The sequence below is a fragment of the Cucurbita pepo genome, chromosome 9, assembly GCF_057944985.1.
Source record: "Cucurbita pepo subsp. pepo isolate OVF chromosome 9, ASM5794498v1, whole genome shotgun sequence".
In the NCBI taxonomy this organism is placed as follows: domain Eukaryota; kingdom Viridiplantae; phylum Streptophyta; class Magnoliopsida; order Cucurbitales; family Cucurbitaceae; genus Cucurbita; species Cucurbita pepo.
In genome coordinates, this window is record NC_141806.1 from 5712074 (window position 1) to 5841154 (window position 129081).

At 36.5% G+C, this 129081-nt stretch overlaps 12 protein-coding genes, 1 non-coding gene and 1 pseudogene across 20 annotated transcripts; 7 read left to right on the forward strand and 7 right to left on the reverse strand.

Moving 5' to 3' along the window:
- Positions 1-3323: 3323 nt before the first annotated feature.
- On the reverse strand, positions 3324-4644 carry LOC111802087 (protein C2-DOMAIN ABA-RELATED 11-like). The gene is made up of 3 exons (XM_023686334.2): positions 4214-4644; positions 3786-3884; positions 3324-3705 (listed from the first exon to the last, which is right to left on the reverse strand). Exons 1-3 carry the CDS (start codon positions 4325-4327, stop codon positions 3382-3384), a joined length of 537 nt encoding a protein of 178 aa, XP_023542102.2. The 5' UTR covers positions 4328-4644; the 3' UTR covers positions 3324-3381.
- Positions 4645-13227: 8583 nt separating this feature from the next.
- Positions 13228-30714, reverse strand: LOC111801458 (sister chromatid cohesion protein PDS5 homolog A). 2 transcript variants are annotated; one of them, XM_087126853.1, is made up of 33 exons: positions 30393-30714; positions 29417-29620; positions 29146-29327; positions 28160-28286; positions 27857-28075; positions 26741-26957; positions 26471-26616; positions 26222-26367; positions 23466-23615; positions 23303-23351; positions 23035-23226; positions 22136-22318; positions 21615-21769; positions 21404-21530; positions 21145-21294; positions 20997-21056; positions 20726-20862; positions 20494-20611; positions 20203-20337; positions 19924-20120; positions 19546-19702; positions 19276-19422; positions 18477-18566; positions 17724-18380; positions 17501-17617; positions 17188-17261; positions 16623-16674; positions 16407-16493; positions 16285-16322; positions 14452-14514; positions 14216-14373; positions 13695-14092; positions 13228-13615 (listed from the first exon to the last, which is right to left on the reverse strand). In XM_087126853.1, exons 1-33 carry the CDS (start codon positions 30483-30485, stop codon positions 13574-13576), a joined length of 5067 nt encoding a protein of 1688 aa, XP_086982979.1. In that variant the 5' UTR covers positions 30486-30714; the 3' UTR covers positions 13228-13573. The 2 variants fall into 2 exon arrangements, with proteins under 2 accessions (XP_086982979.1, XP_086982978.1); XM_087126852.1 differs by having other exon boundaries at positions 17188-17267.
- A 4250-nt stretch (positions 30715-34964) lies between these two features.
- Positions 34965-35036, forward strand: TRNAT-CGU (transfer RNA threonine (anticodon CGU)). The gene has a single exon. It is a non-coding gene; the product is annotated as a tRNA-Thr (tRNA).
- Positions 35037-36376: 1340 nt separating this feature from the next.
- Positions 36377-40378, forward strand: LOC111802026 (transcriptional adapter ADA2b). Its single transcript, XM_023686286.2, has 13 exons — positions 36377-36724; positions 37103-37158; positions 37337-37515; positions 37835-37900; positions 38024-38149; positions 38229-38304; positions 38472-38535; positions 38618-38676; positions 38769-38855; positions 39169-39391; positions 39477-39687; positions 39776-40018; positions 40100-40378. Exons 1-13 carry the CDS (start codon positions 36675-36677, stop codon positions 40289-40291), a joined length of 1632 nt encoding a protein of 543 aa, XP_023542054.2. The 5' UTR covers positions 36377-36674; the 3' UTR covers positions 40292-40378.
- A 2622-nt stretch (positions 40379-43000) lies between these two features.
- On the forward strand, positions 43001-47294 carry LOC111802012 (two-pore potassium channel 1). Of its 4 annotated transcripts, none has more exons than XM_087127080.1 (5): positions 43001-43298; positions 43391-44593; positions 44765-44892; positions 45008-46327; positions 46975-47294. In XM_087127080.1, the coding sequence occupies exons 2-4, from the start codon at positions 44009-44011 to the stop codon at positions 45147-45149; spliced, it is 855 nt and encodes a 284-aa protein (XP_086983206.1). In that variant the 5' UTR covers positions 43001-43298; positions 43391-44008; the 3' UTR covers positions 45150-46327; positions 46975-47294. The 4 variants fall into 4 exon arrangements, with proteins under 4 accessions (XP_086983206.1, XP_086983204.1, XP_086983205.1 ...); XM_087127078.1 differs by having other exon boundaries at positions 43003-43298; positions 43391-44892; positions 45008-45209; positions 45432-46327; XM_087127079.1 differs by having other exon boundaries at positions 43003-43298; positions 43391-44892; positions 45008-45209; positions 46162-46327.
- A 4400-nt stretch (positions 47295-51694) lies between these two features.
- On the reverse strand, positions 51695-53285 carry LOC111802685 (uncharacterized). The gene is made up of 3 exons (XM_087126763.1): positions 53058-53285; positions 52866-52950; positions 51695-52747 (listed from the first exon to the last, which is right to left on the reverse strand). The coding sequence occupies exons 1-3, from the start codon at positions 53070-53072 to the stop codon at positions 52026-52028; spliced, it is 822 nt and encodes a 273-aa protein (XP_086982889.1). The 5' UTR covers positions 53073-53285; the 3' UTR covers positions 51695-52025.
- Positions 53286-61872: 8587 nt separating this feature from the next.
- Positions 61873-65744, forward strand: LOC111802353 (oligopeptide transporter 3). Its single transcript, XM_023686683.2, has 4 exons — positions 61873-62584; positions 62709-63278; positions 63716-63971; positions 64738-65744. Exons 1-4 carry the CDS (start codon positions 61971-61973, stop codon positions 65533-65535), a joined length of 2238 nt encoding a protein of 745 aa, XP_023542451.2. The 5' UTR covers positions 61873-61970; the 3' UTR covers positions 65536-65744.
- Positions 65745-68981: 3237 nt separating this feature from the next.
- Positions 68982-70217, forward strand: LOC111801440 (acyl carrier protein 3, mitochondrial pseudogene; annotated as a pseudogene). The gene is made up of 3 exons (XR_015422465.1): positions 68982-69157; positions 69327-69392; positions 70092-70217. The product of XR_015422465.1 is annotated as an acyl carrier protein 3, mitochondrial pseudogene (transcript).
- Positions 70206-71045, reverse strand: LOC147791181 (uncharacterized). The gene is made up of 2 exons (XM_087126965.1): positions 70790-71045; positions 70206-70705 (listed from the first exon to the last, which is right to left on the reverse strand). Exons 1-2 carry the CDS (start codon positions 71043-71045, stop codon positions 70359-70361), a joined length of 603 nt encoding a protein of 200 aa, XP_086983091.1. The 3' UTR covers positions 70206-70358.
- Positions 71046-86713: 15668 nt separating this feature from the next.
- LOC111802113 (uncharacterized) lies at positions 86714-89178 on the forward strand. The gene is made up of 5 exons (XM_023686371.2): positions 86714-87420; positions 87684-87902; positions 88326-88421; positions 88614-88715; positions 88786-89178. Exons 1-5 carry the CDS (start codon positions 86863-86865, stop codon positions 88990-88992), a joined length of 1182 nt encoding a protein of 393 aa, XP_023542139.2. The 5' UTR covers positions 86714-86862; the 3' UTR covers positions 88993-89178.
- A 4520-nt stretch (positions 89179-93698) lies between these two features.
- On the reverse strand, positions 93699-100549 carry LOC111802112 (protein NAR1). Of its 3 annotated transcripts, none has more exons than XM_023686367.2 (12): positions 100150-100548; positions 99812-99966; positions 99564-99634; positions 99067-99220; positions 98689-98875; positions 96342-96468; positions 95747-95924; positions 95602-95651; positions 95344-95515; positions 94578-94704; positions 94392-94483; positions 93699-94194 (listed from the first exon to the last, which is right to left on the reverse strand). In XM_023686367.2, the coding sequence occupies exons 2-12, from the start codon at positions 99935-99937 to the stop codon at positions 94039-94041; spliced, it is 1440 nt and encodes a 479-aa protein (XP_023542135.2). In that variant the 5' UTR covers positions 99938-99966; positions 100150-100548; the 3' UTR covers positions 93699-94038. The 3 variants fall into 3 exon arrangements, with proteins under 3 accessions (XP_023542135.2, XP_023542134.2, XP_023542137.2); XM_023686366.2 differs by having other exon boundaries at positions 99812-100079; XM_023686369.2 differs by having other exon boundaries at positions 94126-94265; positions 99812-100079; positions 100150-100549.
- A 2948-nt stretch (positions 100550-103497) lies between these two features.
- On the reverse strand, positions 103498-106515 carry LOC111802749 (CASP-like protein 2B1). Its single transcript, XM_023687231.2, has 3 exons — positions 105844-106515; positions 105347-105479; positions 103498-103934 (listed from the first exon to the last, which is right to left on the reverse strand). The coding sequence occupies exons 1-3, from the start codon at positions 106065-106067 to the stop codon at positions 103683-103685; spliced, it is 609 nt and encodes a 202-aa protein (XP_023542999.2). The 5' UTR covers positions 106068-106515; the 3' UTR covers positions 103498-103682.
- Positions 106516-122825: 16310 nt separating this feature from the next.
- Positions 122826-124463, reverse strand: LOC111802402 (PLASMODESMATA CALLOSE-BINDING PROTEIN 5). The gene is made up of 3 exons (XM_023686750.2): positions 124343-124463; positions 123897-124148; positions 122826-123086 (listed from the first exon to the last, which is right to left on the reverse strand). The coding sequence occupies exons 1-3, from the start codon at positions 124419-124421 to the stop codon at positions 123052-123054; spliced, it is 366 nt and encodes a 121-aa protein (XP_023542518.1). The 5' UTR covers positions 124422-124463; the 3' UTR covers positions 122826-123051.
- Positions 124464-126985: 2522 nt separating this feature from the next.
- On the forward strand, positions 126986-127679 carry LOC111801719 (NADH-ubiquinone oxidoreductase 20.9 kDa subunit-like). The gene is made up of 2 exons (XM_023685836.2): positions 126986-127264; positions 127354-127679. Exons 1-2 carry the CDS (start codon positions 127111-127113, stop codon positions 127500-127502), a joined length of 303 nt encoding a protein of 100 aa, XP_023541604.1. The 5' UTR covers positions 126986-127110; the 3' UTR covers positions 127503-127679.
- The last annotated feature ends 1402 nt before the right edge of the window (positions 127680-129081 follow it).

Below are 129081 nucleotides of genomic sequence, written 5' to 3' on the forward strand. Positions count from 1 at the left end.
ATAGTTAGGATAAGTTTAGGAAATGATATGACTAAGGACGTTCATGAAACGATATGACTGTGGTATGTACAAGAACGTTAGGGCTATGATATGTAATTATTGATATGTTTATGATATGACATAATGTGAACCAATATGTTAGGAATATGTTACGTGATTGTTATGGTATACGATATGATATGATACCTGCATGTTGAGAATTGTTATGTCTAGAAGTATGAAAACTGTGAATGTTTGATTAATCCACCACACCTGAATGGTGTGAAAGTTATCTTATTTATAATCAAACAAATTATAAGGATATGGAAATAGTAATAAATGAAAATAACAATAAATGGAAAGATACCTATGATAATAAGGCAAATATTAGATATTTGCCTTATAATAAAATATCAAATATAATATATATGGTAAACTATAATTTATTACTAAATATCATATGTGTGACAAATGATATGATATGATTAACATGTAAAACGATAAACTAGCATGAAATACAACCCCGACGTATGGATATGATAAATGATATGTTAAACAACATAAGAAATAATATGAAAAACGATATGATATATACAAAACGCTAGCGGGATTGTATTAAATGATAATGAAAATGGAAAAATTTTGGGACTCATGCATTGGGGGATACCCCTTATTCTTCACGATAGTACGGACACGTACGTTACAAGACAAGAAAACGATCATTATGGTTATCATAATGCTACGATGACCAAGCAGGAAAATGATCATTATGTTTATCATAAAGCTGCGACGGTTAGGTAGGAAAACAATCATTATGTTTAACATAATGCTATCGTGACGGCCGCTAATTCTAACGGGTGTCAGACATCAAGAGCTCCCAAAGTATGCTCACCCAACTAGAAAGGGGCCTAAGAGGTGTGTAAACAGACTGATGAGTCCATACTCACACGTGCAGACCGTGTGTAGGAAAAGTGATTCAAGTTGCTTGTTGGGAAACTTCGGTATGATAGGTCACATTCATGAAATTGCTTGTATTTGCATTTAACCCCAATAGTGGGGTCACTCACCAAGTATTTCTTTAAATACTCAAGTCACGTGCTAATTCTATTTCAGGTTAAAGCAAGGTATTCCTGTACGACTGACGACGACATCGCAACTCGAGAACATGACACATGCATAGGGTAGTCACATTTATTTTTCTTAGACTTAGGTTAGAGTAGGATGTTTTTAATATAATCATTCATTTATTTTATTTAGTTCTTTGTGGTGTCGTTTTAAATATGTTTTCGAACACATAAATTCATGATTGTGTTTTAAGATAAAAGTTATGTTTTATGAAACTTTAAATAAAATAATTATGCATTCAATGTTCATGATAAGTATATAGTAGCGACCTTAGATTAAATAGAAAATTTCGGGTCGTTGCAAAAAAGAAAGGAAAAAATAGGGAAAGAAATGAAAAAAAAAAAAAAAAAAGAAATGAAATTCTAGAGAGAGAAGGGAATTAACTCCGATATCGGCTATAAGAAGTCCGATTCCAGTCGAGCCTCCATCACAAAACCTACACAGAACCTAGAGGAGAAGCGCTCTGGATCCAAAACCATCAAGAAACAAGGAAAATCCGAATATAACTTCTTGAATCTTTATCCTCGTAATTCCCTCGTATCTATGAGAAAATTAGGAGTTAGGTTCTAAAATTTAAGTATGTTAATCTAGGAAGAATTGCGATCATAATCCTTAAAGGAAATTGTAGTCGATACGGACCAATGATAGGAGTCCCGACGTTCGTCAAAATCTGAGTATTACACTTTTGGCTAACTTTGGACTCAGTTATATTCATCTCAACTTAGAAATAAATTATAAGAAAAATACTTACCATTTCTACTAAGAAACCAAATTGAAACGAGCTAGGTAGAAGAAGTTATCAAAATTCAAAGAAATTAGAAAGAAAATGTAAAACAGAATGTAAAACAGAATGTAATCTGGGAAATGCAAAACGCAGGAACACACGTGAGGAACACGTGTCAAAGATGTACGAAGCCACATGTTGGGAAGGAGGGAGGCTGCACATCTTACTCAGTGAGGACACGCGTCCCATCATCATTTGCGGAGAGAAAATCAAAAAAAAATATCTCGGGTCCGGTAGGATTCGAAGGCCGACGACTCGATAACCCGCGCACGACCCAGAAGACGTTAGCCCGTGCACGACCCAAAAGACGTTAGCGTAAGAGAATTCTGATTCTCAGCGCATGCTTCCAATTTCGAACTCATGCCCTCGACCTTTGCGGACCAACCACATCGGGCCATGTGGCAGTACCATAATGCGCATCCTCCTCCCTCATGCTCGATTATTTCTCTGTTGCGTGGAAGAGCGTGCTACACGTGTGAGGGTTAGTTTTTGGCCTTTGTTATATATGTATGTGTTTAATTCATGCTGAAAGAAGGATGAAAATTTCTAAACTATGAGCTTCGGAAGCTTGATGAATGTTATCTCCCCGTTGAGCATGTATGTTTATTTTGTATTAAGTATGTAAGATGATGCTAGATGACTATTGTGTGCACACTCGTCAATTTCCATAATCTAATATTATGTTAAGTCTAGAGACTTGTGGTTAGAGTGACTAGTCACTAAGTATAGACTTAACATTTTCCATAGGAGCCTAACGGACCACCACGGCATATGAACCCCCTCAGAAGCATCCTTAGGCTGCTAGTTGTGTGAACAGTGTTTATAACTTTGTGGGGGACCAAAGGTTGTTGATTAGAACCCACTACTCCTAGTCCTTTCGCATAGAAAGGAAAGACTCACGTCGTACAACCCATTAATTGCATGAGATAAGGAAGGGGTCGCGCCCCCAAATATTATGGGCCTGATAGGTATTCAGCACACCCCTGGTAAGATGTCATTTAGCCTCAAATAGCCATGCATGAGGTAGCAGCTCATAGATAGACATTGGTCATTCAGAACTCGACATAAGAAACTCTTAGGGTTTAAATGAAAGAGAATCAAAATACCCCAAAAGAATAAGATCAATGAATACGATGAGAGCTATGTAAACTACTTACTTAGCTCGATGATATTTTGTAAGTAGGTTTGAGTTCCTAAGAAGCTCCATCTTTGTTAATCTAAATAACCACGACTCTACCAAAAAATTTCTTAGGTGGTTTGAATTATTTGAATCATTTATTTAAATTTTTATTTTTAATAAAAAAATAAAATATTTATTCGTAAAATATTTATTAATATATTTTTAAACCTTTAATAAGAAGGGTTAATTTAAAAAATTAGATTCTAAATAGTTAAAAATAAAAAAATAAAAATTAAGAGGGGATGGAGAATAAAGAATAAAAAAAATATATAATTATGAAATTAAATATAAATATAAATAAAATGTACTAAAATTAACAAAATTCCCCTTTACAATTTGTAGCCCAGCTCCTCACACTTTCGTCTTCTACGTATATGATTCTGACTTGAATCTCTCCGGACTCAACTCCGGTGAGGCGCAGCCAAACATCTTGCACCACCTCCCCATCCACGCATCGTATCGAGTATTCCTCCTGAAAGCAGTCGTCCATTCCCGGAACCACCTTCCTCAGCGTCGTCTCGCCCCCCGATATTCCTAGAATCTTACTCAGCCGACTTGCCGACTGCATTGGCTGAAGGTTGAACGTTGCTCGCCCCATCTTGTCGTCTCGCTTGAACAGATCTTTGTCGAACATTTCCTGCGGAACAATCTGCTCAGATGCGGAAACAAAAACGGAGATCGATCCAGCGCTCGAGTGAGATCGCAAAAATCACTTACGAATTTCAAGACTGCAGAGTGTTTCGTGTCCATCGTGAAGTTCAGTTCCTCGTTCCATACTGGATTTAGGTTACTGCTGATTACTTTCGTCCTTGCTTTCTGTTTCAGAATGTGAATCGTTAATTAAATTAGGTGATAACGCTCCAAGGATGAAATCCGGAAGAAATAGTTGAGATTTTGAAGAACATTCACTATTGCTGGAAGGATGAAATTCGGAAGAAATAGTTGAGGTTTTGAAGAACATTCACACTAACGCTCGAAGGATGAAATTAGGAAGAAATAGTTTAGGTTTTGAAGAACATTCACACTAACGCTCGAAGGATGAAATTAGGAAGAAATAGTTTAGATTTTGAAGAACATTCACACCAACGCTTGTGCTGGAAGGATGAAATTCTGAAGAAATAGTTGAGATTTTGAAGAACATTCACCTGTTTCCCCAATTTGACGACGACATACGGATCGCTAGTTTTGAAATCTCGAATCACCAGATCTCTCCCTTGGATTATGATCACTTTCAGCCGCCCCGAAGTCTCCACCGCCATTACCTCAGGAATTTGAATCGAGCCTTAAAAATGAATGGATTCAAAGCTTGATTGAAGATGAAGATGGAAGAACAGAGACGATTTGCTTGTGGTCTCAAAGCTGAAGAGTTTCAAGATTTATCAATCACAGAAATGAAAACCACACCGGTAAATCAACTTGAATCTAGTTTTTCTTTGAAGTTGCAAATTGGAAGCAAAAAAAATGACGGAACTCCCATCGTTAGTAACGAAGAAACAAATTAATTAGGATGAAGTAAATTTTGGTTCATAGCCAAAGATCATAAAATGAGAAAATAAAAGTTCAGCGTTGAACTACTGAGCCCAAAAGTGGTTTTCAACCGACGATTTGTTTTTCTTCAACCTTAGATTTCCGTTCATCATCCAAAACTGACTTTAGTTTAAAAACTTCTTAAGTTTATTTTTTTAATATTTTTCTTAATTAAATTACACATAAAATCGTATTGATTACCGGTGATACTTGGTATCTTAAATTTATGTTAGTTATTTCAGCTTAGTTTGGTCAAAACGACGTTTATTTTTCTTTTATAAGGTTTAAAATTGAATCTCATTTTATATTTTATACCGTCACAATTATATCAAGAATAACGCTTTTTGTAATTTTACCAAACTATACCATTTAAAATGGTAAGTCATAGTTTTGATTAGATTAAAAATTAAAATATCATTTATAATCCTATACTTGAGCACTTATTTTTCAAAATTAGTTTTTGTATTTTTAATATGTCTTAAAATCAATCTCTGCCATTTATTTATGCTCAAATTTTAAATCATTATAAAAAATGGTCTTTTTTATGAATATTATTTATTATTTTTTTTATCAAGATCAATTAAAGTTAACTTCAAACTAATAATAAATATTAATTTTAAGCTAGATTAAAAAGTAAAAAATAAATAAATTTAGACGTTTCGGAGGGTAATCTTGAACGGGTAATCTTGAACAATCGACCCATTTTGTAAATTATTACAAATGATTTTATCTAAATCATTCATGTTAAAACATTTGAGTGTGTGTATTCTATACAAAGAATTTGTATGAGACTGAACCACGAACTATTTAATTCTTTTTTTTTTATAAAGATGTTCATTGAGAAGATTCAAAGATTAATATTTTATATGATTATCATATATGATTCGATCTTAATCCTGATTAAGTTACAAACTTGTGGCGGTGAGAGTTTATCTTTTAACTGGCATGGGTGAAAATGACTTTTGTAGCCAATTTGATTTATAAATGGTTGGTATTTTTGCTCTTAATTAATTAATGTTAATTAATTAATTAATTAATATTTTGATGGTAGAAAACCTACTCTTAATTACTAAAATTTTTAATGTTTTACAGTGTTGTCTTAATACTTTTTGAATCACTCAAATTGGATCTACAACGAAGAAATTAGGACCGAAACAACATATTGGAAAAGACGACATAATGACTAAGTTGGAAGGATATATGTATAGAATATTTAAAAATTAAAAAAAAAAAACCATCGCATACGGAAAGTTACGGTAAAAAAAATTGTTATTATAATAATAAAAGAAATATTTTCGTAATATGTATTATTATTATTAAAAAAAAGAAACTTAAATTTATGTGAGTTGTTGTCATTGTTATTATTATTATTATTTAAAAAGAATTTAAACTTGTGACCGTTGGTTATTATTCTTAATTAAAAATAAAATTCATTGTTACTATTATTATTGTCATTATTATAAATAAAAATAAAAGTGAGAAAATAAACTTTTTCAAATTTAGAATTCACTTTTAATCTCCACCTTCCATTTCTTTTCAATTATAATTCAATGGATCAAATTGAATTTTGATTTTTGCCACTTCCTTTACTATTTGTAACACTTAAAGTTTTAAGGATAAGTTAATTTCCGATGGTTTCTTTTAAGGTCAAACTTACAAAATTTTATTGAAGGTCTCATATGTCAAATTTGAAGATAAGGTAAAAGAGAAAAATGTTTAGAAAAGGCATCGAAAAATCAAGAAAAATAGTAAAATTGGTAGAAAATTAGAAATTTTGGCCAAAGTTAACCCAAGGGATCATTTTAAACCATATTCCTAAACAGGGGTATGGATTAGCTCTAATCATAATTCTGGCTGAGTAAGGAAAGGAAAGAAACGAGGAAAAGAGAAAAGAAAATAAAGGTTTAGGGTTCTTTAGAGAGAGCAGAGAGAAAGTCAAAATCGCTCCATATGATAGTTTGAATTCATAATTTTGCTGAAGTTTCTTTACAAAAAAATGCTAAGAGGTATTGGGAAAACCATTATGGACTTTTGATTTGTTCAAATCCGTCAAGATTCGAGGAAGAATCGAAGATAAGCGTTTTGTGTTCTTGATTTCGGTTTTCCTTAAAATTTGAGTCTTTCTTGTAATTAAGTTATGAATTTTTAGTAGGTTGATATTGGAGGGATTTCACATAATTTTTGTGAAGAAAGATGGAGTTGATTCAAATCGAAAAGTGGTGTTCCGGTGAACGTCAAGAAAATGGTAAGTTTTGAATTGTAGACCAAATTTGGACTCAATTAGGGTTGATTACCAAGATAATGGGTTGTCAATCAAAGAACTTATATTTAGGGTTGGCTCCCTAGAAGAAAGAACTACATGATCGAACAACTCAAAACGTGGAGGTAGCTCCGAGAGCTCTGTCACACACATGGAAGGACGTGTCAAGATAGAGATTAAAAAAAAAAGACCATGTTGAAACTTTTCAGTGATTTGACCGAAGACTTTAGGACAACCATAGGACAACCATAGATGTCATCAAGACCGAAATGGCTGAAATGAACACCCAAGTGAACCTCACCATGCAGGTTGTAGAACATCAAACCTCAAGCCAAGCCCCAATCATGCTCAACAACTAAAGATCTAGGAATCCAAAACTTTCAGGAACCAGGATGAAAAGGAACCAAAAATTTCATCTTCTATGTCACAGGGACTTGTTTAGAAGAGGTTACGGTCACCATTGGCCACAATGCATCTCATAGACGATGCAAAATTATGGTGGCATTCGAAGGTGAATGATATTCAAAATGGGGTCATGCACCATAAGCTCATGGGAAGACCTAAAAAAGGAACTAATGACTCAACCTTTTCCAGAGAATATATAATTCATAGCAAGACGAAAATTACGAGAATTGAAATACATCGGAGGAATAAGAGATTATGTTAAGCCGTTCTCAATTTTGATGCTAGACATTAGAGATATGTCTGAGAACGGACAAATTATTTTGCTTTGTTGAAGGATTGCAATCCTAGACCAAAACAAAATTATACGAACAAAGGGTTCAAAATCTTGCCACCACACTCACTACTGCAAAGAGACTCCTAGACTTTGGGGGCAAAGGTAAAAAAAAAGAGTACATCGACCCAAAACTCTAGAGGAAAACCTTATAAGACACTGAGTCAGTGGAATGAAAGCCTTAATAGGCCATATGGAGGGAACAATAGACCAAATGGAAGAACAAATAAACCTCCTCAGACTACAATTGTCGGGCGTCCCAAGGGCCTTACCCCCTAAAGGAACTATCCATTGATGCCTTTACATTCCTTGTTATGCAAAGACCCCATAAGTTATCCTATTGTCCTCATCGAGCGTTCCTTAGTGCACTCTAAGTTTCCATACAAGAGGGCAACACCCAAGAGTCTAATTAGTAGCAGAAAAAGAGGAAGTTCAAGATACTCTTAGAATGGGTGTGTTGAAATTTCTATTGGCCATGCAAAAGAAGCTCGACCTGAAGGAAGTAACTAATAAGGGACTGATGTTTGTGGACACAAAAATAAACTCGCAACCTAGCTAGAGCACCCTAGGAAACTCAAGTGAGACCCATAATTTCATCTCTGACCAAGAAACCCGCAGATTGTGACTTATGATAGAGAAGGACCTTGAAAAAAAATGGAAGTTGTTAATTTAGAGACCCTACCTACCGTTGGAGTCTCAAAGAGAGTCTCTCTGAAACGAGGGGCTTGGTCAGGAGAAATGGACCTAGTTGTAGTTCGCATAGATAACTTTGACGTGGTACTTGGGATGGACTTCCTCTTCAAGCACAAAGTCATTCCATTGCCAATGGCAAAGTGAATAGTGATTACTGATTGCAGCCCCATCGTAATCCACAGAAGCATCACATAACCATGTGACCTAAGAATGATTTCTGCCCTACAACTAAAAGAAGGGGTTCCCTTTGGTGGAGGATGTAACCACCACTGAACCCATCTCAAGTGAAGTTATCCATGTCCTCCACAATTAGGCTAACATAATGTCAGATAGCTTAGCAAAACCGTTACCATCTCGTCGAGAGATTGATCTCAAAATCGAGCATCTCCATGGATTCAAACCTCTAGCGAAAAATGCATATCGAATGGCTCCACCAAACTTAGTCGAATTGAGAAGGCAATTAGACGAATTGTCGGTTACAATGTTCATCTACCCCGCAATGACTCCCTATAGGCCCCCATGTTATTTTAGAAGAAGAATGATGAGACGTTACATATCTGCATCAACTACAGAACTTTGAACAAGGTGATAGTACGTAACAAATATCTCCTACTGATAATGTCCGACATGTTTGACCAACTTCATGGGCCAAATACTTCATGAAGCTGGACTTACGATCAGGGTACTACCAAATATGCATTGCTGAGGGAGATGAACCCAAGACAACGTGCATAACGAGATATGAGGCTTTTGAGTTTTTAGTAATGTCTTTCGGCCTTCTATCTTTCAACCTGGAGAAGGCCCAATCTACATTCTACTTGTTGTTGTATACCTTGATGACAGTCGTATTGTAACGCCCCTCATTTTTTTAACCTAATTAGTGACGTCATCTCATGCATGTTCGAATGATATATGCAGAAATTGATAATAAATATCTTTAAAATAACATAGTTTTAAATATAAAACAAAGTGCATTAAAAATATCTATCCACTCCTAATTGAAATCCAATAAAATCTATACTCTATCAGCTTACAACAACCCTTAATTCTCACCTATAATAATTCACATGACATAATACATGACATATTAAAATTTTAGCTCAACTAAATATGGCATTATTTCTAACCTAAGTCCTAAAGCTAGCTAAAATTAGGCAAATAAAAGTCTTACCGACCTCAAATGCTTAAAGAAGGTTAAAAATGGTTTCAGGAGGGTTGAAAACCTAGGAAACTGTATATAATTTGAATACCGAGTCGTGTAAGCCGAGAAGCCGAGCCGCTAAATCGAACCGTCAAGCCAAGCTGGAGCAAGCCGACGGAGCCGCTGCGTCGAGTTGAGCCAAGATTATTCGCAGCTAGAAGCGGTCACGTGCCAGACGTGTGGGAGCCGAGGGAAACGCGCGGGTTGTCGGGTCACAGCTCGGGTCGCTGGGTCACGTGTACGGGCCGCAGTATGTTGGGTCGAAACGGATGCGGACTGGTTTTCATGTGGGCTAGGGTCTTGGCAGTAAAGAGCTTGGGTCGTTGAGCCGTGAAGGTTGGGTTGGAAACTGTGTGCGGCCGTGGATCGAACCCTATCCGACCTGACGATTCGTCGTCTTCTTCACCCGAAAATGCAGAATGGAACCCTCCATTTTTTCCTTTCTTTTTATGATGATGTTTCGATGATTCTGACGCCATTTTTGCATGATTCTGATACCGTTCGTTCACTCCTCGTTGTATAACATGCATCACCCTTCTCGAAGAAATGTGTCTTCGCACGAACATGCATCACGTTCCTCAGACATGTCATCAAGTGTGGAAAAATCAATATGGATAGTGTTTAGATAAAAAGTTTAGGGTTGAAGAGTCCCCACTAATGTACGATCCTTTCTAAGATTAGCAAACTACTATAAGCTATTCATTGAAGGGTTTTCACGATGAGCCGTCCCATTAATAGAACTACTAAAAAAAAGAGCACTCCTAATTGTAGTTAGATGAGTGCCAAAAATATTTGAAGGCCACCTCATTGCCTATGAAAGTCGGAAGCTCAATAATGCAGAAAGAGATATACTGTCTCCAAAAAAGAAATGTTCATTGTGGTCCGTTGTTTTAGAGTCTCGATACAATATATATTGGGATCACACTTTATGGTGAAGATGGACAATAATGTCATTTTCCACTTTATTGACCAACCAAATTTGACCTCAAAGCAAGTCTGGTGGCAAGAATCATTAGCTGAGTTTGTCTTCAATTTCGAGCATAAAGTAGGAAAGAGTAACCAAGTTGTCGATGCACTGAGTCGAAAGGGCATACATGTATCCCTATGCATGCTAGCCCACATTCACTCTAGTAAGATCAACAGATCGATGCGTGACATCATAAAAGAACACCTGCACAAAAACCCTTCACCCAAAGCTATTGTTGATCTAGCCAAAGCTGGAAAGACTAGACAATTTTGAGTGGAAGGAGACCTTCTACTTACAAAAGAAAACATATTGTATGTTCTAAGAATGGGAGAACTGAGGAACAAGCTCATCTAGGAATCTCAAATACTTTATGGGTTGGACACCTGCCTTAGTCAAAAAATGTTACTTTTGGTCAAACATGCAAGATGGCATCATGTAATATACTACGGCGTCACTCATTTGCCAACAAGATAGAGTCAAGAAGACCAAGATCTTGGGACTCCTTGAACCCTTGCTAGTGCCGATAAGACCTTGAAAAATTATGTCACTAGACTTCAAACACAACTCCCGAAAGTAGGCAAACATGAAGCCATTTTGGTTATCATAGACTGATTTTCGAAATACGCCACGTTCGTTTCCACCCCCAAAATATGCTCGGTTGAGTTAATAGCTTAATTGTTCTTTAAACATAATGTGAAGTTGTGGGGCATATCATCGAGCATCATTAGTGATAGAGACAACAAATTCATTGAAATATTTTGGATCCAGTGACTCATGTTCATGGAGATGACCTTAAATATCTCTTCGAGCTACCATTCTTAGACCGACGGATAGACATAGTGGTTGAACTGCTCGCTTGAAGAGTATTTGCGTCACTTTGTTGAAATTGGTCAGAAGAATTGGGTAGAACGGTTAGATGTCGCTCAATTTTGTTTTAATTGTCAAATGAGTTCATCTACTTAGAAGAGACTCTTTGAAATAGTAAGTGAACGACAATCAGCCCTGCCCCATATTATTGACCAACCATATACCGGGAAAAATCCTCAAACCCCAAAACTTCACAATGGAATGGAAGGAGACAACAGATATATAGGCAAAGTTTACTTGTAGAAAGCTTCTAAACACATGAAGAAGTGGGCGGACAGGAAACGTTGTCCTCTCCAATTTCGAGTAGGAGATCAAGTCCTTACAAAATTGAGGATATCAATTTCGAGAAGCATATAAAACAATATTCATCACAAATCTCATCATAGGGGCATTTTGGTAAATTCTTACATCATGCATAACAGACTCATTTATATTGGCCAACCTGTATTCTAGTCATGCATATTCTCTTTCTAGCATTGCATAATACATAAAAGAACATGTTTCGAAAAAATTTCGTACTCATCCAAAAATGCCCTTTCAAAGTCTTTGACATACGTATTTTAACCACCTAAGGTAAGGAATGCTTGCATGCTAGCACGTCCTAGCAATCTACAAAGTATTATTTGCTTAAAGTTTATGTGGTTATTTAAATGGATGAAATGTGCCTTCTTAAGCTAGTTTTTCTGCGGGTTAAAAGCTCCAAAGTTTCTGAAATTTCTATATAGGTCGTAACTCAAGTGAGGACATAAATATACCCCGTAAGCAAACAACTTTTAGACTCTGCATCCTTAAATTAGTAGAAGACCTCAAGCTTTACTCTAAGCTCTAGGTGTATTACTCTTGCTATATATAATCTTGGGTAGCTAGCTTAGCTTACATAGAGGTAATCGATATCTAGAGCTGAGGTGATACCTCAAAAGACTTCGTACAAATGGGGGATATGACAAGTGCTAGCCTGATCAACATCCATAGAAGGTTAGCTGGCGAACCATCCCGTAGGCCATGTAGTCACTAAAGGTTGGGGACGCGACTCCCCAATGCGTGCCAATTCCACTAGCTACCTACATAATCAACGTCCGTAGGATAGATCTTTTATGTAGGGTAACCCCTAACTACCTACAGGATCAACCCCCAACAACTACAGGACGAATCCACCATATAAGAAAATTTAACAAACCACCGAGTCATACATCCCTAACAAGCCTCACGCCTATCTCAACAGTATCGTACTAGAGTGAGAAAGAAGTAGAAGCTTCTCAGACATTGTGTTAGCTGTTATTCGCCAAGAAGGCTACCTTTGACATTTCTGGATATCATGGAAGTCTACTAGGCTTTTAGAGGCATTTAGACAATTTAAATTCCATCTCGTTTCCAAGACGTTCGGGGTTAACTCCTCAAGTTAAATCTGGGTGCACATGGGTCTAAACCTCTAATCGCTCACAATCCTAGGGTGCAAGGTCTATTGGAAACGTACTAACCTAGATCAACATGTAAGCTGCACTAACTATAGCGCCCTAATTTTAACTAAGTTCTCTCATGCATATTTTGCTTGGGTCCTATCGATCACCAAATCTCGTAATCCATGATTTAAACTTCACCTTAGTCATATTTGGGAGTCTTTTAGGTTCCTATCCTAACTCATTGAGTCTTTCTCCTCTGACTATCGCTCACGATCCTGACCTAAGTCATTGTCTAGCCAACCTAACTCTCAAACGCACGAAAAGTCTTACATACGCTTCCATGCGTGCATATCACGCACGTGAGGAAATCCTATTTGGCAAATCCCTACTAGATAACACTGTTAAAAGGCAGTTCTTTCATTTTCTCTTTTCTTTCTTCCTCTTCTTTGATAGAAAACCAACCAAAGGAGTGAGGAGAAGGGGAAAATGAACATTCTTGTACTAGAGATTGAAACAACCATGAATGCATTATATATTGTAACATGTATACTCAAACTATACATGTGCCACTTTTTAACATATCAATCACAAAGGTCATATAAAGGCAGCAAAGAAAAGGTATCATACGAATATATGCAAGAGACCTAATCATCTATCTCCTACTGCAAAAGCTAATTAGTTCACACTTCCATCCCCTAAACGTCAGAAACTGTGACTGCTATGTTACATTCTACATGTAGCTGCTGTGATCTGTCACATTTGTTCTTAACTGAAACCGTCAGCAGCTCATTTGGAATCCGGTTCGAAATTATTGGACAACTATACTAGGTGACCCGACCAACTTTATCCCTGTTTCATCTCAAGCCTCGTTTTCCTGCTCGATGCTTCCATTTGCTCTGTAATCGATAAAAAACAGTGATATAAGCTTTTTGAAGATTCATTTGGTTATTGCAAGGCTGGTTAGTTATGACTTACCAGAGGCTCGTCATCAGAAAGTTCGTCTTCCTCGCCTTTCTTCTCCCCTCCAGGGCTACTTTGTTCGACTACAGTCCCTTGATTCTTTCCAGAATCGGAGTCGTTGTCGTCATCAATGTTCTCTCTTGAACTTGATTCGTCGACTTCCCTGTCTTCTTTGTGAGCCTTACTTCCTCTTGCGTTGTCAGCATGTTTCTCAAGACTCTCAGGATCCTCATCAAGTTCATCAGCATCCGGCTTCTCTTCTGCATCATCAACATCAGGCATCTCTTCATCAGATTCCGCAATATGATGATCTCCTTCACCTCCTTTTGAGTCGGACTTGATTTCCCTATCGGAGTCCTCTCGGTCCGTGAACTCCTTGGCGAGAGTCTGTGCACGCTCTCCTTCAGAATCACCTGGAACAATGAACTCTCAGAACCAGAAAATCAATCCTTCTTATACAAAGCATGAACAACTTTCTTTCAGGTAAAAACTTCACGCCAGAATTTCAAGCTCATGGAAATGAAAACATGTTTTACCTGAGTCCATTTCGTCATATACATTAGAGCTTTTGAAAATTCCAGGATTTGAAATGTCTGAACTCCCTTTTTTCACGCCAGAATCTGAAATTTTTGACTTTGATGTACCATTTTGACCATGCTTTAAATTTTTCTTTGGTGTCCTTTTTCCTTTTGTTCTGGAACACGGTACAACTTCATTGAAGTGCTATGAAACAAATAGAAAAGATGCAATATTGCTAGCGTGAGTTACTTACATTTTGAATGGTTTCTTGATTGAACGTGAACCACCAGAATCTTTACTCTTCCAGCCAAGAGTACTGCAAAGGAATTTTTTTAAAAAAAACATGGACAAAATGACATTATATAGTGCAAAAGTGGGGGGAGGGTGAATGCCAGAATCACTTTGTGATGACAACAGATTAGCATCTCAAACAAAACACATGGTCATTTACAGCAAGACTTCGTTCTCTTCGTTTGACGCGTTTGATGCAAAACTGGAAAAGTGGGAAATGATGAGGGAATCTAATTTTGGAGATTCCTCGGTTAAAAAGTAGCTGGTTTCGCTACGATTCCGTGACTTTACGACCTTGTGGATTAGCCAACGGAGGAGCTCTTTTCAGCTTCAGAGTTTGAATTCCAGAAGACCCTTATTTGACTAGGAAGTTCTGAGCAGGCTATGCTAGTTGATAAGGCGAACTCGTGTGAACCTCAGTGAAGTCTAGGACTCTGGACTTCAGAAAAATTTTGATTTGATGCAATTTTCAACCATCAGAATTCGAAACCTGCTTTCGATGTTACCAATCCTCATGAAAATCTAATATCCCAGACAGTCAAATTTTCTCGTATATCTCCAAAGAATCAATACTCGAGATAAGGATTCGAAAGCAAAATTCTTAATCATCCCTAGTCATTGTCAGTGTGTGCTCCTAGAAGTGCTGGAGATATTTGGACCCTTTACCTTCCATCTAGTCCTGTAATCCCTTTAATCCCATAAAAATCTCGGTCCCGACTCTCAAAGAAAACAGAGGACCAATAAGAAGCTGAAGAACGTTCTCTTAACTAAATTTGGAAAAGAAAAAAAACCCACTGCACATTGAAAAGAGAGTTCTCCATACGAACAATTTTCAGAAAGAGAGTCCTCCATAAGCATAAAACAATCACTTAAATTCAACCAAGAATTCAAAGAATGAGAAGGGGATGAACCCCAAGTATAACCACCAGCCTCAAGAATGGGAAAATGGTCAGAAAATGTACGAACCTGCCTTGAAGCTCTTGAATTGTTAAAATGATCATCCTACTCATTATTAACCAAAATTCTGTCGCCCAACCGAGACCAAGTAACCTTACCATTAGATAAAGGGATCGCCATCAATCTAATCTCTTCTATGATACTATTAAAGCGCCTTATGCCTTAAGTGCATTCACCAACTTGAAGAGGACCAGAGTTTTACTAATTGAATTGAACCAGAAGCAACACGAAATTGTTTAATATAAATTTTTGGAATGGGCAGAAGTCAAAGAACGCTCTAGCCAAACCAGATAAGAAGATGAGAGAGGTATTACCTTATTGAAAGCTAAGTCTTCCACTAAAAAACCCATTCTTTTCATACCAAATAGTAAAAAGATTTCAGAATCTTGCAACTTCTCACCTCCATGACTAACTCAAAAATATTGCCAACGCAAAGAAAAGAAAACGAACACCAAAAATCAGTCAAGAAGAGACAAAATACCATAAAGGGATGCCAGCACAAAAAAGTTAATGAAGACAGAAACAAAAAGCTCCGAGACCGGAGAGATGATGGCAGAAGGCTAGAAATGAGTTTTATTTAGGGGGGGTGATTGGAGACCGCCATCGGCATTAGCATCGGAGCCAAGGGAAGGGGAGGAGGTGGGGCTTGGATTCCTTTTGCAATCCTCCTCGTTAATACAATGTTTTTGTGGGGGGTAAAGGATATTGCAGTTTTTGCAATAATAACTGACGCGAAATCCATTGTTGGAAGCCCAATTAAACACAGCATTTTACATATGCATCTGAATGTGGTCTGATAAAAATAAAATGAAATAGACTTCTAAGAGATAGAACTTACACTTCGAGGGAAGGAAGACTCCTGGACAGTTTTAGTTTCTGTAAATTACAAAATGGAAAACTCGTAAGAATCTGTCAAACAATTTGAGGCAATATGAAGGAGATGGGCTACAGTTCACATACCTTTGAAGTCTTGTGATCACTGTCAATGACCTCCCATCGCTCCTTCTCGAGTTTGAGAACTTCAACATCTCCATCATCATATAGTATCTTGTATATTAAAATCGTTGAAAAAATATAAGGAACTTTGCCAGGAGTTAAACAACAAATAATTGGCTTTGTCAAGCGCCAAGAATCAAAAGAAATCAGGGAAAGGAAACGTAAGATGGCGCAGCCTACCACGTGTTTCCTATTTATTGGATCATAAGATTTCACTGTGCCTTTATAGAATCTGAAAATTTTTAAAATGATACACATATGAGAGATGGTGATAATAATATAATTCGTATCAATCATCAAAGGAATACAAAAACATCAAAATTAAAGACTTGAAAACTAATTTGTTTTTTCATTTCCTCCTAATAATAATTCGTTAACTTAAGTGATAATTGGTCAATCCCAACATCGTGCTAGAGAGATCTCAAAAAAGTATATACATAATATTCAACAAAGAAATAATGGTGAGCGAGTGTGTGTGTCCGTGAACGCAAAACTTTACCCAACACTACCACAGCACATTTCATTTAATTGTTTGGGCAAGTTACTCGTCACATTAAAGGCAGACGTTTCAAACAAAAGTGAGCCCACCGGAGATTTTTCAAGAGGCACCGAAGAGTCAGATACTTGCATTCAAGAATGAAGTGGAACCAAACTAGGCGTGACGGAAATTTTTTCGAACATTGCTTCTTAAAGAAAACAAGAGCGAAGAAACTATCTACATGAGACAAATAAGGTAGATACTCACTGTTTATCCATGGGCCACCAAACTTTAATTCTGCATCCACTTAAGTCTTCAATATCATTTTCACCATACTTGAACTGACACTACATTTAAGAACTGTATCAGTTAGGGCACCATATAATTTTAGCAAGACAATAAATTTGGAAAGGATTTAATAACGTAACACAATCATAAGAATGGATATTAATACTAGATTATGTTGAAGGTTCACTTTTGTATCAACAGATGAACTTTGGATTAGTTCTGCATACTACATACTTGAGCACATCAAGTAGACATCATGGTTAGATTAACGCGCATATCACTATCAGCATACCTTTGCTAATCCGGCAATACTTCTTCGTTTCCTCTTCTTCACAGCCCCACCACTTGAGGATTTGGATTTCAAGTTACTCGTGTTGTTCTTATCAACCTTCTTCAGCACACTAGAATGCTGCAAGTTAAATAGAAGGAATGGTGCGCGTAAGCAACTCCCAATACTCGCAAGGTCTACATATAAAAAGGGGGAAGGGATGAAGAAGACATAGTTAAGATGCCACCTTAATATCAAGGTCACTTGAATCTTCAAGGTCATTTTCCTCATCATAATGACTCATGCCTGAGCCTTTAGCTTTAGTTTTGGAAGAACCTGTAGGCTTTTTCAAACATTTGACCAATAAATCCGACTCGCCGCTTCCACCAATCTCCTTCTCCTTGGATACATCATCATCTGAATCATGGTTATTCCCCATGTCGATTTCACTCGACTCTAGTGGAGAAACTTCTCCTTGAAGTAAGGTATTTCCTGAACCAGGTGCACGTCCCTTCGAAGTACTTTTGGATCTAGAACGACTTTGATTAGATGATGACCTCTTGTGTTTGGGAATTGGAGCAGAAGTTGCATCACTAGGTTTCCTTTTTTTGCTCTTTGCAGGTGAATCCACATTCATTCCCTTGCCAAGAAAATCTTCATGACCGTTGCTCGATTTAAGTTCGCTGGTAGTAAAATTTATTTCCCTTACCATTGTCAAGATATCAACATCGTTTTCAGCATTTTTCTTTTCAATCGGTTTCTTCTTGACCTTTTTGTCCTTTTTATCTTTCTTTTCCCTTGATCCATGTGACTTTATACCTTTTAGCATTTTTCCTAGAGGCACATCATTTCCATCTTTTTCATCTTTATTCTGAACCTCATCTGCAGCAGCTTCTTTAGAAATCTGATTTGATAAAAATAATGTTAGGATTTAGGAAGTTCAAATATAAAATATGATGCAGTCATACATACAACCACTCATGGTAATAGAACATACAACCTCATTTGATTCTAACTTGAGTGACTCAAAGTGAGCCAGAACATTTTCCTCAACCAACCACGTTTGTGCTTCACCTTCAGTTTGACCAGCCTGTCAAAGACATACAATCATATCAGTAGAAGACAAGCACCAAACCATGATGCATGAACCAAATATAATGCTTCCACTTCTATTTAGAAGAGAGGAGGTTACACTTTAGGATTCAACTTGGATTCCTAGCGTAACGGCCCAAGCCCACCGCTAGCGGATACTGTCCTCTTTGGGTTTTCTCTTCCGAGCTTCCCCTCAAGTTTTTTAAAACGTGTCTGCTAGAGAGAGGTTTCCACACCCTTAAAAGGAATGTTTCGTTCCCCTCGCTGGCACTCGTTCCTCTACCAGCATTATAACCATGACTGATTCTAAAATTTACTGATTCCCAGCTCTCAATATCATTACAATACTAAAGGAAAATGTTGGAAGAAACATCTTATAACGTTTTTATCCACAATCTGCAATTGATAATCTTCACAAGTCAACAATTAAGTTCATTTTCATTTAATTCAAACTATCAATTATATAAATTTTCCGAAACAAATACTTGCATTTGTTATATGAATAAATAAATAAACATTTTGCATCTACTAGCATGTGTAAATTTATTAAATAATTAAAAAAATAAAAGAACCCGCTTGACATGTATAGGAGGCGCCTATATAAAAGAACGGCTCAGAGCAGCAAAACAAAGCAGAAGTCAAATATGAGAGACATATGCAAACTTGTTGAGTAAAGTACCTATTAAACCAAATTAGTTTTAACTTACCACAGAATCATCTCCTTCTTTCTTCTCCTTCAATTTGTACAATATGGGAGGCAGAGAAATTGGTACAGTCAGGTCTTGTAAATCATCCTCTTTCAGGGCCAATCTCTTAACAATTGACAATCCAAGATCACAAAGTGCATATGAAATCTGAGAATCCAATGATTAAAATTATCAAATGTAGTTGTTGCAGTCCTCTTGGGTTAAGAATCTTAAAAGAAAATAAAATAGAATGGGAGAATAGAAGCCAACAAGATATTACTGTCTTCTAACCTTCGACTTCGCTGCATCAACTACGTCTTCACTATTTTTAATACAATGAAAGATGGAAAATATGGTAGATATGTTTTCCTTCTCCTTGGCGATATTAGCCTCTGACTTGACATCTTCATCTTTATGCACTAGTAGAGAAAGAATCAGGTGCAATCGCCTGAAGTCCAAAAAAAGATGATTATCGAAAATGTTAATGAGTATAGAATCTTCCCAAATAAGGCTCTTTTCTCAAGAGTTATTAAAACCAAATATCGTTTTGGTCTCGAGATGGTGCAACCTTTCCCTTTTTGAAATATATATTTCTCGTTAAGCTATTGGCTTTTCTAATATAACTATATCTCCAGAATAAATATAAGCGATATTGTGAGATATTCTTGCCTATATACTAATTCATATGCTTTGACATCCTTGCATTCATCAACATCTGGACACGAATGATGAGCAAGGGCATGAACCAAGTATGGTATTATGTATTCAGGATAAGCTGTCATTGGACTGGCTTCGGATTGCATTGACAGTTGCCGTGCTTTAGCTTGGTGATGCATTTGAATAATATCAGCCAGATTTTGTTTCTCCTGTTAATTCAAATTGTACATGAAATTATCAAAAGAAATAATTGAAATGCCAATCAGTTCCTATCAAGTCTAGTGTAATTACCTCATCGAACTCAGACGGATTGGAACCATTTATGTTAAATAGGAATGCACATGCATATTTTGCATCCAACATTCTGTCCTTGATGTATTGATGAACTTTGCTCAAGAATACTTTCCCAGCTTGAGGAAACGTGATCTACAAGACACCAAAACATGCAAAAGCCCCAATTAATCTTGCATTCACAAATAAACTACTTCTTCAAAATGATAATGCCAAGAATAAGTTTCCATACTGCCTTATATGAGAGGTTAAGAAGATAAAATATGAGCACAAACTTTTATGTGAACTTGCCTCTGGTATTTTTAAGGTTAAGTGAAAAGTAGTAATTGGTATCTTATCATCCCATTGCTTCGATAGTCGAAGAATTGCCTTTGCAGCTGCAAGTCTTAAATGGGCTTTGTCAACTGAACTGTAAAACGGAAAGACTTTAGCAACTTTCACGCCTCGTACAACAAATGCTTGTTACACAAAACACTCGTAAACTGCAATATAATAAAAAGTATTCCGATATTGATATGGTTACCTTGATTTTATATCTTGGGATATTTCTCCATGTGCAAGCATGTTACCAAGGATCTCTAGAAGATTATTGATTCCAAGACGGAGGTGAGCATCCTTAACAGGTAAGTAGCTCTTGACCAATGTCTTCATGGCGAATATCTGTTTCTCGGAACCAAATATCAAAAGTTTATGTTATCTTGTGAATCTTCAATGGAAATCATTAGTTATTTTCTGTTGAAACAAATGTGTGTGTGAGAGAGGAGGGGAGAAAGAAACAACCAAACGTGCCCAACCTTTAACAAGCACGGCTCACTTCTGTTCTCCCAAGATGTTTTTGCATCATCTTCCACATCCTGAAATAGAAGCATTAGCAATCATGAATCTAACTATCATCAAGTCATACACAAGGAATAACACAGAGAACCCGTGATGGAAACTCACAGAATCACATTTAAGAATCTGGTTTTTAATAAACTCTTCAATTTCGTTCTCTCTGGTTTCAAAAACAGGCATTGCTGTCTGAGCTATACATCCCAGAGACTGAAGTACAGCAGGCAAATGAGTCTTCTCCTCAAGCATATCCACAAGCCTCTAAAAAAAATTTAAGAAGTTTTGAATCATGTAAGGACCAAAATGACGTCACGAGATCATTCGTTTCGAAAATGATTACAAGTTTGTTCATGAAAACGTTGAAACAAACCTTGTACAGAACAGAAAGTGATTTTAGCCCGTCGTCTTTTGTTATAGCAGCCAACGCATGTACAGCATACTTGGCCTGTCTTCTAGTGCCTTCTAAGCACAGCCGCTCTAATATAAGGTCTATGGAGCTGGAAATAAATGACAGGAAGATCGGTAATACAAATATTCAATAACCAAGTTCTAAATTAATATGGTAAATTCTTCAGCTATACCTTGATGAGACGGCCAATTGTTCACGGATTGTACCACCAGCTTTTGCTAAAACATGCAGAATTCCTTCTTTTATTATCTCGTTGTCATCTTTAAGAAAATTGATTAGCACCTCCTCAGACCCACTGAATAACATAGGACTGAAGCGTGCAAGAATCTGTGAAAAAAATATCCGGGAGAACGTTAATCTTTTTTTTTAAGGCAGGTAGATAAGCTTAAGCACATAAACTTCGACATATTGGAAGTACAAAAATGTTGCAACTTGTTCAAGCAGATAGCTAAGCATTATCAATTGACATCACATTATGTTTTAGCTATACAGCCATTCTTATATACATTTATTACTAATAAACAAAGTCACCCAAAAGCAAATATAACACAGATCATTGTGCTGATGCCTTAAACACAAATCACAACGTGCAAAATCGTCAGAAAGGTAGGCTATAGTACAAGAGAGTAGACAATAGCATCACTGAGATTACTTCATATAAAGATGAAAGATTAAGAGATGACGGGTTTTTACCACTAACATAGTCATAGATGATTTAATGTCCTGCATGCTGCCAGAAGATTTTTGAATCTCCACTTCCTGAAGGATTTCTTTTACATGTTCCTTGTTGAATAGTAAATAGGAACACTTCAAAGATAATGAGTTCAGAAAATCATACAAGCGGTGTTTCTCGCCCAGTATTTTAAGCAACTCATCCTGAAAGCATCAAAAACAAAAACGTCTCATTACAAATCTTTCTTCGAAATCTAAAGCAAATGTAGATTCCTCATAATATCTACAGAGGTAGATGAAATTTTTAGTATCAAAATAAACAACTAAACCCCAACCACAAATGCAATCTTCTCGGATGGATTTGTAAATCAGTATTAACATTGGCAATAAAAAGGATGGAAATTAGTTGAGAGTTGTGTTTATGCCTTATACAAGGACTCTTCTAATCATGATTGTTTTGAGTTGTACCACTTGGAAAGGTTTTCCGCAGGCTTTTTCCATGCATTTTGTTCAACTTTTTTTCTCATTTAAAATCAATATGTATTTCAAAACTTCATAGAGGCTACAGAAACAAGCACTTTGAAGTTATTTAGGGAAAAAAGGATTATAGTGTAGTTATTGTGGTATCTTCTGGTACGACTGCCGACTATCTACTCAGACATAGAGGGCAATTTCTGCACTCTTTAGCAATTGAGGCTCAATAGACATAAAACTTAATTCACTCCTGAATCTCCTTTGAGAAAACCAGAATGTTTTGGCTTTAAACTTGGTAAAGGGAGCAGTTGATCTTCAAGAACTAAATAATAAATAAAAGATGGGGACTTAATATATGTTCAATTCATGGATAAAAAAGCTCCCATGCTTGACAAGGGAGAGATGTTTGAGATGTTTAAATGTCTATACAGTAATTTGTTTCTCACCCGCAAGTTGCAAGCTTGATGGAAGCTGGTGTTTGGATCAATAAGATTGCTCAAAATCCTCCAGACATTGGCATCTTTCAATTGATCAAGAATCTGAAAATTTTCCTCAGATTTTGCAGAATCAGCAAATGACCGAGACATAATTCGAAAGCTGAACAGTATTTTCTTCTGGGTCTCAGGAACATCACCACCCTGCAGCTCACCAATCAAAATCGTTAACTCTTCCCATCATTACTAAATAAACATCATAGATGGAATATTCACAAACCTGGTTCATTTGCCTAAGAGACAGGTACCTCTGCATCTCTTGTTGCAACCTGTAAAATTAACGAGAACCCACAATGGAAATCAGTGAACCAACTGTTATTTACTTGTAGGATTGTGAGGTGCTTACAAACTCACTTAAGGTTCTTGGTCACAAAAATGCATACCTTTGTTTTTGCTCCAGAATCTTCTCCAGAGCCTTGAGTTCAATTTTGTCAAACGTTGAGAAGACTCGGAGCAAATGTTTAACTCTATCCTTTACTGGAAACTCAGATGGGAAAAGTGACCCACAAAGAATAGATTCAATTATTTCAGATCTGCAAATCATAGTCTAAAAATCAATAACCTGAGATCAAGCTTATCTATTCACTCACACAACACCAATCAAAAAAGAATGGAGATCCAATACATGGGAGGATGGTAGGAAATCAATGCTTACGGCACCAATAGCCAAAGCTAAAAGTTACAAAAGAAAACTATCTATCATAAAGTAGCAAGCAGTTCCTTCAAACAACTATTGAACACACCTTACTGCAAGAGTTGAAGCATGAAACAGAGAAAAAATAAATAATCAACCTCGTTAACCATCATAATTTGATAAATATTGGTATTAAGAGAAAATGATTCAATAGTTATTATAACATGTCTATAAGATTAGTTAAGGACCTAATTCAAGCCACACTGTCTAACCTGTCTATCTATTACTTGTCCTTTAAGAAGGCCTACCAAGGTGGTTTTATCGGCTAAAAAAGGCCGAAAAACTTCTTTTGGGAAGGCCCCAAAATGGAGGGTGTTCGATAAAATGTTAATTGGAGAAACACCCAGAAGCTGGTCTCGTGGGGGGTTTAGGTAATGGCAACATAAATCAGAGGAGCAAAGCTCTTCTTGCCAAAAGGTTTTCGAAGTTTATCCATGAAATATTCACCCTTTGGTGCAAGTTGGGGCATGCCAAGTACTATTCTTCGTCCGGTGAACATATTTAACTGTTCCCTTCTTATAAAGCTCAACCAAAGCTCCTTGGCATTACATCTCTAAGCTGAGCAGCAGCATTCATGAGAGGATTAAAAAGAAGATTGGCAATGGTATGAACACTTTATTCTGGACTGACCATTGGAATAAGTTGGCCCCTAGGATCTCCTTCCCCATACTTTACAAGCTTTACAACGGAATAATTACAACCATCTCTTAGGTTTGGAATACACCCTCTTCCGTGTCGATAAAGGAAGAGTCTGACAGATGGTTTTGACCCTAGAACTATCCATGAACTTCTCGGATAAATCTCAATAATGTGCTCTGACTAACAGCCATGATTTCGAGAAGGATCCTTTGTTTAACAGTATTTTGGGTGTGGCAGATATCCCAAAAAGATCATTTTTTTGGTTCGTTTGAGAGCTTACCCATGGGGGTATCAACACAGGGGACATCTCCAAACAAGCATGCCTCTCATTCGTTTATATCCAAGCTGGTGCGTCTAGCAAAAGGAATACTGAATCCCAAATCCATCTTTCTATATCCTGCTCCTTTTCTTATAGCTTCTGAACTTTCATGTTGGAAGTTCTTGGTCGGCAATGGTTCTTTAGCCAATCTTCCCAACTTTTTAGCATACACCTTCCTGGGCTGTCCTTCCAGGGATGAGAAGAAGTTCTTGGGCTAACTCGGCCTTCGATTGGAATCTCTGTCCTTTCGACAACTTATAGATTTGGTCTTTTTAGAGCTTCATACCCTTCCAGAATTAGTCTTACTAATCTCATTGCCCAAGGGACAAGTTTTTTGTAGTCCACCCCACCCTTCCTTTTTGTATATTTCATTCAAAAAATGAAATCATAGTTCCTTAAAAAAGACAAAAGGAGCGAGAACAATACGGATTCTTTGGGATTTTATCAAAAAAAAATTATTAAAAACCCTTAGGACCTGTTTGTTTCATGTGTTTTTCCATGGTTTTCAGACAGATATTTAACATCAGTAATTGTTTCACTAGTCTTCACTTTTTAAAACCCAAGATATTCTTATCTACAAAAATTTGGAACTCATTTAACTACCTCCATATAATTGAGATTTTTATACACAAGAGATTAACAACAACACTATAATCTAATTAATTAATTAATTTTATTATAATTATTATTATGAATCATTACTTAGACTTAATAAAATTGTAAATAATACATTTAAAATTTATTTTCTAAAAAAATAATACATTAAAAATCATTATTTTATCTATATCATATAAAATATTATTAACATTTTAATTAATTTATATTTATTTAATTGTTTTCTTTCTACTTAGTAAAAAAAATTAAATTCAATTGCTTTAATTTATTATTTATTTTTTACTTAATTATCTAATATAAATATTTTAATTAGTTAAATCTAAAATTTTAATTTGTTTTTTTCACAAGCAAGCCTATATAATAATTTAATAATTATTTTATTATGTGAGAGAGTGATAACAACAAATTTTCATTGATAATTAAATAAAAATAAATAAACGTTAATTTTAAATTGTTTTAATATAAGTTCAATACTAATCATAATTTTTCTAGTCTTTTTTTTATTATTATTTTGATTAGTTCATAAACATATTATTTAAATTCCAAGAACAAAACTTCCAAAATAAATACAAACATTAATTATTCTCCATATTCAAACACAGACATTCAACTCCCAGACTTTAATTATTCGACATATCCAAACACAGACATTTTTTATCTGACATTTTAATCTAAAAAATTTAATATTCATACTCATGAAACAATATCGACAGCCTAAACATGCCATTATAATTATCGGAATTGAGAGTAAAACACGTTAAACGCACAAATGGATATTGACCTACCAAGTTTCTCTAGTGATATTAAAATATTTTCTTATCACAGATTGAAACTTTTGTTTCTCAATTTAAGACAAATAAACTTAGACTGACCTGAAATCCTTGTCATAAAAGCATCTCAAAATCCTCCCAGGAATCCACGTGAAATCGTCGGGATTGGTTGATTCAGCAGAAGATTTCACAGAATAGACCTTGTAGATCTCAGCTAGCCTCTCCATCGTATATTTTTTAACAAGTAGCTGGATAAGAGAACAGGAAAGAATATTGGATTTCGTCATGAACGATGATATTCACTACATAAGTTTAAACAGTAGTAATAGATCAGAGAAGATGGATGTGTACAGATTTATCTCGAAGGCGTTCAGCTACGAGCTTTATAGTATCAAGCGGAATTGCATTCAAGGAAAGACATGCCACATCACAAATTACAGACACAACTTGTTTCCGCACATTTTCATCGAAGTCCAACAGCCGGTCAGAAAGGGCAGCTACAGAAGGCCAAACCAAAATTGATATCAGCCGAGGTTACCAACGGTTAAATCACTAATCAACCCATCAAAAAAGAAACAAATAAATAAAGGAACAGAAAGTAAGAAAACATAGAACACTTACAAATGATTTCAGATGCTTCATCTCTAAGAGGATTGGATAGTAGACAGCTCTTCACATGCACTAGGACAGACATACGAACCTCAACAACCCTATCTGTCAGTCTTTTTAGAAACTCTGAGAAAACCGGCTGAAAAACTTCAGATATAGAAGAGCCAGGTAGAGAAAACAGGTCTCCCACCAATCCAACGGCCTTTACACGAGTATCCAGCTGATCAGTCTGCAGATATTTTTCAGGACCGATAAGAAATAGAAACTGAAAGTAATCAATAATCTACACTACATCTTTAATGTTATCAGTTTCCTACAAGAAAAAGTATATATATTTATGTGCGTACGTACGAAACATATGGAATTAACAATACCTTCCGCTATCTCTTTTCGTTTTATTCCTTTCTTTCTTTTACACAAGAAACACGACTGTTATAAACAATGCCATATCTGTTCAAGAGCTGAACACAAAACTTATTTGCAAAAACAGATTTTCGTATGTATGGTAGAATTTTGCGATGTACGGGAGTCTAAGGTATCTCCGAACATAAAATAAACCCATGCTAAAGAACCCAGCTCATCTTCGTAAGGACAGTATTGCATTTCCATATTTCCAAACTCTAACTCTATTACATCCGCACTTATGGTAAAACCCTGCTTCCAACGACGTGTATTGAACCAAGCACCTAAATGCAGGACACTCAAAACTCCCTGTAGGAACAGGGAGATCAAACACCATTGAAAGGTACGAAATCTTGGGAGGGCCAGAAAGGCAGAACAAAGTGAGAGGAGGAGAGAGAACAAGAGTGAACTTCAGATGATTGAGGAACTAGAACGTCTATAAAAAAACAAAACAAAACACAATCATACTTAACAAAGCTAATACAATAATTAATATACAATTCCGCATACGAGATCACTGATAAATTTGCTACAAAACTAATGGTTATCATGTTCGAATAGCCACTAACAGATTAGGCAAGTGAATCACAGAACTAAAATCACCAGTAGATTGTAATTACAAGTTTGCAGTGAGATTCAAAGCATGCCATCCCATTCACTCCAAATTCATTAGAACACTGAAACAAACAGACAAATGAACTAACAAGAGTCGCCAACAGACTTTACCAGTAACTCTCCTATGAGGTATGCAGCAATCCCAGATAGAATCTGCGGGGCGCAGCAATATATGTCATAAATAACTTCATGGTAATCAATCAGATTGTATGGTGGTTTGTTTTCTCCTGACATTGAAGTTACAATAAACTGTTTTACAGCAGCTTCAAGTTTTTCAGCAGAATTCTGTATCACATTCATAGCAAGCTTCCTTGCAGCCGAAGAAACATTCTGATCATGAAGCATCATTTCAGTAACAGTGTATCGACATATTCAAAAAGAAAATTTGCGTGCCCTGGTAAAAAGGAAACTTACACTTTTATTGCGACCTAAAGTCGATAATAGAGTAAATAAGAGCTCCTCTCTGATGTCCTCACTTTCCTCTAAGAGAACAACCATTATAGTTTGCATCGATGAGATAACACTTTCAGGATGATCCTCCCTGTGTTGGTCAATTATAATTAGGTCCATAGAAGATATCTTGAAATGATAATAATAGAAAGTTTAACACATAAGCTAAATCTCTAACAAAGACTAATTGCAAATAAAATTGACATTGCAAAGAAGAATTATCTTTGAATTTTTAAACTCGGAGAAAGGACAAGCTAACAAAGGCAGCTTTCAAAAAGCTCCAAACTCGTCTATACAATCCTCACGTAATACAAGGACTATCATCCTTTCCCTCAGGCTATTTATCTGCTCTCTCCTATTACTAACTCATTAACTACACTCGAACTGTCTCTCAATACTAACCTACACCCCCGTGCTCTTTTTCAATTACCCTCCTCAAGAGATTTTCTCACACATCTCTTCCAGATAATAGTTGAAATGTTCTGAAGTTGTAAATAGGGTGGGGGAGATCCTTCCACTGTATTTAATACCTCAACAAATGTTAGCATTATCTGTGGTCTCCATGGTAGAAATAAGTCGTCAATCCCAAAGCAGAAGGGAGATGGTTAGTCCTCTAGGTTTTTCTTAACGGGGACAAGATTTGGCTCAAGGCCACCTGACCACAGTTGCCTCTATCTTAAAAGGATCGTTGAACTAACGAGAAACTTTGATAACGTGTTTTAATCACAGAATCTGTATAGTTCAAGCTTGAGCTCAATTCAATTCCATAAATTTAAAAATTTTCTTAATATACAGTGAGACTCATTGTGAAGAACCAATATAATAATGTACAGTACTCAGCTATAATCAAGAACAAAAACCGTACCAAACTGCAGACGTAATTTGAAAAGGTATCCAAACCCAACAACGGTAACGACATAACTTACATAGAGCACATATGTCATACAAACCTGGCAACGGCAAGAAACGTGCTGAACATTTCATTGACCAGATCATCACAATCAAGGTCCAACATTACAACACACGACCTATATTTAGCAAGTGTCTCCAAGATGACAACTCTCCTACCAAATGAAGGGCCATTAGTATCATTTAATCCACTAAAAGTGCCCACTATCAGGTGAAAGATGTCCTGCAAGCAGATGTACTTAGTTAGACCACAGCATAGTCTAACTCATAAATCAGATAAGTACACAATCCAATTCCATCCGCCAAGATTACCTTTAAAACATCATCACTATATGGAGCTTCAGGTGCTGTTATTCGTGTTATTTCACAAATACATGTAGCAACTAGAAGTTTGACATCTCTATCTTGGTGTTGAAGCAATTCCGGCTTGATAACTGCATTGATAAAAGGTTGCATCGACTCCAAAATTGAAGCTGACGGTGATTGATCCAATTCAGAAAGGTACCCTGCAGCTTGCTGCAAATCCAAAGACAGCAAACCATGACACACTTGAATGCATAACTATAAATTGCTGTTCTCAGCAACGAACAGTAAAGGGTAGAGATAAAACTATATTCTTTTAGCGCCTTATTAGTAGATGAACAATTCAAAATCTAGAGCGAAAGTGGGTTACTACAGGATTTGAGCTAGTTTCAATTAAGAGTATATAATAGCTAAGCAATTCATAAGAATTTCGAAGCCAAACGAGTAGCCGGAAACATGCATGCATCAAATCCCAATGAAAGCCGGAAAAAAATTCACTCAAAAAACCTAGATCCTGCTGAATCAAAACTTCCAGAGCTCAATGCAGAACTATAAGGTCGAGAAAATTATTCTCTCCTTATCGGGCATAAACAAATCTTCAAGAACAATCAATCGAGGGCAGTAATAGGGCATAATTCAACCCAACGCCCTCGATTGAAGACACGACAGTGAAGAATTTTGACTTCAGAACAGACTTCACAGAACCCCCCCCCCCCCCCATTACAATTCCGAAAAGCACAGAAATCGAAACCCCGAAGTCGAAAATGGCCAAGGAAACAGAAAAAACAAACGGCTGAGTCAAAGCTTCAATTCCTCGAAAAACAAGCAAAACCCAAAACTCAAAAGACGAATTCCATGTAGTTCTGGTTTGGCAGCTCGTTCCACATCCAAACAGAGGAAAGAGGAGCGCGAATTTGGCTTAAAAGGTAAGAAAATCTGCAGTAAGAGGCGAGGTGGAAGAGAAGCAGAATAGAGCAATGGGTACCTTCAAGAGCTTAATGAGAGCATCTTTAGTGGGAGGAGGAGTCTGGAGCTTGGATCCCACGTCCTTGAGCTGGTGCTGAAGCTTTTGGGCCATGGCGGGGGAGGAAGAAAGGGTGGAATCTTGTTTATGAATCTGAAGGGAGCAGAGGGTCTGTCATGGAAGGTGAAAACAGTGAATAAGGTTGAAGAAGAAAGGGAGAGGATTGATTAATTTGAAGAAGAATTAGGGAACTCTGGAAGTTCTGAAACTCTGAAACTCTCGCCCGCTCGCTCGCTCGCTCGCTCTCAGTGGCTATCGAACAAAGGCAAAGACAGGATGCGAAATAGGCTTTAACTTTGACAAACTCATATATCCTCCACTTCAAATACCCTCTCTTTCCAGTTTAACTTGGATAAGGAATTTCTTTCACTTACTCGTCCTTCTACTTCCTTTAATTGTAATTTCGCCCCCAAATTTTCCCAATTTTTTTTTTTTTTCTTTTCTTTTCATTAAAATATATTAGAAATTAGATGAAAATTAGAAGAGCAACTCAAAATTATTTGGTAGTAATTAATATTTTTAAAATTTTAAGGGCAAAAAAAAAAATTAAAACTTTTAAAAGTATTAGGTGATAAAGGATAAGTTTAATCTAATTTTCTATCCCTCTTTAAAAGTGAGCTGACAGATTTGTAATACCTGAACCCGACCAAAAATTTAAAACCTAATTTTTCTTTTAAATTCGAACTTTCGTGATTTTATCGAATAATAACAAAAGGTATGATGTTTGGGTTCTTGATTACGATTTTCCTTTAAATTCGAGAGTTTTTCTTGGAATTAAGTGAATTTTTAGTATGCTGATATTGGAGGGATTTTGCACAAGTTTTATGAAGGAAGTTGAAGTTGATTCGGATAGAAAAAGTTGAATTCCAATGAATGTCAAGAAGATGAAATTTTTTTGCAAGTTTTTTACGATCTTTTGGACTCGATTATTTCTTTTTGTGATTGATTTAAAAAAAAATTGTAGTTCAATGGATTACTCTATAAGATAAATATGTCCTGTGGTAGAGCATTGATCATGCGGGTAGTCAATGGGTTACCTTGCACAGTGGATCTATCCTGTGGTAGGGCATTGATCATGTGGGTAGTCAATGGTTACCTTTGCACATAGGATCCGTCCTATGGGAGGGCGTTGATCATGCAGGTAGCCACTGGAAGTGGCACGTACTGGGGGTAGCACCCCCAACCTTGAGTGACTTCATGGCTTGTGGGATGGGTTCGTCAGCTAACCTCTCATGGATGACAAGCAGGTTAACACTCGCCATGTTGTCCCCACTCGGTACGAAGTCTATGGAGGTAGTGCCTCATCTTCGGATACTGGTAACCCCCGCATAAGCTAAACTCTACCCAAGGCTGTGTGCAGCAAGAGCAATACATCTAGAACCTAGAGTAAAGCCCATGGTCAGCTACTAGGTTATGGATACGATGAGAGTTTACAAATAAGTTGCTTAATGAGTATTTTTATACTCACCATTTTTCGATTTCTTTTTTAGGTGTTCACAGGTTGTCGGTGGAGGTAGAGGAGCATTCAAGAGTAGTTGATATGAATCAAAAGACATCAATCATACAATATACTTCAATGAAGATGTAAATACATAATTTTGATGTCATGGATTATTATTTAATGTATTTTAAGGTTTATTTACATCGTAGTTAATTATAGCCATAAAGTATTATAACCCTAAAGTATAAATAGTGGCTAATTATAGTCAATAAATATAGTTACAACTCTAGGAATGTCTCAAGAAGGTTAATGATTTTTATTACGAGGCTGTGTAAAGCTATGCATATTATCTTTGCAAGGAGACTTGGAAAATGTAGTAAAATGAACATTTGTGCTTTCTTTAGCCAAGGACTAAGTTTTTTTGCAATTCTATGCAGTTTAGGTTGCATGTAAAATCATTCAAGCTTTGACATGACCAATCTTGCTTGTGTAGTGTTTCGAATCTCAAACAAGTGTTTTTCTTTTAAGATATTTGATCTAATCTGAATCTTACTCTCTTTGTTCTTATTTTGGTATATATTGTTGGATGAAAGTCCCACCTAGGCTGATTTAGGGAATGATTGGTCTATTAGTATGAGGCCTTTTGGGCAAGCCCAAAACAAAGCCATGAGAGCTTATGCTCAAAGTGGACAATATCATACCATTGTAAAGATCCGTAATTCCTAACATGGTATCAGAGTCATGCTCTAAACTTAGTCATGCCAATAAAATCCTCAAATGTCGAACAAAGTATTGTGAGCCTCGAAGACATAGTCAAAAAGTGACTAAAGTATCGAACAAAGGGTGTACTTTGTTCGAAGACTCCAAAAGAAAAAAAAAAAAGGAGTCTAGCCTCGATTAAAAGTGACTAAAGTATCGAACAAAGGGTGTACTTTTTTCGAAGACTCCAAAAGAAAAAAAAAAAGGAGTCTAGCCTCGATTAAGGGGAGATGTATTTTGTTCAAGGGAAGGTGTTAGATGAAAGTCCCACATCGGCTAATTTAGGAAATGATTGGTCAGCCACGAGAGCTTATGCTCAAAGTGGACAATATCATACCATTGTAGAGATCCGTGATTCCTAACATATATAACAAGATCATAAACTTTATATTTTGTGTCCAATAAATTTATGAATTTAAAAAAATGTAATTCAATAACTTATTAAATAAAGTTTAAAAATCTATATGAACGATCAAATAATATAAATATAAAAGTTTATAATTAAACTTGAAACTATATACTAAAATAGGTTGGTTGTATTAATTAAAACCTAGGGCTAATAATTGCATCAATTTAAACTTTTATCGTTAAAAATTAATCAATTACAACCACATAATAATGATAATTAATTTTAAAATTTTAATACATAATTCTAGCCCGGGGTAAGACCCATTTGGGCAGTTTGGTTGAGAAGAAAAGAATGATGGGAATGGAAAAGATTTAAAATTACCGTGCTTGGGAAAAGTTTTTTTTTTATCCCAACAAAAGTAAATGTTTAAAAAATACATTAAAAATAATTATGATGGTAAATGTGTTTAGTTTTTTTTTTTTTTTTTTTTTTTTTTTTTTTTTCTTTTAAATATATTTACAGTTAAAACTTTTAATTATTTAAAATTGATTGATATAAATTTCTATAGAGAATGAGTTATATAAAATAAATCTTGACGCTTCCTATATAATTTAAAAATAGCGGTAAAAGTATAGGTACTATCAAGCCAGACTTAGACCAAATAATGTAGCTTGTCGAGGCAATCTAGGTGCTACTATCATGTGTGGAAATAACTCGGAGTTTTCTAAACAAGACATTTCCGGTGTAAACTCATCTTGAATGGGGTTAAGAACCACGCAGATAACCTAGTAGTTGGCAAGCACACGAGGTCACTCCACCCAGTTTCGGAGTGACTCTATTGCCCTGTGGAAGGGTTGTTGGTTATCCTTCAATGGATGATGATAATGTTCATACTAGCTATATGTCATACTATTCTAGCATTTTATTAGGTAGCGTCCGAACCCAGGAAACTGGATATTCCCTGTTGTGGTGACTATGCAAGTTGTCTAAGTTTAAGAATAGAAAAAGAATTCATCCTAGAGATGAGATCTGTTGACCAGTAGACCCACGACGCCAAAAATGGGTGAACCACCACCTCCGAACCCATGTGGGTCCGTGAGCAGCTAGAGAATTGCTCAAAACGTTGAGGCCTCCCAAAATGCTTAGATAGTAGAGGAGATTATGCCCAAACTTCTTAGAACCAAGAGAAAAGTCTACGAATACTTACTAAGTTAAGGATGCAATGAGAGCCAACAAGTAGGTTACTTACGGAGTATTTTTATACCCATCCTTTTCTCTTTTTAGGTAGGATCTTAGTTTCAAAACCTAAAAAATTGGGTATAAATATGTTTTTTTCATTTAATATACAAAATATATTAAATATTAGCCGGAACATTTTAAAATTTTCTTAAAACAAAATTGATCCCTTATTGTCATTATAGGCGAGTTATGAGATGATTATATGCTCCAATGATACAAAACTAATTAATTAAACTCATTAACTACAAGTTCACTGTAAACTTAGAGTTGCACATTTATGCATTGTTCGTAATACTTTTAAGTCGTAGGGTTTTCAGCCTACGTTGCAGCCTCGACGCTCCAGCCTATTTGCATATTCTCTTACTGATTTTGTGGGTGTCTAAAATTCTTAACCCTAACTAGATAGAAATGCATGCACGACACCCCTAGCCCTGCCTCTCTACTCGTCTTCAATAGGTAACAAACCGGCGCACCATGTTTAACGCCTCTCCCTTGTATTAAAATCCCCACGCCTGCGTTCGACTTTTCGTCGTCGTAATTCTCATCTTCAAATACTCGTACTGAAAACTCATACTCGTGCACTAAACCAACCCAAACACTGTCTTCTATATAGAGAGAAGCTTTTTCAACCTTCTCTCCTTTCCTGCCATAGCCTGAAGGAGGAGAAGAACATAGATAAATGGATGGAAACCTAGCTCTAGGCAAATAATAAAGTTTGGTACTTAGCTGTCCCATGATGTCAACAGCTTCCATAGCATAGTGGTATTGCGTTTGCTTTGTAAGCAAAAGGTCACGAGTTCAATCCTTGTTAGGAGCTTACTTTTTCCATCCCAATTCATCTTTCCTCGAGTTGACTGTTGTCATGGTTTTGTGAGCTACACATGGGTTAAAAGTCCATTTTATCCCTGGAATTACATCTTTTATCTTAAGGACTACCCTAGTCTTTCTCGGGCCAACAACTTACCTACTTTTCTTATATGGAAATGAGTGAATTGTATCTCGTCATGTTATATTTTCAACTACTTATTTAGTTAAGTCCCCAAAATGGTAGGGATATTGAATCCATTGTTAGAGTCATTCATTTTACCCGTGTAATTACATCTTTCATCTTAAGTACTACTATACCCTAATGAATAATTTGTTTACAATTCAATCATAAACCTAGTCTCTCTCGGGCCAATGAGAGGGCGGGCCCCATTAAACAAATGGTGACTTCTATCTCGTCATATTATATTCTCAACTACTTATTTAGTTAAGTTCCTAAAATATGGTAGGCATATTGAATCCACTGTTAGAGTCATTCACACCCATACAAATCGAAGAACAAACCCTCGTAGGTAGGAATTCATAAACTCACTTAACATTAAAATTGAGTATCATGTGAAATATTAATATTCTCAATTAATGGATTTATAAGGAGAGATTAAATATTTTTTTGTCTATCTAGTCTTTATACAAACTCATTTTATAAGATACTCTCACTCACATGTCTCCAAAATACAAAGTAGGTCGTATCAATAGTATTACTCAGACAAGACATCCAACCTTATACATATACCTTAGACCCTTTAAGTTATTACTTGAATATAATCCTCTTATATGCCAATCACACATGTTCAAGATTAAATTAATAATATTGGATTTTCATACGAGGAATAATATTAAATTACTTTGAATTGACATGTTTATTAGTGGGATGTGAACAATGCATTTTCCCTTTCATCAGTTGAATACTCGAAACTCACTTTTCATCATTTTCACATTTTCTTACGTTGAACGTGAGAATATTTGCTAAAATCACCACACCTAAACGGTGGTGAAAGTTCTCTATTTATAATCATTTAAAGAATCAAATAAATAACAATGGATACAAGATATTTGTCTAAATTAAAAGACAAAATATGATACTAGTTAACTGTAATGGAAGATAAATATCTAGATATTTGCCTATAATAAAAGATCAAATATAATACAAGACTAAATATTCTTTTAACAAATTAATAGTTCTTCCAAATGTAATAGCCGAAGGCAATCGTTAGTTGATATTGTCCACTTTGGGCTATCCTCAAATTAACTAAATTTAATTAAATGAGACGACAAAAAAAAAAAAAACAAACAAACAAACAGTTAAATTGAGAATAATAGATACTCACAATATTCATCGTTTTCGGTGTATCAGAAGATTTCAGGATTCCACTGTCGGAATCGCTTCCTCCTCCGTTTCATTCAACACACACACACACACGCTACTTTCTTCTTTTGTCCAAACCCCTAACTAACCCTAAAAACCATCCAATTTCCACTTCCCCGATCATCACAACTTCAAATCGCTTCCCAAATCCCCAATCAATGCTGCCCTTCACCCGGGACACTTAGTCCCAATCCTATATGCCACTTTTTCTTCAACTAATACTTGCCCAATACTTCCGATCATTCGCTTAATTTCCCTGATCAAATGGGTCGCTCTCGGGGAAACTTTCAGTCCGACGAGGATCCTACTCAGAGGTTAGCAGTTCTCTTCCTCTCTCTGTGTATTTTCTTTGTTTTCTATGAGAAAGTTTGCTGGTTCGTGGTTTACTGAAGATACCCTCGATTGATTCTTGCGATTTTTCCGGGTTTTTTTTTTTTTTTTTTTTTTAATAATGGGGGAAGGAATTATGTATGAATAGTTGTGCATTTGACTGACCTTCTACTGTACTAACTATGTTCTTTGGTTCAACATTTTGGTAAAATCTTAGTGAGTTTTTTCGTGGAAGATGTCTTCAATCCGATCATCTTCTTGTGTTGTTATGTTGATCTTTATGAACATATATTTCTTTGTTCTTTTTCTTGATGCATTATGGTTTGTGTTGTTGATATGAACTTCCATTTTGGATGCTGCAGATCAAGGAGGAAAAAGAATTCTTCTAGTGGAGATAATTTGGAATCTACAACGGCAGGTGCTTTCTACTTTGATTACTTAATCGATAGAATTGTCCTGCAAAAAATTGTTATGCTGGTTCATGTTCCATTTTAATGAGGCTTTCTACTGTCTGTAATTCAGATCTTGTGTGCTCTTGTTTTGAACCATTTTTTGTCTAACATTCTTTTTTAACTTTAAATCATTTTGGGAAAAAGGTCAAGGGACAACTGAAGGGAAAAAGGCATTATATCACTGCAATTATTGCATTAAAGACATTACAGGGAAAATCCGCATCAAATGTGCCATGTGCCCCGACTTCGACCTTTGTATAGAATGCTTTTCGGTTGGAGCGGAGTTGACGCCTCATAAAAGCAATCACCCATACAGGGTTATGGTTAGTAATCGTCCCACGGTTGTATTTTCTCTTAAAAATTGTGTAAGCTTATTTGTTTTTTAAGAACGGAGTTGCATGAGAAATTGGGTTATTGATACGGGAATTAGATGCATTTGCGTTGTGTTTCGTTCAAAGCATGCTTTTAGAGGTTTTCTGTATTTCATAACGTACCTGTCTTGTTTTCCCGCTGAAGAGAACCATATAATAAGTTGAATTAATGATGCACTTAAGTACATCATAGCTTCTTGAAAAGCATGAAAACCTTTAAATCGAACCGTATATGCATTTGCTTTAGTTGATCGTGTTGTCATTTTGACAGGATAACTTATCTTTCCCACTAATCTGCCCAGACTGGAATGCAGACGATGAAATGCTACTTCTAGAGGTATTATATCTTCTCATAATTTTCCCACACAGCTTCATATTAAAGTGGATTACAGACTTCTTTGCAATTTCCTGTGGTCTTTATGTTCTTCTTTTGGCCTGAATAAATAATTTCATAATGTAGGGGATCGAAATGTATGGCTTTTGGAATTGGACAGAAGTTGCTGAGCATGTTGGGACGAAGAGTAAAGAACAATGCATAGAACATTATTCAAGTGTATATATGAACTCCCCATATTTTCCTTTACCGGTACGAGATTGTTAACATGTTTAATTCTCCAAGAACTTCGGTTCTTCCTTCAAGAGATAAACTTCTGAATTTTTCTCAGGATATGTCTCATGTCGTTGGAAAAAATAGGAAGGAGCTTCTTGCTATGGCTAAAGGGCATGGTGAAGACAAGAAAGGTTTGTGAAACATTCATCATCTTGTTATGTTGAGCTACACTGGCGATGGGTTGAGGGGATCGTTTGATGCTGATGTTCGTGTAGCTTCAATCTAGTGCTTTATTCCAGAAGATTCTGGTATTGCGCCGATGAATGGAGTTCACGATTAATTTTTTCTTATGCTGCAGGATATTCAATACTTGGAGAGCTTACTTTGAAGGAAGAGTCCCCATTTTCTCCTCCAAGAGTCAAGTATGTGAACTGTTACCTTGAATGGTTTTGTTCTCTTTTATTATTTCGCTACCTTCGCTTCAATATTTTCTTTTATTTTCAGAGTCGAAGATACACATAAGGTAGATCCTTCTGGCCGTTTATCATCAAGCGCTACGTCAGGTGAGGCATAGATATCTATTATTGTTAAATATGGATCGAGTATGAACGTATATCATGTTTAAATGTATATGGTACTGTTTATTTTATTGCAGAAGGCAGCTTCAATGTTGCCGCCACCACTGGCAACAAAAAAGCGTCATCCGCGAATCAAGTTAAAGATGGTCTTGTTAAAATGGAAGGTTTAGTCAGATAAATTCTATAGCTTGCAATTGGATGTTGATAATCTTAAAACCTTTTCCTTTACTGGGATTTCCAGACAAGGCTTTCTTTCTACACTGCTTTCCTAGATAGGAGTCATGAAAACGGTACTTTTTTCGTACCGAAGGTGATCGATGACAACGTATATCATCATGTCTTCCCGTTCCCCTCTCTCTTTTTCAGCCCCTAATCATATGGAAGCAATGTTGAAGCTAAATTTCTTTAAATACTTGCATATTCTTTTTAGAGGTTCTAAGTTGTTGAAGCTAAACTTGCATGATGATTTGACGGCAGATTCTCAAACAGACCGGAACTTTAAAGGAAAGAAACCTAATTTGCCAGCAAATAAGGGTCCATCTTTAATAGAGTTGAGTGGTTACAATGAAAAGAGACAGGAATTTGATCCAGAATATGATAATGAAGCCGAACAGTTGCTAGCGGAGATGGAATTTAAGGATGCTGATGGTGAAGACGAGCGTGAGCTGAAAATGAGAGTGCTTCGTATATACTCTAAGAGGTAATAGTTTGTAAGAAGATGCACTTTTATGAATGGATTTAGTGCAACTAGTCTTAAATGTTATAATGATGAAACTGTTTTGCAGGCTAGATGAAAGGAAGCGTAGAAAAGATTTTATACTGCAAAGAAATTTGCTTTATCCGAGTTCTTTCGAAAAGGACTTATCGGTCGAAGAGAGGGCAATATGTCGTCAATACGATGTCTTCATGCGTTTTCATTCAAAGGAAGAACACAAGGAATTACTTCAAACAGTTGTCGCAGAGCATCGGACCTTGAAACGAATTCAAGAACTCAAGGTTTGAAAACTCAATTTTCTGTCATATTTTGCAAGATTCAAAGTAGGTAGCTGTATCTCTGTAAATGAATCTACGAACGATCATGCAGGAAGCTAGAGCGGCTGGGTGTCGTACACCGACCGAGGTAGAGATCTTTCTCGATAAGAAAAGGAAAAGAGAATGTGACCTTACAGGGCCTGGAAGTCAGGGGAATTCAAACATGTTCATGCCTTCAGAGTCGGGAGGGAAGGACTCGAATTCACGAGCAGCAGTGCAGGGTGTGGGTGTTTCGGGGTCTTTGAACGACTTGGATACGCTGGGATTCAACGGCGCAGATTTTCTTTCGGAAGCTGTAAGTGCAACGGTTCACTTAGTAGTTAAGTTAATGTTAAAGAGAATGAATGTTGATATGGAATTTGGATTGGGTTGGCAGGAAAAAAGGGTATGCAGCGAAATAAGAGTAAGTCCACCAGTTTACCTAAGAATGGAAGAAGTGTTATCAGTAGAGATATTCAATGGGAATGTGAGCAACAAAACTGATGCCCATCGCTTGTTCAAGATTGAGGCAACCAAAGTTGATAGAATCTATGAAATGCTCATCAAAAAAGGTATTGCTCAACCTTGATTCATATTCTTTCATTCTCCTCTTCTTTTTGTAAACTCAAGTGTTGTATTCTTAGAATGTAATATAATAAGTTTAACACTTTTCTTAGGCTTGATTTGGTAATAAGTTGAAAGTTTAGCTTAAAAAATAGTATCTCAAATTTATTTTTCTTATACTTTTTGAATCACTCAAATTGGGACTCAACCCAAGAAGTTATAGCTTAAACAAGACGGTGTAGAGTAGAAAATACACAATGTGATATGTGACATGAAGTTAATCAAACTATGACACGTGAAGTAACAATTGGTGTCGTTTTAATTGTTTTATTCTATTAATCCGACTGGAAGCTAGAGATATTGCGGTGAGGGAAAGAGACTTTAGAACCTTGTAGGAAAGCCCTTTGACTGCAGTGGAGGATATCATGGGTATAGAATACCATAGATTGACACAGAGAGAAGATCTCGACCACTTAATCGGGGATAACCCTGAATCACCCACTGAGATCACCAATGTCTGACTTACTTAAGAAATAAGTACGGATTGGGATAGCTAAGACTCCTTTGTATATATAATATTATATTTGAAATTATTTTATATAATATAATATTATATTTGAAATTTTAAAATAAATAAATAAATTTAAACTTATGATCTTATTTAAATGCATCATCTTCTCCATACTCAACCAACCATCTTTATAATCTTTATGCTCTTTTTAATTCTCTCTTTCTCTAAATGTCCTATCATTTGGGTAAGCGTTTCTAATTTTTGTTTATCTTTTCAAATTTTCAAGAGGCGCTTGAGGTGGAGTAGATCAAGTTTGATCAAACCACTATAAAAGTAAAGTTTGATCAAACCACTATAAAAGTAAGATTTCATAATGGTTTATAGTTTTGAATTGAATTATTTTTTTACTTGTTATTATGTTAGTGGTGACTTTGGTTGATCTAAAAGAAATTTGATAATTAGAAAAATTAAATTTTAAATCACTTTTTTAAAACTTTATTCACCCCTCTAGTATTGTCATACCGATCAAACATAATCGACTCTAACACTAGTTTGTCATGCTTTATTACAGAAGTTTGATAAATAACTCATATAATTGTCGTGAGTTTTCATTTTAATGTTTCTTCATGTTCAAATGAACGAAACATTAATGTGTTTTAAGTAGACTCGATCTTAGAATATTATTTGTAGGCCACTTACTATACTAACTAAAGAGATGCTTCAACCTTATAAATAAGACAACTAGAGTAGATAAATAACTCATTAACCATTAGAACTCTTGTTTATGCACTAATTATTTTTTTTATAATTGGGTTCCTTATTCTTTTTGTCTGTCACTAAATCTTTATAAAATATATAAAAAGAATTTTTCTTTTAAAATCAGTAAAATATTCTGTAGTGGTTTAGATTTACTTACCAGACATTTTGATTTACTCATGGAACATTCTGTAAATCCTGATTTCTAACAAAATAATGAGACAGCTAAAAATATTATTTTTGAACGCTGAAATATGTTTTTGTATCAATTTATGTCTTGAGAAGTGCTCCTTTCGATCTCGCCACTTCACGACTATTATTTTCAAATGATATAATGCAATTTGATTTACTATTATAATACAATTTTATTTTAATCGGTGGTTGGATCGTATCATATTATGTAGTCTTATAGTTTTGATCATTTGGATGCATTCGAAGAAACATGCTTAATTAATAACAATTGTATTCTCTGGACATGGGTGATATATATATGGTTGATGATTTAATTTTTTTCCTTCTAATATTGATAGTCTAAAACGAAAATTTCCAAAATATTTTCAAATTATCTTTACCGATAGATATTGTTTTTCGATTATATTTTTATTTAAGTATTTATCTGGTTGAAAATAAACGAACATTATATTCACATACAAACATTAAAATCATAATATATATATATATATATTTATTCAACTAATTTGATTCTATTCAATTTAATATACATTAATTATTTTAATATTTAATATATAAATTACAATAAATATGTTAAATATATCTAATATATTAAATATTAATTTCAATACTTTAAATTAAATAATTATTTTTTATATTTAAATTTAAATTAATAAAAATATTTTTGTCTATAAAATATTCTTCTATTTTTAAATTTTTATTAATTCTCTTCTCACTCTTTAAAAACTTTAAAAATATAATTAAAAAAATTTGGATGTTAAAGTTTATTATATTTTTGTTGGAAAGGCTCATAAATAAAAGAATTTTTACTTTTTATTTAAAATTTTAATATTTAAGAAGAGAAATAATAATAAATTGTGAGAAGTTTTTATGGTTTTAAAAAAATTAAAAGTAACCGTGAAAATTTAAAAAGTTTTAAAAGTATTTTTGAAATAAAGTATTTTTATTAATTTAGATTAATTTAAATATTTTAAATTAAATATATTTTTTTGATTTTAAAATATAATTAAAATCTTTCACATATTAGTTTGTTTATGATGTTAGGAATCACGACTCTCCACAATGATATGATATTGTCCACTTTGAGTATAAGCTCTCATGGTTTTGGTTTAGGCTTCCTTCCCAAAAAGGCTTCCCAAAAGGCCTCATACCAATGGAGATAGTATTCCTCACTTATAAACCGATGATCTTCCACTAAATTAACCAACTTGGGACACTCCCAATCCCAATAATCCTCAACATATGATTCCCTACAAATTAAGCTAAGCTTATTGTTGAAGTATGTGAAATCAAAATCATCACCCAAAAGACTACTCATCTACTTTCTTTTCACCGATGAGATCATGTTATAAGCTCACTATTTGATCAAGTAAATTTTCTCTTGGGATTTGGATGAAGTTTGTTGGTGAAATCGTTCATTATTGAGTAATTATTCTCTTAATCTGACCTACGCCAAGAAATCGGATTGAAATGGCTGAAATCTGGAATGACCCGAGTTTGATTGTGTAAATTTGTTGTTTCGATCCTCTCAGTTCTCGCCGAAGTGATTGTTCTTTCCGCGGATTGATTTCATGTAAGAATCTGATGCCATTGTTCAAGTTGGAAATGATTATTGTCGTTGTTGTATAAGGCATTAGCCTAATTGTTACGATTTGTGGTTTTCAGGTAGCGAGTTGCGGGAAAATGGTGGCCTGTTAATGCCGAGTGGTGAAGATTTAAGCAGGTGGAAGCCAGAGAGTGAATGTTGGGTTTCTTCTCAATTTCTCAAACATCCCTTTTCTTCACTCTTCGTTTGTTCTCTTCTAAATAAAGTCGACGCAGTTTTTTTCGTTCTAAATATGAACACATTCATCATTTAAACCCAACTCTTAAACTATTCTGATATCTCTGTTTATTGTTGATTTCCCATGAACTTTTGTCTGATTTTCAGGGGAAAATCATTAAGCTAACTGCGGAATTAATGGTACTGTCTGTTCATAATCATCAAGTCCTTTAATCCTTATCTTTTCTTTCCAGCATTTGTTGATAAAATGTGAGGATCCCTGTTGCTTGCATTGGATTTGTTATGTTTAAGAACAATAATTCTTCTGGTGATATTTGAAAGTGCTTGAAATTTACCTCAAATGATGTAATAAGGTTGGGAAAATTGAAGTTTCACCGGTTTCTGCTTGTGGAATACTATCATTAGATAGAAATTTTCTATGTTTATCCCCAAACATTAGTCTCTTCTGAGTTAAGAATCAAGAATTTGAATCTGGTTAGAAGATCTTTGTTGATTTTGAGATGGAGTCTGGTGATGTTGAACAATCTTTGCTTCCCAAGCTGTCCGATTCCAAAAAGAGGAATTCTCTCCAGAGAAGAAAATCGATCCATCACGAAATTTTTTCACGTTCATTAGAACATAACAATCAACCACGAAACGGTGATGAAGCGTCTCATCAGCGTGTGGTTGTTAAACAAGTTAGTTTTAGAAAAGTATTTGTTGTGTTGGCCACTTATTTGGGAGGAGGAACACTTTGTTTCTTCCTTGTTGGAGATCAAATCAATGGCAAGAAAACAAACGGGATTGTTGATGCCATTTACTTTTGTGTTGTGACAATGACCACTGTTGGGTATGGTGATCTTGTTCCTAATAGCATTTGTGCAAAACTACTTGCTTGTGCTTATGTCTTCACTGGAATTACTCTTGGTGGGATGCTTCTTAGCAGGGCGGCCGATTACATTGTCGAAAAGCAGGAAATTCATCTGGTTAAGGCCATTTTCATGAGCAAAAAGATCAGCTCCGGTGAGCTCCTTCGAGAGTCTGTGGCACACAAACTCAAATACAAAATCATTATGACTGGAATCGTCCTTTGGGTTCTCGTCGTTGTCGGTACTCTTTTCTTGATTCTGGTTGAGAAGTTTGAGTTCACAGATGCCTTTTATTGTGTTTGTTCCACAATCACAACTCTTGGCTATGGGGACAAGAGCTTCTTTACAACAACTGGTCGTGTTTTTGCTGTCATTTGGATAATGAGCAGTACCATCTGCTTGGCACAGTTCTTTCTGTACCTCGCCGAATTACGCGCCGAGAGGAGACAGAAATCACTAGTGAATAGGGTTCTCTCCCGAGACCTCACTTTCTCTGATCTCGAAGAAGCAGACCTTGATCATGATAAAGTAGTAAGGTAAGCCTCATTTTCCTTTATATTTCTTCCCCATTGCCCATATCCTAACCCTAGTTCTGTTGTTTTATTCAATTCTTGCATGTATCTTGGACTTCTTGACAACCTGATATATCAGTGCTGCTGAATTTGTTGTATATAAACTGAAGGAAATGGGAAAGATCAATCAGGAAGATGTTTCTCCGATACTTGACACTTTTTATAAGCTTGACATTGATCAATCAGGAAACTTAACAGAAGCTGATTTAGTAACTTCATAGTCGTCGGCGTATTGACACCGAACTCATATCAGACAATAGCTCACGTAGAGCATCGATGAGGTGATCCTTGCTCCTTAATTTGTCCACTTTCTTAGTAGATATAAACCTCATGTTCATGGCTAACTTTTAACTGATCATTCATCAGAAATTTCCTTTACCCATTTGGATTCAAACAGAATATGTGAAGAATACATGCATTATTGCACTCTGATTCTATTTACAAACCATTTTAGAATTGAATACATGTTGTGTTTATTACACTAAATTCTTTGGTAGTTTCAGCATACAAAGTGAGCAGACATAGATGAATTTCAAGACATCAATGTCTAAATCGACTGACAACCGACGAATGATCTTTTATTGGTACTTGTATTGGTATTCGGCGTATTCAGGCCGTCCTGCTACATAATCTAGGATCCTTTCACCTGCTCTCTCACCATGAACTTCGGTTCCAACTTGGAAACCTCCTCCAAAGGCTGTCATTGCCACCAAAAGTACGGCTGTGGAGAGAAAGAGAGGCCAAAAGAATGCTAGAATACTTAGAAACCGGGGCGCTGCATATACGAACAATGACATAACCACTGAAACTGCTGCTACAACAGTTAGCTGGTCTTTGTGTTGGAGAACCTTTGTTTGAATGACCTGAATGTCCATGGCGAAAGACAGAGAGAGAGATGGAGAAAATGGCTGTGAGAGATGATTGTTATGAGTCCTTTTTCTTTTCTTGTTAGATGGTATTTATAAATGATGAGTTTCAAAAGTTCTCAAACTTTGCTTGGCTGATCAGTTTCTCATTTTTTCACAAGATGCCATAGTTTTGATGTGAAAATACTGAAATGCCCTTGTACAGGTAGCAATATTTTGGTGGGGGAGTTGAAGTAAGAAGGGGGTTAATTAGTCATAAGACAAGAAACAAATGGAAACGTGATGAGATTGTTGTCCATTTGCTTGATTAGTCGGTTACTTTGTCCTCTTAGAACTGATCACTTTTTTTTATTCATATGGATTGCAGGGTATGATGAAGGAAAAGAATGGAATCTTTTCTTTTTCTAATCCTTTGCTCAATCAAAGAACAATTCAGAACAATAAGCAATCCGATTATTCTGCGCTTATATCGACCGAGAAGGATTGGATTAGCAATGGGTTGTTCTCCATTGATGAAAAGCTTCAATTATAATGTGAGTTTTCCTTATTCAATGCTCTTATTATTATTGGTGTTGATAATCTGATCTCTGAAGTTCAGTTTTGGAAGAACTGTTAGGCTCTAAACCATGTGGCTTGTGAATATTGATGTTGTCGGTGGATAATAATGTGATGAAATGAAATCGGATTTTTGGGGATAAGGACTTTAAAAGAAAGAATTATATTATTAAAAATTGTAATCATAGGATGTTGAGGAATATAGAGTTGTTGGAGAGTAAAAGAATTCTAAAAGGAGATGCTGATTGATGCATTCAACTTTCAAACAAAAATGTTTAATAACTTCATAAGTGTGTCTTATAAGCTTCGGGCATATATTTGAGTCATTTTAAAGCATATTGTTTTTTTACTATGGATTCATTCTTGTCTTTGTGACTTGGTAGAAAGTATATGATCTTAAATTTTATTAAAACTTGCTCAAAATGTTTTTATAATTCTAATGTTTACTGTAGCTTCTAAATCAACACTTAGCCCGGGAGAGATTTTTTATTATTTTAGAGTTCTTTGGCACTTAGTTTTATTACATCTTTTTAACAATTAGAAGATTTCTAATTTATTTATTATCTATTCATTGCAATCTAGTTTGCATTAATATCATAATTTATATTTTTTTCTGATTTTTCAGATAATTTAGGACTCCTCAGCTTCATCCAATAAGTCTCCTCCTCCAAGTAAACTATTTTCAGAGTAGTTTTTATTTTTTTTTTTGCTTTTCAGAGTAGTTTTTATTTTTTGCTATGCATAATTTCTTAAACTAATTAATTTTATTGCCTTTTTCCTAAAAAAAAAAAAAAAAAATTCAGAACCTATCCTCTATTTTTTATTTTTTTATTTTAGAGTATCCAATTGTTTAGGGAGTGCTGAGATTTAATTATCTTTAGTTCTATATTAAACTATGTTGGGACGTTAAATTTTTTCATAATCTATCATTGTATTTTGTTCTTATTTTAGAGTATCTAATGTTTGAAAAGTACTGATATTTAATTATCTTTAGTTCTATGACAATGTTGAACTATGTTAGGACGTTAAAATTCTCCTTTGTTGATAAAGAATTTGTTGATTTGAATGATCCTAGATTGATTTGTGTTTGTTTGTGAACTTTTAATATCTTTTATTTCAGATTTTATTAAATAATTAGGAAGGGGAGATAAATAAAAGTTTTTTTTTTTAACCAATTAACCTTTCCTAACAACCCGAAAATAGAGGGTGAGGTTGGTTTGTGAATTTTTTTTTATTGGGTTGGGTTTGGGTTTGGACTTCTAAATTGGTCCAAAAAATTCTCTCAACCCAACCCTCCTCGATTCATGTATACCTCTAATTCATAAGTGAGCCTTGTAAGTTTGAGTATTTTGAGGTTTGAAAATGAGTTTTAAATATCAAAATCAAGTTTGTTTTGAGTTTTCAAAATAAAATCCCGAAAAAAAAAGAAAAAATTTCGGGTTTAAAGATCGAAGAAGTAGATTAGATATCTCTAAGCTACACAAGTTTCCTTCCTCGACCTCGTTCAAAACTCTTCTTCCTCCGAGATTACAGACAGCATCGGCCGCCATTTTCGATGCCCTCTACCGGGTCCTCTATAGCTCAACAATCTATATGCAGATTGCATCTTCTTTGCATTTGCCAACAGCAACTTAAACTGTTCCCTAGTAACAACAATTTTCACCTCCCTTGCTCCTCCTCCACTCGAGTACGCTGTCTTCGAGTAAACCAGAAGATTTTCGAGCTCTTTCAAGCATGGAACAACATCGAGAAGAGGGTCGTTGCCTTGTTCAGTTGCGGAATCGACCACTGTAGCTAACTCGGGGGAAAGGTTCTTCGATGGCGAGTGAACGCAAGGCAAGATGATGCAGTTTCCCATTGTGTCAATGAATGGAGAAGGAATGGAAGTCTCATGAATATATATATATATATATAGCATGTGGGTTTGAAGCCAGAACGTGCCAAGCATAACACTGCTTCACGACCTGTATGAATATATAATAAGACACAGCCAACGACTTCGATGGGCAATTAAAGATAAGAAATAAGAAGACAGTACCATGTTAACTGCACTACCACAGAGTTCTCACTAAGAAATTATAAAAATTTTAAATGATCAAAGTCAATGCTTTTAATAATATCTTCAACTCTGAAAGAAGCCTTTTAACTCTCCGAAGCCGGAAGAATATGTTGTTAGGAATCACGATTCTCCACAATGGTCTGATATTTGTCTACTTTATGCATAAATGCTCGTAGTTTTGATTTTGAATATCCTTATTTGTAAACTCATGATCAACTCCTTGATTAGCTAACGTAGGACTCCCTCCCAACAATCCTCAACATATCTAAGCCACTCCGTGGTGAAAAATACTCTTTCTTCTTCCCTCCCAATTCCACTCGTTACTTATACCCTACTGTTGTGTAGCAAAATTATAAACTCATAATCAACCCCTGAATTTTAACATAGTTTCACGGTCATGCTTGTCCAAGGAGTGTTGTCTATGGCGCATGTCGAATGTCTCGGTCATGCTTGTCCAAGACGTGTTGTCCATGGTTGCATGTTTGTTCCAAACCCCTTTTATATGCTTTCATCTTAGATAGATCTTTACTATTTTATGTTGTGTCAATATATGACAGTTCACAAAAATCATGTCTACACCCGCCACAACTAAAATGCTCCAAAATGTACTATAAGGGGGTATGACTAGTTTGTCACTTCTTCTTACCTTGAGTTATATGCTATTTAAGCCGTGGTGTTCCTTTCTTTGCTTATAGCCATATAACGTTGCTTTCTTCAATTCTTCAATCAAATGTATTCCTCACTCACGTTTTCTAAAACATTTTTCACAAATGTGACCTGAGTCTCAAGCATACGCCAACGTTGTCCACGAAGGACAAATTTCTCACGGTTGACTTATTCGCTGGTCTTGTTCCACTATGGTAAGAATGCAAGTGTGACTCACAGCACACATAGCTAAAAGTAAATCGTAGAGAATAACATTCGGCTGCAGTTCTCCTTGTACACAAGGAGAGCCTCCTCACCGTATCTGGCTCCCCCATAGGCTTGTAAAAGAGAAGCATAAGATGTCCAACTTGGCAAAAGTCCATTTTTAATCATCTCTTTGTAGAGGGCCTTGATCTTCCAAGGTCTTTTAGCCCTACCCATAGCATATATAACCAAGTTTGGCTTGATGCCCATAGCCTTCATTTCTTCATACACAATTCAAGCACCCATCATAGTTCCCAGCCACTTCATGAATTTTAATCAATGTCAAGAATGTTGCAGGATTGATGCGCCAGTTTTCTGTTCTTGCATGATCATACAAGCGGAAAGCCAAGCCAACATTACCAGCACATATCCATAGGCATCAATCATAGCAGAGTTCGTGACATCATCAGGATTGCAATCAAAATTAGGCATCTTCACAAACCACTCAATAGCCTTATTAGACAACGAAAACAACCTAGCAGAAGTAATAATTGTAGAAAATGTCAGATTACCTGGCTTAGCTCCTCTGTTAAGCATTTCGTCGAACAGTTTGTCTGCACCCTCCATATCTCGGCACTTCCAAAACACCTTCAGAGTCACGTTAAAAAGAATCGCCTCTTTCCTTGACTTCAACAGTTTCTGAAAGTACCGAAGAGCAAGAACTCCGAAATTCACGAAAGAGAAGCATACCTGGCCTCGTAAGATTGCTTCCGAAGTTTAAAAAGCTCTGGGGGTTCTGGGATTGACACCAACGGAGCTTTTGGACGAGCAACCCGATTTCCTATCGGGATTTTTCGAGATTTCATCATCAGAGGCGCTCGGATTCTGGGTTTCTTGAGAAGCGTATATCCTGTAGCCAGACATTGGTAGTTTGAAGGGATGTTTTTGGATGGCGAGTTATCGGATTTTTCTGTTCTCGTCATTTCAAAATTTGTACCCGAACGTGTCAGAACCATAGTCTCTTCTCTGAATCAACATGAACATACACAGTGCAGCTAAAAGTTTTCAAGTGAGAGTACTTGAGTTATTTTCCTATTCATACCTCTTCTAGCAACTTGAATTCCAAGATAACGACCCTCTATTGATCAAGTAGGTTGTTGTATCTACAACATACAAGAACGACTCAAAATGTCTTTGACAATTTAGCATGAATCTTCATACTCTTTACCTATTCATTTAATGTTACGTTCATTCTTTCAGCAACACCATTTTGTCTTGTACTACCGGAAACTGTCCTCGTTAACCTAATTCTCTCAACTGCGCAAAGTGCTTTGAATTCTAACTTGTTGTACTCTCCTCCATCCTCAGACCTCAAGCATTTGATCTTCAAATCGGTTTGATTTTCAACTTAAAGTTCCCACTTCTTGAAGGTGGCAAACACATCTGACTTGTGTTTCAAGAAATAAATTCATACCTTCCTGCTCAAATAATCGATGAAGATGTCCTAGAACTTTGATCCACGAAGTGATTGAACTGGAGATGGTCCAACCGCACTTCCTTTAATTCTCTGACAACCTTTATGTAGCTAACTTGTTTCTATTTGCCCATAACGCATCTCTCACAATGACCCATATCAACATATTTTAGGTGTTCTAAAACTTCTTTTGCAACCAACAGCTCCATTCTTTTGACACTCATATGTCCAAGTCTATTAGGCCATAAACTTGAATTTGAAGCACTCTCAGCAGCAACAAGTGCCTTTTGAACTACTATTGCTGATCGTTTGGTCATTTTTTGTATGTGGAAATAGTCAAGGGTCTTTTGAACTGGGTTGCTACTCCATAAGTCTATCTTGAGCAAGACAAGGGGACCACACGGTTAGACTTAGTAGTTGGCTATCACATGGAGCCGCTACCCTAGATTCAGTTTGATGTTATGGTCTTGTGGAAGGGTCGTCAGCTAGTCTTAGAGATGATGTTCAGGATTCATAACGTCATAAATATTCTTTTATGAGATTGATTATGATGAGGTCGTGCCTTCTATATTTAGGATACTAACGATTCACTTTCTAGACAATGTAAGCTAGCTAAGTAAGAAGAACAAAAAAAAGTTGGCCCGCTCTAAAACTCAAATAAACCATCCCAGAGATTTACGGTGCCAATAATAAGTGAACAACTTTCAAACTCAGATTAGGTTTATGACATGCATAAGAACTGCCCCAAAAACTTTGACCTTCAAGAAGCTTATATAGTTGTAAAGTTTAGGCTTGAACTCTCTAATAACTAATTAAGTTATGGATACGATTAGAGCTTACAAGTAAGTTACTTATTGAGTATTTTTATTCCCACGAGATATCATCTCTCTTAGCTAAAGGGTTTAGTACCCTCCATAAAAAGAAAAGTTAGATGGTTTCGTACCGGTTTAATCCCCAATAATGTTGAACACAACTCCAATGGTGAGATTAATGAGAATTCACATCAATCCGGTTCGAATTCAGTCTGGTTTTCATTTACTTTTCTACATACGTTGACATCTCAGAGCTTTCGAATTGAGGAATGAGCGTTTTTAACTATCTTAAAGTTATTGAAAACTAATAACCAAGATGAACATAATGTGAAATGAATTATTATTCTGTTACGCCCTTGAAGCCTCAATGCCGAGCTCTATAGTGAGGCCAGGCCACATTGTAATGTAATTAGAACTCCCTTATTATCATAACCATAAGGTGCGCATGGACGTGACTGGCACCATTCACGAGCTGCAACGCCTCACATTACACTGCATCCTGTCGCATTTTCTTCATTTAGATACTCACAGGGGCTGATGTAACAACTCCTCCCTCCGCCATAGCTATCGTAAATAGGCCTTCCAGAAGCGCACCCATCGCAGCATGAGCGCGGCCTACCGAACCCACTGTAACACGGGCCCCCACCGCGCCCTTCATAGCACTCCCTGCAGCACACCCCCATCGGGTATGCCGGCGGGTACCCTGCAACCGGCACGCACGTGTTCCTTGGTACCGGCTTGGCTTGTACTGGTGGGGGATTCTGGACGACGACCGGCGGAGGATCGACCTTCTTGGGCGGCGCTGGAGGTGGAGGATCGGCCTTCTTGGGCGGCGCCGGAGGATCGACGACCTTTTGAGGAGGCGGTGGGTCGGGCTTTTTTGGCAGAGGAGGATCGATGACCTTCTGGGGCGGAGGTGGGTCGGGCTTTTTCGGCGGAGGAGGATCGATGACCTTCTGGGGCGGAGGTGGGTCGGGCTTTTTCGGCGGAGGAGAATCGGTGACCTTTTGGGGCGGCGGTGGATCGACTGTTTTGGGCGGCGGAGGATCGACGGGCTTGGGAATTTCAGGGTCTTGGATTTGAATGCTTTTGATAACCCCACAGCCCTTACAGCAAATTTTATCTCTCAGCTTCTCAGGATTACAACAAACCACTTTGATAATCACAAGGTTTTGTTTCTCATCATAAATCTGGTCTCGAATTTCTGTAGAACAAAACAGAAACTGGGTTTGCGTTCCTTTTTGCAGAAACTAAAAAACAGAGTAGAAGAACAGAGTAGAAGAACAGAGTAGAAGAACAGAGTATAAGAACAGAGTACTCACGAGGGAATTTGCAGAGAACTTTCTTGACCTTCTTATAACACCGATGGCACTGCAGGTCCACTTTAAGCATCATGAGCACAACCTTCTGCAAAACCCAACAAACCCATTTTGATAAACTCAACAGAGACATACAAAAACACACACAAAATCAGCAGGAAAGAGGAGTGTGGCGTGAGGAACGAGATGTGATACCTTGGCATCCGCCATGGATGAGTTTGCTGATTGGAAGAAAGTTCAGAAAAAGGGATGAAGGGAAAAGGAAGGGGTAGAAGCAGAGGAGACAGGGGAGTTGGCAATGGTAGTCGGAGAAAGAGCAATAAGACCCCAACACGTAACCATGTGTAGTTCTCAAGTTTGGTCGGCCTTTTTGTAACCCTATTTTCGAGTTGATCAATATTTATGGTTTGGGTCGAATAGTATCGAACCATGGAAGGGATTTTAGGGTTCGTGTAATTACACTTTACACACCTACCTGATCCACTATGATATCCCTTTTTCATTACTGATTAGCCAACCAACAAAAAGATGCCCAAAACAAACTTGTAACTCAAGCAACTTTTAGGAACATTTTCTTCCCTTTTTTTTTGATAAGTTCCTTTAAGGTTTGTAGGTTAAGAAATGAGCTTTTGATTGGTGGTTCATGAATTTTGTAGTTGGTAAAACTTTTCGTGGCTTGAGATATAAGTTTTCTCAGCTCAAGCCTACTGCCAGTAGATATTGTCTTATTTTGGTTTTCCCTTTCACTGCTTTTCTTCAAAGTTAATAAAGAGCGTTTTTTAGGGAGACGTTTTCACACCCTTATAGAATGTTACGTTCCCCTCTCCACTTGATGTGAGATCTCACTATCCACCACCTTTCGGGGCCCAGCGTCTTCGCTGGCATTCGTTATCTCACAATATTGAATGCACAAGTTTTCTTCTCCTAATGATAAATGGCTACACTCTATGACTATGTTGCATGTCACTACTAACGTGACAAATCCAGTCTATCTCTATTACCCAATATGAGATTCATTGATATGAGTGACTAAGAGCATGTGATCACGAGATTCAACCTTAGCCAAACATAATACACAATCCATAAGATAGATGAATCTCATCTATATAGCTTGTTGTATAATCTCTCTCGAATTTTCAACGAACCTATATAGGAATGTTTTGGGATATTACCTCCCAAACCGTAATAGCCTATACCACAGTACTAATAAACGACGAGGACCTTGAACTGTCCATGCACTACCCACAAAAAACGAGTTTGAATGATTAGACAGCCAGAGAACCTTATCCTCCTCATTTAGATCAAACAAAGTACACTAAATTATAGAGTTTCAAGTCACCGAGAATTTTGTGGTTTAGGTATGAATATAACAATAAGCATCATCGATAGCCCTTTGATTATACTTGGAGACAATAAGGGCCTCCTAAAAGTCAAGAATTTACCCAAACTGAGGCATCTACGCTTAGAGAAAAAACGTTCATCGAGAGGAAGATCGAGTTCATATAAATCACCCACATGTCTTGTGTTCAATTATACGTTGACCAACTTGATTGAAGCCTATGTCTAAATTATTAGAGAATATAAAGTAGAAAGTTGTGTTGACTTTTAATCCCAAATTAATTGAAAAAGAAAAGGAAAAAAGTCAAAGATATATTGAATTTGGTATTAAATTAGAATAATAAAGGATGGCCCACCTAGTACAACATTGGAACCGCACACGATTCCTCCACCTTTAATAATACTTAAAAAATACACTTGAAATTAATTTTCTTTTTATTACAAAGGAGAAAACGGATTGAGATACAGCTACGAAACGAAATATAAAGACTCAAAACACAAAGACGAACTAACATTCTAGAACGACCTTCTTTGTGTCCGTGCAGCTCTAAAACGCTCTCCGCCTCGACTAGCAACCTGTAAACACCTGAACAAAAGGAGGAAAAATGGGTGAATATAAAAATATTCTGTAAACAACCTTCTTGTATGCTCTTATCTTATCCTTAACCTTGTAGGTATTCATAGGCTTATCCCTCGGTCTATGCTTGCACTTCAACTAACGCACACTCATACGGCTAGAGCCACGGAGGGAAAGAAGCTCGTATAATATCATGGTGTACATAGATATTATAATGTACACATCTGTACTCATCATAATGGAGAAGTATCTTAATACACATAACATACAAAAATGCATGACAGTGTCTCATAACACTGAAGTAATTAGGTTAATTAATTAATTAGTCACAACAATCGCTAATTTATCCTTAAAATTTGTAGAAATCTATGGTTTGAAATGTAACTGTTAGATAAACACGACCCTCCACAATTGTATGATATTGTCCACTTTGAGTATAAGCTCTCATGGCTTTACTTTGGGCTTCCCTAAAAGTCCTGAATGGAGATAGTATTCCTAGATTATAAACCCATGATCATTTCCTAAATTAGCCGACGTGGGACTTTGATCCCACATCCAGCCCATGGGCTGGATCAGTTGTTTGTTTGGGCCTGCATGGATGCAGCAATTTAGGCACGGGCTCGCTTTGGGGCTTTCCTCTTCAAAGCTTTTGTTTAAGTTCAATTGGAGTTGTAACCAAATATATTATAGAAATTAATGACCGAAACCAAAGTAGCTCTAATTTTAATTAAATGAAGCTAAATTTTAAAATAAAATAAGATAAATTTGATACCTTAACAAACCCAATATATTCGGTATTAAAATATTTAATTTTGGACCTAATAAATCCTTAATAATTTTTAATTTTTTTTAAAAAATTAATTGATTAATTACATTTAAATTTCAATTTCAATTGTGTATAGTAATTTTACAAATTTTAAAAATGTTTTAAACTAATTTTGAAAGTGTCCTTAATTTTATCCTATTTAAAATTATTCTAAAAGAATTTAACTTATTATTTATTTTATAATTTTAAACTATAAAAAATGATATTGATAATTAAAAAAAAAGGTTTAATCATTTCAAAATTATTATCAAATATCCTCCAAATTAAATCAAATCTCAATTTTTATTTATTTATTATTATTATTATTATTATTTTGTGTGAAATCCTAATAAAATTTTAGAGCGAAAAAAAAAATAATAATAAATAAATAAAGTTAAACGTTAAAAAGATTTACTTCGAATCATCCATTTTTTTTAGAGACGAACAACTCTTTGTCTCCATAAATAATTTCTTATTTGAAAACTGTAATTTGAAGAGCAGGAGAAAAACATAGAAGCGATAAACATACAGGAGAATGATATACTATTATGAGGGTCGATAGAAGTTTTAGTAATGAAAGCCTTAGGATACCTGTAATCTATATGTCTAAGATTCGTTAATAAATTTGAGAGAAAACAGAATAAGTACGAGAATGTCGTAAAAACATGTTACTGAATTGTCTTAAAAAAATCTCGGCCATTATCGACGCTTATTTGCAGCCATTTTTTTGGAACTTTTCTAAGGTATATTCCATTGGAATCCAAATTCCAAGCCACACATTACATTAGGAGGAGGAGGGCAAAGGGCATATTGAGAGTTTGTGGTTTGCCACTCATAGTTCTCATCACCCTCGTCATTGTGGACCTCTCTTTGCCACTGCCTGTGTTGCCTTGGATATATGCCTCTCTCTTTTGTTCCTAAATGTGCCCAAACACACCCTATGGAGATACAGAGACCCCAACTCCATTGCACCACTCGCTCGAGATGCCTCTCTCTATTATACGTGTGTATCATTCAAGTCTTCTAACAACACGATAACAAGGAATATCCAGTCGATAACGAAACATGAAACTATTATGTTGCAACAGATGTACGAGAAACCGTTAAGAGTAATGGTTAGATTTTACGAACTGAGGTCTATAGTGACAAGCTTGTGTGTGAATCGATAAGTCTAACATCTTCATAAGTTGGGGACGATCTAAGCTCCTTGTAGTGGCTGTTTTTGGTAAAATGTCATTTTGTAGGATAAGTGCCCATAAAAAAAACCCACAATTTCTGAGCTCTAAGGACATAAAGGTCTTGTAATGGTGATAACGGATAATCCCAAACACTTTGTACGACCTCTCATCATCTAAGTTCAGAAAGACGAGTCCGAAGATATTTTTGAGCTCCAAGTATTAATATGCCTTTCAAGGACCACAAGGGCCATTACTCATAGTTGGGATGTGACATGTCTCAATCAAACCAAGGTTCGACCTATAAAGAGAAAGTAAGTGGAACTCGATGGAAAATGGAGCTGCCATTGGCGAATCGACTACTTTATGCTTCAATTCAGTGACTATTTGCTGTAAAAAGAACAAGTTCGTAGTTTTCATACAACAACTTATTAGCTTTGGTCACTATCAAGACTTTGTATAGACTAGAAATGTTAGGAAACATGTGGTTTGGTACCAAGTGTTGATGCCTTTCTTTCATGACTTAGGCTCATAGCCGTATAGCCTTTTAGTCAAATGGCATTTCAATCATACCCACTCTCTTCATTCACGCCCACTTTCCCCTTGAGCGATCTTTCAAAAATCTTTCTCGGGTCGAGTTTTCGTAGATTTCTTTTTAAATTGAGAGAAAAAAAATCTCGATTTCTTACCGTACTTAATTCGTTAAGAAGAATGATAAAACTAATAATTTATTATGATTCAAAATTTTATCTAGATGAACAAATATACGATCATGAATCAACACGAAGATTTCTAGCGAGAGGAAAAGAACATGTTATGTGTAAGTTAAGAAGGTCGATATACAAAGTTAAGCAAAATTACTGACAATGTTATGAGGTAAAGAATTGGTTTCGGGATACATTGAATGGATTATGCCAATATAATGATGTTTGACAATGATGAACCTAGGATATGGACATGACATCAATAAAACCTTTAGCCAAGGTTCCTCCTTAAATTTTCTCTCTCCTATTCTTTGTGTTCATCTTGATCAAGTGTGTGTGTTGCTGTGCGATTCTAACAACTGGTATTAGAGTGAGGCGAGATTCACCACGATCTGTGAAGATGGAAAGTTCAAAGATTGAAATTGAGAAGTTTAATGAATCCGATTTCAGTTTCTGGAAGATGTAGATTGAAGATTATTTGTACTAGAAAGATCTTCACGAACCCCTGTTCGGGGTGAAGCCGGATACAATGACCACGGAGCAGTAGAAGCTTAAAGATCATTAGGCCTTAGGGTTGATCCGGTTGACGTTGTCAAGAAACGTGATGTTCAACATCACCAAGAAGAAGACAATGTCAGATCTGTTGAAGGCATTGTCGAATATGTACGAAAAATCGTCGGCTATGAACAAAGTATATTTGATGCGGAGGCTGATCAATCTACAAATGTTTGAAGGTGGATATGTTGCTGGTCATATAAATGAACTTAATATGATTGTAAGTCAACTGAGTTTGGTGGACATTAATTTCGAAGATGAAATTAAAGCATTGATTTTGGTGTCCGTGTCGTGGGATGCTGTTGTTGCCGCGATCAATAGTTCCCGAGGATCTGAGACACTGAAGTTCGATGAAATTCGAGATGTAGTTCTCAACAAAAGTATTCGCAAACGAGAAACTGGAGATTCATCTGGTAGTGCTCTCAGTGTTGACCAAAGGAGAAGAAGTAAATCGAATGACCCAAACAAAGATCGATCAAAATCAAAGAACTGTAAAAATTTTCTAAATAGACCAAACGTAATGTGTTGGAGTTGTGGAGAAAAATGTCATTTTCGGAAAGATTGTACAAGACCAAAGAGGAAACAGAATCACAAATAAAAGAGCTATTCCGAAATTTCAAGTCTAAAAATTTCGAGAAGACGTATCTTGCCGACACCAAAGCCTTGGAGATTGAAGGAAAGGGGATGTTTGCATAAAAATTCACGCAGGAAATCAGTGGACATTAAAGGATGTCAGATATATTCCCCATCTCAAGAAGAACCTGATATCTATTGATCATTTAGATAGCACAGGTTATGCAACAAAGTTTGGGAAGAGTTCGTGGAAGGTTGTGAAAGATGCTATGGTGGTAGCACGTGACACAAAATCTAGAACCTTATACACCACTGCTGAGTGTATGAACATGATTGTTATTGCTGAGAGTGCTTCAAATTCAATTCTATGGCATAATAGACTTGGACATATGAGCGTCAAAGAAATAAAGATGTTGGTTGCGAAATAATTTTAGAAGGTATGAAATCGGTTGATATGAGTCATTGTGAGAACTACGTTATGAGCAAACAGAAACAAGTTAGCTTCACAAAGACTGCTAAAGAACTGAAGAAAGTGCGGTTGGAAATAGTCCATTCAGACATTTAGAGACCATCTCCAGTTCCATCCCTTGGCGCATCAAAGTTCTATATCACTTTCATTGATGATTTTAGTCACCTTCAGACATGTTTATTTCCTGAAACACAAGTCAAACATGTTTGTCACCTTCAAGAAGTGGAAAGCTAAAGTTGAAAATCAGATCGGTTTGAAGATCAAATGCTTGAGGTCTGACAATGGAGGAGGGTAAGACAAGTAAGAATTCAAGGCATTTTGTGCAGCTGAGGGAATTCAATTAATGAGGACCGCTCCAAGTAAAGCAAGACAAAATGATGTTGCTGAAAGGATGAACAGAACAATGAATGAGCGGGCAAAGAGTATGAAGATTCATTCTTAATTACCAAAGAAAATATGTGTCAATGCTGTAAATTCAACAGTCTACTTGATCAATAGAGGATTGTCAGTACCCTTGGAGTTCAAGTTGCTAGAAGAAGTCTGGATAGAAAAGAACTCAAGTACTCTCACTTGAGAACTTTTGGTTGTACTGCGTATGTTCATGTTGATCTAGAGAAGAGTGACAAACTTGACCCTGAGCCTATGAAGTGCTATTTCATAGACTATGGTTCTGACATGTTCGAGTACAAGTTTTGGTATGAAAAGAACCGAAAAATTCTACAACACAGTGACATGACTTTCGATCAAAATGTTCTGGTGCAAAGATATTACAAAGCTGATGACAAGAAACTAGACATCCATGACCAGATCCACCAATAACTCTAGTTAAAACAAAAACATGATAAGTTCATTTATTATTGATTTCTTAATTTAAAGAAAACCCCCATTAATTTATTATTTAAAAAATGGTGCAAAAAAGGTAAGAAATAGAGAAAATCCGAACACTAGGGATGATGGAACGATGACGTCATCAATTTCAACGGTCAATAAAGTCAACCAATTTATAAGACAAAGCCACGTGGATCCCACTGGAACTATCTTTACCGCACAGAACACACTCCTAACACGAGCCTCATATCCATCTGGCAACCACCCTGTCAGAACATAACGGTGACGTTTCTTTATTAATTACGGTCGAACCGTAATCCCATTGGATTTGCGGACGGCGTCAAAGCGCTGTTTGGGTGACGTCAGAAAAAGCTGAAACAACGTGTGTCCGAGGTGGAGGGGTCGAACGGAAGCGCGTGTGTACTAACGAGAGAGCGCGTGGGGAACGCGACTTTGGATGTGTTATTCACGCCATTAATGGATGGTTATTATTATTATTATTTTTTTTTTATTACAATAATTTTAAACTTTTACTATTATTGAATTCAATGTTTCCATTTTATTATTTAAGATTTTGGATTAGCTCGTGATCGTGTTCGTGGATTCGGTTTGACGGGTTATGACATATTTTAAACTCAATTCAATTGTTCGGGATGTAAATTTTTTTTAACTCTAACAACCTTCGTTAAATAACGAACCCAACTCATTTATTAATTCTTTTTAATAAAAAAATAAAATGTTACGGATCAAATATCTATTTATTTATTTATAAATATTTAATTAAAATTTAAATTTTAATTTAAATATATATTTTTAAAAATTACTCTCCAAATTATTTCAAAATTAATTATAAGAAGGGTAGGAGAATATATATTAAATACTAATTTTGATCAGTAAATTTTAAGACAAACACGTCAATGTTTAATTCTAAGGTTTTGAAGTGTTTCTATATATGGTAGATATCGAGACGTGACGAAGACTTTGATCGAATGTTTGGAATATGATGGGTTGATTACAAAATGGGAGCTGGGTTGCACCAAAGATATGTTCCTACTTTTGGAGGTTCTTCATCCTCGAGGCCATTTGAACTTGATAAAACATTCTTGTTTTTGGCATCAATTTTATTGATATTTTTTATTTCCAAATCTCGAAAAGTGCCTCAACTTTTCAATATTCCAACCACGTCACTTCCGTCCGTGATTTAATTATAATTAATTTAGACCGAGAAAGGAAAAACGCTAAAGAGTACCCATATAATATGGTACCTAATAAGAATAGTAATATGGTGTCGAACCACACGCTACTATTCTATGGAAAGTTGCTGAATTTCTATGTAACAATCCAAACTCATCGCTAGGCAAATATTGTCTGTTTACCTTTGATAGAGAGAGGTTCTCACACCATTATTAAGTATGCAGTGTCATTAGTGCATCGCCGACTATAATATCATTTGTAACAGTACAAGCTTAATACTAATAGATATTTTGTTCACCTTGGTCCAACAGCCCAAGCACTGTGCTAGCGAGGACACTGAAACTCCAAGATGGGGTGAATTGTGAGATCCCACGTCGATTGGAGAGGAGAATGAAACATTCTTTAGAAGGGTGTGGAAACCTCTCCATAGTAGACGCGTTTTTTAAAACTATGAAACTAATAGCGATACATAGCTAACCAAAGTGAAAAAAAATCTACTAGCGATGGGCTTGGGTAGTTATAAATGATATCAGAGCCAAACACTAAGTAGTGTGCCAGTGAGGTGTTGGGCTCCTAAGCGGGTGGATTGTGAGATCCCACGTCAGATGGAAAGGGGAACAAAACATTCTTTATAAAGGTGGGGAAAGCTCTCACGAAACTGGATTTTAAAATCGTGAGGTCGAAGATGATAATTAATATATATATAAAAAAAAAAAAAAAAAAAAAAAAGTTTAGGGGTGGGGAAAAATCCAAAATTCCCTTATAAATATTCTAACACCTCATCGCACACATTTCACTTCCCCACTCTCTGCTCCTTAAAACTCCCCTGCTTCAGTTTTCCAACACCCAAAACAGAGTCTCCTCTGTTTTCCCTCTTTAACGATCTTTCAATGTCCTCCAAAACCCCGCTCCACCCAGATTCCACCCCCGCCGACAAGTCCAATGACGGCGGTTCTCCGCCGTCAGAGGATCGGTGCTCGGTGGAGGAGGTGGCTCTGGTGGTGCCGGAGACTGACGACCCATCTCTTCCAGTGATGACTTTCCGTTCATGGGTTTTGGGGCTGACTTCTTGTTGCATTCTTATTTTCCTCAACACTTTCTTCACTTACCGCTCTCAACCGCTCGCCATCTCTACCATTCTTATGCAGATCTCTGTTCTCCCAATTGGCCGCTTCATGGCCTCCACTCTTCCAAACAGAGACTTCCATTTTCTTCACTGGAAGTTCAGTCTCAACCCTGGCCCTTTCAACATGAAGGAGCATGTTATTATCACCATTTTTGCTAACTGTGGCATCTCCTATGGCGGCGGCGACGCCTATTCCATCGGCGCCATTACTGTCATGAAGGCTTATTATAAACAAAGCTTGAGTTTCCTCTTGGCCCTTCTCATCGTCTTAACTACCCAAGTTTTAGGATATGGATGGGCTGGTATGCTCCGAAGGTACTTGGTCGATCCCGTTGAAATGTGGTGGCCTGCAAATTTGGCTCAGGTTTCTCTGTTTAGGTACGATTTCTTCATCTTTGTACAGATTTGAAGCTCGATCAAGTCTCTGTTAAATTGGTCGGTGGATAATGATATTATGCGCTAACTCTGGTTTGCTCTGTTTTTTGTACTTCCCCTGTTTTAGAGCTCTTCATGAGAGCGAGGACAAATCAAAAGGGATGACAAGGATGAAATTCTTCTTAATCGCCATGGGAGGAAGCTTTGTGTACTACGTTTTTCCAGGTTACTTGTTCCAAATTTTATCATTCTTCTCGTGGGTTTGTTGGGTTTGGCCTCACAGCATCACGGCTCAGCAAATTGGGTCGAGCCAAAGTGGGCTTGGACTTGGAGCTTTCACCTTCGATTGGGCCGGCATTTCAGCGTATCATGGAAGCCCGCTCGTGTCGCCATGGTTCTCGATTCTGAATGTGGGTGTAGGGTTTGTTATGTTCATTTATATCATCGTCCCTGTTTGTTACTGGAAGTTCAACACCTTCGATGCTCGGAAATTTCCCATCTTCTCAAATCAGCTCTTCACAAGAAACGGCCAGAAATACGACACGACCAAGATTTTGACGGCGGATTTTGATCTCAATGTTGCTGCTTATAATAGCTATGGGAAGCTCTATCTTAGCCCTCTTTTTGCTCTCTCCATTGGATCTGGTTTCGCCAGGTTCACTGCCACTCTCACCCATGTTGCTCTGTTCAATGGCCGGTATGCTCTGTTTTTTGTCTCTTTTCTCACTTTCCTTCTACTGCCAACATTATATTTGAATTTGGTTGAGTTCTTGAAGTGATGATTGTGTTGAAGATGGTTGGGAGACCGTCAACGTTGGCTAATTTAAGAAATGATCATAAGACTATAGGTGAGCTTAGGTTCAAGGTGGACAATATCATCATGCCTTTAACCTAGCTATGTTAATAGAATCTTCAAATGTCGAACAAAGAAGTTGTGAGATTTGAATATGTAGTCAAGAGTGACTCAAGTGTCGAATAAAGGGTGTGTCTCATATGGGCTAATTTAGAGGTTTTTCTTTATAAAATGAGGTCTCCCCATGGTAAAGTTACGAGAGTTTATGCTTAACGTGATAATATCATATCATTTTGGAGATTAGATTCGTGATTCTTACCCATTGTTACTTTAATTTGTAGGGAGATATGGAAGCAAAGCAGGGCAGCAATCAAGAGTGCAAAATTAGACATCCATGCAAAGCTGATGCAAAGATACAAACAGGTGCCAGAATGGTGGTTCTTGATCTTACTGTTCGGAAGCATTGCACTGTCTCTTTTGATGTCGTTCGTGTGGAAAGAGGACGTGCAACTACCGTGGTGGGGGATGCTATTTGCCTTTGCCATGGCTTGGATTGTCACCCTCCCAATTGGGGTCATTCAAGCAACAACTAACCAGGTAACTTTCGTTAGGGATAGTGACTCTCACAATAGTATGATATTGTTTACTTGAGCATAAACTGTCATTACTTTGGTTTGAACTGTCCAAAAGGCTTCATACCAATGGAGACACGTATAAACTCATGATCGTTTCTTAAATTAGCCAACGTAGGACTCCCTCCCAACAATCCTCCCCTCCAACAAAGTACACTATAGAGCCTTTCTTGAGGCTTATGAAGCCCTCAAACAACCTTCTTTTAATCGAGGCTCGACTCCTTTCTCTAGAGCCCTCGAATCCCTCCCAACAGTCCTCAACAATCCTTCCCTCAAACAAAGTACACTATAGAGCCTTCTCTGAGGCTTATGGAACTCTCGAATAGCCTTCTCTTAATCGAGGCTTGACTCCTTCCTCTAGAACCCTTGAACAAAATACACCCTTTGTTCGAGCCTTTCCTAATGCCTCCATAGAGCCCTCGAATAGCCTCCTCTTAATCGAGGCTCAACTCATTTCTCTGAAACCCTCGAACAAAGTACACCCTTTGTTCGACACATGAGTCACTTTTAACTACACCTTCGAGGCTAGCAATTTCTTTGTTCGACACTTGAGTATTTTATCAACATGGAGAAATTAAGGGCATGACTTTAATACCGTGTCAGGAATCACAGATCTCCACAATAGTACGATATTGTCCACTTCGAGCATAAGCTCTCCTGATTTTGTTTTGGGTTTTCTTGAACATATTCCAAAACAAAAGACTTACAAATCCATATGAAATCTTATGCAGCAACCCGGATATGATATCATAGCACAGTTCATCATTGGTTACATTCTTCCTGGCAAGCCAATTGCAAATCTACTCTTCAAGATCTATGGAAGGATCAGTACAGTTCATGCTCTATCTTTCTTATCTGATCTTAAACTTGGGCATTATATGAAAATCCCACCACGATGCATGTACACAGCCCAGTTAGTCGGGACTCTAGTCGCCGGGACGGTCAACCTAGGCGTTGCATGGTGGATGCTGGACAGTATAGAGAACATCTGCGACGTGGATGCACTCCACCCTGATAGCCCATGGACATGTCCAAAATACAGAGTAACATTTGATGCTTCAGTGATATGGGGACTAATCGGACCAAAGCGATTGTTTGGACCTGGTGGGTTGTACCGCAACCTGGTGTGGCTATTCCTCGTTGGAGCTGTTCTTCCGGTGCCCATTTGGGCATTGAGCAAAGCGTTCCCAGAAAAGAAATGGATTCCACTGATAAACATACCGGTTATATCGTATGGCTTTGCAGGGATGCCACCGGCAACTCCTACGAACATAGCGAGCTGGCTCATAACTGGAACGGTTTTCAATTACTTTGTGTTCCAATACAAGAGGCGGTGGTGGCAGAAGTATAACTACGTGCTGTCGGCTGCGCTTGATGCTGGGACGGCTTTCATGGGCGTGCTTCTTTTCTTTGCAGTGCAGAATGAGGGGCATCACTTGAGGTGGTGGGGATCACAACCGGACCATTGCCCTTTGGCAAAGTGTCCCACTGCTCCTGGGATTGCTGTGAAAGGGTGTCCGGTGTTCTAGGAGCCACCAAACTGTTTGATGATGGGAGGAACCACGAAAATGGTAACAAATATTTTTGAGAGCTGAACACTGAGTGAGTTCTTCATATTCTTGTTGTTCTTTGGTTGTTTGTTCAAGTTTACGTGGTACTAGCAGTTTGATTGTGGTATTCTCTATAATCTATAGCCTAATAGAATGTAGCTCCGAGGGACAACCTGCCCATTATAACCCATAGGGAAGACGACACTATTGACAAAGAATTTACTGTAAGTGAAAGAAGGTTCATGAGTAATTGCTTCGCTCCTCTCTGTTTTAGCCTTACTGTGTTCAATAAAAAATAAGAGACCCATAGCAAAGAATCGAGACTTGAACAATGGGACCTCACCATGTCACTGACCCAAGAGGGACTTGCTTTATGGTTGGATCATTTGGATCATAAACAAATTGTTCATTACAAAATTAATGGTATTTACGATTAAATATGTGATAATATTGACCTAGTTGTAATTATAAATAACTCACGAAAAATCAATTTGCAATTCTAAGTTTTGCAATTCTAAGTTTACAGTGAAGTGATTAATAATTGAAAATTTATTAATTAAAGAGTTTAGTTAATTAATATTATGACATTCGAGCTTATAATCGGTAGGTCCCTGAGATCTCTATGTTAGTTCACGACAACATGAGAAGATAAGTTTAGTTGAAGGAAAAGAATTTGAAATGTTCAAATTAATATTTAATATATTTGATATGTTAAATACATGGGAGAAAATATATATTTAGTTTAAAGTATTCAAATTAATATTTTGGAAGAAAAAATTGGAGATCCCACATAGGTGGGAGAAGGGAACGAAACATTCTTTATAACGTGTGAAAACACAACCTCTCATAGCAAACGCATTTTGAAATCCGTGAGGGGAAGCTCAAAAGGAAAAGTACAAAGAGGATAATATCTGCTAAAGGGGATTTGGGCTGTTATAAATAGTATTAGAGCCAAACATCGGACAGTGGGCTAGTGAGGATGTTGAGCATTGAAGGGCGGTGGATATCGAGTAGTGTGCCAGTGAGGACGCTGAGCACCGAAAGGGGGTGGACACTGGGCAGTGTGCCAACGAGAATACTGGGCCCCGAAGGGGATGGATTGTGAGATCCCACATCGATTGGAGTGAGGAACGAAGTATTCTTTCTAAGGGTGTGGAAACCTCTCCGTAGCATACACGTTTTTAAAACCTTTAGAGGAAGTTCGAAAGAAAAAACCCAAAAGAAACAATATATGCTAGCGATCGGTTATTACAACAAACATTTATTGTATTTTGATACATTAAATATTAAAATAAAATTATGTACACAAAATTTGAATGGATACTGAGCCTTGAAGGACGTTGAGCACTGAAGGGAGGTGGACATCAGACGGTGTGCTAGCGAGGATGATGACCTCGAATGGGGCGAATTGTGAGATCCCACATCGATTGGAGAGAGGAACGAGTGTCAACGCGGATGTTGGGCCCCAGAGGGGGTCGATTGTGAGACCCCACATCAGTTGGATAGGAAATTTCTTTCGTTCTAACACACATTTTAACAACCTCGAGAGAAAACCCAAAAGGGAAAGTCAATATTGTTGGATGATGGAAGTCTCATAGTCGGCTCCCACATGCATGACGATCGAAAAGGGTTGGATTGTAGTAATTCTCCACACACAGCCCATCCACGTGTACACAAGAAAGTTCAAAAGTGGCTTCGAGAGAGTCGAAGATGGTAGAAAAGGATTGGAATCTATCAGACCCGAGCCAGATCTACGAGTCTTGAAAAGATTAAAAAATATCAAAATCGGGCCGAATCAGGTAAGAGGCAAGGCGAGGTTAATTTAGTAAATTATGTTCTGATAGTCATTTTATTTTTAAAAGAAAACATTAGAAAAAGTCCAAAATGAAAGTAAAATCGAATTCACGACGGTATCACAATCGCAGTTCATACTTCAGCTTCTCTTTCCAGCAATTCGGCGGGCGCGACGCTCCGAATATGTCTACCAGTTCACATTACAGTAGCTGCAACTCTCGTCGGTAAATGAGGTTTCGCCTTTTTCTCTTTTTATGCTTTACTTTTGTTGCAATTTTCCTCGTTCTTGCTTTTCCTTGCCAATTTTACATCTGCCTCGTATTCTAGTTTGCTAATATGCCAATTTCCCCACGATTTTGGGTAAAAATTCGTTGGTTTGTGAGGATCAAAGGTGAGGTACTTTTAGATGCTTTGTTTGTTTGGGGAATTTGTTTCGATTTTTTCCTTGGAAAAAAGATGTGGTCAACAGATTAGATCATTGGAAGTTGAATGATGGTTCTATGAATATCCCAACTGGGAGTTTCCGTGGTAATAGGGGTTGGCGTCTTAGATGGGACTTGGGAGTTCAGTTCTAGGTTTGGGTCTAAGCCTCCAAGTGGAATGTTTCTGAATGCTGGATCATTAAAAACTCTAATCCTCTGCTGGAGTTGATATTAGTTATCAAACTTGGAGATCTCTAAACTAGGCATTTAGACTTTAAAAATGCCTAGCCCAAAATTCATTGCTAGCACATATTGTCCGCTTTGGCCTGTTACATGTCGCCGTCAGCCTCATGGTTTTTAAAACGCCTCTAATAGGGAGAGGTTTCCACACCCTTATAAAGAATGCTTCGTTCACCTCTTCAATTGATGTGGTATCTCATAATCCACCCCCTTTAGGGCATAATGTCCTCACTGACACAGTGCCTGGTGTCTACCCCTTCGAGGCTCAACGTTCTCACTGGCACACCGGGCTTAGCGTCCTCGCTAGCACACCGCCTGGTGTCTGGCTCTGATACCATTTGTAACAACCTAAGCCTATGACTAGCAAATATTGTCCTCCTTGAGCTTTCCCTTACAGACTTCCCTTCATGATTTTAAGATGCGTTTTAAAAACCTTGAGGGAAGACCGAAAGGGAAAGCCCAATGAAGACAATATCGTTAGCGGTGGGCTTCGGTCGTTACACAAGACAAGGATAAAATATAATACAAATGTACTACAAGAGATTAAAAGAACTACTTGACCATTGGTGGTCTCACAGATTTGATTCGTGAATATTTGTAAAGACCAATGATTAGGTTTTTTGTTCAACAAAACCACTTCCCTTTCTTCCAATTCTATGTGATTACCCCTTCGAAAGTTACTACATATTATTTTCAATGGGCAAATCTGTATTTCCCTTCAAGGACTCTGGTATGTTTATCTATTTCAGTAATTCTTGAAGTTCCATGTTTGAGAAAAGTTAGGTCTTGATAACTTGAAATGCACGTGTATATTTCTTTGTTCAACTCCCTCCACACACCAGGCACATTTCACATTCCAGCCTTCGATGATTTGTTTGTATGCGTATCTATGATTCAATTATTTGTCACCTGGACTGATGATGGTGCCTGTTCATTTCGGCTACTGTAAACGTGCAAAACAACAGAAATTCAATTCTGAAGCACGTAAAGATCAGAGGACCTACAACACAGTTGTTGATGAAGGATGAGAATGTAATGGAGAAACTAACTCACCATCTGTGTTCATCAACAGGTTCAAGTTCTGACGAAATAGTGATCGGGTGATTGGATTGGTTAAGAAATTCGATAGAGTCGATGCCTGTCAGGTAATTAGTCCATGGTCACCCCATCATCTCATCTTTATATTTTTATATCACTTGTCATGTCAGGATCTTGTAGATTCCTTCCTAATTATCATATCCTATTAAGTTCAGTATATATATTTGTTGAAATAAAGACATTTCTTAACGTTGGATGTTGTGTTGAGCCGAGCAGGTTACTGAAACGGCGGATTTCCAGGAAGACCTAACTCTGGACAGTTTGGACTTGGACAGGGTGGATGTAATGGCCCAGGCCCACCGCTAGCCGATATTGTCCTCTTTGGACTTTCCCTTTTGGGCTTCCCCTCAAGGTTTATAAAACGTGTCTGCTAGTGAGAGGTTCCACACCCTTATAAAGGGTGTTTCGTTCTCTTCCCCAACCGATGTGGGATCTCACAATCCACCTCGTTTAGGGCCCAGCGAGTCCGCCCCCATTCAGGGCCCAACGTCCTCGCTGGTACTCGTTCCTTTCTCTAATTGATGTGGGACCATCACTAAATCCACTCTTTCCCAACCGATGTGGGATCTCACAATCCACCCCCATTCAGGGCTCAATGTCCTCATGGGCACTCGTTCCTTTCTCCAATTGATGTGGGATCACCACTAAATCCACCCTCTTCAGGGCCCAGCGTCCTCGCTGGCACTCATTTCTTTCTCCAATTGATGTGGGACCACCATCAAATCTACCCCCCTTCGGGGCCAGCGTCCTTATTGCACACCGCCTCGTGTCTACCTTCTTTTGGGGAACAACCTCCTCGTTGGCACATCACCCGATTTCTGGCTCTAATTCCATTTGTAACAGCCCAGACCGGGCTTTCCCTTTCGGACTTTCCCTCAAGGTTTCTAAAACGCGTTTGCTAGGGAGAGGCTTCCACACCCTTATAAAGGTTGTTTCGTTCTCCTCCCCAACCGATGTAGGATCTCACTGTGGAGCTTGGAGCTTGTAATGGCTTTTGAACAAGATTTCTCCATTGAAATACCAGATGAAAATGCCTATAAGCTTACTTGCTGTGCCGATGTACAGGAGGACTCGATGCAGTCGACACTTCTGCCATATATGGTATGAAATAAATTGCTGTATTACATAAACATATCTGTGTTTATACACTAACAATACATATTTCTGCAAGCTCCATTTATCATTTTAACTACAAACCAACTCATCGTTGTGACTTCAGCGCCATCTACATGAGCCGTATATTATGGTCTACCATAAGGTCTGTTGATCACCAATTCCCTTATTTTTACAAGCTTGTAGGGGTTGAGATGTTTGGTGCTGCAACCTGAGGATACCAGAAGTATACGTGCGGATGCCTCCTCCAAACGACGATAATTGCAGCTGTTTGCGACCTGCAAAATGAGCAGGTCGACAGCGTATGTTCTTTGGTGTGCGAAGAATCTTGATGGAACAGACCTTTTCAAAGCTCTGTGTTGCATGAAACCGGGATGGAATATCAATAATGAAGTCTCCAAATTCATCTGTGATTCCACGTACCCAATCAGAAGATTTGCTGTTTTTTCCAGAGTTGTGGCACTTCACACCCACCATGGCACCTGCAGTGATTGATATTCATCAGAAAGGTAAAAACCAAGCTTGATCTCATAGTTTTTCTTAAAGGCTAGCTGCAATTATAGTACCTTTTACAGGCCATGCATGAACTTGAGGTTCATCACCATGCAAACAAGCTTCACAAAGAAGAGAGCCTGTGACCAAAACCGTGGACAGTCTCTCCTCGCCATATCCTGCTGTCTGCCTCCATTCGTCTCGACTCAACAGATCGGATAACGGGGTCTCACGTTCCACAGATTCGACTACCGTCGGAAATCCATAGGCAAAAAGGAGGAAGAAGAAGAAGAAGAAACAATGGTAGAAGCTGCAAACTCTGGTCAGCATCTTTTTTCTTTAGGCTTTAGGAAACTAATATGATCACACAAATCAATCTGACACCATATTAGATGCATATTCCTTGGTTTATATAATCTATTTAGAACGAGACATCTTCCATTTTCTCGACATGTCAAAGTTACCGAAATACCCTTTCTGGGTTTGACATTGGTTACTTTATGTGTTGGATTTTGACCATCTTCCCCTCTTAGGGGTAGGCTTTTACCAGATGAAAAAGATGGGTTCTATTTTATGTGAATTTGACCAGAAGGCTGCTCCATTAAGATAGTATTTGATTCATACATCTTTGACCCACTTGGTAGTGTTATTGGTAGGAAAACAATATTGGGAAAAGGGAAGATTGGGGAAGGGGCAAAAGGGTCTTTTCAGTCAGATGTTCATGAAGAAGTTGGGAATTGGATGGGGAAGTTGATAAAGTAGGTCATTATCCTTTATAGTTTGTCTCTAGAGAGCAAAATTGTGAAGTTGGTGAACAAAGGTTTAAGACAAAGATATATGGTGGAAGAGCACACACAAGGTTCCCTACCCACAACCAAAATTTCAAAGCTACTTCAACTACCTGATATATATATATAGATATATATATATATATATATAGACGCTGGGGGGCTTTTTGATTGTTCTAAAAATGAAAGAAAACATTTAAAATACCCAACCACAGGAAGGCATAGTCTAGGGCCACGAATGCCTCAACCCGTCCAAAAAAACTAGACAAACGTAGCTTCATGTGTCCTTAGCCCAACATTCAGCCCGAAGCCCATGACACCTTTGCGAAACCTGTATGCCACATGCATCTGGGTCACCTACATGCTACCTACTTCAAGAAATACTTGCATGCTAGTACGTTTTAATGATTCTTATAAGTATTACTTTTTAGAATTGGTTACTTATTTGAATGACGCGTGTCTTTTCTGAACTGGTTTTACAATATGATAGGAACTCCAAAATTCTCAAAATTTCTTTGGTAGGTCATAGTTGAAGTAAAATTAAGGTTAGTATTAAAATTGAGAAGAAAACTAACAAACGTGCATTGAACGGGCATGAAATTAGCATGAAATAGAGATCTAATGTGTCTTCACGCACGCTTGACTTGCGCACCACCACGCGCGGGTAGGTATACACTTCAAGTTTGGTAGACACAACTTACCCTCAAAATTATGTGGAGACAACACATGGCACGTGTGGAGTTGTGAGACATCATTCGAGTTGAACGCAGTTCGTCGGGTTGGACTGTCGGTTGAGTGCAGATTGGCGGTTTGAACTTGGACCTGGATGACGCGCCTCCATTGGCGAAATGACGGCTGCTCCAGTCGTTCATTAACATGTGTCCAGGGCCGACTAACACGTGCTTCCTACTCGGCTGGGCGACGCATGTTTGACAGCCAACGTGACCTGCGCAAAAATTTTCCAGATTATGATGAATTTGCACATTTCAACCTATTTTCGTAACATTTTTATAAATATTTGCTCATAACTTGGATCATATTTGCTCATAATTTGGATCAACACGATTTTCACTGAAGTTGTAAATATCTAATCCATCTTTACGAACATATTTTTCTCGTAATTTATTTCCAATCACAACAACCAATTATTGAGTCGAAAGTTGATCTAAAATTGTTTAACTTACAATCTTGCAAATTCTTGACGTTCCCCGAAACACCGCCTTCCAATCAACTTTGACTTCTTTAAAAAAAAAAAAAAAAACTGGTGTGAAATCCCTCCAATATGAACCTACTAAAAATTTAGATCTTAATTTTTTTAAAAAAAGTCTTGAATTCGATGAAAACGAAATAAAGAACTCAAAACGCTTACTTTCGAGTTTTCCTCAATTCTTGATGGAATTGAGTGATTCAAAAGCCCATGATAGTTACTCTCAACCTATTGAGCAAGTATTCTAAAGAAACTCCGACAAAATTTCGACTCTAAATGACTGTTTGGATCAGATTTTGACTTTCTCTCGAGAACCATAAACCTCCATTTCATTTTATCTAATTAGGACTAATGCAGACCAATAATTAGGCAAAGGGTCGATTTACCCCTCGGGTTGATTTTAACAATTTTTCCAATTTTCACTATTTAGTTTTATAATTTTCTTGAATTCCCGGGATTTTTCTAAGAATTTTTCTCTTCTACTTCATCTTGAAATTCTGTCACTAAGGCCCTCAATAAAATTTCGAAAGTTTGACATTCTCTTGTCCACTTTCCTTACCCAAGTTACTACATTGTCTCGACAATAACTCAACTAACCCATGACTCAGACATTCACTCACTAAACTCTATGGACATTAAAGACATATCAAACCTCATAGTCCTCTTGTGAACACTTCCTCGAGTTCTCTGTCCATATACATGTTTCCAACTCTAAGGGTGCTCCTAGAGATACTTGCCTCTCGCTTGTGATGTTTCACCTTCCCTGGATTTAAAGGTCACTACTAGGGCATAACCATCTATCACAGTGTGTTAACTGTTACCTAGGTTCTAAGGTTTTAATCCAAGTGCACATGTCCATCTTCCTAGCATCACATGTGCTTCTACATAAACTGAGGAGGCCTAGGTTATCTCAATCCCTAGATCTCATACTGATCTCATACTTGGGATCAGCAATGAAGTTGTCCATCTTCATCATCTTTGTACTAACCAACTTTGGCGTTAACATTATCAGTCCGTTAGGCACTAAATCGTACTTATTGACTATCTTCACATCCTATTTCAGTTCTAGGAAGGTTACCTAATTCTTGGGTCTGACTACCACTAGGTAGTACTTCATTAGATACACATTTGAATTGGTAGTATCTACGTCACTAAACCACTTGGTAGTACTTCAAGTTGCTTTTCTACTAAATTGTTTCATGCCTCTTAGCATGTATGTGTCACAATGACTAGATACTATATAAGTAGCTCAAATATTGGAAGGTCGTCTCTATACTCTTTATCCACGCTTATCCCGCTCCTTTGATTCCTGAACTTGATACCACATGACTAGAGAATGCCACTACGAACAACCAAACTCGTCACTTCGAGAACTTGGTGTACAACTAGTGAGCTTATAACACCATCACAACTCCCCTTAGGTGTTCTCAGTGAACTCCATCTTGGTGTGCACTGGTATATAGTCAAAGACGACTATGATGATAGTGTTGAGAAAGTCTCATCAATATTTAGTTAGTCTAAACCTAAAACTCTGTAAGGCGTTGATCAGATTGAAGGACTTAACAGTAATCTCTCCTTACTCATGAAAACTTTTGAAAGCAGTCTTCGGTATGTCCCTCTCTTTGATTCTCATACAACGTTATCCTGACCTTGCCAAGACCTCACGGTCTTTACCGCCTCACCAAAAATAATCTTGTAGTTTCATCTCATGTGCCCAACATAGGTCTTTCCTCACAGTGAGACGCCCTGTCACATAGATCGCTTGAGTAATAATACTCATATGAGTTAAGTACAGACTTTTTAGGAGTAAATGATTCTCGCATAAGTCCTCTATGTCCACCTAGTGATAAGCGCCAACAATGCTGGATTTTGCAAAGCTAGAGGTCCTTCTAGAATCCTTGCAAAACGTTCACAGAGAAAGCTAACTTAACGGATTGATTCCAACCAAGAGCTGGTTAGAAGATGAATGACTCTTAGATCGAACTTGAAATTTATGATAGTCACTCTTAGATACCAAGACAATTCACTCCAGAATTAGCTTGATCAAAACTAATTCAATGAATCCGTTTAAACATCAAACCTAAAGCAAGGTTTGAAAAAGAATAACACCAAAAGGGTAACAAGAAAACACAAAGGTTATGTCTGTATTCAACAACTCATCTAAACATGAATATTACATGTCTTTAAATAGGTCCAAAGGTAACCCTAACATAATAAAGTTCAGCCACCCACCACAAATCACTAATAAATGCTATTAAATACAAATTAAAGAAAATAATGCATTCATACAAACTATTAATAAATGCTATTAAATATAAATTGAAGAAAATAAGGCATTCATAAATTGTCTTAATTGGTAGTTAACCAACCAATGACAAGTCTTCTAATCACTTTCCAATATCAAGTCACTCCATTATTTTCTTGATTTGATTCTTGAATCTTCTTTGCATTGCTTCTTGTAATTGCTCGTTCGGGTACATGGAAGTGATCAATTGTTGGATTCATATCATCCCCCCTTCTTTAAAAGGATTTGTCCTCAAATCAAATTCTTCGTGGAAAGAACTGAATATTGTTTTTTTTTTCCACTTTTTTTTCTCATTTTACCTTAGTTTCTTCTCTCCACTGTTGTTCTTCATATTCTTTTCTTTTCTTCTCTAATTTCAATTGGTCACAATGTACTTCATATGGAGACAACGGAAGTAAAGTAAATTTCTTCCCACACAAAGTAAAAATATACTTGTTCATCAAACCATCAAATGTTACCTTTCTATCATATTGCCAAGGTCGACCGAACAAGATGTCCCCTGCATGCATTGGTACGACATCACAAAGGACTTCATCTTTATATCTTCCAAGAGGAAAAGAAATAAGAGCTTGGGAGTTCACCTTAATTTCTTCTTTGTTTGTTAACTAATGAAGTTTGTATGGTTTTGGATGGGGATGGACAGAAAGTTGAAGTCTTTTTACAAGGAAGCTACTTACCACATTTGTGCAACTTCCACTATCAATCACCAAGCTGCATGGGTTTCCTTCGATCAAACATCTTGTGTGGAACAAGTTTTCCCTTTGATCTTCAAATTTCTCTTCCTTGATTTGAACATTGAGTACTCTTCTTGTGATCAAAGATATGGAATTACCTTCTTCAACATACTCATCATCATATGCTGCGATTTCTTCCACAAGCTGTGAATCATGATCCTCACATTCATCATCTGAATCAAGTATACCATTCCTTATCACCATAACTTTTTTATTAACACATTTTTTGCTCATGTGTCCAAACCCTTTGCACTTCCAACATTGAATAGAACTAGTCTTCTCCTTTACCGTCTTTGAAGCTTCATTCTTTTTACCATTGGAACTCTCAGCCTCCACTTTTTTAGCAGCCACAAACTTTTCTTTTGGTGACATCGATTCATTTCTTTCCACAAAACTATCCTTGTTCCAAGTTTTAGAATTTGAAAAGGTGTTAGTTTGTGATGTGTATCTTTTTTAATGCTCTTTTTCTTCCTTCAATTGGTCTTCAATTTTGAGAGCATAATGATACATATCTTCCAGATATGGTGGTGGATTTCTGTCAACAAGATGAGCAATTTCTCGATTCAAACCTTCAAGGAATCTAGACATGTATTAAGAGGATATTTTGGAGATATATTTTTAGAATATATCTGATATATTTAGGGAGTGGTTAGTATAGATTTGATTAAACTGTATATTTTATTTATTTACAGAATTTAGTTAGTTATATATATTTTTCTATTTTTAGGTATTAGTTGATAGTTTGTATCCTATTTAAACGTGGTAAACCTGAATGAAGATCATACTTTCGATTCCAATTCTATTTCTATTTCTCATTCTTAACATGGTATCAGAGCACCGATCTTGGTGTTCTTAAATATCAAAATTTCCTTTATGGCGGAATCAGCCAAATCCAGATTCAAAATTTCGGATGTTGATTTAACACATCCTTACTATATTCATCACTCTGATCAGCCAGGATATTCACTTGTTCCAATCAAATTAAATGGAGCAAATTACCAATCCTGGAGTAAATCAGTTATGCATGCTCTTATTGCCAAGAAGAAAATTGGCTTCATTGATGGCACAATTGAGGAACCGTTCCAAGATGCAAATTCAACCGAATTCGAACTCTGGAATCAGTGCAACAGTATGATAATATCTTGGTTAACTCATTCCGTTGAAGCAGATATCGCTAAAGGCATTATTCACGCCAAGACAGCTCATCAAGTGTGGGTTGATCTTCACGATCAATTCTCACAAAAGAATGCTCCAGCAATTTTTCAAATACAAAACTCGATAGCAACGATGTCACAAGGAACCATGGCACTGTCAACATATTTCACCAAGCTCAAAGCACTCTGGGATGAACGGGAAGCGTACCGCACACCATTTACCTGTAATCAACGTCAAATACATATTGATCAACGCGAAGAAGACAAGTTGATGCAATTGCTCATGGGGCTCAATGAGTCTTATAAAACGGTGAGATCTAACATATTGATGATGTCTCCATTACCTAATGTGAGGCAAGCCTATTCATTACTTGTACAAGAAGAGATGCAGCGTCAGGTAACTTCTGAACCTACTAAGAATTTCTCGATTGCATCAGCAGTGCAGAAGAAAACAATATATTCAAAATTCGCCAAGGACAAATCGTGTGAACACTGCAATAAAAGTGGTCATACAATCAATGAGTGTCGAATTCTTAAGTTTCACTGTAAGTTTTGTGATAGAAGGGGACATACAGAAGATCGGTGTCGACAGAAAAATAATTCTGGAAGGACAAGACAAGTCAATCAACACAATAATCGTGGATATCGATCATCTGCAAATATGACCGATATTTCACAATTGAATACAGAAGAACAGTCACCTAATTCCATTCCAAATTTTTCTTCTGAGCAATTACGACAGATAGCACAAGCCTTATCTGCAATCAATCATCACCCTTCTGGTAATTCTGACAATCACATCAATGTTGCAGGTTTGTTTCCCATATCTGCATTATCTATTAACTCTGCGAGTTCTAATTCATGGATTCTCGATAGTGGAGCTACGGATCATATAGTATCAAAATCTTCTGTTATGACTGAACCAAAGGCTGCCATCATGTCTACAATAAATTTGCCTAATGGAGAGACAGCACGTGTGTCACATACTGGCAATATTTTCCTTGGCCCTAACCTTAAATTAAACAACGTTTTATGTGTGCCTTCATTCAATTTAAACCTAATGTCCATCAGCAAACTTACCAATAACTTGAAATGTTATGTCACCTTCTATCCTGATTCTTGTGTTATGCAAGACTTGGCTACGGGGAAGATGATTGGCTCGGGTAAATAATTTGGAGGTCTCTATCATATTTCTTCATCTCCAACCAAATCTTCAGCTCATCAAGTATCCCAGTCATCTGATTTGTGGCATTTACGCCTAGGCCATCCTTCTTTCTCTCGTTTAAAATTTCTAGCTGATCAATTGCATCTTAATAATGCGAGTTATTCTCATAATTGTAGTATCTGCCCGTTAGCAAAACAAACTAGGTTGTCTTTCCCAAAAAGTTCAATAACAACTCATTCTGCCTTTGATCTGATACATTGTGATGTTTGGGGACCACATAAAATTCCTACCCATTCTGGTTTGCGTTTTTTTCTCACTATTGTTGATGATTTTACTCGATGTACTTGGGTTTTTCTAATGCAACATAAGTCAGAAGTACATCATTTGTTAATGAACTTTGTTAAATTCGTTCAAACTCAATTTCATACTACTATCAAGATAGTTCGATCAGACAATGGGACTGAGTTCCTATCTTTGCAACCATTCTTTACTTCTTGTGGTATTGAATTTCAGCGCACTTGTGTCTATACTCCACAACAAAATGGAGTCGTAGAACGTAAGCATCGCCATATCCTAAATGTAGCTAGGTCTCTTCTTTTTCAGTCACAGGTTCCACTTAATTTTTGGGGAGAGTGCATTTTAACAGCTGTTTATCTTATAAATAGAACGTCATCACCATTGTTATCTAACAAGACACCCTTTGAAGCACTCTACAAACGATCACCTACATTTCATCATCTTAAAGTTTTTGGTTGTAAATGTTATGCAACTATAGTACATCCTAAGCAAAAATTTGAACCTCGGGCAGTTCCTTGTGTTTTCGTAGGATATCCTTGTGGTCATAAAGGTTACAAGTTGTATGACATGCAATCTCACAAATTCTTTATCAGCCGTGATGTTAAATTTTGTGAAGATGATTTTCCTTTTTCATCAACTTCACAAACTTCGACATTAGCTCCTTCGACTCCTGTTGTACCACTTCATGATCCATCCTACTCAAACATCCATCTTCCACCTTCTATTCCTTCACATCCTATTTCTCCTTCACCTCTTACCCCTTCACCTGCTACTTCGTCGTCTCCTCCACCTTCTCCAGATTCGCCCACTAATTCCAATCCTATCCCACCTGATACATCAGCTCCACTCCGACGTTCTACTCGTACTAAACAGCCTCCAGCTTGGCATAAGGATTATGAGATGTCTTCTGGAGCCAATCATTTAACCTCTAGCTCAAGTCCCGGCACTGGCACCAGGTATCCCCTTCATCATTACCTTTCATTCTCTCGTTTTTCTCCTACTCAACGTGCTTTTCTAGCTCTTATTACATCCCAGACAGAACCTAAAACCTATGACGAGGCAGTTTGCGACCCGTTATGGCAGCAGGCTATGAATGATGAAATTGCAGCATTGGAACGTAATCATACATGGTCTCTCGTTTCTCTACCACCTGGTCATAAAGCTATTGGTTGTCGTTGGGTGTACAAAATTAAATACAACTCTGATGGTTCTGTTGAACGTTATAAAGCTCGACTTGTAGCAAAGGGATACACTCAGGTTGAAGGTATTGATTACACAGAAACATTTTCCCCTACAGCGAAACTTACTACACTTCGTTGCTTACTCACTGTTGCTGCTGCTCGAAAATGGTTCACCCATCAGTTGGATGTTCAAAATGCCTTTCTCCATGGTAATCTAGACGAGGAAGTTTATATGTCTTTCCCACCAGGACTTCGCCGACAGGGGGAGAATACAGTATGTCGGCTCCATAAATCTCTTTATGGATTAAAACAGGCTTCTCGCAATTGGTTCTCCATATTTTCTACAACTATACAAAATGCAGGCTACACTCAGTCCAAAGCAGATTACTCTTTGTTTACTAAGAGTAAAGGTACTTCTTTCACTGCAGTTCTAATCTATGTTGATGATATTTTGTTGACAGGCAATGATCTCAAAGAAATTCAATATCTCAAGACTAGTTTACTCCAGAAATTTCTTATCAAAGATTTAGGAAATTTGAAATATTTTCTAGGCATTGAATTTTCTCGGTCTAGAAAAGGAATTTTCATGTCTCAAAGGAAGTATGCTCTAGACATCCTTCAAGACACAAGTCTTACAGGAGCACGTCCAGACAAATTTTCTATGGAGCAAAATCTGAAACTTTCTTTAACTGAAGGAGAGAAGTTGAATGATCCAAGTAAATACAGACGGTTGATTGACAGATTAATATATTTGACCGTCACTAGGCCTGACATAGCTTATCCAGTTCGTATGCTTAGCCAATTTATGCATGAACCAAGAAAACCACATTGGGAGGCAGCTCTTCGAGTTTTGAGGTACATCAAAGGCACTCCTGGTCAAGGACTCCTACTGCCATCTGAAAACAATTTAAGATTACAAGCATATTGCGATTCTGACTGGGGTGGTTGTCGAACTTCCAGACAGTCTATTTCTGGGTTCTGCATTTTCCTCGGAAATTCAATTATTTCTTGGAAGTCTAAAAAGCAGACTAATGTGTCCAGATCATCCGCAGAAGACGAGTATCGAGCTATGACAAATACTTGTTTAGAGTTAACTTGGTTAAGATACATTCTTCAAGACTTGAATGTTCCACTGTCCGAACCAGCATTATTATATTGTGATAATCAAGCAGCATTACATATAGCAGCCAATCCAGTTTTTCACGAACGTACGAAACACATTGAAATAGATTGTCATATAGTTCGAGAAAAGTTACAAGCTGGAATCATCAAACCGTGTTATGTTTCGACCAAAATGCAATTGGCAGATGTTTTTACTAAAGCTTTGGGAAGACAGCAGTTTGACTTTTTGAAGGACAAGTTGGGTGTGATCGACATACACTCTCCAACTTGAGGGGGAGTATTAAGAGGATATTTTGGAGATATATTTTTAGAATATATCTGATATATTTAGGGAGTGGTTAGTATAGATTTGATTAAACTGTATATTTTATTTATTTACAGAATTTAGTTAGTTATATATATTTTTCTATTTTTAGGTATTAGTTGATAGTTTGTATCCTATTTAAACGTGGTAAACCTGAATGAAGATAATACTTTCGATCCCAATTCTATTTCTATTTCTCATTCTTAACAACATGGTATCTTCTTCTTCTCTAACATTTGCTCTTTCCATCATAGTCTCCATCCATCTCTTGATAATATTCTGCCACACTTTTTGTTCCTTGCCTCTTGCCTCAAACCTTGCAATTTAGTTTTCAAATTTCTTTCATAATGTTTTCGAACATACTTTTTCTCATGGCTTCTTTAAGTTCTTCCCAAGTCTCTATTGGATCCTCCTCTTTTCTTCTTCTCTCGGATTTGAGATGTTGGTACCAATCACCGACATGATTGGTAAATTCGGCAATAGCAAGTCTCATCTTCTTATTTTCACTATAGGTGTTGCAATCAAACACATGCTCTATCTTTCTTTCCCAATGCAAGTATGCCTCAGAATCTGTCGTTCCACAAAATGGTGGGATTTTGAGTTTAACTCCCTCATCTCTATCTTCATGTGCTCTTTCCATCCTTCTAGGTTGCATAATAGATGCATGGCTATTTCTTCCTCTCCATCTACCTTCAACTTGTCTTTCTTGTACTACTATACCTTCATCTTCCACATTCATTCGAATTTGATGATAACCACTTTTAAAATCTATTTTTGAAAACAGATTAGCACCATATAATTCATCCAACATGTCATCCAATCTAGGAATAGGGTGTCGATACTTTACCGTTATCTTGTTGATGGCTCGACAATCAACACACATCCTCCACGTGCCATCTTTCTTGGGTACCAAAATCACAGGAACCGAACAAGGACTCATGCTTTCTCTAACATATCCTTTATCCATGAGTTCTTCCACTTGTCTCTGAATCTCCTTAGTCTCGGTGGGATTGGTCCTATAGGCAGCCATATTTGGAAGAGTTGCCCTAGGTACGAAGTCAATTTGGTGTTTAATCCCTTTTAAAGGGGGTAACCCCGTACATGCATCTTCATGTGAAAATATGTCATTGAATTCCTGCAAAAGAGACTTAAAAGCACTTGGCAAAGCATCATCAGTTTTTGGTTCCATTGCTAAACACATTCTTTTGCACATAAATACAAATTTAGGTTCTTGGGCTAACATATTCCTCATTTCTCCCATTCTTATAACCAAACTCACATTTTCTCTCTTTTCCTCAAAATCACTTTTTTTTTTTTCTTTCTTTGTTTTCACTCATCCTTTGCCCCTCACTTTTCTCTTTTCCTCAAAAACACATTCCTTTGCACATAAGTACGAATTTGCACGTTTCAACCTATTTTCTTAACATTTTTGTAAATGATTCTCGCATAAGTCCTCTACGTCCACCTAGTGATAAGCGCCTACAATGCTGGAATTTGCAAAGCTAGAGGTTCTTCTAGAATCCTTGCAAAACGTTCACAGAGAAAGCTAACTTAACAGATTGATTCCAACCAAGAGCTGGTTAGAAGCTGAATGACTCTTAGATCGAACTTGGAATCTATGATGGTCACTCTTAGATACCAAGACAATTCACTCCAGAATTAGCTTGATCAAAACTAATTCAATGAATCCGTTTAAACATCAAACCTAAAGCAAGGTTTGAAAAAGAATAACACCAAAAGGGTATCAAGAAAACACAAAGGTTCTGTCTGTATTAACAACTCATCTAAACATGAATATTACATGCCTTTAAATAGGTCCAAAAGGTAACCCTAACATAATAAAGTTCAGCCACCAACCACAAATCACTAATAAATGCTATTAAATACAAATTAAAGAAAATAATGCATTCATACAAACTATTAATAAATGCTATTAAATATAAATTGAAGAAAATAAGACATTCATAAATTGTCTTAATGGGTAGTTCAACTACCAATGACAAGTCTTCTAATCACTTTCGAATATCAGCCACTCCATTATTTTCTTGATTTGATTCTTGAATCTTCTTTGTATTGTTTCTTGTAATTGCTCGTTCGGGTACATGGAAGTGATCAGTTGTTGGATTCATATCACCTAGACCCGACCAAAAAGGAGGCCCAAGTGGTGTGCGAACTGAATGGTGGGTCCATACTCGCATGTGTGGACCATGTGTAGGAAAATTAAGTACACGTCCCGATTTCCCATTAGGATAGCCGCTGTAGGAAAATAAACTGTTATGATAGGTCCCAATCATGAAATTACATGTGTTTGCATTCAACCCCAATAGTGGGGTATTGAGTATTTCTTTAAATACTCAAGCCACATACTACTTCTATTTCAGATAAAGGCAGGGCATCCCTGTACGTCGATGACATCGCAACTCAAGACCATGACACATGCATAGGGTAGTCATATTTATTTTCTTAAAGTTAGGCTATTAGAATGTTTTTAATTTAAACATTTATTTAGTATTTTATTGTGTTAAAGATGTTTTTGAACACGTAAGTTGTGTTTGCATTCAAGCCCAATAGTGGGGTCACTTATTGAGTATTTCTTTAAATACTCAAGCCACATGCTACTTCTATTTCAGGTAAAAGGCAAGACATCCATGTACGTCTGACGATGACATCGCAACTCGAGACCATGACACATGCATAGGGTAGTCACATTTATTTTCTTAGACTTAGGCTATTAGAATGTTTTTAATTTAAACATTTATTTAGTATTTTATTGTGTTAAAGATGTTTTTGAACACGTAAGTCCATAGCACTGTTTTAAGATAAAGTTTATGTTTTATGAAGAAGTTTAAACGTTATTTTCACATATTAAGGATTACGCTAAGATGATGGTAACGACTCTAGGTAATTAAAAATCTAAGGTCGTTATAATTGTTGTTGAGAGTGCTCCCAATTCAAGTTTATGACACAATAAACTTAGACATATTAGTGTCAAATGAATGAAGATGCTGGCTGCGAAAGAAGTTTTAGAAGACCTAAAATCTATTGATATGGGTCCTTGTGTGAGCTACGTTCTGGACAAACAAAAACGAGTTAACTTCACAAAGGCTTCCAAAGAACTAAAAAAAGTGCGGTCGAAAATGGTTCATACAAGACCATCTATAATTCCATCACTCGGTGGATCAAAGCTTTACGTCATCTTCATCAATGATTTCAGCATGAAGGTAAGTATTTATTTTCTAAAACACAAGTCAGATGTGTTTGACACCTTCAAGAAGTGGAAAGTTAAAGTTAAAAATCAAACCAGCTTGAAGATCAAATGTATGAGGTCTGACAACGTAGGAGAGTACGACAAGTCAGAATTCAAAGTATTTTGTGCAGCCGAAGAAATTAAGTTAACAAAGACATTTCCTGATAAGGTAAGACAAAATGGTGTTAATGAAAGGATGAACAAAATATTGAATGAGCGGGCAAGGAGTATGAGGATTCATTTTGGATTGCCAAAGGCATTCTAGGCTGATGATGTAAATACAACAGCCTGCTTGATCAATATAGGGTCGTCAGCACCTTTGGAGTTTAACTAAGAACTCAAGTACTCTCACTTGAGAACTTTTGATTTCACTATGTATGTTCATGTTGATCTAGAGAAGAGAGAGCAACTTGACGTTGAGGCTGTGGAATTCTACTTCACAAGCTATGGTTCTAACATGTTTAGGTACAAATCATTTGGGATGACAAGAACAAAAAAGTTCTGACACATTGTGACATGAATTTCGATGAAAATGTTCGGTATGTGGACAAAGAGAAGAAAGGTTTCGGGACAACGAAGCAACTGGTACTTGAGATTGAGTTGCGGAAAAATTCACCTGGTGCTATTGTAATGATACTCAAAAGACTTCTAAGGTTGTTGTTGAGGAACCAGAGGTAGAGCAAGTGACACTTGAGCAAGCGTTGAGAAGATAATCCATAACCATAAGAGTACCAAATAGACATTGACTGATTAAGAAGAACCAGAGTTATTTGATGAGACCCTACAATTGGAAGATACAAGTCATGGATGATGGGATGAGTTGAGTGTCTAGACTTCATAAATATGTTGCTCTTTCATCTAATGCGACTGAGTACGTGACAATAATTGAAGCTGGAAAAGAGATGATATGGATGACAAACTATCTAGAAGAAGTAGGCAAGAAACCGCGCGAAAAGATTCTTTATATAAATAGTCAGAGTGTCATGCAGTTGGTGAAAAACTCGGTCTATCATTCAAAGACAAAATACATTAGAAGATAATACCATTTCACTCGAAGGTTATTGGATGAAGGTGATATGTGTTTCGAGAAAAAGATAGAGAGTACAAAGAATCCAACAGAAATGTTGACAAAATATCTTGATGTTGGAAAATTAAGGTTGTCCAAAGCTTCAATGGGTCCGGTGGACTAAAGATATTGACAGTTAGCTGAATCGTTTGAAAATAAAATTCTTAATTGATTGAATTAGTCTACCAATGAAAGAATTGTTAGGTTATAAAGTCTACTCATTTAGTGGTTCTACCTAGTAAGTATATATATGGTAAATGGTAAATGATATAGTAAATGATTATATATATATATAAATAAATGAATGTAAATCTGGGAAGATATAGTAGATAGTTATATACAGTAGAGAATTATGTCTACTAAAACTAAAAATGTTGTTTCTCCATTATCTCTGTTCTATATTATTGTAGAGTCATCCATATAAATTTTTAACCAATATTTCTCTTTTCATTTTCTCTCTCATGCTTTTTATGTTCATTTAGATTGAATGTGTTGTTGTCCGCTCCTAACAGCTTCTTTCAAAAGGGCTTCCGCTTCAGGGGTGAATGTCTTGGTGGAAGATATTATTTCTTGAAACCGAGGTTTATTCGTTTTTACGTAAGTACGTAACTCAACGATAAATTTTCTTACTTGTTCAATTTCTAATGAATCAAGATAACTATTCGTTCCAGTATAAATAGTCATTATTTGTTCTTCTACCATAAGAGGGGCTGATTGGTTGGGATTGTTTGAGCAACTCACATAATTGTTGACCTCTTGCCAATGGATTATGAGTGGCTTTATCGAGATTAGAAGCGAATTACTTTTAATTTGACACATTGAGCCAATTCTAATTTTGATTTGACGGCTATTTGTTTATGACTTTAATTTGAGCGGCAAATCCTACTCTAGAAACGTAAATACCCACATTAATAGCAAGTCTGATTTCAGCACTGAATAGGTACGCAGATAAGAATATTTGTCCATCCGTAATGGAAATTACATTAGTAGGAATATAAGCTAAAATATCTCCTAGACGTATTAATAAGTTGATTTCAAATAAACCGCTTAATAATTAATAATTTAATTATATTTAAAAATCAAATGGATAATAAAGAACAAAGGATCATTTTATTTGTTTATTTTTATTGATTACATTAAAGTTAAAAAATCTCACACTTCAATAATTGTATTACATTCAATATCCAATAATTGAGATAATAATTCTACTAAATTCCACGTTTAGAAAATAAAATTATTCAAAATTCCAGCTGTAAAATTGGACTTTCTTATCAATTTTTTTGAATTCGAAATAATATTAAAAACGACACCGTTCCTTCACCACTCATTTTCCCGCCAAGTTAGTTTTATGATTATTTGAATTCAGACTACGCCGAACACAGAGCTGCAGAAGCTGCCACGTGTCAACTCTGAAGCAAATTCAAATCCTTCTCTTCGCTCCATCTTCTCCAATTCAAAAAAAAAAAAAAAGAAAAACCCTAAAAATGCACTGAATCAATCTCTGCACAATCTTAGTATCTTCCAAGTTCCGTGTGCAACTGATATCGTTCTTCTTCAAGGTCTCGAGCTTTTCATCCATGGCGAAAGTCATCAATCCTTCTTCGCGCTACAGTTCTTACGATGTGCGGTCTTCCAATTCCTCGCATTTCTCCGATCCTTCTTCTTCCTCTGAGTTCAAGCTCAAGTCTCCTATGAAGGCGGATTCGTCGTCTTCGCGCGCTATTGTTAAGAGCAAGGCGGCTGATCTGGCTAGGGCTAAGACGAAGCCGTCGGATCAGAATTTGACGGCGATGGTGAAAAAATTCATGGAGAAGCGATCTGGTTTGAAGCCGAAGACGGTGAAGCATGCGCCTGGGTTGGTGATTCCGTCGGATTTGATTGCGGAGGATCTGAAGAAGACGGCGAGGAAGGGAACGAACTTCGGTGGGCTGCATAAGAAGCTGTTTGGGAAGGGAATGGTGGAGAAGAAGGAGAAGGAGAAGGAGAAGGAGGTGAAGGCGTTGACGGAGGTGAAAGGGAATACAAGGACATTGGCGATGGTGCTGAGGAGTGAAAGAGAGCTTTTGAGTTTGAATAAGGAACAAGAACTGGAGATCACCGAGCTCAAATTAGTCCTGGAGGAGAAGTATGGAGAGGTCAGAAGTAGGATTATCTCTGCTTTTTACATTAAACTTCCAATTCTACTCTATCATTTCTGCACTTTTTTGATGTCTTTAGCTAGATTTTGATGTTTTCATCATGAAGTTTGGATGTTTTTCAACCTGATTGATTTTATGCTGAGGATTGAATATTATAATGGTTGGATTCTTCTTAAAGATTTTTGAGCTGTGAATTATGGGGTAGTAATCTTCTACACATGGTTTGTTAACAGAACATTGTTGCTAATTGTTGTTATCAGATTGAGAAGTTGAAAGATTTATGTTTGAAGCAAAGAGAAGAAATAAAGTCACTGAAGAATGCAATATTGTTCCCAGATGTTATGAACTCTCAGCTTCAAGGCATCCTAGAGAAGCAGGACTCAGAGTTGAAGCAAGCCAAACAAATCATCCCCACTCTACAAAAGCAGGTCACTACTCTCACTGACCAGCTTTATTCCCTTGCAGAGGACCTTGCCGAGGTATGAAAGAACGCTATGTTAAGTTGAACCTAATGCTTTTAACGGTAGATGTCACAACTTGTTAGGAATCACGACTCTTCATAATGGTATGATATTCTCCACTTTGAGCATAAGCTCTCATGGCTTTGCTTTGGGCTTCCCCAAAAGGCCTCGTACCAATGGAAATGTATTTTCCTAAATTAGCCAATGTGAGACTCCCTCCCAACAATCATCGACACAACTTAGGTCTAGACCTGGAAAGCTTTCATTTCTTTGATATGAACTATGAAATTACAGCTTAAAACACAGCCTCAAATGAAATTTGGACACTCCGTGTTATGTTTCTGGTACCGACTAGCTTTTATTGAATAGGTATTCACTGCTATCTCGAAGGCGAGTTGATTGATTTAACTGATAGAACGACTGGCATTTTATTTTGGGCAGGTGAAGGCGGATAAGTATTCAGGAAAGGGCTGGTTACAAGGTAGCAGTTCTCCTCACACACCAACATATGATCACGAGGATGCTTCTAACCCTTTAGTAAGCACTGAAGATATCCTTGGATCTCATGTTCATCTTTTTAGTGTTGATATGTATTAATCCTGAATATAAGAGGTTAGAAAGACAACAAGGCGGGCCCTCATTATTAGAATCATCTAGGACTTTGCCTTACCAAGACAGTCAATTCATGAACTAGATGCAAATCACTCATCCAGCATTTATGTAATTCAGGAGTTCAGTGCCTGTGATCCAACGTCCCCTAGCCGTCCAGATGACTATTTGCTGAAGGATGTGAATCCCTGTCTAACACCCTATTATGCAACTAAATCCAAGGTATAACTGCCTATCTCTGCCATGAATTTCTCACTTCACGAGTGTTCATTAATTGAACTCACTCCTACAGGACTTTGAGGCAATGGGATATGATTCTCCGCGAGATGAAATTTTATCCCATAACAGAATGGAATCTGGTTTTACATCATGTTCCAGGAAATTGTCCAAAAGTTCTGATTGCAGACAGAATTCCAACAAAGCAAAGACTACAAAAACAGCTCGAAGATCCGACGAGGCCAAGTACACATATGGAAAGCCTATGCATAAATTTTACTGAACCTCTTTTTTTTTTCCAGTTGTAGTTCACATTCTTGATCCTTCTACATAATTTTTTTACCGTCACCTACTATCATTGTATGAACCAATAGAGCTTTAGGGGGGGAGTAATACCATTGTGTACATGCTACATTTGAAAAGCTCATCAATAATCGTAAATGGTTCTCGTTCTTTGAGAATGTTACTATTTTGCATTCAAGCTAAGATCTACACAGTAGCCTGTGTGCCTGAACCAATGTTCCATTGGTATTAAGATTGTGTGTTTTACTTTACTCCTTAATATTTTCTTAAAAGATGACACTAACAAGTGAATGAACAGCTTGAAAGATATTTCAGACTCAACTTTTGAAGGTGCATATCCCATTTCATAAAATCAGGAGGCGGTGACTTAGCCAGAAGCAACCGAATCAGGTTCTAATTTTCATCCAAGTAGTTGTATTGAAGTACTAGTGTGCCATATACATATCCCTACATGTTTTCTGGAAAACAATACAGGCAAACTTGTACAAAGTTGGGATTGGTTTTGTTTTTTTAAGCAATCATACAGGCATTCTAAACTTTGATTTAGGACTTCCGTGTTGCCTACTAGGGGAGATTGAGGTTGTGCATAGTGGGGAGCCTGCCTTGGCGTAGGGATAGTCAGCTTGTTGGATGCCATTAGGGGAGCATCTGGCTAGTGCCTAGTAGTAGGCATGTGTGGAGTAACATGGTGACCTGAGAGGCTACCTATAGAGAGCACGGGCTTCTCCATACCTACTAGATCTACCCTAGAGCCCGAGATAGATGAGGGTGGTCTGACTCATCCACAGATAGTTTGATGGAAGCAGAATGTGAAAATAGGTAGATTATGAAACCCTAAGTGGGTGAGCTTACCCCCTTAGACTTGGTGTATTTAGGCTGAGACTTGATGAGCCCGACGAGACAAAACTTGAGAATTCTAATTAGAAGAAGATGCAATGAGAGACGGTAAGTAGGTTGCTTACTGAGTAGTTTTATATTTTTTTGCTACTATTTGTTTTTAGGATGGTTCATAGATGGTTTTGTGGGTGAAAGCGTGCAGGCCGAGTGGCTGTAGTGGGGACCCTTAGATCCATGTCGAGTGTTAACTGTTTTGTGTTTATGACTTGCATAGAATATGTTTGTAAACTTTGATTTTGAATTATCTAATTGTGTCTGGTTTGAAATTATTTCCATAAATCTACTTGACAATCTGTAATTAAGGATTTGATTACTTAGAATTCATAAGATTATTGATTCGTATTCACAGTCCATGCAATAAGTGATAAGTATTTCTAACGTTCTCACCTTTGATCACGTGATTCTTCCCAAACTTCTACTAATTAACATTCTAATTTCCATTGAACTGTTTTGTTTAAGAATTTTTAGTGTGCATTAGGTGATTATTATCTCTAATTTTCCCACTTTATTGGAAGATAAGCTTTGAAACAGAGTAGTTGTGTTCAATGAGCACCCGATTATCTCTTCTTTCCTCCAAAATACAACAAAACATTGATTGTATTAGTTGTCCAGACGTAACATTAGCACTCCAAATCGATTCAAGTAGACAAAATGAGCACTCCCTAATAATGGCCTATCAATGGCCTATCAACAGAGACTTCACTATCGGTACAAAGAAATAAATAAAGTCAAAGGAGAGTGAGGAAAACTAGGGTTTGTAAGAGGATGAAGAAGAATTCAAATTCGTTTAATTCGACACGTGATCAAGGAGAGTAGTTCTGGGCATTTGGATCGACAGATTCCACCAAGAAACAACCAAGAACTCAAGGTAAAACTGCAAGTGTTTCGGACTATCTTCAAGATCCTAGATGTATTTGTTGATATTAGGTTCTAATATTTGAATATGATAATCTAGAAGAAGATTCTCACAAGGTCAGAATCTCCTTGTTTTGCAACTGCTTGACATCACGTGCTATAATACTGTCAATACTGTCAGGGATCTCTTCATAATATAGATTCTCTCGAAGTGGGATCGCCTCGTGCTCTATGACGTGGGTAGGATCCAAGATGTACTTCCGCAACATAAAAACATGAACACATTGTGCATAGTAGCGAGGGTGGGTGGCAGCGGTAACCTGTACGCCACAGGTCCTATCCACTCGAGGATCTCGAAGGGACCTATGAACCTCGAACTTGACTTGCCCTTCTTTCCAAACCTCAGCACCCATGGCCACATTAGAGAAGACGTGATCACCCACAACAAATTTGAGATCCTTCTTGCAAGATTTTGCATAACTCTTTTGTTGGCTTTGCGCAGTCAGCATCTTCTGTTTGATCTTATGCACTGATGCGTTTGTAACCTTAACTAATTTCAGCCCCATGAGCTGTTGTGTACCAACTTGTTCCCAAAACATCGGTGTCCAACACTTTCGCTCATACAAAGCCTCAAATGGAGCCATCTGCATCATCGCTGGTAGCTATAATTATAGGTGAGTTTATGAGTAGGTGCTCATCCCCCCAACCCGTAAAATCCATTGCACAAGCTTTGGAAGGATCTAATTCAACCTCTTAGTTTGTTCGTCTGACTAGGGGTGGAAAACTATACTAAAATAGAGTTGCATACCCTACGCTTTCTATCGACTCTTCTAGAAATGAGAAGTGAATTTGATGTCCCAATCTAATACGATCGATACTGGCACCCCATGCAGACTGACTATCTCTCTAACTTACAACTAAGCTCAATAGTCCACACATAATGTGTCGTTGCTAGGAATAAGGTGAGTTGTCTTGGTGAGCCTATCCACAACAACCCAAATCACATCAGAACCCCACACGGTTCTAGATGAGTTGTCTTGGTGAGCCTATCCATAACAACCCAAATCACATCAGAACCCCACACGGTTCTAGATAAGCCAAATACAAAGTTTATGCTCACTTCCTCACACTTTCACTAGGGTACATTCAGTGGTTGCAACAATCCAACAGGTCGTTGTTTTGGTGCCTTTAGCTGCTGACAGGCATAGGCAAATTACTTCTCCATTCTACATAACCATGTAACCCAATCCTTTTATCGAGGTTTCACTATACACCACGAGATTACCCATCACATCAAGCACAGTGAGAACTGGTGCTATCAATAACCTCTTCTTCAGTTCTTGGAAACTCTGTTTACAGACCCGAGTCCAAACAAAGGGCTTGCTCTTCTTGGTCAACTGAGACATAGCTGTATATATTTTAGAGAAATGTCATACGAACCTTTTGTAATAGTCTGCCAACCGTAAAAAAATACACACCTTAGAGACTATAGTCGACCTTGGTCACCTCATAACTGCTTTTATCTTAACTAGATTCGTAGTGAGTCCCCCTTTGGATGCCACGTGACCCACAAAAGTCACCTCATGCAAAACTCACACTTAGAAAAATTGGCAAATAATTGATAACCTCTCAACACCGACAAAATCTTCATTAAGTGGTCCTCATGCTTTGCTCTTAACTTAGAGTAGACCAAGATGTCATCATCAAACACAGTGACAAAGGCATCAACATACTCCTTACTTACCATGTTCATCACTGCGGGAGCATTGATAAGATTGAAAGACATCACTGTAAACTCATAATGTCCCTAACGACTCCTAAAGTCTGTCTAGGGTATGTCCTCCTCCCTATTCCTCAAGTGATGGTACCTTAACCTCAAGTCAATCTTGGAGAACACCGATGTGTCCTGCAACTATTCAAATAAGCCATGTCCTCCTCCCTATTCCTCAAGTGATGGTACCTTAACCTCAAGTCAATCTTGGAGAACACCGATGTGTCCTGCAACTATTCAAATAAGTCATCTATTCTCAAGAGGGGATACTCGTTCTTGATAGTGACCTTATTCAACTCTCGGCAAATGTAAAGAACCATTCTTTTTCTTTACATAATAGTAAAGAAGCTTTCCACATTGAGACACCGGCCGAATGGAACCCTTGTCCAAGAGTTCTCATATCTGATCCATTTGACAGTAATTAAAGGGTTAAGAATAATCCTCAGAAGAGGGCTTGAGAATTTGTTAAAAGTAGTTACCGTTCACCACAATAGTCCAACAACTTATCTATTTCTCGTTTACTCTCTATTTTGCAACCGTATCTACCACTCTACATATATTAACTCTACATATATTATCAACACACATTTGAATGACACTTAAAACTCACTTAATTTTCAGCAACAAAAGTAACTAAAAAAATATAGGTACGATATGAAATCGATATTTACTTATTACTTACTACTTGTGACAGTGTATACTTGCACTTATTCTAGTGAATTTCACGCCATTTTACTATATATCTTGGGCCATTTTACTATATACCTTTCCAAGACACCAACTGCTTGCCCCTCAAACGGTGCATATCCATGAGAATAGAGATTTGTAGGGCTGAAGCATAATCTGGAGGGGCATGGGCTACAACGGATCCCTGGATCTCATCCCTAAGACCCGCAATAAAATGACTGATCATCATCTTCTCTGTGCTCACAAACTCGAGCAAATCTAGCCCGTCTATTGCATTCAATATCATAATTCTCAACAGACCCATCACTCTCGAACAACTCATTTAATGTCGACTTAGTCTTGCGGGTCTTTAGTGGAGTGTTTGCTCAAAGAATGCTAAAGAAAACATTAGCATCTTCTGGCACTCAGCTCAATCAGTTCTCAAGAATTATGTCAGATGAACCAAAATGATAAAAATTTGATCAGCCAACAACAAGGAACTACCAAAGTGCTCCATTTACAAGTTAAAATATGCTTTATACAAACTTGTGGATGCACCTTAAGCCAAATACAATTACATACAAATAGGCACAATGGCGCAAAGAAAGAGCACATTTGCTCAAACAACATAAATACAGATCATGAAGACCAGCAGAGGCTGACTTGTGTGAGGTGAAAGAACAATAAGAATTACATTTTTGAAGTTTTTAAACCTATCAAAACTGAGATTTTCTTTCCAGAAGAGAAGCACCGGGTGACATTATCACAGCAACCATGAGTCATATGATTATCATTCATCTACTAACACAAAATTGTAAGATAGGAAGTGGGAGTTTGTTACCAGTTGTGGAGTTGGGCAGTAATGCTTTTCACCACTGGGTGGTATTCAGTGTGCAGCATATGCTTCTTTGCCTTCTCTGAACCTGATTTCTCCACCCACTCCTTGTATATGTCTTTCACCACTGGGTTCTCAAAAGGATCTCTAATTATAACCTGTGGCAACATAAACACCACCCCCATCCATTTATATACAAACTCAAACGCAGGATGGTGAATCTTCACACCTTTTACAGACAAAACAATATGAATGTGACATCATATAACCAGAACAAACAAAAAGATTCTATCGAAAGACGTTCCAGATTCGGTATTGAAACGATAAACAATAAATCCTACATGAATGTACTTACATTTTCCTCATAAGCAGCTTCTAATAATTCAATCAAACCCTTTGGAGATTGTCCAGGCTTGGGTTTAATTTGGCCCCCTCCATTTAGACAACCTATTATTTTAACAATGATATTAAATTATCAAGATCTAACATTCATATAACTTAGTTTGGTCACATTTCTTCATATTATTAAGCAGAAACCCACCTGAAGGGCAGGCCATAATCTCTAGAAAATGGTACTCGCATTTTCCTGTTTTTATTTTTCTGACAACGTTTTGTAGATTTCGGAATCCATAGCATAGTGCAAACTTCAATAGGGTCTTCCCTTCCACCTACAATTTGGACAGACATGTGCATAAGATAACTATTCATTAACAGGGACTAAAAGGAGAGGAAACAAAAAGATTGGATAAAAAAATCATATTCGATATGACCCATAACTTCAACAATGGTTTGAACGGCAAAACGTTTTAACGATGCAATTCACAATATGCATAACTAGTGGAATAATTTTAAATATTAACCAATATTCTAACAATACTTTCATTAGAAAAACAATTACCGATCACTGGTGGAATGAAAAAGGGGGGAAAAAGCAAACTCCGGCAAAGCTGGAGCTTAGGTTTTCATCTGTTTCATACAAAACTACACAAGAATCATCTTAAAAGTTATGCTTGGACCCCTTGCCAGCAATGCTTGGTACTTTGGCAATACTCAATTACTGATAAACCACCCCTCAATGCCGGTAAGGTCCCACATCGTTTGAAGAGGAGAACGAAACATTCCTTATAAGGGTGTGAAAACCTCTCCCTAGTAGACACGTTTTAAAACCTTGAGGGGAAGCCTAGAAGAGAAAGCCCAAAGAGGACAATATCTGTTAGCGGTGAGCTTGAGTTATTACAATGCTTGAGTTATTACAATGCTGTGGGTTTTAATATGCATAAAAACATTTAAAAAAGATCTTAACTTACCTCTAGAGTGAGCTCCTGGAAATCTGAATTTCGAATGGATTTGAATTCCAAAGGGCCTTCAATTTCTTTTCCAAAGAGTACCTTTGCAGCATGCCTAAAAATTGTTTCTGCATAACCACCAGAACTTCCATGAACTCCAAACAGATGCCCTTCTTCATTGACATTTGTCAGTCTGTAGAAAGATAGCCAAGCATGACAGCCTTGGATAAATTTGGTGACTAAACTGTATAAAAGCTTAAAAAAGTCCTTTAGTCTTACATTCTATCCAAGGGGGATTCTTCAAGATTCTTAAAGTCGACCTCTTTCAACTGCAAGCATCGACAAATAGAAAGAAGATGTTTCTGGGAAGCCAAAACTTGAAGACATACTAACATAAGAATTTCAAGGCGAGACAAAATTGAACCTGTATCAGTTCTAGAACTTCACCAGAAGTCAGTACTGAATCTACTTCTGTAATTCTGGGGGCCTCATTCTCCCTAGTTTTGTTGACTGAGTCCAACTGAAAAACAAAGTCCTCCCTAGCTGCCTCCAGTTTCTTATCATAACAGGGCATTATAGTAACATGGTAAACATCATCTGATCTGTCAAATAAACATGAACCATAGATTTCAAAAAAGAAAAGGAAATGATTGAAATTTTAAGTATTCGAATACTACGCTACGGTGATTGCAAAAACAATCTCTCTACAGTGGCTTTCTATAAGGAACTTGGAAGCATTGTTTAAGAACTTTGAATAGTTGGATATAACATGTCCGTATATCCATCCCAATAGTTGGCTATATAAAATATAAAGAAAATCCCAATATGAAACAAACAAAATAGTCTCTGCTTTCCATGCCATCCTAAGTAAATCTATTCATGCCATGACAACAGTAACCATATTTTATAGCCGAAATATAAGCACTTCTCTCCATTCTTAATACTAAGCTTCACATACCACCACAATTTCGAAACAACTACATCAGAAAGATCATGAATAATAGAAATACAGTCGTTACCTAATACCCAATTTTTGGCATATATGATGCTTGACTATTGATCCAATCATTTGCTGAGGACTCTTCACTGATGAAATGTAAGGCAAAATGTACGATCCATGTTGCTTCTCAGCATAGCATATCCATCCTGAAATCGGAAGAGATGTGTAGGTTTGAGAAGAAAAGATGGTCTACATTGAAAAAGAAGTTAAATGTCAGTTTGAACGAAAATTGGGGTCTTAAATATATAAAAACATTGATAAAACACTGATGCCAACAGGTATCCCAAAAAGTATTGAAATCAAATAAACTCGTAAAAATTACCTCAAATCACAATAAAATTAAAGAAATTCATTATAGACATTTTGACTGTATATTTCTTGACATGCCATTAACATTTCCACAAGATTTCACTAAAAAGGTATGAGCCCTCATATCAATGTCTATCCTCCAACTGAAGAAAATGACGAGCATGTAGATGAAAACTTGGTTCCATGTGCACATCTAATAAATGGAGTAAGGTTTCAAATCATATGGGGCCATAATTCCAGTCAGTTAAGTCTGAAAATTGGACTAGGTGATAAGCTTTAACATGTTACAAACGACCTAGAGTTCGCGCTGAAGCTGTTGCTTCAGTTGGACAAATTCAACGATTCGATTCGGTTAGTTCATCAGTTCAAATAAGTTTAGCGGTTCAATTCGGTTGGCTTGGTACAATCATGTTTGGTTAGATCAATTTGGTCAGCTACTTTTGTTTGGTTCAATTTAAAGGTCAGTTTGCTTCAATTTCCCTCGTTTAAGCTAAAATTACTTTGGATAAGATTGTTTTAGGTTGTTTTTAGGAGTTGACTAAGTATTTGCTTGCTAAATGGATTTGGAGCAGAGCAAGCTATCTACCGCTATTTGGATTTAGGTAAGTGATTTTCTTATTGAATGCTTTAGTGATAGTCAGATATGCATGTATTTTGTTTGTTCTGTGATTGTTGTGATGGTTGTGCAAACATAAAAATGTTATCTTCAAATGTTTATGAGACCTCTTAGATGTATTGAACGACATGGATAGAAAATACACAGGACTCTCACTTGCATCTCATGGAGTTCGTTTAAAACACTAATGGTTATGATAGGCATCCCTTACATACACTCACTAGAGAAGATCTAGCCGTGGGGGGTAGAAAGGGAAATGGAAGGACATCACGGAATTGATTAGTAGGGTGTGCTAATGTAAAACCCTATAACTACCTATTAGGAAGGGGAAACCCTAAACCCTATAACTACCTATTAGGAAGGGGAGTAATTATGAGATAGAGATGTATAGCCATTTTCTTAGTTTCTTTTAGGGAGAGAAGATAAGCTCTAGATTACGTCCTTGTACCATGTGTTCATGAGATGTTTATTGTTGAAAGTAAGTGTCAAAGTTAGAGCATTTTGAACTTTCATTCAGAAAAAATGAAAGAAAACATAGGCACCAAAAAAAAAAAAAAAAAAAAGAAGCTCACAAAAAAAGGGCTCCAATGATTAAAATAAGTCCTAGCGAGTAATTATGAAAAGACCTTATCACCGAAACCAAAAAAGAAACATAAAATAAGGACCAAACATCGCTATAAGATCTCTCCCGTAAAGTTAGAGCATTCATGTAAATAACCTTTATGCTAAGTTAAATTTATTATACTTTTTTATAACATAATATGAAAATAAGAGCCTCCATTCAGAAAATTTGTGTAAAATGTCGCCTGATCTGTAGGCGGAAACGAATTGTGGTAATTTGTTCCAATCCGAGAAATAAACAAAGACAAGGATAATCTTTATAAAAAGAGGACCCCTAAAGGCCACCCACAATATACACATAAAAAGAAATTAAAGGATCCGGTTAACTAGATCTGGTCACTTTTAGGGCCTTTTCTTGGTGTATTTTACCAAGTTGTAATCTTTAGTTGTAATAATTATATGAATATTATCAACTGCACAAGTTTCATCCGGATTAATATCCCACAAGGGGATTTACACTCGGATTTTCCTAGGTATTCAGAGATTCCGCTGTTCTCCTCTCACAGATTACAAAACTATGGGCGTTGAAAATGATATTTTATTTCTCACCCACCAAACTCTACAATGCACTGTTATTATAACACTGTCAGTTTTTAGTTGCAGAAAACTTGGCAAGTTGAAAACTATAGCTCTCAAAACAACCCAAACTGACCAATTTACAACCAAATTAAATAGGAGAAATGAAAATATCCATACTAACTCTATGCTACCAGAAAAGAAAAGAGGATTAATCCTCAACCACACCAGATAATTTGGAAAAGAAAGTGTGGATTGCACAATTATCATCCAAGTACAGTAGCTAAAAGACCAAAAAGTATACCTGGGCATGCTGATGAGATCATAGGAACGGATGACTTGCATTTTTCTCCATTGACCGACTGGCTTTGTCGGTACCTTGCTATAAACTCCTTACAAGCTTCAATTAAGGTTAAATCTCTGCTGCAACTTGTATCAAATATAGCTTTTACTCCCATGGACTTCAAAAATGTCGTGAGTTTCTTAAAAACCTGACCAATGCAAAACACTATATGTAGTTATTGCCTTCATAGATATAAGCATTTCGAGCATTGTAATTACATAAATAAACTTTAAAATTCACCACCCAATCATGTTAAAAGATTTTCCTCGTGACCCTTGCCAACGAATAAAACTCATGATAATCATGGGAAATTATATAAGCAGAAAACTCAAATTTTACCTTTAGAGGGGAGATACCAAAATGTACAGCGAGTGAGGCTCTAGATTGGGGAGATAATGAGACAATTACAACCTTTCCATTATCTATGTTGGAAAGAAATTCATCCAAACTTTGCTTCTCCAGCATCACTGTCTCTGCTGATGTTACACAACCACTACAATTATGCATAATTAGGTCACACCGTCACGAGGGAAAGATGAGAAGTACAAGGCAAATTAAAGAGCAATAATCCATATTCAATTAGATATTCCAACTCAATACTATGAAATCAGGGAGTTCCAAAACTCAGTTTTCATAAATAATCTGATAAGTGGTTTATCAGAAATGTCAAAGTATCACCTTGTATTCAAAACGTTCCAGAAATTCCATTTTATCCAGATACATAGAGTAAAAGCAACTTATATGAAATTGAAAACCCAGTTTAAAGTTTAAACCATCAAACCAGTTAGATCCTTGAGAAAATAGTTCACAATAGCGATTGTTTTAGTAAAAATTACCTGCATGCTAAGCAATCTTTCAGTGAAATTTTAACTGGCTCTGCTTCCAATTGCTTCTTAGAAGCCGAAACCTAGATAATATACGCAGAAATGAAGGGGAGAAACACACACAAAAAAGTAAAGAGAATCAATAAATGGAAAATTTATGAAAGAACCACTCAGTTTTTAAGCGTGGTAATTCCTACAGATTACTCAAAACCAACAGCACAAAAATCATCAACGACAGGTACATCAAATGGAAAAAGTACCTCAACTCTATCCGGCTTCGTGGTCGTGGCTTTAAGCCCCTTGAGAGAAACAACGCAAGCCTGAGAAGGCGCTATGAAATCATTCAGATCGCCTATCCTCAATGTTGCCGAGAATTTCTCAGACATCTCCTACTTGCCCAATTCCAAATCAAGAACTAACGAAATGAATAAAACAGAACCCAATAAATAGCCACACAAAAAAGAAAGAAGAATCAAAACTTCAAGGAAACTTCCCGAAATGAATTAGGGTTTCAAGGCACGCAAAACCCTGAAAAGATAAGGATCGAGATAAGAACAAACTGAAGCCGATCAGTCAGAGTCAGAGCCGGTGACCTTACCAGAAACTTGGAACGGCCTAATCACTGGAAGCTAATAGAAATGATCCCAAGCAGAGCGACAGGAGAAGGGTTTTAGGGGAAAATATAGGAAAGAGAAAAGACGGCGGATATGGACGTGTCGGAGAACGGCGGATGATGGGGCTGTAATGAGAGGGTATTGAAGGGCAGAGCAGGGTCCCGGTCCCGGCGCCGGCGATGAGGAGAAACCGCAAAACGGAACAAAGAGAGGAATTGCGTGACACAGAGTGACGGCGGTCGGAATCGGTCCACGACGAGGATCTGCGATGGCAACGGAGAGCTCCAGAATTGGTGGAGAATCTTTATAGTTTTACACCAGAATTATTTTGAACGCTCTCCATGTGGAAACCAATTTTGATTCTTTCACCTTCAAAAATATTGGGAATTTGCCAAAATCAGGACAAAATAAATTAATAGTTTTCAAACTTTTTTTTAAAATATTATATATAATTTTAATTTTAAAAAATATTATTTTATAAAATTTTTAAAAAAAACATTAACGCCTGCTATCTTATAAAAAAAAGTTTAATTATGTCCATATATGAACCGAATATGTCTATTTACACCTCATAAATTATCTCCAAATTTCTTAGCGGTATGATTTTTTATTTTATAGGACAAAGGGTATAAAATTACTATATTATCCTTTCTTAAAAATCCTTACTTATGACACCTCAATTCCAACTATGATTAATTTCGAACTTTTCGCCCACTAGTTGAATACATGTCACATTCTGAGTAGACCAACATGTCTGACATCTGGTGGTGAAGCATCGTCTGGATCCAACCCGAGGCTCGACTCAGCATCCGCAACCTGATTCACCCCCTTTACCTGTTCTCACCAGGAGGCACGTATCCACGTGCACCACGGTCACGCAGGGAGCACGCATCTCCTCCTCTTAGGCACGTTTGTATGCACGCATAGCTGTGCACGTGGGGAGCCCTTCTGACACATGAGTGCCACTTTTTTACCCGTTAGACCTCTGTTCGACTATTTTTCATCCCAATTTTAATACTAACTATAATTACTTGAAATAGGATCGAGAAATTTGGAGCTTCTAAGAAGCGAAAAAGTAAGCTGAAAGACGCATGCTTCATCCCAATAAGTAGTCACATGAACTTTGTGAACATTGTACTTTATGAAAAATTATGAAAATGCCCCTTGGATGAAAATTTAAGTTGCATGGTTATTTTAATATCCGTTGTGATAGAATGGAGGATGAAATATTATGATCTATGCTCCAGGGTGATTGATGGATGTTGTCTCCCAGTTGAGCTTACTTGTATGTTTCTAAGTTATGAATTATGTGTTTCGGTGTTTGATAGAAATATCTCTCTAATAAGTGTGTAAGAAGGTTTTTAATACGTTCCCAGTGCTTAAGGTGATCGATAAGAATATCTCCTTAATAAAGTATGCTTGAACCAAGCTAAATTTAGGGCGCTAGAGATAGAGCGGTCTTTGAGTTGACCTAGGTCAATACGTTTCTAGTGGATTGAGCACCATAGAGACTGTAGAAATGGTAGAAACGTTTCTAGTGGTAGCTAACTCTTCTATTGTGTGTAGAAATGGATCAAGGTCGATGTCGTAACTCTGTAAACCAGTCTCAAAGAGAGGGTTGGGATTATTCCGGTAGTTACTTTAAAGTGAGGGCTTCTATTGTGTCTAGAAACGGATCAAGGTTGAAGTTACTGACTTGTTAAATTGGCCTCGAAGAGAGATTTAGGACTACACAAATAGTTATTTCAAGGTGAGTGTTTCTATTATATGTTGAAATGGACTACGGTAGACGTCGTGATTTCGTAGACTGGTCTCGAAGAGAGATTTGAGGCTATATAGATAATCATTTCGAGGCGAATGTTTCTATTGTGTGTAAAAATAGATCAAGGTTGACACTCCAATTTTGTAAATGAGTCTTAAAGATAGACTTTGTTGGTTCATGTTGGTTGTTCCTAGAATTTAGAGGTATCCTAGATGATCCGATAGGAGTAGAGACTAGACACGAATTTCTTAAAGCCTAAGTAAAGGCCGTAGATATCTACTAAGGATATGATGAGAGCGGTTGCTTATTAAGTATTTTTATACTGACTCTGATAAGGAATCACCCTGACGAAAAGTAAGATTTGGATTCCTTTGGGTTAATTAAAAACTAAAAAAATAAAAAAAAAAATCAAATTGAAAAGAAACCCAGAGGAAACATATATTTGATCTTGAGCTTAAACCTCAAATACCAAATGATAAAAAATCACTACAATAAGAAATAAGATTCGGATTATCTTGTTTATCGAATATCTCAAAGAAACATCACTTTATTTCTCTCTCAGTCCCTTGTGGATTTCTTTGGCGAGACTCAGATAAACCTTTGGTGTTGTATTTGAGTCACAGTAAAGAAGACTCTGTGGAGAATACTCGACCTTGTTTGAATTGAAGCAAGAACATTCAAACCATCCAGAATTTTCTCTAGAGTTACTCTAATGTAAGTTTGTTTGACTAGATTTGTTTAATTTGAATAAATTAAAGACGATTTTAGTGTTTCCATTGTAAAGTGAAACGTTTATTTCTATTTGTTGATCTTCCGGTTCTTGAGCCACCATGCTCACATATTGTTCCACTAGATCTCCTTCTAAAAGTTTGTGTTTAGAATTATTAAGACAAGTAGTCCTACATTGGCTAATTTAGAGGAAGATCATGAGTTTATAACCAAGGAACACTATCTTCATTGATACTAAGTATTTTGTGCAAACTAAAAGTAAAAATACGTCATTGACTTAGTCATGCCAATAGAATTCTGAAATGTTGAACAAAGGGTGTACTACTCTTTGAGTGTAACAAAAGATGTACTACCAATTGTTCGAGAGCTCTGAGAGCCCTCAATAGAATCTCTTTGGTATATTTTGTTCGAGGAAAAAATTGTTGAGAACTATCTAACTAAGAGGGAGGTCCAAATGCCGATGCCAACGCCAACACCAATGCCGATTACGGTTTCGAGATTCAACTTTCCGATTTCTTTCGCTACATCCCGGACGAAGATTCTCACTTGGTCGTTCTTATTCCCAAAGCCTGCACATCCCTCAACGTCCTCTCTGCAACCAGTATGTTAACGTTTTTTTTTTATTTCCCAATACTCTTGATTATTGATTATTGAAGAACACAAAATTCAAGAAAGGGAGAGGGGAGTTAATATCTCAAAGATCTTTATATCCGTAAAGAACCTTCAACAGTGTATTATGGATCTAAATTCCTAACCTAACAAATATGATAAATGAAGAATACCCAATTTTGAGCCAGATTATCAGCTTGAGCTATACGAATCAAATTGTCACAAATAAAAGTTTATCCTCAACTTATAACTTTATTTCTGAACGATGCACCATAGTTTTTTAAGAGAAATAAGTACCTAAACATACATTTCCTTTAACCAGAATCACAGAAAATCCTAACATTTCCTAGCAGAAACATGGAGTGTCCATCAGGATCAGGATATGGAGGTCTGATGGTTATTATGAACTTGAAAAGCCTACCATCTTGGGTTACTCTTGCTCTTGCCACCATTGTAAAGGCGGAAGAGACTGAAAGCTGAAATGCAAGACAGCGCCACCATGCTCAGACTAACCACCACCGCGCTTGCAAGTCCTTCCCCAACTTGGTTGCAGAACTTTTTGTACAGATCGCATATCTTCATCCACTGCAACTCCGGCTGCCCCAACTTCCCAATCACTGCTGATTGGGCGGCCGATGCCACTGCTGCCACCGTGACATATGCCATGATCTGCACAAGTACCTTTACTTGTCAAACTGGAACGTTACTCATCCTTATATTCTTAAGAACTCTTGGAATAAGCTGATGCTCAAAGTGGACAATATCATATCATTGTGGAATTTGTATGCACTAGAGAGCAACATGCAGATAATTTAACCAAGGCCCTAGCAAGGGTTATGTTTGCAGGGATCGGTCCGAATCGAGTGCCCCATTTAGGCACTAAAAAAAATCCATCATTGATTTGAGATATTGATAAGGTGAATACCCAGTCTATTTACCTTGTTTAGAGTTAAATCCAGAAAGAAAAGAAAAGAAAGAGACCCATCCACCCCGTAAGGAAAGGACAGGACAGGAGTAAAGGACGGGACAGGTTCCGGTCACTCTTTCGATGCCATGCCATTGTGGTGGCACGGGAACCACTGAATGGGGGCGGTTTGAATCTCATCGCTGGCGTGTGGAATACAAGTGTATCCAAGCACAGCGCAGCCAAGAGGGTCCAAGATTGCTTCGTCGAATGGGCTGGCCTTTTAATAGGGGAATTGTCGGGAGTGAAGAATCTCGAACAAAATCAAGTTTGCGGAGGAGATTGTGAGCTAATAAACTTGAGCTAGTTGAACAAGTTACTAACTTATATAGTAACTTTAGTAGAATGATTAGTAGACTTAGTAGAACAAGTTACTAACTTATGGAGTAACCTTCCGTAGACTTGTTACTCACTTGTTCAACTAGCTCAAGTTTATTAGCTCATATAATTTATGAACAGAAAGTTATATTGGTCGATAAACAAGTATATGGACCAGAGTTTTAAGATATTATTTTCATTGAAAAGCAAATTTTAAGACCAGAACTAATCTTGTTTGGAAGTGCCACCATGATGTGCACGAATTTTTTTTACTCTGTTTGGAGTTGACCACAAATAATTCATGATAATTTAACTAAAAAGGACTTTCTACAAGTTTTAACCGCAAAGGGGCAATAATAAAACTTCTGGAAGTATCAGGACTAAAGTAATTTAAACTATGGTTGAAATCTATGGAGTAAAAAGCTTGTGATTTAACCAAAACTAAACGACAACACGTAAAAATGTATGGACAAATGGCAAGATATCATATAACAGAGGTTGGTAGAACCAAAGTTTACTGGAAACTTGCATTTATTCAGGTTATAGCCATATAAGAAGTGATATTCCCCTTAGTCCATGATAATGGAATCTTTAGTCAATAACAATCCAAGTCATGAATCGATTTAATCATGGTCAGAATCAAAGATTACTCGCAGCAGAAGAGATAAGAAACAAGCAAAAGCATACAAAGAACATTATTCCTGTGTAAAATGGTCATCAAGTTTATTCAGTGAAAATAGCAAAAAGGGTTAAAAAGTTTGGATTTACAAAGGGAATTTCCCAGGTCTATATAATTTACCTGATCGCCAGAGAAAATGATCCAAGCTAAAGGCTTGCTGAAGAGCACAGTCCCTCTCACCATGTTTACCACACATCTGAGTCCTTGTACCAAAGAGTAAGCTGCAGCTATTGCATTTGCTACCACCAAAAACCTGTGTTATATCTTAGTATCAGAGAAGCAAGAGGAAGCTCTGTAATAATTTTGTGCTAATTTTTTAGCCTACAAGGGAAAATCATCATTCTTAATCTTGTTCAATTTAGGGTTTGAGTTTAGTAATAGTTTAATTTGTAACACCAGAATCTAACAAACAAACATATTTCGATCGCTGGGTCAAATCCAACAAAAAGGCTAGTAACTGTAAATGGGCAGGACCAATAACATCTCAGAAGTTTGTAGTAGTTAATAGGTAGGACCAAACTCGGACCAAGTACAGAAACAAAATACACTGTTACTGTCAGGCTCAAACATACAAACAAAGAGATGGAAAGAGAGACAGAGAGAGAGAGAGAGATTACACAAGAGCTTTCATGTCCGTGAATTTGGCCCTCTTTCGAATGGAAAAGATATATTTAACTTCAGTATCAGTCCCCACAAGAACAGCAGCAAGAACTCCAAGGCCACATATCACAAACCTCAACACCAACTCAACCACTCTCACCCTCTTATCAAACACCTTCAAATTCGAGCTATGATACACAGGGACATTCCCAGGGCTAATACCAACGCCAGAGTAGCTCATTTTCTCAACCCCAACGACCAAATCAAGAGAGAGAAACACTAACTTAAAAAAAACCGCCTCAATTTTCAGTCAGACATTTCATCAAACACTTGTGGGGCATGCACAAAGGCACCCTTCTTATAAGCCGCTCTGCACCAGCGCCAATTAAATACGTGACAACAAACGGGTAAAATTCAATAATATCTCATATAAGGTAGCGAAAATCGCAGCCAAGTTAGCAAAATGAAGACGAGTGGCGAAAACAGAGATTCTGGAAGCGGGTTTATTAAAGATTTTACAGATGAAGGCACCTCATGCTGCGAAATAAAGGCGGGGTTTAATGGAGTCGATCTCAATCTGGTTCGGCATTGAATGGCATTACACGGAGGTATTTGTAGAGAGTGAATTTAATGGGTTTTCTTAATGGTTTTCATTTCTAGGAAGAAGAAGCTTTCTAGTCCCGAGAAAGCGTGGCGACAGATAAGGTGGGGACGCCGACACTTTTATAGCTGAAATATCACCTTAATTTAATACAATTTTCAACATTTTCAATATACCTTAAAATTCACATTTAATTATAAATTAATAAAATTCTCAATAATTAATCAAACCAAATAATTCATTTTAATATTTAATATTTAATATTTAAAATTATAGAGAATAAATTAAAAATTTTCAAAAAAAAAAAAAAAAAAAAAAAGTAAAATTTCTCAATTTTTAAGGTTTTTTTTTTCTTAATATTTAATTTATTACTCGATTCTTAATTTTAAATCTTAATTCTTAATTTTGTGTCTTGTTTATATAATCATCATATTTTTAAATTATTAAATTTATTAAATATAAAATTAAAAAACATCTTAATTTTTTATTTTGTGTCTTGGGTACATAATCATCATATTTTTAAATTTTTAAATTTATTAAATATAAAATTAAAAAACATCTTAATTCTTAATTTTGTGTCTGGTTTATATAATCATCATATTTTTAAATTATTAAATTTATTAAATATAAAATTAAAAAATATCTTAATTTTTAATTGTGTGGCTAGTTGTATATAATCATATTTTTAACTTATTAAATTTATTAAATATAAAATCCTAATTTTTAATTTTGTGTCATAATCATTATTTTTTGAAATTATTAAATTTATTAAATATAAAATTAAAAAGCATCATAATTGGGGTATATAATCATCATATTTTAAAATTATTAAATTAATAAAACTGTGTTTAATGGATCTATAATTTATTTTAAAATTCAAAAGCTTTCTAAATTAATATATTTAATTAATTAAAATGTGATTTATTTCTTTAAACCCTTGAGCTACAAAAATTGTAAATGTTTTTAACGTATTAATTATATTTAATTTGAAATTAAAAAAAATGGGGTTAAAATTGACTACTCATATTTAAGAATTAAAATTATTTATGTTTTTTGAAAACTACGAACATCAATAAATCTTCATCACCAATCCTCTTTATTAATATAGTCGGTGGCGATAAAATTTGTTATTTATTTAATTTCATTTCATTTTTCTTGTTCATGTACTCTAAATATAAAATGTATTTATTTATTTATTTTCAAAATAGTGTGCATAGAAAGCTAGAAAGCCAACAAGTAGTTAATAATAATAATTATTATTATTGTGATATGTGAAGAGAAACAAAATACCCTCGAGGGAAACCCTGAAAAGGAAAGTCCAAAAAGTACAACATCTACTAGTGATGAGCTTGGGTCGTTATAGTTGATATCAGAACTCGACACCAGACAATGTGCTAGCGAGGAGGTTGTTCCCTGAAGGGGTTAGACATGAGGCGATATGCCAGTAAGGATGCTGACCCCGAAAGGGGGTGGATTTGGTGGGGATCCCACATCGATTGGAGAAAGGAGCGAGTGCCGGCAAGAACGTTGGGCCCTGAAGGGGGTGGATTGTGATATGTTCTCTAAAGGAGGTAGACATTAGGCGGTGTGCCAATAAGGACGCAGGGCCCCGAAGGGGGTGGATTTGGTGGGGATTCCACATCTCTTGGAGAAAGGAATGAGTACCGGCGAGAACGCTAGGCCCTGAAGGGGAGTGGATTGTGATATGTTCCCTAAAGGGGGTAGACATGAAGCGGTGTGCCAATAAGGATGCAGGGCCCTGAAGGGAGTGGATTTGGTGGGGATTCCACATCTCTTGGAGAAAGGAACGAGTACCGGCGAGAACATTGGACCCTGAAGGGGAGTAGACATGAGGTGGTGTACCAATAAGAACGCAAGGCCCCGAAGGGGGGGTAGATTTGGTGCGGATTCTACATCTCTTGGAGAAAGGAACAAGTGTCCGCGAGAACGCTGGGCCCTGAAAGGGGTGGATTGTGATATCCCACATTGGTTGAGGAGGAGAACCCCTTGAGGGAAAGCCCTAAGAGGGAAAACAAAACAGCAATAATTTTTTCCTTAAATTCCGGTATTGTTTTGTTGTAGTGAGATCCCACATCGGTTCCAGAGAAAAACAAAGTATTTTTTTTTAAAAGGGTATGAAAATCTCTCCCTAACAGACACGTTTTAAAAATCGTAAAGCCAACGACAATACATAACAGGCGAAAACGAACAATATCTACTAATTCAAATACACACGAATCTCGACATTATAAGTATAATAAGTGGATGATATTGGTTAGGGGAGGAATGATTAAATTTGGGATGAATTTTAAAAGCATTCACATTGTTGTTGGTAGGCCATTGTATGCGGTAGGTAAAATGACTCAATTGGTCACCCTTCACATGATGTAATCAAAATTAATTATGTTAATATGGTAATTTCCTCTTCTATTCTTTTTCATTTCTAATTAAAGCAATGATCAAGTTTATTCTTTAAGTTTCTTTCCTAAAGTCTTTTTTGTTTTTATAGGTTACGAGTCAAGGAAATGGGCCCTTCGTTTTTTAATTTTCATATCAAGGACAAGACGTGTATAAACACCCGTGGTCTTCCATGAATGGAATGTGTTTCTAAGCTTATGAATGTGACATGTATACTCAATCAATGCACTATTTCCACACATATTTTTGCCTTGGGATTTGGTAAGAGTTTGTCATTTGCTTTGCTTTACTCATTTATGGGTATGGAATAATGTGAAAATAACTTTTTAAGAAACCATCTTTTATAAGGAAAAAAAAAAAATGCCAAAATGGGGATTTGAGGTAAAATTTCAATAAATAAATATTGAAGAAATAAATCGAGAGGGAAAAGTGAGAACAAAACGAGATAGTATTGGATCAATACCCGTTCTTGAGATCACTCAACAATGCACATACTCGATCAAGATGAACGTATCAATTGAGGCTTTGCACAACCTCAATATTCCAACATCAACACAAAATGTTTGCTGGATTTCTTGCACCCTCTATCTTCTCCAAATACATCACCATCTTCCACTAATTTTCGAGTGAAATGGTATCGCATTTTGTGTTTTGTCTTTGAATGATAGACTGGGTTTCTCGCCAACTGCATGACACTCTAACTATCTACCTGAAGAATCTTCTTGCAGTGCTTCTTGCCTAATTTTCTAGATAGTCTGTCATCCATATTATCTCATTTCCAACTTCAGCCATTGCCATGTACTCAGCCTCAACAAATGAAAGATCAAGCATTTCTGAAGCCTAGACATCCCATCATCCGTAGCTTGCTCCAACTTAGTTGTATCCTCCAATTGTAGGGCCTCATCAAGGGCCTTCGCTCCCCTTCATCAGTCACCAACCGATAGTGTAAAGAATGTACATACCTATCTAGTACTCTAGATGATCTTTTCAACACCTACTCAGGTGTCACTTGCTCTGCTTCTAGTTCGTCAGCAACATCAAGAGTTTCTTGAGTATCTGCTACAACATCACTAGATGAATCTTTCAGGAACTCAACCTCAACTCCCACTTGCTTCACCTCTGATTCCTCAGCAACAGTCTCAGGAGTTTCTTGAGTATCCGCTACAACATCACTAGGTGAATCTTTCAGCAACTCAACCTCAACTCCCACTTGTTTCGTTGTCCTGGTACTTTTCTTCAATTCTCTAACAGTCTTTGTGAAGCTAACTCGTTTCTGTTTGTTCATAACGCAGTTCTCACAAGGACTCATATCAACAGATTTCAGACCTTCCAAAACTTCTTTCGCAGCCAGATCTTCATTCCTTTAACGCTCATATGTCCAAGTCTATTGTGTCATATACTTGAATTTGAAGCACTCTCAGCAACAGCAGCTATGTTCATACACCCTGCAGTGATGTATGAGGTTCTAGATTTTGTGCCACGTGCTACCACCATAGCACCCTTCAAAATCTTCCACGAACTCTTCCCGAACTTTGTTGCATAACCTATGTTATCCAACTGACCAATAGAAATCAGGTTCTTCTTAAGATTAGGAAAATATCTGATATCCTTTAATGTCCACTGGTTTCCTGCTAGAGTTTTTATGCAGACATCCCCTTTTTCTTCAATCTCCAAATCTTTGTTATCAGCAAGCTACACCTTCTCGAAATTTCCAGACTTGAAATTTCTAAACAACTCTTTATTTGGAGATGAATGAAAAGATGCACCTGAATCCAAAATCTCAGATTCAATCGGACTGTCCACGCTGAGGATTAGAGCATCTCTAATGTCTTCTGCTGAATTTACCGAGTCATCGCCGTCCTCTAATTTGTGATTTTGCTTCCTCTTTGATCTTGTACAATCTATCCGAAAGTGACCTTTTTCTCCACAACTCCAACACTTTACGTTTGGTTTGTTTGGAGACTTTCCTCGGTTACTTGATTTTGATCGCCCATTGTTTGGACCCTCTGATTTACTTTTTCCCCTTCAATCAACACTGAGAGCATTGCCTGATGAATCTCCGATTTCCCGTTTGCGAATACTTTCGCTAAGAACTACATCTCAAATTTCATCGAACTTCAGTTTATCAGATCCTCGTGAACTGCTGATCGCGACAACAACAGTATCCCACAACTTAGGTAAAGATGACATCAAAATCAATGCCTTAATTTCATTTTCGAAATTAATATCCACCGAACTCAGTTGACTTGTAATCATATTGAATTCGTTTATATAACCAACAACAAATCCACCTTCAGACATTTGTAGATTAAACAGCCTCCGTATCAAATACACCTTGTTTATAGTCGACGGTTTCTCGTACATATTCGACAGCGCCTTCAAAAAATCTGGCGTTGTCTTCTCCTTAATAATATTGAACACCACGTTTTCGGACAGCGTCAACCGGATCAACCCTAAGGCTTGATGATCCTTGAGCTTCCACTACTCCGTGGTCATAGTATCCGACTTTGAAGGGAATGAACTCTTCATCCACGTAGCGGAAGCATTGGGAACCGTTTTGATTTTATTATGAATTAAAAGAAAAGTAATAAATAGAAGAGTAAGAACTCTACCTTCGTGGAAACCCTAGCTTGCAAGACTCCTTGGAGTATTCCAACCATGTAGAAGTTCATCAACATTCCACAAGATCTTCCTTACTATGACTCGAACACAAGGTCAAGGCTTGTGGGAGCCCTGTGGAAAGAAAATCTCAAAGGGATTTGAGAAGAAGGAGTTTCGAGAATTCTCTAGATATGTAATTTCATTCTCCAAATAAAGTGGGAGAGATTGATGTGTTTTGGCTCAACCCGAAGGTTCTATTTATAAGGACTCTTGGATAATCTTTGCTAAATAATATATTTGCATATTTAATATAGTAGGATATAATACCTTATACAAATCATATTTAGATATTTTAAGATATCCTAATATATAATTAATTAATTTGAACCTCATTCAAATTTCAAATATATTTTAATTTAATGTATCAAAATACATCTGAAGGGAATAAATTCTTCATCCACGCTGCGGAAGCATTGTGAACCATTTTGATTTTTATTAAGAACTAAAACAAAACAATAAATAGAAGAGTAAGAACTCTACTTTGTAGAAACTCTAGCTTAGAGTTGAAGTATTCCAACCATGCACTAAAGCGGGTGGGAGCTTGTGGGAAACTCTTGAAAGAAAATTCCAAAGGAATTGGAGAATAAGAGTTTCGAGAATTCTAGATGTAATTTTATTCTCCATAGAAAGTTAGAGAGATTCGTATGTCTTTGACTCAACCCGAGAGTCCTATTTATAGAGACTCTTGGATAATATTTGTCAAATAATATATTTTCATATCTAATATATTAGAAAATAATATCTTATACAAATCATATTTAAATATTATAAGATATCCTAATATATATTTAACTAATTTGAATCTCATTCAAATTTTAACTATATTTTTATTTATTGTGTCAAATACAATAAATATACTTTTCATTTAATATATATTTTTCTCCATTTAATATATATTAATTTGAATTTTTCAAAATAATATATTTTTCTCCATTTATATTTATTTCAACCCTTCAAATTAAATATATTTTCTCTATTTATATAATATTTTTAATATATTAAATATTAATTTAACCTTTCAAATTTATGGAACATTTTAGCTTACTATCAGTTAGGAAGGAGACCTTATGAATCTACAATTATAAGCTCCAATGATACAAAATTAATTAATTAAACTTTTTAATTAATCAATTTACATTCATTAACTATAGGTCACTCCACTGTAGACCTAGAGTTACACTCTTATGCACTACAGGACAAGTTATGTTCATTGATATAATCATTACAAGCAAGTCGATCATTCACGAGTTATTCATAATTACAGTTGGAACAAAAGTCTGTTTTACCTATGTAATTACATCTTACACTTTAAGTACCATTGATTCTCTAATGAACAATTTGTTTATGATCCAATCATAAACCAAGTCACTCTCGGGCCAATGAGAAGGTGGGGCCCCATTGTTCAAGTCTCGAAATCAGTACTTAAGAGAAAACTCATCTACTCTCCATATAGAGAGAGAAGTGAATTCCATCTCATGATATTATATTCCCAACTCCCTATTTGGTCAAGTCCACAAAATGGTAGGCATATTGAATCAGCTAAAAGAGTCATTCTCACCCAGGTAAATTAAAGGACAAACCCTCACAGGCAAGAGTTCATAACTCACTCAAGATTAAGATCGAGTCGCATATGATCCTCATATAAAATATTAATCTTCTCAATTAATGGATTTATAAAGAGAGATTAAATATTTCTTGGTCCAGTCTTATATAAACTCATTGTATAGGATACCCTCACTTACATGTCTCCACATGAATGATTTGGATCAAATCATTTGTAACCATTACAAAGTGGGCCGTATAAATAGTGTTAACAGGATAAGGCACCCAACCTTATCCATATAGACTTTTAGGTTATTACTTGAATATGATTCTCTTGCATGTCAACTGCATATTGTTCAAAATTACATTAATAACCTTGGATTTTCATACACTGAATAACCATTAAATTACGAATAAAATAATAAAATTTTAGTTTAAAAAAATAAATAATTAATTACTGGACTTTAGGGCAAAAATCCTAATAAGATCATGATAAGAACTCAAAGTCAAGAACAGAACTAAGAGGCTAAGTACTTCCAATACAAACTAGAACAAGACAAGAAAGAGTGTGGTACCCTAGCATATCAAGGACACGATTAAGAGCCTACAAGTAGGCTATTTATTGAATCTTATATTCGTTCCTTATTTTTTATTTTTTTTTCAAGTAATAAGGAGCTAATCGAGGTCGGGACCGGACTCTAGAGTAGGTGTCATAGACAAGTCTCACCCGTCATCCTCAACCCTGTTGTTTTAAAATGTTTTGTGTCTATTCCTTCCTTTGTGTTTTAATTGTTATGTTGTGTTTTAAATGCTTATGTATAAAATTTATTTTGATATAATATAAATATAATGTATACTATGTTTTAAATTCTCTTTGTTTTATTTCACGAAAAAATTACAAGTCTTTTTGGAGTCATCAAGTCAGCCCGGTCCTTATAATAAGGATTCATTCTAGATTGCCAAATGCATCCGGGATCAATGCTATAAATACAGCAGCCTACTTGATCAATAGAGGATCGTCAGTACCCTTGGGTTTCAAGTTGACAGAAGAGGTATGGACAAGAAAAGAACTCAAGTACTCTCACTTGAAAACTTTTGGTTGCCTTACATATGTTCGTGTTGATCCAGAGAAGAGTGACAAGCTTGATGTTGTGGCAGTGAAGTGCTACTTCATAGACTATGATTTTGACATGTTTAGGCACAAGTTTTGAGATGTCAAGAACAAAAGAATCTTGAGACATTGTGACATGACTTTTGATGAAAATGTCTTGTACAAGGACAAAAAGAAGAAAAGTTTCAGGACAATGAAGCAAGTGGAGTTGAGGTTGAGTTTCAAAAAAATTTACCTAGTGATGTTGTAGCAGATACTCAAGAAACTCTTGAGACGGTTGCTAAGAAACCAGAGGTGGAGCAGGTGTTGAGAAGATAATCCAAAACTATCGGAGTACCAGATAGGTGTTTACCTTCGTTACACTATTTGTTATTGACTCATAAATGAGAACTAGAGTTCTTTAATGAGGACTTACAGTTAGAGGATACAACCAAGTGGGAGCAAACCATGGATGATGGGGTGAGTTGAATGTCTAGGCTTCAGAATTGTGTTGCTTCTTCATCTACTAAGGCTGAGTATGTGGCAATAGCTGAAGCTTGAAATGAGATGATATGGATGACATACTATCTAGAAAAATTCGGCAAGAAGTAGTACGAGAAGATTCTTTATACAGATAGTCAGAGTGCCATACAGTTGGTGAAAAATCCAGCCTATCATTCAAAGATAAAACACATTAGAAAGTGATGTCATTTCACTCGCAGGTTAGTGGAAGAAAATGATATGTGTTTGGAGAAGATAAATGGTGCAAAGAATCCGGCAGACATGTTGACAAAACGGGTTGATGTTGGAAAATTAAGGTTGTGGAAAGTCTTAATTGGTATGGTGCAGATGTTGATTGGAGAATGAAATACGAGAATTATTGGGTTAGGGAGTTTGTTGGTTATTTATACCTTACTTAAGGGTTATCATTAGAAGCTATATTTGGTAAAACTCTATATAGATAATTATATTTATATAGTTATATCGGGTAAAATTATATTTAGTAAACTGAGTGATTTATATATATATATAGGTAGTGATCTCTTGTTGTACATCCATGAATTCTTTAATATAAACTTTTCGTCAACATTCTCGTTGCATTTTTCTCTCCTATTCTTTGTATTCATCTAGATCGAGTGTGTGTTGTTGTCGATCCTAACACACCTCCACTAAGCTTGACAATGAGGAAAAAGATAAATTTGTGGACACTAAATCTTATCGAGGTATGATTCGATCTCTACTTTATTTAACTGCTAGTAGTCCCGATATCATATTTAGTGTTTGTCTTTGTGATAAATTTTAATATTGTCTTAAAGGAATCTTATTTGCTTGAGACTATTTATTTACGCTTGTGGTATCCTAGAAATGTTGAGTTGCAGGAGGATTTTGTTCGCAGCTTACTCGACCCTAAAAGTACCCTTGCTAATTGTAAATTTATTTGTAGTTCATTAGCTTTTTAGTTTAATAAAAGCAAAATTTTGTTGTCTTATCTTCCACCAAAGTTGTTCTATGGATGAAACAGTCTCTTCGAGATTTTAAATTAAAGTTTGATAATGTGCCTATATTTTGTGATAACACGAGTACTATTACTTTGACAAAAAATCTTATTCATTATTGTAGGATTAAGCATATTGATATTAAGCATCACTTTATTACAAAGCATGTATTATTTTTTCATTTTGTGAGCTTTAGTGACAATACAACCCTAATCTTCAGACCAATGATCTAAGTTTTTGTCAAGGTAAGAACATTAAATCAATGAAAATAACACCTCGTTATACAAAATTCAGATCAACCAAGAGATAAAGCTAGAATTAGATTATCTCTTAAGATCAAAGGACAAAGATCTAGAAACAAGATTTGGAACCTTGTTCTAAATAGAATCACACCACAATCGAAACATGATCAAGGCTTGATTGAATTGCTCAGATACAATCTATCACAAGAATTGCTTAAAACTTAGAAATGACAAGGATGATGCTCAAATTCCAAGCGTGAAAGTCTCAATTTGAGATGATATGAACTAAGAGACATCAATCATACTTTATGTTTCAATGAAGATGTGAAGAAAATATGATTGAAATTATCAAAAGATATTTCAATTCATGCCACATTGAATGTAACGACTGATCTTCGAAAATACCGAATCACGGGTCACCACGTGGACTCAAGAGTAAAAAAAACCTTTCAATACTTCTTGTTGTTTGAATAGGGGACTAAAAGTTAAAAGTTGTCCAATATACATTTCAAAAAAAAAAAAATACTACAAAACACATAACGAGAACCCGCGGAGTCACATAAAAAGAAACGATTCGTAGGTTTTCCAAAAACATCAAAATCATAACCAATCTAAGGGTCCCCTTCTGCAGCTGCACGACTCCACACGTCCCCGCCACCGACCCAGATCTACTTTTCTCTTGAAGAAACAACACAAAATGAGTATATAAACAATACTCAGTAAGCAACCTGCTCGTAAGCTCTTGTCGAATTTAGCCCTATTCACGAGATCCTAAGTTTTGTGCTTGAATAGTCGCTAGCCAGAGACCTAGTGGTGCCTGACAACATTTAACTGTTCCTAAGATTAGTAACTACCTGCCACTGTGCCTCGCTAGGTCGGGTCAGTCACTACCTGTCTTACGCCCTTGTCGGCTCAAATCAGTAAAACTACCTGTCGTAGGAACAGTAACTACCTATCACTATGTCGCTCGGCTAGATCAGTAAAATGGCCATGACTCGTCCCACTAAGCACCTCTGACGTGCTACCACAGTAATTTACTGTGATTACCCTCAACCCCTTGTGGGTGACTACAAAAACGGTACACTATCATGTATGTGCTTCATAACTTATGATAACTAGCACCTAATAAATTATCCAACTCACAAAGGGTAACAATGGGCTACCCAAGCCCCACACCCAATGCCTAACAAAGAACCACGGTACGTCACCATGCTAAGTCACGTAATAACCATCTAGCTCAACATAAAAACATACCATCCCAAACGCCTATAAGAAATTTCACATTCATGCTAACGAAACTATATAACCATAACGACAATCAAAGTACAACCACACAGATTATCGAAGTACCACCTCCATGAACTAACTTTATCCATTCCTAAATACTGTACTAAATTATTTGGCCACAAATCCAAACCGACTCCTACAAGCAATTACTTAAAAACTTGCTCTAGATGGTTACTTACCTGATTGTAGACTTCCCAAAACTTTATCGAGTCTTCAAGTGTCCCATTGACTAAGCTAATTGGAACTTTCCTATAATAAGGCATTATGGAATGTGTGAGTCAAGTACCTAAATCTGAATGAAGACGAATCAAATGGTGTGAAATGGGGAAAAAAATCGGGTTTCGGTTCTGTATAGGTGGGTTGGGTCGGGTCGGGTCGGGCCCCCTCAGTTTTCGGCCTCTTCTTCCCACCTTCTTCTTGATCTTTCTTTCCTCTCAACCACCCATGTCTTCTTCTCCACAAGGACTCACCAACTTCCCTCGACAATAACCTAGGTACACCGATTCAGTCAAATGTATTAGGGTTTTGGAAAGGAACAACGAAAATAACACCACTAGGGCTTACCGTCAGCGTTCTCCCTTCCTCAATCGTTCGGCCCACCGTTACTGACGAGCACTTCAAGCTCCGTCATTCGTCTCCTCCGCTCCACCCTCTCCTCTGTCTTCTTCTTCTTTTTTTTTTTTTTTTTTTTTTTTTTAACTCTAGAAGAGTAGTACAACTCGTCTTTCTCTCTCCTCATTTATTGCCATCTATACGGCTAAGAATGAAGTTTCATGTTATAAATTTATACGGCTTACATTGAACAAGAATGAAGTTTCATGTTATAAATTTTGGGTGGATTATAATTTAGAGTAATTTAGAGTTATTGTATTTCATTAATGTATTTTAAGACTTTTTATTTACTTTAGATTACAATTACATAATGGTTCATTATGGCCATCAAGTATGAATGTTTTGGGTGGATTATAATTTAGAGTAATTTAGAGCTATTGTATTTTATTAATGGTTTTAAGACTTTTTATTTACTTTAGGTTACAATTCCATAATGGTTCATGTCTTTAATAGTTTCATTTTGAGGTTATATAAAGCATGTGTTGTATTTATAAGTAGACTTGGAAAATGTAGTTAAAAAAAAACATTTGTGCTCTCTTTAGCCAATGGCTAAGTTTCTTTGTAATTCTACGGCTAAGTTTCTTTGTAATTCTACGGCTAAGTTTCTTTGTAATTCTACGGCTAAGTTTCTTTGTAATTCTACGGCTAAGTTTCTTTGTAATTCTATCTAGTTTAGGTTGCATGTAAAATCATTCAAGATTGACATGATCAATATTGGCTGTGGAGTGATTCGAATCTCAAACAATGTTCTCGCCTTGAGATATTCGATCAACAAGATAATTTAAATCTTACTCTACTTGTAGTGATTTCCACATATAATTCAATATACAATATTTTTTTCACGTCTTCATTGAAGCATATTGTATGATTGATGTCTCTTGGCTCATACATGGGAGCTCAATTTCATTCTTCCAAAAACTTAGTTTTTTAGATAGTAATTTGTGAGTATTTATATTTATCCACCAAAGAAACTTCCAACTTTTCAAATGTTGAGTAGAGGAGTGAGTGGATATGATTTACTCCCATTGCCCTCTAAATCTCCACAAAAAAAGTACGGTCACTTTGACCAATAATTTCCCACCATTGTCTCCTACTACAATAAATTATGAAATTAAAATAATAAATAAATTTTTTTAACAAATTATCATCATTATAGCAACTTCATCTGCTACTTGAATTGTGCAAATATTCACCTTTAAACCTCCAAATGGTCCTTCTTTAACCGAATAAGCGTGTATAACATGAAATCTGAATCAGTAACACATGAAATGTTATAGCCCAAAAATAATAATAATAATAATAATAACAAATAAAAATAATTATAAAAAAATATATACATCAAAATAATAATAATAATAATAATAATTCATAAATAAATGATTACTTAAAAATAAAAATAAAAATAAAATTTACCCACCTCTCTCTCCACTAACCTCTCATCCCAACAGCATCCTCTTCCCTCAACCCCACAATATCAGTAAGAAAAAGTAAAATGACGTTTCAGAAGTATGATGAAGATTTACCTAAGAGATTTTGGTCTGTGGTAAAATATTATCTCAGCCTTTTTCCTTGGTAGTTATGGTTATAAAAAATTAATTTATTATCAAATTTCATCCCTATTTTACGAGATACTATAATAATCAGATCCCACGATTAATTAGATTTTTTTTTGTTAGCATTTGAAGTTATAGGAAATAAGGTTAGAATCAATAAAATTTTAGTGGACAGATCTATAAATTTGTATGATAGTATCCAACAATATTAAAATTGGCCAATAATATTTGTTTATGAAAATAAATATAGGATTAGAGATCTTGTTTACATAATTGAAAATGTTTATTTAACTGAAAATCTATTTACAGACTGGAGAGAGGAGGGAAGATTGAGGAAAGATTTGTATAACAGAAATAAAAGTCAACATAGAACAAAAATAAGATGAATTAAAAACCACAAACTAAATAGAGAGAAAGGTAAATACAGAGAGTAGTAAAGCCTAGAATAACTTGAAATAACTGTATTACTTTTTTTTGTACAACAGTAACCATGAAAAATAAGATTTTCAATAAAAATATAATTACAGACATATAACATTTCAAGACTTTTTAACCATGGACGTAAGTTAGAGAAATAATTTTGTAGATTTCAAACTTGAAACTGATGTCATGGGCTCACATAGGTTGACTCGGATTTCAAAGGACAGAATCGAGCTTTCATTAAAAATATATTTGTGACAACGACTTAAGCTAGCCAGGTAAGTGACCTTACTATCGACATGGTTATATTTGATGTTGACACGTGCCCTGTGGTTCTGCACGTGTCATATATATTAATATGTGTGAATTGTCTGTGGGTCGATATGCTTCCTATATGTTATGTATATGTTATAATATGTGAATTATATGATAATAATTACGGTACGATGTGTTCAAGGATATGTTTGAGATAGGATACAAGAATGATGCATAAAACGAAATGTAACAATAGGAGTAAAATACGTTCATGAAACGTTAAGGTTAGGTTACATACCGGAGTGATATGGATAAGAGAGATTGATGGAAGAATACAATTAGGTTACGAGTAGAAAGGGATAGGTTTGTGATAGATTGATAGAACGATAGCGTTAGGATTAATAGAACGATAGCGTTAGGTTAAGTTCTTGTGATGAGATGACTAAGGTACATTCACGTAATGATATGTCTGTGATAGGTATAAAAACGTTAAGGCTATGATAAGTTAGAGAACGATATGACTATAAAGTGTTTACGTTATGACTTGTTTATGATATGATACATTATGATGCAATATGTCATGGTATGATGTGTATATGATGAAATGTTATGTTAAAAGCATAGAACGTTATGTTAGGTCTCTTAAATTGTGTGTATACAGCATGATATGAATGACATGAAATTACGATAAATGACATGAAATATAACCCCGTTAGAATTATGTATGATTTGAGAACTGAAGAATGAGAAACGATATGACATGAATGATGAACGATATCTGAAACGATATGAAAAATGATATGATATGTACATAAAGCTAGAGGGGTTGTATTAAAGGACGATGAAAATGGAAAAGTTTTGGGACCTCATGCATTATGTGTGCTCATGCATTTGGGGGATACCCCTATCCCATCACGAGGGTACGGACACGTACATCCAATGGCAGGACAACGATCGTTATGCTTTGCATAGCGCTGCCGTGACGATTACTAGTTCTAGCGGGTATCCGGCCTAAGGGGCTCCCAGAGTATGCCCACCGGTTAAGGAAAGTGGCCCAGTGGTGTGCGAACTAGCTGGTGAGCCCATACTCACACGTATGGGCTGTGTGTAGAGTATATGGTACACGTCCAAAATTACCCGTTAGGACAGCACCGTAGGGAAAACGGAATGAAAGATAGGTCCCATCATCTCATTGCATGTGATTATTGCATTTAATTTCAATAGTGGGGTCACTTACTGAATATTTCTGTAAATACTCAAGCAATGTGCTACTACATTTTTCAGGTTAAGGCAAGACATTCCTGTACGGCTGACGACAACATCGCAACTTGAGATCATGGCACATGCATAGGATAATGGTATTTATTTTCCTAGACTTAGGCTAGAATAGGATGTTTTAAACTTAAACGCTTATTTATTTTATTTCAGGTCTTTTGTTGTGTCGTTTTAAAGATGTTTTCGAAACACATAAGTCCATGGCTGTGTTTTAAGTTAAAGGTTATGTTTATGGAATTTAAATGAAGTCTTCCGCATTCAATGTTTATGGTACGTATACAGTAGCGACCTTAAATTAAGTAGAAAATTTTAGGTCGTTACATGAAATAATGGTTGAACCGAGTCTATCCAATTTTATAGATGAAGAATAAATGCTTGTTGAATCTTTTTAGCTTTGGATTGTGTAATAAGTCGAGTTGGAACATTTGGAATACCCTAATCCTTATCCTTTACTAATCAATTAGCTTATATTTTTACCAAGTCGTTAAACGAAGAAATGTTCTACAATAATCTTTGTTATAATTTTTTTAAAGACATGTTGGTAGTGAAAGTATTATTTTTTCGATTATTCTTTTTTATGATTTAAAAAGAGGAAAAAATTAAAAAAAATATACCGATGCATTAATTTACGAGGAAGAATAATTTTTGAGTGAATTTTAAATATGAAATTTATGATGTGAATTTAATGTAAGTTTTAGGGTGATATATTAAAGTATATTGTTCTTGTTACTTGAACACATGTATTACTTCTTTTAATGAATTTTATAATTATTTTTTTAACTTAATTTGTCCGTGAAAAAATAAAATTGTTGACTTTTTTACCATTATTTTAAATTAATTAATGTTATTTATGATAACAATTTTTTTTAGTTAAAATCATTTGATTGGGTGAATTTTGATTGTCTTTTAAAAAAGAAAAAAATTAATTATATATAATATATGAAATAATAAAATTTTTTTAAAAAAAATCTGATGTTTGGAGTACCCTTCCGACAACATTTAATTAATAGAAAAGATTGAAATATTTTTATTATTATTATAATAATAATTATTATTTACTTTTTACTTCGGTTGCTTTTGAACTCGCAACTAAAGTGTAGTAGTTGGGGTTTGATCGGTAAAAGAGTCAAGAAAGTTTTTATTCAGATTATGAAGAGGCGCTGGTAAAGTTAATAGATTGAGATTATTCAAATTCTCGAGAGGTGTTTGGGGGTGGAGTAGATTGAGATTGACCATTCTCATTTAATTTTAAAATTATTATCGTAATTTATGGCATATTCTAAATTCTTCCAAATTGTTTAATGTTTTGATAAAATTAATTTTCATATTTTATATCGATTTTAATGGTAGTAAAAAGTTTAATAATTTTTTATTAAGTGAATCCAATACAATCGTTCGTGATATTACACGAACATGTGCTCGAACAATCTTAGATGTTTTATTATTTAAATTATTGTCTAATAGGTTAATATTTTTTCTCTCAACATTTATTTTTAATAATTATTTATTATTCTCTAAATAAAATTGGGTGTTAATATTCATAATAGTAAGATCAAACAAAAACACTCAAATTCATTATATTAAAATTTGATCAGTACATTTCAAATTTTGCAAATCAAACGAAACACCATAATTCTAAATTATCATTTATTCAAAATTTGTAACCATCTGTAGTTCATATTATATGATTGAGATATCTTCATCCATATCAAAAACGTTGAATACTCAAGTTATAATTAGGTAGCCTCTTCGATGATTAAGTCATGCTCTTCTTCAAGGTACATACTCAAACTTGCATGAACCATGACCTGCCAAGGAAAGGAAGATTAGTTTAAGGAAAATGTACAAGTAACTTCACCAATAAAACTGTGAGATCCACGTTGATTGGAAAAAGGAACGAGTTTTAACGAGAACTCTGGGCTTCGAAAGGGGTGGATTGTGAAATCCCACATTGGTTGGAGAAGAGAACGGAACATTCTTTATAAGGGTGTGGAAACCTCTCGGGGGTGGATTATGAGATCCCACATCAATTGGAGAGGGGAATGAAACATTTTTTACAAGTGTGTGGAAACCTCTTGGGTAGACTGTGAGATCCCACATCAGTTGGAGAGAGGAACTAATCATTCTTTATAAGGGTGTAGAAACCTCGTAGGATTGGATCGTGAGATCCCACATCAATTCAAGAGGGGAACGAAACATGTTTTACAAGGGTGTAGAAACCTCATAGGATTGGATCGTGAGATCCCACATCAATTCAAGAGGGGAACGAAACATGTTTTACAAGGGTGTAGAAACCTCTCGGTGGTGGATTGTGAGATCCCATATCGTGGTTGGAGAGAGCAAGGATGTTGGGTCCCGAAGGGGGTAGATTGCGAGATCCCACATCGGTTGAAGAGAAGAACGAAACATTCTTTATAAAGATGTGGCAACCTCTCCTTCCCAGACACATTTTAAAAACTTTAAGAGAAAACCCGAAAAGGAAACCCCAAAATGAGTCTGTACTGTTACAAAAACTATATAGAAAAACTCAAAGAGAACAATATCTACTAGTGATGAGCTTGTACCGTTACAAAAATAATACAAAGATCAAGAAGATGGGTTCAATTAAGAACACTTACTAGGATTGAGAGCGGTGACCATGGCAGCGGAATTGAAGAAGCAAGAGGCACCCTTATGCTTAAACTTTTGATAGTAACTATTAAAAGCATAAGAAGCATGATCCCTAACAGTGTTTGGGTAAAAACAAGGACGCTTCACTTGAATATCACCACAATCCGCTCCTCCTTTCCCACAAGCCCAATCAAGAGCTCTTTGCAGCTCATCATCCGGCACTTGCTCATCAGCTATGCACCACTCCTCCAATTGCCCCTCTTTCATAACCCAACACAAACAAAAAAATCAAACCCATTTTCGAGGAATACTATCTCCACTGGTATGAGGACTTTTGGGGAAGTCCAGTCTAAAACAAAGCCACGAGAGCTCATGCTCAAAATGGACAATATCATACCATTGTGGAGAGTCGTGATTCCTAACAAAAACAAGACAAACAAAAGAAGCTAAGTACCTGATCTTCGTGGAGCTACGATGAAAGCGAGCAGCACAGACAGGTGGAGAATGGTGAGCCGAGTAGAACGAGAAGACATTGTAGTGTTTTTGTGTTCTAAATCTGAGTGGCCTATGTTTCAACAAAGGTTTGGTCTTTAAGAAATGATAGGAGGAGTTCACAGCCTTGGAGAAAGTTAAGATTCATTTCTTCAAGCTTACGTCAAAGAAACACTTGAAGCTTTCTTTTTTGGGAATCATTTAGGTTTAAACATAGATTTGGAGTATAATAATTGTTTGAACTCACATGCTTAACACTTTAGTTGTGGGAAGAGGGGAATCAAGTGAGTGGATGTAACATAGTGGAAGGTGTGTAGATGACAAAGGCTAACATGTCTCATTAACATTACTTTATTTGGATGTGTTCTTGAAATCAAATATATATATATATATATATATATATATATGCATGTGTTGATGCACTTTGAACCCCCTTTGTTTTTTTTTTTTTTAAAGTTATTATAATCGATCCATTTTTATTTGTCTTGGCTTGTAATCGATCCAGAGTTTAAAAACCAATCATGACTCTACTGAAAAATTTGAGCCATGTATAAAGTCGCTTCCATATGGCCATAGAGTCACTATGAGTTTGGAGGAGTGACCATGGTGCTTATCAGCTATTAGGTTACTTGTGTGGTCCCATACACTAGGATAGGTTTACAATGTAGATGCCCTCAAGAGAACCCTGCTCATTTCCACTAGATAAAGACACATGGTCGTCTCGGAGCGTTACACTATCCAGCTTAGGTCTGGCTCGATAGTAATGTGCATGTTCTCCTACCACTTGGAAGGGCGCTAAAAGTTCGATCTGGGTTGCTAGTAGCCCTAATAGCATACCCGAGGAGATATGAGAAATAAACTCTGGTGATACCATTCACACTACAACTAGGCCTGTTGAGATTTCTTAGTCATCCTTGTCACGAAGGTTTACTAAGTTTTTAGGGTGTATATGAGGTTTAAATCTCATCTCACATTGCTAAAACACTCGAGACTAACCCCTTGGGGCTAAGGTCTAGACCTCTGATCACTACTTATGATCCTTGGTTGTTTGGTCTACTAGAAACATATTGACCTAGGTCAACGTTATACTACTCTAGTTCTCATCCAAATTTTCTTTCTAGAGTCTTAATCATGCATATTCTAACCACTTAAGGTAAGATATGCTCGCATATTAGCACGTTCTAACAATCTCTACAAGTAATATTGAAAAAAAAAAATTGAATGGTTACTTACTTCGGTAACATGCATGCATAAGCTTGCATACATTCATCATTTATAATCTCATAAAGGTTGTGTACCAGAAAACTTTTTATCATAATACAACATGACATCTCATACATGCACATCATCGTAATATGAAATATTATTATATTATGTCGCATCAACATTATACATCTTATGTCATCATGTCATAATAAATCATCACTCCAACGTACCATCATATCAACATAACATCATCATAATGCATAATCGTATTGTATCAATTCATGTCATCGTATCATCATACATATCAATTCACATCATCATAATACATTATCATATCATATCATATCATCATATTATATAAGCATACATGACATGTGCGAGAGTCATTGAGCACGTGTTACATAAGATAAGTCTTCCAACCAAGCTGATAGTAAGACCACTTACTTGGTTGCCCTTAGCTAAAGTTCTATATAACTCCAAATTTGCTTGCTTTCGTCCTTCGGTAAAAATCAAATTCCATATTTTCATGGATTCTCAATTGTGTTAAATAGTAAAACTTAAATTAAAAAATATGTTATTTTGTTGGTTGTTATTAACAATTTAATACTTTTTTGAGATCTTCTATTTTCTCTCTTCTGTTCACAATTTTTTTAATTAAGGTTTTTTTAGTTTCTCTCCTTTTAGTGATGTTGGCAATGAGTTTTTTAATTTATTTTTATTTTTAAAAAATGCTATCGTGAACTGATTTCTTAAAACTATAAAAAGATTTTCGTCACTTAATTTCTAACTCAAACTTAATTAACTGTAACAAAATTAATATTATTCGATAAACGAAAAGAAAAATGTAAAATATGACTTACTATTACGGTCTCTTCGTAAGAAAAATGTAAATTTTACTGTAAAATAAAATCAGTTTTGCATGAGAAGTTTTGCAAGTTTTGCGTGATTAGGGTTGGTTAGGGAGAGATTGTTTTGGGTTAAAAGTTTTGCCTCTAAGTTTTGTGTGATAAGGGTTCGTTAGGAGAGAAAGATTTGGGGCGACGACTTCTGAGAGGTTAGTAGAGAGGAGTTGGACTGTTACATCTTTTTATATGTAACCCGAACTCTCGAACTTCCGGCTTTCCAAACCTAAAACCCCCTGAACTCTCGATCAAACCTAAATTTTTTATTTTCACAATTTTTCTAAATATAAAATTTTAATTTCTCATATATATATATATATATATATATATATATATATATATATATATATATAGATATATATATATATATATATATTTAAATATGGCCCTTTATCCAGATGTCTCATTTTTGTAATGGGCCGTGGCTGATGTAACTATTTTGGGCCCGGCCCATGAAAAGCCCATTCAATCACTCACACTTTGCATCGTCTTCAACTGCAGCGATTCGGCAACCGAGTTTTTGCAGAGTCCCACAGCAATATAGGGAGAAAGAGAGCCGGCGGAGATCAGATTCGGTTTCAGTTTCAGTTTCAGTTTCAGTTTCAGCTCCGGAGAAGACAAGATGAACACCGACATTACTGCATCGACCAAGCCGGAGTACCCGGTAATAGATCGGAACCCTCCATTCACCAAAGTCGTCGGCAATTTTGACACTCTCGATTACCTCCGTTTCGTTACCATCACCGGCGTTTCCGTTACCGTCGGCTATCTTTCCGGTGCCAATTTCTTCTTTCTTCTCTTTTTCTTTGTTTCTCTTCCTTTTTCTTTACTAATCTGGAAATGTGTTGTGTTATTTGCGTTTTAGGGATTAAGCCCGGGATTAGAGGACCGTCAATGGTGACCGGCGGTTTAATTGGACTGATGGGAGGCTTCATGTATGCTTATCAGAACTCGGCTGGTCGGCTTATGGGGTTTTTCCCCAATGAAGGCGAGGTAGCTCGTTACAAAAAATAAGATTGTGCGTTTTAGGGTTTTTTTTCTTCTGAATTTCGAGTTCCATTTGTGGACATTTTTACGATGTTCTACTTATTAACCATGCGACCGGGTTGTGTCAATAAGCTAAATGAAACTTCACTCTGTTTCTGTTTTGCTCCTTTTCGTCTAAATGAAATAGTTGAAGACTTTACATGATTCTTTGTTTTTGATCCATAAACAAAGATGCCCGTTAAGGGGTTTGGAGAAATGAACCATATACTTATCTTTGTGCAATTTGTATGTCCATTTTTTATTTCCTATGTTAGTTGGTATGGTTAGAATATTATATCTCTTGCCAGATTATCATAAACTCGAGTTGATTTCCAGAGTTTCAGGGTGCAACCAGGAAATTGGGAGTAGTACGCAGTAGCTTTAAGAGGGAGACAAATGTTCTTTATTATCCAAACAGTATTACACCAATGAACTTCAAAAGAAAAAAGTTCTCACACATTTTTCTGTGATGCTCTTTTATGTGATCTTTTGTGCTAGCATTTCAACTTTCAAGCAGTCTTGTTCTGATTAAGTGATTGTCATCCACAAATGTTAACGTTTTTCTTAGTAGGCAAATTTTGCTCTTCCTGATGTGGCTGTGATAGATCCTAGATATCAGATTCTTTGTTACTTTTCCATTGATGGCTGTCACAGCATTTCAGCAGGTAGAATATTTGGAAAGTTGGCTGACAATCTGTTGGATTATGAAATTTGTTTGTTTGAACCTTAGATGTTTTTAAGCTCCTGAGAAAGTTTAAGCATAATTTTTGCTCAATTTCCTTTTTCTTGCTTTGCTTGTTACTTTCTCATTGTTTTGGCTGTATGGCCTTTTGTTTAAACAGATAAAAGGTTCAATGATTTTTCTTTTCATATGATGAAAAGTGGAAATGATTCATGATGTTTTGAATGCTTTCTTTAGTCTCATAAAAGGATAGCCTTCATTGTAAGTTCCGCTACTATTTTGTGCTCGTTGGATGGCATGATGTAGATTATATATCATTTTATCACCAACAAATTCTTTCTGATCTTACTCTTGCAGTTATGATTTCTTCTTCCTAACAGGAGGGATTGAGGGTTATAAATTAAAATTTTAATTTTTGTATGGTTGTTTGTGGGATGCCCTTTTGTTTCTTACAGATATTTGATCAGACTAGATTAATGTAGGCTCTATAGGTGACTGCATAAACTTCGGTGCTGTGGAGGGTTAAACCTTCGATTTTAAAGAAAGAAATAGATATCGTTATAAACTTGGAATGTATATGATGTGTTTACCTTGGTCTTTGTGGATACTTTATAAACTCAACAAATAATTGAACACTTAGAATGGTTTGGATCATCCAGTGGTGGGATATTCTATGGTTCATAGGATGCCTAAATAATGTTGTTTCTTTTTTTCCTGGAGGAGTATAATTGTTTCTGTTTCTGTTTCTGTTTCAGATTCTTGGAAAATATGTATTTATGTGTATATGGAGAGAAATTAGAAGTGAATAAGTTATTGAGATACTCTGTTAGTGAGACAAAACTCCATTGGCAGTAGGAAAATGATGTGAGTATTACATGATTGATG

Coding starts and splice junctions, on each gene's coding strand:
- LOC111802087 (XM_023686334.2), bottom strand. CDS start 4,327: ATGGCGGTGGAGACTTCGGGGCGGCTGAAAGTGATCATAATCCAAGGG. Junction 3,885..4,213: donor TCGTCAAATTGGGGAAACAG/GTGAATGTTCTT, acceptor ATTCTGAAACAG/AAAGCAAGGACGAAAGTAAT. Junction 3,706..3,785: donor ACTCTGCAGTCTTGAAATTC/GTAAGTGATTTT, acceptor ATTGTTCCGCAG/GAAATGTTCGACAAAGATCT.
- LOC111801458 (XM_087126852.1), bottom strand. CDS start 30,485: ATGGCCCAAAAGCTTCAGCACCAGCTCAAGGACGTGGGATCCAAGCTC. Junction 26,958..27,856: donor ACCTCATAGGAGAGTTACTG/GTAAAGTCTGTT, acceptor AAATATCTGCAG/ACTGATCAGCTGGATACTCG. Junction 16,323..16,406: donor GTGATCACAAGACTTCAAAG/GTATGTGAACTG, acceptor TGTAATTTACAG/AAACTAAAACTGTCCAGGAG.
- LOC111802026 (XM_023686286.2), top strand. CDS start 36,675: ATGGGTCGCTCTCGGGGAAACTTTCAGTCCGACGAGGATCCTACTCAG. Junction 36,725..37,102: donor GACGAGGATCCTACTCAGAG/GTTAGCAGTTCT, acceptor TGGATGCTGCAG/ATCAAGGAGGAAAAAGAATT. Junction 38,677..38,768: donor ATCATCAAGCGCTACGTCAG/GTGAGGCATAGA, acceptor ATTTTATTGCAG/AAGGCAGCTTCAATGTTGCC.
- LOC111802012 (XM_087127077.1), top strand. CDS start 44,009: ATGGAGTCTGGTGATGTTGAACAATCTTTGCTTCCCAAGCTGTCCGAT. Junction 44,893..45,007: donor GATCATGATAAAGTAGTAAG/GTAAGCCTCATT, acceptor CTGATATATCAG/TGCTGCTGAATTTGTTGTAT.
- LOC111802685 (XM_087126763.1), bottom strand. Junction 52,748..52,865: donor AGTTCTCTGCAAATTCCCTC/GTGAGTACTCTG, acceptor TTTGTTCTACAG/AAATTCGAGACCAGATTTAT.
- LOC111802353 (XM_023686683.2), top strand. CDS start 61,971: ATGTCCTCCAAAACCCCGCTCCACCCAGATTCCACCCCCGCCGACAAG. Junction 62,585..62,708: donor GCTCAGGTTTCTCTGTTTAG/GTACGATTTCTT, acceptor CCCCTGTTTTAG/AGCTCTTCATGAGAGCGAGG. Junction 63,972..64,737: donor TTCAAGCAACAACTAACCAG/GTAACTTTCGTT, acceptor AATCTTATGCAG/CAACCCGGATATGATATCAT.
- LOC147791181 (XM_087126965.1), bottom strand. CDS start 71,045: ATGCTGACCAGAGTTTGCAGCTTCTACCATTGTTTCTTCTTCTTCTTC. Junction 70,706..70,789: donor TCATGCATGGCCTGTAAAAG/GTACTATAATTG, acceptor CAATCACTGCAG/GTGCCATGGTGGGTGTGAAG.
- LOC111802113 (XM_023686371.2), top strand. CDS start 86,863: ATGGCGAAAGTCATCAATCCTTCTTCGCGCTACAGTTCTTACGATGTG. Junction 87,903..88,325: donor TTGCAGAGGACCTTGCCGAG/GTATGAAAGAAC, acceptor TATTTTGGGCAG/GTGAAGGCGGATAAGTATTC. Junction 88,716..88,785: donor ATTATGCAACTAAATCCAAG/GTATAACTGCCT, acceptor TCACTCCTACAG/GACTTTGAGGCAATGGGATA.
- LOC111802112 (XM_023686367.2), bottom strand. CDS start 99,937: ATGTCTGAGAAATTCTCGGCAACATTGAGGATAGGCGATCTGAATGAT. Junction 95,925..96,341: donor TGCCAAAAATTGGGTATTAG/GTAACGACTGTA, acceptor TTTATTTGACAG/ATCAGATGATGTTTACCATG. Junction 95,516..95,601: donor GAATCCCCCTTGGATAGAAT/GTAAGACTAAAG, acceptor ATCTTTCTACAG/ACTGACAAATGTCAATGAAG.
- LOC111802749 (XM_023687231.2), bottom strand. CDS start 106,067: ATGAGCTACTCTGGCGTTGGTATTAGCCCTGGGAATGTCCCTGTGTAT. Junction 105,480..105,843: donor ACGGACATGAAAGCTCTTGT/GTAATCTCTCTC, acceptor GATATAACACAG/GTTTTTGGTGGTAGCAAATG. Junction 103,935..105,346: donor TCATTTTCTCTGGCGATCAG/GTAAATTATATA, acceptor GTACTTGTGCAG/ATCATGGCATATGTCACGGT.
- LOC111802402 (XM_023686750.2), bottom strand. CDS start 124,421: ATGTCTTCTCGTTCTACTCGGCTCACCATTCTCCACCTGTCTGTGCTG. Junction 124,149..124,342: donor CGTAGCTCCACGAAGATCAG/GTACTTAGCTTC, acceptor GGGTTATGAAAG/AGGGGCAATTGGAGGAGTGG. Junction 123,087..123,896: donor GGTCACCGCTCTCAATCCTA/GTAAGTGTTCTT, acceptor TTTCCTTGGCAG/GTCATGGTTCATGCAAGTTT.
- LOC111801719 (XM_023685836.2), top strand. CDS start 127,111: ATGAACACCGACATTACTGCATCGACCAAGCCGGAGTACCCGGTAATA. Junction 127,265..127,353: donor TACCGTCGGCTATCTTTCCG/GTGCCAATTTCT, acceptor TTTGCGTTTTAG/GGATTAAGCCCGGGATTAGA.